At 41.4% G+C, this 144179-nt stretch overlaps 1 protein-coding gene across 1 annotated transcript; it reads right to left on the bottom strand.

Annotated features, from left to right (window-relative positions):
• Nucleotides 1-58824: 58824 nt before the first annotated feature.
• On the bottom strand, nt 58825-116668 carry FER1L6 (fer-1 like family member 6). The gene is made up of 37 exons (XM_085049853.1): nt 116660-116668; nt 116394-116516; nt 111696-111774; nt 110025-110181; nt 108777-108963; nt 106994-107186; nt 105726-106069; nt 102211-102319; nt 100268-100448; nt 97191-97311; nt 95804-95904; nt 95064-95154; nt 94176-94295; nt 92925-93077; nt 91435-91621; nt 90748-90872; nt 88690-88824; nt 87999-88148; nt 84775-84885; nt 83532-83693; nt 82205-82388; nt 81833-82017; nt 81152-81274; nt 80981-81020; nt 79101-79216; nt 77843-77974; nt 76736-76861; nt 75569-75696; nt 74102-74272; nt 72771-72931; nt 69816-69958; nt 69083-69171; nt 67082-67180; nt 65464-65705; nt 64979-65142; nt 63682-63782; nt 58825-59548 (listed from the first exon to the last, which is right to left on the bottom strand). Exons 1-37 carry the CDS (start codon nt 116666-116668, stop codon nt 59362-59364), a joined length of 5229 nt encoding a protein of 1742 aa, XP_084905979.1. The 3' UTR covers nt 58825-59361.
• Nucleotides 116669-144179: the final 27511 nt, after the last annotated feature.

The raw sequence follows: 144179 nt of genomic DNA, 5'->3' as shown, positions 1-144179 counted from the left end.
AGCATGCTTGTTGTTTTCTCTTATCAAAGAGATTCCAGTGATAACAATACCACCATAATTTATAGCAGCCCCTGCATTTTCTGACCTGTATTTCTCTTGCACATTAAATATCTAGCCATACAAAAAGCATATAAATACATAGTCTGCATGGAGCAAAGGTGCCATCTGGGCTATCATCCTGGGATGGAAGACAAGAATTATGCTCTACTCATCTGGTTTTCTGAATTGCAATCCTGCTGAGCACAGCTGGGAATTGCAGTAAATCCAAACATTCAGGACAGAGCTGTAGACTTTAGTGTGCACATTGTCAAACACTGCCTCACATGAGAGAAAGTTTCCCTGACTTTGTTGAAAGAAATAGTATGCTGACTGTCTCTTTTCTTTTTTAACTCAGACAGGGAAATGTAAATAGCACAGGCCAGGGAGCTACAGAGCAAATGAGTGAGCTGTAACAAAAGCAGATAAAGAGAAAATTTCTTGCAACATCAGATTGAAAGTTACAGACTATAGATTTTATGTCCAGTAGACTTGAGGTGTGCCTGCAGATATGTCTAGGGGGATCTGACTGATCCTGAATCGTCAGGATTCCCTGACATAGGCTCAGGGAGCCAGCTTCCCTTATATTCAACCAAGAGAAACAGAGATTTCTGCACAGGATACCTAATATAGACACCCTCAGAGACTAGAAAGGGTTTTATGGCTGACCAATGTGACTGTACCTGCATCTGTAATCAGATCATGTATTTCATTTTTGATTTCATGGCTGCTCATACTCAAGTGTCCAAAACCCCTCAGCTTTGCCCTCCAGGTGGTCACTCAGGGTGGCTTTTCAAGGACAGTCCTGGCCAGCTGGTTTGTCAATACAGAATCTGCTTCACACTTGCCTTGGCTACACAAACTGTCTTGAAGATCAAGAGGTGCCATCCTGATGTAGAAAGGCTGTCTGTATTCCTGTTTCTGTTTTGATTCTGTTCTCAGAGCTTTCTCCATGCATTGAATTAGATCGAATGTGTCTGTTAAGGCTAACAAGAGAGACTACATGGATTACATGAAGATTGGGACACTAAACAAACTATCTTTGTAAATAGGGTAAATATGTGCTTCCCATGCAAGACACAAGCCCTTAGGGGAAAAAAAAAAAAGGCAGTTTTGAATCTTTTTCTTTCATCTTCATCAAAGTAACTAGGAACACTTGTTACCACTTATTTATGAATTGAACCTATTTAGCAAACAATTCATTTCACATTCTTGGAATGAATGTGGTTAAAAATTAATCCAGGTGGTTTACACTTCGGGAACTGGCAACCCATCTTAAACAAGCTTTCAAACACTGGAATCTTCTAGTGTTATTGGCCACTCAGAAATGACAGAATTATTCTGGAAATAGTCTCTTAAAACAGACTTGAATGTTCTGCATTAACTCAGCTGTTGAGGTCCTTATCAGCTGGTGGCAGCTTGAGTCAAATATAATCTACAGCAGATTGAAACTTCAGAGAATTTGACACTTATGTGCCTGATGGGAGGGATTTTGGAGCTGTGAACTGATGTGTTATTGGACTCCTTGAACTCAGTGAACTGAATAAAGAAGAGTGTGATGGTAACAGATGCCAATGTCCTTGCCTCCCAGAGGCTGGAGCAGCAACTGAGCACCACAAGGACCTGAGGAAAGGGCTTTCTGGTGCTTTTAGGTGTGACTGAGTAGGGATTTTCCTAATAAGAAAAGTAAACCTGTGCAGTAATAAGCCAGACCCACTATCACTGTTCTTACTCTCTCTGCTGCCATGGTGGCACAAACCCCACTGCACAGAGGAGTGATTCCTGCCTCTGCCTTACAGGAGAGACAACCTGAACTCTCTCCATCAGTCAGATAATCTTGCTGGCTTTTTCTGAAGTAGTGCATCCTTTCCAACAATAATAGGGGAACCATAGCAGCCCTTACTGCTCTCAGTGAGACACTATCTGTAATATTTAACACTTTAAATGTACAAGTGCAACTCTCTTTTTGTTGTACAGCTTACTGATGAGAACCCTTTTGCCAAAATCCCTACAAAAACACTTTCTGCTATCCTGCCCTGCCCTTGCTTTTTCTTCTTTCTGAAAATCATGTTCAGAAGCTGGGAGAGCTGTTAAAGGGCAGGGAAAACAAAGAGCAAGCAGTGCTTTTCTGGTGTTTGGATTGCTGTGATGATTTATGCATAGGGTTATCTGCTGGAGCTTAAGGGAGCAGCAATTACAGATCTCAGGTCATCAGATTAGTCCTCAGGGGGCCAAAAGGTCCCCTTAGAAGTGGTGACAGATTCAGCTACCAAGCGCAGCCGTTCATGGAGCATCTGCAGTCACTTCAGAAGGCCAAAGGGTTTACTGCAAATTGCTTGTTGTTTTATCTGTTGGTTTTGGGGCTTTTTCTGCTCTGTTTGATTTTGGTTTTTTTGGTTTTTATAGCTGCTGCAGAGCAAAGGACCAGAAAACAGTAGTACTTCTCCCAGGGAGCATCCATTGCTGGGATGGGATGAAGGAACTGCACTGCTGCAGAGCCAGTGGGGCTGGTCCTGGCTCCCCCCAGCCCTCCCCACCCAAACACGACTGCCTGCCCTCACAGGGGTGTTTGCATGACTGCAACACGCTCCAGCCTCTCCCCTGCCATGCTCTGTGCTGGAACACTGCCAGCTGGCAGATCTTCAAGGACCTTAAGGACTCGTGCTGCATCCCACAGGGAATAAGCAGTGCCTTATATCTGAGTGTGATCAGATCTCCTGGGCTTCCCCAGCACCAGTGCAGCCAAGATCCATCCATGAACAGGACAGGACCTCTCTGCCCTGCTTTTGCTATTTGGGAAGTAAGATAATACAGTGATGTCTGTGTGGCCCTGTTGTGTCACTGATTGAACGAGCAGCAAGAGGCTGATAGAAATTATTATTTATACTTGTGAAATGGACTGAGTTAAACCAGACAGCAATGATGCTGTGAGCAATAATGGGCAGCATTTTCCCTGAAATTGCATTGAAGTTTTATCACTGCTGCTGTTGAGCAGTGATAAGCATATTCTTAAGAGACCCATTCAAACAATGGGCGAGGCTGGTAAACGTGATCCAGCATGGCCCAAAGCTGCTCCCATCACTCATGGTACAGACATCAGTGCAAAACAGCACCGTGTTTTTAAAGCAAGGAAATGGAGCATTTCATTTGAAATAACCAGTTAAAGTAAAAAAAACCAAACAAAAACCCCAAACAGTTAATAATCATTGGTTGTTTAGTAGGCAATTAAAGATAAATGCTCTTCATTAGATAATCTCACTCAAAGTCAAGGAAATCAAGCAATTAACTGACACCTATTAGTTTGCTCATTTCCATTGATTTGTCTCATTTCACATTTCTGGAATGATGCTTACCATCCCTTTCCATGAAGTCTATAAATTATGGTATGCACAGTGCAGGCTCTATCAGAGAGGCTCTAACACACCAAATATTGTCTTCATTAAACAATCTAATGTTGCCCTAAGCAAACACAGTATCTTATCTTCACCTTAATGGTCAGGATAAGTTTTGTAGAACATATGGAATTTCCATGGGCCAAGGAAGATGAAAAGCTGGCTCTGATTTTGGAATAAAGTAAATTATTTTCTTTATTAAGCAGGATAACTTGGGTATTGACTGGGCATTGGCCATGTCTTGTAGAAGTTTTCAAAGACAAGTAAAACTGATTTCATAGAAGGTGACTTGGGAATGCCATCCCAGTCTGTCCTGGTCTAACTATTGATGCTGTTGCATTTGAGGTTGAGGCTCCTCAGGCTGTTACAGATACACTGTCAGCATTCAAAGGTGGCATCTGAAGTGACAAAAGCCACAATGTGTGGACCCAGGGCCATTGTGAAAGTTTCCAGCTATTATAACTGTCCTGTCTGGCGCAGAATAAGTGTCTTTCATAAGTTCACCAACAGGAAAATTAAACCCTGTGCTTTTCTCTGTATGTCTATCTGTGCCCTGAATTCTCAGACATTGTCTCTGGTAGCCCTCAGCCAAAGAAATGCCTACTGTATTTAAGTATTACTCTGCAGTGACTCTAACAGATGATACATTTTATATCTTCTTTAAACTCTTGAAGTACTTTGGATGCATTATTTCTCTCTTTTATTTTTTTTTTTCATTCAGGCTTGCGATGAGTAACTTCACAGTCCTATTTTCAATATTGACTTTAGTAATTTATATCCTGGCATGATGAAATATCTCTTGCAGTCTGGTTCTAACTAACCAGATTAAGGATGTATGATGAGTTACTCTAATGATTAGGCTCTAAATTCAGAAATACCTGTAATCTTGTCTTGGTCTTGCCTAGATCATGAGCTAGAAGGGGTTTATGGTGATTGGTGGTACTGTGGGAAAAATCATTAACACCTTAGGGCTTCCTAGGACTAAAAGAATTACTTTGAGTAATTCAATTTCACAGCACATCTGAGAAGGTAAGTGATGATTTTCCAGTCTCTGATACAAGGAAAAACTGAGCTGTGCTAGTTTACTTCATACTTTCGCTTCAGAGCCCAAACACAGCCCCAGTTTTCCTTGCTAACCTCTGAGGCCACTATTCACTTACTTGTGGAGTCCATTCATTTTGCTGGCCATGTGAACAATTTCGTGTTTGGGGTTTTTTGGTCAAATATCTGATCAGAAGCATTTTCCTGCATCAAATGTAAAACTCTGGCACTCAGAACCAAACTCTCTGAACTACATTCCCTCCTGCAGGAGTTTGGCAGAGGGTTCAGTGGAAATAGAATAATGTTGATATTTCAGCTACTGTAGATTTGCAATAAATAGTCAAAGTATGTAAAAAAAAGTGTTTTAAATGCAAATGAAGCTCTTTCTCAATGCAGTTACACATCTTAAGATGCCAAACAACATTTCTGCTCTAGCCATGAAAAAACAATATAACATTTGCAGCACTGCATACTTGCCTTGCAGTCCCAAAATGTATGTGGAATTCAAGGAAGATCTGGAGAGAAATATGTGGAATATGAGGAATATGAATTCCTCCTGAGCCAGAATGAAACTTAGTACCTCTGACTACAAAAATATCAGTTGTCATATTGGCTTTGTTTTAAGGCAGTGCTCAAAGCTTCTAATCAAAACCAGGGATCAGCATGCTGCTGTACGGTGTGTATACACTTTAAAACTAATGAGATTACCCCCCCAAATCCTTAGTGGAGACTAATTAGTCTATATAAGATGAATGTAAACTGGATAGAAATAGAAATGCTGGCTGCTGGGATTTTTAGAAAATGCATGTATTTCACTTTTTATAAGCATTGAATAAAATTGATCAAAATGCACAATCACATTATGAAGATAAATGTCTGTGCTGTTTGTGCCCAATAAATATCTCCAAGCACATATTGCAAATAGGGTAAAACAGATTTTGTTCTGAAATGTTCCCCAGATAGCTTCTATAGGTGCTTTGCTCTTATGTATGAAGAATCTAAGAGCACTTCTTTGGTGAAGGTCATTATTGATTTACAGAAGAGGTATACATTTAGAATTTGAATAAATAAACAGCTAAAAAAATTAATACTCATCAAAACTGAAGTTCTTCCCAGAAGAACATTGGCCTTGGCAGGTGTTTCAATTTTAAAAGACCTAGTGATATTTTTAACCCAAAAATATTATATTTATGGCTCAATATAGATTTTAATTTTTAAGCTAATATTTTTGGTAAATACAATATGACATCAAACCAAGATACTTTCCTCTGTCATCAAACTTTTTTTGACTTGCAGTTTCAAACCTCCAAAGTTTTGAATTATTATCTTCATCTAAAAATACTTTTTTATCCCCAAGATGGGAAGGCAACTGCATAATGTATTTGTTAATCCTGAAAGCAGTGGCTTGGGGGTTCATTTCCCCTCCAGTTTGCAAGGCTAATCCCTTCTGGGCACAGTTAAATCTCTTATGAATATCCTCAGATGACCAGCAGTGGCTGTGGTGCTTGGCCAAAATGTGGCCTTACATACCTTGATAGTGGTGTATGGTTTGGGGTTGTTCAGTATTTTATCATCCTTCCACACTGCTCCTGGAAGCCTCTGGATGTCGTTTAGCCCGGCGATGACACAAGAGAGATGTTTTCCAATAGTGCCTAATGTGGAAAACAGCACAGCTGAATTAGAAAAAGCAGTGTAATGAGGTGGTAAATAATCTTGTCAGGTGTTGTCTTAATAGGCAGTGGAAGGTAATTACCTCCAAAGGGATCCCCAACTAATTAATTGTTAGCCAGGCAATTCAGCTCAGGAGCTGTTCAGAGAACCCCAAATGCTGTCACATCCTCCTATGGGGTAATTCCCTTAGCCAAGGGCCTACAGGTGATAAAATCTTGCAAACATAAATAGGATTGATTTGACCATTGCTTCTGCCCATAATGAAGTGGGGCTTTAGCCATTGTAATTACTTTCAAAATTTACAATAAAAGGAACTGGCTGGAGCATCATGTGGAGCTATTATTACAAGGTAGATTCTGGTTGTATCAATCATAGAATAGTCAGAGCTGGAAGGGACCTCTGGAGTTCATCTAGTCTAACCCCTAATCTTCCCCTTGTGAAAACTGCAGTAATGTCAGATTTTTTTGTGTGACTTCAGGCTGATGCTAATATAACCTTCATGCTGTTACACGAAGGTAACCCTCCACTGAGCTGGAGGGACCAAGCCAAACAGATCCTCCAGGGTGACCATGTCCCTCTGGCCAGGCTGCTGGTCTGGTCTACAAGGAATGTTCTCCAAGAATAGCTGTGAGAGTGAAAATTGAATTTCTCTTTCTCCTATGTGACTGAAGCAGCCAAAAGCTGCTGGAACCCTATGCATGAGTGAGGTGGTGCTGCTGTCACTGATGCCCATATTTGCTGTGGTTCCCACTCCAGACTGGTGTGTGGGTCTGAGGATGAGCTTAGAGCAACAGTGGGGATTCACCTTCCGAATGTTCTCAGCTACTAACAGCCCCATTGACCTGGCCTGGTCTGTTCTCCTTACAATACAATTGAGAGAACAGCCAGGGCTTGGGACATCTCATGGGAAAGTTTTTAGCATGCTGAAGTGCTGCCAAGGGATGTTAAACGCATTTGCTGGGTGAAATGTGCGTCCTGCTAGCCCCAAATGTGGTTGTTTGCTTAAGTACCCGTGCTTGCCTTCCTCCAGCCACAGTCCATGTGCCCCACATTTGTTCACATTTGAATCCTCCTGCCCAGAAGCTGTGGTGCCTGGAAGTGTTCCAATCCCTCACAGTGCCTCCTGCTCTTTGCAAATGGTGGCTCCCTCACCTTTGTATGCAATGGGGGAAAAAATAGTGTTTCAGTGACACAATCACTTTTCAGGGAGACCAGGAAAAACCATCAGAATTGTCTGGAAGGAGGTGATGCAAACCATCAGAAAGCCAAGACCTCAGTGACAAATTACCTTCAGAGGCAAAGTCAGGGGTCACTGAAACCACTGATTTTCACTGTTTTTCAGAGCCTCCAAAAATTCACTTTCATCACTGGGATGGCAGATGACAGCACATTGGCAAGGACAAAAGGAATTCTGCTGTTGAAATAACTCACTGATGTTGAGAGCATGACCTGGCAGCGCGATGGAGAACTGATGATGTAAACCCAGAAGTGAGCAGCCAAAATGCCTTCCCACATCAGTACTTTGTAATCAGCTTTGTACATGAAAAAATTGGGCTTTTGTGAGAAGGTAATCCAACAAACCCCATTTCAAATGAATAAATCATCTCTCCCTGATGGCAAGCTATGTGCAGTACTGAAGCATTTAACGTAGCTATGGTGACAGTATCTTCCTGCTACCAAAAAAATATGCTGCAATCAGAGCAGGACTTGTGAGCAACCAATAACTGGGCATCCAGACAACAAGAGTTTGTAGAAAATACAGTTGCAAAGTTCTTGGAGACAGGTTTTTGCAATACACTATTTGGGTAGTGCAGTTTGATTCTGAAAACATCCAAACCAGTACATGCTTGGTTTGCCGAAGGGGGATAACTTGGCCAGGATTACAGTTTTGTTATTTGTAAAGGCTATGGCTTATCTCTCCTTTGATAATTTTCAGCTCCTTTGGAAAAGGTCTCCTGAACTTTTCACCCAGCTGATGTTTGCTCACAGCCTGGGTGTGCATACATGAGCAACCCTGTTCCTGTCGTGGCTCAAAGGACTTTTCCTACACTAATCTCTAGAGACCTTGGAGAGAATGGGTTGTTGAGGGACAGTAATTATAACATAGTGGTGGTGGGCAGCCACAGGTTGTCTCACCCATCTGTCTGCCAGGTTGTATCCCCACAAGGCATAAATCCACTGCACATGAAAAAATTCATAACTTGCACTGTTTCTCTCAGGTCACACAGCCCACCCTGGCATAACCCAGAGCTGTGTCAGACTGTGTGGTGCAGGCTGTTCTAGCACTCCCAGCACCTCTGCTGCTTCTTGTGTCTGCCCTCAGCTGGCTGCTGGGAGTGAGCAAATGGCTCATCCCCATGTCCTCAGCAATGGCACATCTCTCTGGGCTGCTCAAACTGTGTGTAAAACACAGTGTGCATTTATAGCAGAAATGTTTGCTGAGCAGTTTCCATCCTGTTTGTACAACCTTTCTGTTGGTCATTTAAATTGCCAGAGGATCACATTGTGATCACCCAGCATCTGCTCCTTTAGAAACATATTCTTTCCCTGTGGTAGGGCGTTTGTTATATTTCTTCATTTTCCAAGAAAGTGACAGTATGGGAGGTCTTAGAAAACACATTCAGGACAGCAACACTGCCAGGATGAGTAGGTCAGCTTGGAGGATGATATCCTTGCCCAAAGCTTTGAAAAACATTTTGTTATCCCTGTGGTCACTAGGACATAGACATCACTGGTGTCAATGTCACTTCCCTGATTATCTGTGCCACTGCTGGATTGTGTGCCAGAAGTCCAGAATCATGGGTCAAATAGAGGAAGTAAATAAGAAACAAAAGGTGAGTTGTCTTCACAGCACGACCAAGGAACACTACATAGAGGGCTGAAAAGAAACAACAAAGATTACTGTCTGCAACACACAGCTAAATGGTGGGACTCTCACTGCAGAGCATTATCTCTGGGCCTGGGGAAGTGCTTCCTAGAAGATGTGAGAAATGGGAATAACAAGCCTTACTCTTGGCTCCTAAAGTCCCTGAGCAGCAATTCCCTGGAGTTCTCCAGGACAGTATTACATTCTGGTTGTTTTATAGCACCTGCTGGCTATTATCAGAGATGGAATAACAAGTTTTCTTAGGCTTTAGCTACACATACTGTGCTTGTTCTCACCTGTCAGTGCTGCACTGCCAAGGTAATGTGCACTGAGAGCCTGAGATGGAGGAGGGGCTGGAGATATTTCATCTTTTACTCTGCAATGGAAAGAGAAACCCATTTCATGGACATGGTCTGTTATCTCTGCCCAAAATAATGACACAGTGCAGCCAAGCACACCATGTGGCTCTGCCTGTCTGTTTATGGCTGCAGTCACTGGGAAGTTGTCCAGTGCTAAAGAAAATGCCCTAAACCAGCAAACCACCATGGCTGACTTCTGGAGCAGAGATACCAATAATTTCTTGGCCTGGAGGCCAGTGGGGTGAGCTGGGCACTCTGCTGTGTCTGCATGGCTTCTCCGTGGTGAAGACCTGAGGAATCACACATTTTCTTCAGTATTCCAGGAGTCCACTCACCCACTGCAGTGAATTCCCACTGCAGTCTTGTTCCAGGAGGGTGGGCTGCCCGTGCAAAAAGGAATCAAGCTTTTTGAGGAAAAAGGAAAATATGGCATCAGAAAAGAGGATGTTGAAAACTCTCTGTTGGCAGCATTTCAGCAGTTTACTGCAGACAAGCTCTTTGGTTTGATGCTGCTCACTGCTCTTCATACCAGTTGGAGTGCCCATGCTTGAGTTTGGCTGGTTAAGCCCATTTTTCTTCTGAGTTTGCTGGGCCCTGCAGTATGGTACTTAGCACTTTTCCTCCAGGTCTCACTGAGAGAGGCTGGACTGTGTGGTTATTATTAGCACACATTCAGGCTCTTAGCAGCTCTAGGACACAAGCAGTAGCACATGTAAGGAGATTGGGTAATGTGACATTTTGTTTGTGCCAGGGTATGGGCATGAGTTCAGAGATACAGAAAGTACCTTGGACCTTTCTTCCCTCCCTTGTTCTATTTACAACCTGAGTGTATTTATGGTATAGGGAAATTAATCAAAACTGACTTAGCCTTTATTTAGCGCTGTGGCTGCAGTTCTTATTTTGACCCCATTAAATATTTTCTTGGAAGATTGATTTCCTTTGGCTCATTCATTGATCATTTCACATGAGAAGTATCCAGGAATGTTATTGATATTTTTTACTACTTGCCTCTACAGTTAATTTCATAAACTGGTTCTTCAAACAGTAGGTGGACAGTCAGTATTTCAACACAGGTGTTACAGAGATGTATGTACCTGGTGTTACCATAAAATGCAATGAGGAGTGAATCAAGAATTGTCTGCCATGTGTGAGCTCAACATGCTCATTAAACAGCCTTTTCAGGCTTTTTCTTCCTAAAATAGGAAACAATGATGTAAAAGATGATCATCAAGGAATATGAAAGTAAACAAATCAGTAATAACATTTAGAAAGTGTATATCACCTTTCACCTCAAGATTCAGAAGTGTTTTATAAACTACCAAGACTCAAACCTAGTAGGGTATTATTGTAATGAGTATTCAGACATCCTACTTCACTCTGAGCTGAAAATAGTCTTGAGCATGCTAATAAGTTTCTATTATATATCTCCCTATGGTCAATGTTAACAGGGGTTGAGATATGAATGGGATGAGCAGTCAAATATTAGGGTCAAAGTAAAAATTGTTGTGGATTACAAAGACAACAAAAGTAGTTTCATCTCCAAACGCTTCTGAGGAAAATAAGATTTTATTTTATTTTTATTAATGGAAATATTTATTTACCTAGCATGGGAAAGGATCCCCTTCTAAAATTTCAGTTGAAAATCAAGTTCCAAAGCCCATCATATGAATGTTTTCATTGTTTCATTCTCTTTTATTTGTGGAGAAGAAGCTTTTTTTTAGAAGCAGAAGTGTCCACATCATCATGTGATTTCAGAAGCTCTGGTTTTAAGTAAAACCAGATTTATGATAAAATGTAGCAAAAATTATGAAAGAAATATTTATTGAACTTAAACCAAGTCTTGTCCAGTATTTTCTTCATGGATCAATAAGAATTTTAAAGGAATTTTGAATTGTTATAAAACAACATGAGTGGAGGGGTAGGGAAGGTGATACTAAATTTTTTCATAGAAAAGGATGAAACCAGGAGACATTTTAGATTTCTGAATAGGATGTGATACTAACTACACGGTAAAGAGCAAAGGTGTCAAGAATAAGTTTTAAGGAAAGTTTGCATATCTAGTCTTACAGTAAGCAAAGCTTTAGTATTTCTGAAGCTGCTATAAATATCCCATCCCAATGGCACTGAACTTCAACAACTAAAAGAATTAATAAGGCCCCAGAATGATGCTTTTGTCAGTATTTTTTTTGTAAACTCAGAGCATGAAACTCTGTCAGAAAAGAGTTTTAAAGTGCCTTTAATAATCACATGGCATCCTTCAGGAGTTCATCCAGGTCCAGGTCATTACAGCCCAATACTTGCTGTATTCATCACAAATTAAACTAGCAATCCATCAAACCTGCAATTTCCATCTACATTGGAAATAGCTACTAATGATTTTTATAAATGGGTTTAGTATAGAATTATTAGATATTATTCTCATATACATGATGGGCTTTTCACACACTCAGATGAGGATATAGTTTCATTTGGAATTTTCTGTATGAAAACTGTGGCTCTTGTACCCATAAAAGCCCTTGAGGTTTCTAGGTAGCCAAGAGCATTTTATATTCTTGTTTGATGTATTTTTCTGGCTTGGTCTATCTAATTGTGCTACTCTTCTGTCTTTCCTGTTACACAGCAGAAAGATCAAGGAATGAGTTTCAAAACAATGAAAGGTGCCTTTTGTCTCTTGATTCAACAACAGAAGTAGACAATTTGAAAAACCTGGAGGCTGATGCCTGCTATTTTATTTTCTTCTTTTTGTTCAGCTCGGAACATTTTTCTTTTGCTACTTGACCAAGCACATATCTCTCCTCAGTATTCAACACTTGCCTATTTTATGTGAAGGCATAAAGGCATCTTCAAGCTTCAAGGCAGTAAATTTGAAGCACACTATTTATTGCCCATTTCCTGGTAAAATATGACTCATCCTTGAAGATAACGAAAACCATACTCACTGAAACAATTTGTGCTGCCTTTGCTCTTTCTGTAACATTGCTGGGATAACTCTTGTGCACACGACCATTGCCAGCACCACATGGAGCCCATGGCAGTAAGGGATGCAGCAGTGACCATAGCTCTGATGAAATGAACTGTGCAAACCTGCACTGGAGCATTCAAGTTCATTAGGAATCTTTAATATCTGTGTGAGGCAGCATTTACAGAAATTCTTTGTTCATGAGAAAAAGCCTCCATTCAACAGTTCCTCTTCCCATCCAACTTGATGGCAGGTCTTTCATGGTGCTGGGTGACAGAGATGTGGGCAGGTATAACCTTCTCCCTATCACAGAACTCTTGATTCAGCTCTGAATTATCTGTATTTTTCCTATGGAGATGAATGAACCCAACCACAGCATTCCTGTTTGTAAAAGGCTGGCTGAACCCATTACCTTTAAAGAAAACTCCTAGTAGACAGAGAACAGCTGAAGAGACACAATGGTTAGATACCAGTGCAAGACATGATCCCAGTGCACTGCCCTACAAGTTATATTCTGACTTCAGAATTATAGCAGAGTCATACTCATTTCTTAAAATGCTTCTCTTGGCAATGCTTGTGTTCTGGCTTGGGAATGCACCAGCTGTATGGCGACATCCCGATGGATTTAGCTCTGCCTGTACCTTGGGAAAGATTCACCATGGCTAGCACAAGGAGCGTGAAGGAGACACCAGGAACAGCCCTCTTTAGTCACAGCCACCCAGCTTGAAGGAGAGTGGGAGTCTGTCCTGAGGCTGATAGAGGACTGAGGGGTTTCAGGCAGTCTCTCATTATGAGTTGGGTGTTTAGCATTATTTCTGGAGCAGATGCAATTTAATTTCCTTTCAGTCAATACACAGACATTTGTTTTCTGCTTAAGTCAGGCATATACCTCAGAAAGATATATAGAGCTATTATTCTAAAGCCAGTTGGTCGCTTTTTCTTGCACAGACAAAGAAGTCAGGAACAAAATATGCTTGGATGTTTTTGTAGATACATTTTTAAGGAGTAGAACTCAAATGCTGTGGAAACCTAAGGTAGCTGGCAGGAAAACAGACCAACTCTGTGCTGCCTTCAAAATCCCTGCATTTTTAACTCTTTTCTTGATGTCTCTGTTTTTTACCACAGATATCTATTCTGTCAATTCTGATTTCAACCAGGCTGCATGTAGGAGAAAAGTGAGGTCTGAGCAGATGGTTGACCTTAAATGAATAGCAAATTACTGCACAACTGTAAGAAGTCCAGCACATTCTGCAATGCTCTAAGTCTACATGTAATACAGGTGCCAAAGCAATCAGACTTGAGGGACACTTGAACATTTAGGAATAGATGTAAAGTATACAGCCTAAAGACTGAAATCCTTGATCCTATGAATAGAAACGCTTCATCAAAATTTCTGGAGATTGGACTTCTTGTTCTCCTCATGAGAAAGCAATAATGACAGCATATGTTGAGGGAATATGTAGAGATCCAAATTTTACTTGTCTCTGCAGTAAAGCTTTCTGCAGAGGAATAGACCAGATAACCCAATGCACAGGGTTTGATTATTTCAAGTGACTGAACAGGAGCTAGGAAAAGATTAGACAATTGTCTTGACAACAGTAGTACAGAGTGAAAGAGAACAGTTGTGCAATAAGTTTCTAGTTTATAGTTTTGGCTCACAAATTAATCAGTACTTGAAAAGGCATTGAATGAAACCATTTTTCAGGGCAAATCATTGCACGACAACCCTGGGGACAGTTCTTCAATTTCTGGATCCTCCAGAGATGGCTTTTCTCAGAGATGGAGGACCAGACTTGAAGCTCTAGATGGGGTGAGGCTGACCTGGTAGTCCCTTGCTTGCTGTATGTCCTACCTAATGCCTGATGAAAAAAAGCATTAAAATCGTGTGTGCTCATCATGAGAATGTGTTGTGGTTGGCATCTAGCTTGAGTGGCTCCATCCCACCTACATAGTACCCCTCTGTGCTTCTGGGTAGGAAGAGAGAGAGAGAACATAGTTTATGTGATCTTTTTTCATATCTCTATGCAACACACCAGCCATGGTGGTTTTCAGCCATGAGTGAAGTGCTCCCCAAGCCAAAGTTACCCCAGCAGTTGCTGACTTTGCAAAATATTTGAAACCAAAAAGATGAAATTTACTGGATGAGTACAGAGTTTCCTTACTAAGCTGAAAATTAAGTAGTTCTTGGATGACCTGGCAGTGCTAAATGCTACCGGTAATTTTTCTGGCATGACGTTTTTCTTCCCCAGTTTATCCAGGTCACAGAAAAAGCTAATTCAGTATTGCAGCCACGGGTACTCTGCTTGGGTGGATTAATGGACTATACTGAGCCTTTACCGCTTTCCACCTGATACTGTGTCAAAGACCTTAGTGAGTAATTATTAATACTATTGGCCTACGTTTCAGTGTATTTGTGTATATGTATATACATATATATATATATATATATATATATATTCTGTAAAATTCTTTTCTTCAGTTTTAGCCTGGTAAAAGGAGCTTTTTGATGTGTTCATTTACAGGCAGACAGTCACAAGCCATTACATAGAACTAAGGGTCCTGGGCTGAACACAGTGCTGCCTGTATCCTCTAAATGTTAGCCTGATAGACAGCAAAGCATCCCCTCCATCCCAAGCTTTTCACAGGCAGGCAGAGAGATCTGAAAATCTGGATGGCAGCTTTAACACCCTTTAGATTTGCAGTCTTAGGGGCTGGCATAACATTAAGCCTGTTGGTCTAGGGAGAGCTGGGGAATGGCAAATGATTCAGTGCTGAGCACAAGCATAATCACTGAGGACTTCTCTGTCTTTTCCTTCCAGTGCTGTTTTCCAGCACTTTTCTTGCCTTTTTCCTGCAGAAAAAAAGGCTGATCTGCTTTGTTTGCCAAAGCAGTTTCAGAGTTCCAGGACATGAGCATATGCCATGTGAGCATTTCAAACAGCTACACTGGGTGGAATCGAGGATTTCTTGGGATGTAACCAGCTCTTCAAAATAGCCACATAGCTAATACTAAATTTTCATTTTCATTAGTGCTGTAACATCAAGTGCTCTGTAGGGGAAAAATGGCCAAACTATACAGATGACATTTAGTAACAACGAAGGAGGTCAACTTACTGAGTGCTGATCTTCATGACAATTCACCTTTTCACATAGTGCAGCTTCAAAAATGGAAGAGGCATGGGACAAATTTCCATGTTTCCTTGACTCTGATAATTATTTTCATTCTGAAGAGTCTACAAATACCATTAAGTTTTCAATAGGGGTTGGGAAGAAGCTAAATGGAGGAATTTGGATAATACTGGAGGTTTTAGCAGGGTGTCAAATTGTTTGATTTTTGAATCATTCACTTTGGAAGGTATTTGCACCAGTTCATGTGTTTTAAAGGACTGAACAATTAAATGTAGTCCTTGAGATAGAGAAATATAATCAGATGTTATTTGGCAAGGAAAGAAGTGCTTTCTAGCACTCTTACTCCTTTGATGAGGGATATTGTTTAGGTACATTAAAAGTGTGTTGCAGTATATCATTCATGACTGTTCTGGCACACAACTCCACAAACACTCAAATGTTTGTAAATGGGAAGATGATTTATCACGAGGTCAAAAGACCTATGAAGAATTTTGATATTGTTATTGTATGAATGAATGGCTGCTGCTCTCTATAGCAGCTAAATTTTTACAATCTTGATGGAGAATTGATGCATTTTCCCATATTACTCACAGTTTTCATCCTCAGGCAGAACCACATTTTGTCTGCTCTTAGGGGTGCAGCCTAAACGTCCTAACAAATACATTTCCTTGCAAAGTGGACAGACTTTTGGTCACTTGAAATACAGAGGGAAACATAACTTTTTCAGACACTTTTGCTTTATCCTTTTTTAAATCTTGTTTTGAAGTGACCTCGGTAATAACAAGTAAGTTAGGCTACAGGATTTTTTAAGCCTTATTTCCAATAGGGCAACATTTATGGAACTGAATTTCTGTCTGTTTGTCAGCGAGTTATTGCCTCCCAATAATTCTCAAATCCACCTTTTCCACCAGCTTTGACAAAGAAGAGGAGCCTGAAATTTAGTAAGTGCCAGTAAGTTTCAGAGAGGTAGAGAAGAGAGAAATCAGTCAGTCTCACCTCAGCAATAAAGTTTTCTGTGAGAGCTCCTTGGTTTTGTGCTTGGTTTGACTCACCAGCTTTCTGCAGAGTGAGGACATGGGGCAGTATGAGTGTGCTGCCTAGGGCTTCTCTTCTGGTCATTCTGGTTTTCTTTACTGGAACAAACCAAAAAATTATGTTTACATCTTGTGCTCTGGATGGGCATGGCCAAGTTCAAAGAAGCAGTTCCTTGTGCATTTAAGGTTCTGTGAAAGCAGGATATATCAAGTTTTTACAGCACCCAATTAAGAGGTAACTTGTCCAGTAAGCAAGAAGTGATGTGCCAGAATAAATCCCTGTTGACACAGGTTGCTTTCATTGACTATCCCAAGCTTTCATTGACATCATTCTGCTCACAGACTGACAGTTTAGTATGACTTGAACAGCAACATGTGTGAGCTGAACTCATGGACATATCTGTGACAGCCCTGCTGCCCTGATAACAGGTTTGGTCATCATCCTCAGTCTGTGAGATACTGAACTGCACTGAGCACCCTGCCTACTCCCCATTCACCTTTCTAGCTCTTTCTTCTGTAAGCACAAGGGCCTCTCTTTACCCCAGGATGTGGTAAGCAACAAAAAGATCACAAACAACAAAAAAGTCACCTAAAGGACCATGGAATGGTGTTTAAGTATCTCCAAAGTGGTACTTAATATCTCTTTTGTCCATATTTTTGTCCCTAAAGTTTGCAGGCTGCCAGGTCTCCAAAATATGTCCATGCAAAGGAGTTTGTGTCCCACAGCTGCAGTTATCATGTAGTTCAGCTGAGTCTGGTCACTGGTTTAGGGTACCAGAGGTCACATCCCAGTGTGACTTGTAGCAAAGGATTTCTGTGTTCTCTTTCCGCTTTGGCTCTTTCCAGCCCCAGAAGTTTTTCTCCAAGAACTAAGGGAAGTCCTTTCTATTTTCGAGATCTGCATCAGAAAAGGACAGCCTTTTTTCCTTGTTTAATCTCAGCTTTATGTGTTCAGAGACAGAGCACATAAGTTCACAGAAAATGATCATGATTTTTCCCTAGGAGAATAGGGAAGAAGGATCAAACAGAGCTCTTCCATGCCACTTCTCTCTCTCTCTCTCTCCTTTGCTGTAGTCCAAGTCAGCTGGCCATCCAATTTTTCTGTCCCAGTATCATGGCACAGTTGCTAAAGCAAAGCTTTATTAAAATGGTTGTATTAGGTCATGCCAGGGCATTCCACTCAGGTGGGGGGATCTGCAGGCGTGTTACACAGCTGAAGGATTTTAATATCAATTATTCCCCTTTCCAAGGGTGAGTTTAGCAAGACAATATTCTTTCCCTGCCCTCCTCTTTCCTAACAGGATATGCAACCTGCAATTAGGACCCACCATAATTGAGATCTGTACTCAGCAGGCCCATGGCTGTGCTGCAAATAACACCTCCAGCATGGGGAAGCTGCAAGTTAGCAAAGATATTTCCAGGAAAAGAAATTTCCCCTTGCTGGTCTGCCCTCTCAAACTACCCTCCCCAGAGCTCCTTCGAGTGGGGTGGCAGAGCACTGGGGCAGCCAGCCAGGAATGCTGTCAGCTCTGCAGCTCTGCTCTCTGCCAAAACCAAAGCAGGAAACCTGCAGTGAGTTCAGGAGCTCAGAGCCAACATGGAGAGCTGAAAGGACTTTGCAAAGCAGAGATTTAATTTCTGGAAAAGGATGTTTGATGTTCATGAGCTGTTAAAGCTTTCAGATATAAAAAGCACTGGCCTGTTTTATTACGGGTGAGCCCAGCTAGCTGGGTTCCTTTGCTTTGGGAACTGAAATGCTGCTGCTTTCTGAACCCATGTGTCAGTTTTATAACTCTGCTTAATTGCCATTTCTTTGCTTGCACTCTTCACTGCATGTGCTTGGGTCAGAGCTGAGTGACGTGAACTGGCGTTTGTTCCACATCTGGATCCTGTCACCAGAAATTAAGATATTTTTAGCCTCAGTTGATTTGTCACTATTCTTAGCTTTTTGGCTGGAGCTTCTTCTGTATTCTCCCATCTTCTCCATTTTATATCTCCTGTAGGTTTTTTTGCTTTGTTTCTCCCAAGGCTCACTAATGAGGATTTCAGGAATATATCACTGCTTGTAGAGGAGGGAGTGTCTTGGGATTGCTCTGAATTTTAAAAGACAGTAAGAACAAAGTGCAAGTCTTTCTGTAAGAAACCATCCTCACTGCATTATTGGAGGTGGGGGTGGGGGTACTTTAAAAATAAATCTGTCCCCAGATTTTTTTTTTTTTTACAGGTAGGGTCTGGTCCTGCCTTACTTGGACTAGGAAAAGCATAAAGGTAAGATACATGTAGCTCCTGACCTCTTACATGGTGAAAAACAAAACAAAGGAGAGGTGAAATGATCAGAGATCCCTGGGTGCATCAGCACTACCATCAAAGCCAGCTCTTCTCAGCTGGGAGTGAGGTTTGTCTTTGCCCTGTGGCTACAATTGTTCTTGTTCCCATTTTGCCCACCATTGTGCAACATTCTAAGAGAGCTGGAGGTTTGAGATTGTGCTGTAGGGGAAAACAAATTAACTGATAACATCTTTTATTTCCCTTTTTTTTAGAAGCAGATATCTTAAATTAAAGCCAAAGTTGTCATTGAAAGTCTTTTTTGATGATAAGAAGTTAAATCTCCAAACCTCTAAATTGTCTAAGTTAAATTAGTTGGGGAAGTTCATTTCACTGTAACTGGTTATAATAATATGTAATGATAAAGTTGATAATAATAATGATACTATACACTGCTCAGACATTAACTGAACAGGATTTCTCTTGAGCTATTGCCATGCCATGAAGCTGCCAGTTAGGGTCCATCCCAGGGCTTTATGACAGCCAAACACTAACAAGGAATCAGGTGGGTGCTGTACTGAGATAGTTTTTAATGCAGAGACACAAGAGCTCCTTCTTTTTAGCAACTCAGCTCAGTGGCTTTCTCTGAGCCAGTGGTTGAGGCTGGAAGGTGAGGAGAGTTCAGCCAGCCCAGGTTTGCTACTCCCTCCCCCACAGGGCATTTGGAGAGAGGTGGATAATGATGCAGACCCCATTAAGAAAGGGATTGAGCAGCATGGTGACCCTCAGAGCTGCATCTTTTTTGCGCTCTGTCCACTCACCAGGAGATACATCTTCCCTTACTAGGGGATCTGAGCAACTTGTATTGGCAGCTACAGCTGCAGGAATAGCAACATACCCACATAAACATTTCCTTTCTCTAGCTTCCCCAAACAGTTTATATTCAGCTCAGATGCAATGGAGTTCAGTCCTTCCCTGTGCCTAGGATATGATTTTCCACAATATCTTCAGGACAGAAATAGGGAAATTATCCTTGTAGAAAAGTTAATTCTTCAAAAATCAGGAACGAAAGAGTTTGCTGAAGGCACAGGTGTGTGCAAATATGTTGGTCTATGTAGAACAAGAATTTTCAGACCATTTAAAGTGCCATGAAGATGGGAGATGGTCTCTCTTGACCTCATGGGAGGCTGTCTGGGAGGCTTCTTCAGTCTCTGCATCTGCAAGCCATCTGCCAAGGCTGCAAATTGGGCAGGCCAGCAGAGGTGCTTGCTGTGCACTGGCTGTTACAGTTTGTAGGGCTTTACCCAGTTCAGCTCTGAGAAGCAAGCTCTGTGGCTGCTGCCTCCAACTCAGTGTCCCTCTGAGCAAGGGCTCCAGGCTGTGCTGGGATGGGGTCACTCAAACTTCAGCAGGACCCCAATACATCACCCAGCATCCACTCCTGTGGGCACAGGGTTATGGTCTCCTCTTGTCTTTACACCAGTCAGATTGAAACTGTTCTTCATAGGGAAGTGATGAAAAATGACACCCCAAAAGCAGCCTAAGATACCAGTCTTCCTTTTCAAAAGGGTGTTAGAACCAGAAAAATTGTAGCACATGAGAATAGACCTGTCACTGACAGTCACATGCCTTTGAGTGTCTATGTTTACAAAACTCAAGGGTGAGATTAACTAGGATATAATTTTAAGCAGTGTGCCTGCATGTGTGTATATGTATCTGTGGGTGCATGCTTGTGTTCAGGTTTCTAAAATGCAAAAATAGCAGAAAATAAGAAAAACCCTACAGGTTTTCAGGTTGACAACATGGCAAATGCAAATACTTTTCCTCAATTCATATTTCTGCTTCTCTTGTTATCATAAATGGGCTTTCATTCCATTAAGCTATAATAGAAGTCTACAATCCTACCAGCTAGCTGGACTAGGAAGGCAAGCACATTTGCTGCCATTCCTTATCAAATCCCAGTGGCAGAATATGAAAGTAGATTGTGTTCCTTGCGCCATAGCTCTTTCAGAAGAGCACAACAGTGCATTACAAGAAATTACTTTCAAGGTAGGAACAGCAAGATGACAAACCAAAGTGTGCAGCTAAACATAATAATGGATTTGATGCACCTATCATCAACCATTGTGATTACACAGCAGTGCATCACTGCCTCTCCTACTGGCCAGCCTGAAAGACAGATGTAGCTGTATCCTCTGCAAGACAGCTGCACAAAAATAGATCACTTAATTGCATTTTCATGCATCTAAAATTATAAAGAGCTGAGCTGCAGAAGGGAGGCTTCAGTTCCATTTCTCTGTATTGGAGATGATCAGATTTTTGTGACTCTGCAGGCTTGCTGCCCACTTATGACCCTTACCAACCTGTCACACACTACTCCAATCAACTGTACTATTTCTATATGTGAAGGTTCATGAAAGTTTGTGATTTTCAGCTGGTGTTTGATTATTCAACCACTTACACAAGAAAGCAGCTGGAGAGTTGAGAGAAGCCTGAGGGCATTTGGGAGTGGGTTGTGACATGACAGATTTCGGTCACTTACACGTAACTGCACCATCTTAGTATGAGTCTTGGTTTGATAGAGCATGGAGAGCAGGCTTCTCCTGGGGCTGCAGTGTGGAAATAAAAGGAGAGGCAGTTTCCATGTTGAGTTAGTGCTGAACTAATATCCCTGCACACAGCTGGAGAAAGCAGGTTTAATGAGCCCTCTCAAAAACTCAGTTTCCACATAGAAAAGCAGCAAAAAATTTTCAGCCATCCTTGAAGAGAAAATACATCTTAATAGTGCTACTGTCTGCTCCCTCTGTCCTCCCAGAGAATCCACTGGGAAAGCAGCAGCCTTTTGTAAGAATCACATGTCTGAGTTCAAGGAGCCTTGGGTGGCCATGGGTGGCCCCATTTTGGATCTCTGAGCTCTCTTGTGATCTCATGACCATATTAAACATGAGCAGGGACACACCAGCTCCTGGTCCTTCTCTAGCCACACAGCAAGTGAACTGGTGAGCACAATGGACCTTGAAAGGTCATCTGGTCTACCCAGGGAGCCTCAGTGTGATTATGGAGCACTTGTAGCCTCATCACAGCTTGAAACTCCTCAGTGACAGGGTCTCCACCACAGCCCTGCAGAGGTTCTTACAGTGTGTGATCATTCTCACTGTAAAAAATGTCTTTGTTACATCAAGATGAAACCTCTTGTTGTGCAGCTTGTACCTGCTGACTTCCTCTCCATGTGGTGCCTTTGTGAAGAGACTCCCACCCTCTTTGTAGCTTCCCCTTAAATATTCCAATACCCTGAACTGTCCTTCTCTTCTCCAGGGTGGAAAGAGCTATCTCCTTCCATCTTCCCCCACCAGGCAGGTTCTCCAGCCCTCTGAACATCTTTGTTGCCCTCCTTTGGACCTTATCCTGTCTGTTTATGTTTGTTTCAAATTGTGGGAACCAGAACTTGACACAGTAAATGATCTGTAAGCACAGGTTCATCTGTAACTATTGTCCTTGTTTTTATTGTCCCTCTATGACTTAATTATCCATCTGCAACTTTTCATACACAGAACACACAAGAACTGCAAATGAAGATCAGAATTTGAAAAAAAAAGTCCACTTGAAGGACCTTTGAAATTTTGCAGAATCTGGGAAACATTCAGTACATAATCCCTCAGAAAGTTTAGTTGGAAGATCATCATTCTTAGCTGCGAAATGACACTTCAGAATTAGAGCAGTAATGGCTGCAATTTTAATCTTAATGTGTAGCATTAAAAGATGGACATAAACATTTGCTTATAGTCAGCATCAAGTAGTAACTTCTGAAGCATCTTCAGGGTGCTTAAAAATACACTTGTCTCCATTGCAAAGCAAGAAGGGTGAGTTACTTGTGACAAAGTAGGAGAAAGCGCAGAAATGCATTTTGAACATTTCATATAGCTGAACTATAAATTTCTATTCCATAAGAAATTGGGATTTGAAAATGCTCCTGAGACACTATTTTTAGTTGGTGTGTCTTGAATGTAATGACAAAGGTCCTGTTTACTATAAAAGGGCAGAATTATGCACTTAATGGAAATATACGAGTTTGGAAAAGGTAATTTCTCTCCTCTGGCCTGTTCCATAATATTTTTGCTGTTGGAGCATCTTCTTGTAAAGCATTTCAGTAAGGCTGAATGGCAGGTTCACTGCTTGTCTCCTTCTCTAGTACATAATTTGGTGTTTCAGTGCTGAGACTTTCCCTAATTAAAAGTTATTTATGTGGCATATAAAACTTGTTCACCAGATTTTTTTCTAATAGATAAATCAATTCAGTCATTTTCAATTTTGGCATTCATTTGTCATGCAAATTGAGATGATTACTCAGACTACAAATTCACCCTTTGCCTTCCGACTCTTCTGTGGCTTTCCCTAGCTCATTTAATCATCAGGGTATGCAGACAACCCCCTTGTGCCTCTGTCTCTTTCTCATTTCAGGCTTTGAGTTCTTTTTTTTCCAGTATTCTCTTGATATCTGTTTTCAAAGTGTCATGGTGCTGCCAATTCAGCAAATAAACACCAAGTGAGGTTTTCTCCAGCAACACAAACTGATTAAACATGTTTACCTCTCATACATCAATATATGGAATAATATATGTGGATCAGGTCACCCTGTTTCCCAAAGAATTCAATACAATTTGAAACAGAACTGAAAAAAGCAATGCTTTAGAATGAGGAAAAGCTTTAAAAGGGACTTCAGTCTGCAATGAAAATAATAGAGTGGATATTGCAAAAGAGGAAAGGAAAATATTCATTACTTCTCACAATCCATGCCACAGGCAGAGCCCAGTTAAATCACTATGTCATAGGTTTATAACAAAGAAGAGAACACAGTGGTTAATGGGAAGTGCAGCTTCAGAGCTGGGCTTCTTAAAAGAGGTAAAAAGTAAATAGAGGCTCTGAAAGGGAATAGATAAACTCACATGGTTATGAGCTATCAGTAGATATTAGCCATGGTTATCTGGGTGAAGCTTCTAAGGGAGCATCAAAGCACTGTTTAAAACCATTAGAATTATTTCAGGATGGTTAGTTTGGACTGGTTCTGCTTCTGAAGACTGAGGACCCATCAGCAGTGGGAGTGCTTAGGGTGCTCCTGGAGCACAACTCAGATTATGTTTCAGCTGAAAGAAGCTCAGATCCTCTGCAGCAATACTTGGGGACACAAGCTGAAGCAGAATAAAACAATCAAGAATTTTTTTCTGAGGTGCTTAGATGTGAACTGCAATGAACAATGTGAACACATGTGAAGGCTCACCATTACACAGTTATGGACAAAGCACTTTGACTTCAGTGGATTCACTTTCTCTGGAAAGAATGGAAGAAAAAATTATCTCCCCACATTAGCATTCAGATGGCATAAATGTATGAAGTGCATTAAGTGCACCTAAATATAGGAAATTACCTACATACATAGTAACACTGGGGAGCACCCTTAGAGGTGCTCATGACAACCATGTGGAAAATGGCCTTTGAGTGAAAAATTACTTTCATGGGTGGAAAATGGGTTTGGCTTTTAAGGCTGTCAACAAAGTTTCAAATTTTGTACCTGCAGGGACCTGTTTTCATGGTGTATGGCTCTCCTTCTTCCTGATCCAGCAGCAGAAATGTAAAGGGTCACATACAAGTAATCACTGATTTACCAATTGCCTGAGAATTAGATACAGGCTTTGAAATTCCCTTCTTTCAAAACAATGCAGCACATAAAAGCTTCTTTGCTTTGATATACCAGAAAAGGAGAAAGAAAACAAAGGAATTTGAAAATTCTGAAATTTGAACTTTTTTGATGTGAAGGTACTGCTGCTGTTCGCACTTAGTTTACCCCACATGTTCTTTGATTAAAAGAGTGTTTGAATTTTAAAATTCAGAATATATGTAGGAAAACGTTTCCCTCAGTTGACTGGCTCCTGGTGCCATAATGACAGTGTAGGACAAAACCAAAACATTTTCCCTGCCTTGCGAGTTCTGTTTTTCTGGGTTTTTAGTGGCCTGCAGTGACATGTATTAGTTGGTGAACAGTTTTTTCTCTCTGAGTATCATTCTTTTTCTTTGCTATATCAAGAATCTGTGATTCTTATGATGTTGAACATTATGATCTTGATCCTGGTTTCTTGTTGGTGTTATATAGGAAATTTTATTTCTTGTGTATTTATAATAATTTCACCCTTCTTTCTGTTTTTAAAAGTCTCTCCTCCATGATAGTGTGGCAAATTGAAAATAAAGCCAGAACAAAATGCACAGAAAGAACAAAATACACAAAATCAGAAGGCAAGGAAAAAGACATTAAAATATTTATTTGAAGTCTTGAAAGGATTATATCAGTGGCTGATTTTCTTCAGCCAGAACAAAGATCTTTTAAATGCAGCCATTCACTTCCACCTCACCTGAGAATGTTCTTGGCAACATGCACTTTTAAGAAACACAAATTCTTACAGGAATCTCACTGGATTTGCTCTTAATTTGCTGATCGGTTAACATGAATATGATACGCAATTAGCAAGTTAATACTATTCAGTTGATTACTACACATAATTTTACATTGTATTGATAGTGTTTCTACAGAAATGTTAGGAAGTTGGACAACATATGAACAACCAGATTAAAAATAATAAAACAATCTTAAGCTTCAGAATTATAATTTAAGCATCTGGCATGATGTAATAAAAGAGTAAATAAAAGCAAATGAGAACAAACCACAAGGCAGACTTACAAGACTCCAATCTGCTCCTTAGTAAGCAATCAGTCAAAAAAGCATATTAAAGATTGCTGATGAGAAGCAGTATTCAGAAGAATAACTAGTTTGCCAAAATTATTTCAGTTTTTTACTTTTGTCAAAACTAATCACAAATGTTACTGTAGTCTGGAAGGAGGGAGAGAATGAGCATTCAGTTCATGGGGACAGAGCTGTTTAGATCCACAGGTCATGTCAGTTCACTTCAGTCTCTGGGAGTCAGTAAATCTATTTAGTTTTTCCAGCTTTTTCACAGAGACAGATCAATTCTAAGCTTAGCACATATCCCAAATGAGCTCTATAACAGCTCCTTCAAAGCACCAGGTACTTCTCATTAATTTGTTTTTATGAGCACTACCAGGGAACAACTACTCTCACTGCTGTTTTGAGGTGGGTGGCAGTGCCACAGGCAGGTGAAGGACTCAGCCACACAATCCAGTCACTGTTTCAGCAGATCCATGGTCCTTTTTCTTACTTTGGAGACTGTGGCAAATGTGATTCAGTTTGATTTTCTTTGATCCTGACTCAAATACTAACCTGTTCGGAACTGTTTCACCAGAATAGCTATCTTACAAAAATATATCATCACACATAATGGAACTAAGGCAAAATTGTTCTGCAGCCTATTAATACTGAAAATAATTCTTCAAGTAAATCCAGCAATGGATCATAAACTGGAGGTAGAAATGGTACTTCCAGAGCACCAAGATACCAGTGACTAAGAGCCAGCACCTCCACTCAGGGTGTCAGGGCTCACTAATCACAATAATGCTCTTTTCAGTCTGCCTGGTCGGTGACTGATGGAACAACAGCAAATATTTTTTGCAAGTCCTTTTCCACACCTTTTGGTAGTACTGCTGGATGTGAAAGTCCAGAGGTAACAGCCCAGCCTTGCAAGAGTTTCACTGTCCTTGGGGGTCTTGTTGACATCAGTGAAAGTTGCATGCCTCAGATCCTTGAAAATGTGGGTCTTGACTCTTAGGCAGGAAGAATCCATAGTTTCAGTTAAATTAAATTAAAAAGATACATATAATTATATCCAGCTTTTCTTTGTCTGTTTCCCTGTCTGTGCAAGACACATACACACCTTTTAATGCCTTTTTTGGGTTGTGAAGTCCTATGTCTATGTCAAGGAGATTAATTCTACCACTGGAGAGATGGAGGGATGAATCCAACCTGACCTATCTGGCCTCCCTGCTGCCCCTCAGCTGCTCATGCATCCTCCATTCTCATCCTGTAAGCATGTTCAGAAGTCCAAATGAGAAATATGACTAGAAAAACCAAGATATGTTTCAAAGGCTCGTTGGGTGATTGATGGAACTGCTTTGCCTAAACAAGCCATTCAGAAGAGTTGGTTGTTTTCTGAGTTGTGATGGCTGCTGAGATGTATAAAGAACTGCAAACTATTAATTACTGAAGAACCAGTCAACCTGATAACTGAAGTTCCCACAAGAGAGACAGCAAAGGAAAAATAATAAAGGAGCAGCAGGTCCCCAGTTGGTATATGTGTTTGAAAGGAAGATGTGAATGGGGGTTGTATTAAGAGCAATCCAAAATTTCCATTTCTTCACTTCATGTCTGGTCAGTGGGACTGCTCCAGCTCTTGACAAATTGATTCTTTTGTCATCTGAGTAATTGGCCCAAACAGAGGCAACATGCAGTGTGGCCCTTTCTTTCTACTATTTTGGCTTTATGTAGGAGGAAGGGCCTTTTCCCAGCCTGTCAGCATGGTATTGTAATTCATTGTCTGAATAAATATATTCTCTGCTGGATATTTAACATTTCTAGGAAGGAGCTGAGTAAAATAATTTTCCCATGATTAAAGGATTCTGAGATGTTGTTGAGCATCCACTCCCACAGTTATTGCACTGTAACTTGTCAGGCAGACTATAAAAAAGGCTTAATGGCTGTTGACTAACTCAAAGTTTTTTGAACATCCACATGGGATGAACTTTTTCCATGCTGAAAAAGTGGCTGTTAAAACCATCAAAAAGGAGGAAACCCCATCATTCAAAGTCTGATGTATGTAGTTCATTCATGTAAAACCACATTTATTAGTGCCTCTGCCAATTAATCCAATATCCTCATCCAACCCTGCACCTCTGACCTGAAGCACAGGCATACTTTTGAGCTCTGAGAAACATTTATATGTATCTGCTTCTAAAATATAACAGGGATTAACTATGAAGGTTTGTGGCACAGTTTTATCTGTCTCAGTAAGTTTTTTTGAGCTTTAATACCTATAAGTCTCTTGCTGTTGCTAGTACAGGACAGCTGGGAACGTAGTGTACCCATCACAGGCCATTAATTTAATAAGTTTCTCCTTAACAGAACCCAATACAAATTTTTTTTAATAAAGCAATAACATCGTTAGAATCATCATTCCACATGCCACTTCACAGCAGCTATAAAACATAGTGCTAAAGTTTAAAACTCTGCTTAGAGTTTCACATTTCTTGGGAAATGTATATCATCACCTCCTAGGTTGATAAAACCCTAATTTTTGTTGTTGATTGGTTGTGGGTCACTATAAACCTTTCATAGGTTCATAGGCATAGTTTATTGTTGCATGTTGCCATGATTTATGTAATATGGGTAAATTGTAGGAAGAAGGGGATGTAATTTTTAAATTCTTTTGCCTACTCATATTTTTATCCCTGGTGAATGATATCTAATAGTCCAAAGCAGCACCCTCACTCTGTTTATTTGAGTCCTGAACAGACAAATAATAACAAAGTGTCTGAAGACATTAGAAAAAGGGAAACTGTGTATCAAAATTAACTGCAAAATTTTCAGTTTGTTTTCAATTATTATTCAGAAAAATGTCTAAATTGATTAGTTTTATTTCCCATCTTCTGTGGCTGTTTTCACATATGCCTAGTTCCTGACTTGGATGGTCATATTTGACACAGACTGAGCTCCTTATTCCTCGTGCTTGCAGTAAACCTTAAAAAATAAATGTCATGACTCAAATACCAGAAAGAATAGAAATTAAAGGGGTATTTTTTCTAAATGTGATAGCTTTAAATACACAGTTTGCACATCTGGTTCCTGTTTGGCTTTTTTTTTCTTTTTAACTTTTGGGATTAGCATTTGCAAAGATGGTCCCAAAGAGTTAATATGGAAACGGTTCAGTTGTGAGCTGTTTATCCAGAGACCAATGTATGCAGTGCTTGTCAGTTCTGACTAATTTTTCATGCTATGGAGAATTAATCTTGCTGCCTAGGAAAGACCACAACTGCAGGCTGCAGTGCTGTTAGTGCCAAATCCTCTCCTCCCAGCGTTGGGCAGCTCTGGGGTGCTCCTGCAGGCAGCCCATGGGCTGAGATTGTCACTGAAGCTGCTCTGCAGTCCTGTTTGTGATCCCAACTCCTGCTGCATCCCAGCTGAGGAGGACTCACAAAAAGGCATAGAGCAGGAATGCATCAGGGCCTGGGAAGACACTTGCTCTATTTTTTCTTAACTAAATTTTTGGCAGAGGAAGTGCTTTGTGTCAGTTTACAGCCTGGTTTGTTTCCAAAGTGAAATCTAACCCCCTTCAAAATGATCAACCACCTGTTTGTCTAAAGGCTGTACGGAACACTTCTGTATAAATGGCAACTTCTTAGTGAAATAAGTCAGAGCAGCAACAACATGGGGGACTGCAAAGCCCCCACAAATGAGGACAGCAAGGAGGTGATTTGCTCCTGTCGCTTGGCACACATGAGTTCAGTGCAGCCCTTCTTGGATCCTGCCTAAGAACAAGGGTTTGTGGAAAAGGTCTTCTTGGCCAGCCTGGGGCAACACAACTGAGACTGGGGGTCCAGGGGACCAGGTGGAAACTCACCAAAACTGCACCCCTTCTGCTCCCACCACACGGCAGAGAGGGAAAAATCTCAGCACTAAAAAAACTGATCTACCAAATTGCTTGCAATTGCAGGCATTGCTAATATGGGTCATGAAATGGCTGCAAATGTCTTTATTTATAAAACCACATCAATTCCCAGCTCTATGTAAGACTGAATGACTATAATGATTTTAGTAACTTCCTAGTACCTTTTTCCCCATCTGTAAATCAAAAATAGTAACACTAAGCCTAACAACAGATGTGAGGCTAAATGGACTTCTGGCTCTCATCAAAGGATATAGTTTAGGGCCACTGCCTTTGATAGGGCTGTGCTCATACTCATCTCTAGATTTATCCCACTGGCTCTTTTATCTGATCTCATTGCATTGTAGGTGTTAGTTATAAAATAAATGAAAAAATATTTTCAGGCTGAAGAGTAAAGCCATTATCAAATTTGCCAACCATTTAGTAAACAATAAAGTGATAAACCCCCCAAAGATGATTTTAAAAAACAGTAACAAAAGCCAACAGAATTATTTTCACTTGCTTGTTGGTTTTTATTATTTAAATGCATAAATATTAAATCCAGCAAAGACTGTTAAATAATTTGTTGTGACAGTCTGAATGGAAGGGGCTTAGACTTCCTCCTTTGGACTCTTGGATGAAAACTAAGAGCATGTGTTTGAGAAAAACAAGCCTTTCCAGAAAAACGTCTTGTTCTGTTGAGATTTCCAGGGAGGCAGAAGCATCTCAGGTCCTCACTAGGGTTTAGAATGGGAATAGCTTACAGGTAAATGTGAGATTTTTTCATTACCAAATATGACCCACCTGAGCATCAGGGACTTTCAGAAAAATACATTGTGAAGCCATGGGAGTTGGCAGCTAGAGGAATTTTAAATGACTGATGCTCACTTTTCTGTTGCTTGTGAACCATTAAGCAGATGTTTGCACCTCTAGTTTCATAAAGACTTTCCACTTTTGCTCCTAACTGTTCACACAAATGCTCTCTCTGACAGGGAGTGTGCAACCCAGACATTATGCTTGGAGTAACACCAGGAACTCATTCCCCACCAACTTCTAGCCATGCGTCAAAGCAGGTTGGTTTTGTTTTTTCCCTATTTATAAAAATAACTGCCTTCAAATTGGGATGTGTATGACAGATGAATAAAACAGGTTTGAGGTCATATATGAGAGATCTATCCTAACAGAAATGAAAAATGCACCCAAAAATTTTCTAACATGCTCAGTAACGTGCTGGTACAGATGGACAAGATAATGGGCCATGACTCTACTGCCTCATTCCCATCTGTGGTTCAGCTGCAGTCTAAGGGCAGCAGGACCATCTAGCTTGCAGAAAGTGCTTTGCCACAGAAAGACTCCCCTCAAATCTGAGCTCTCCTGATTTGGAGGCAAGGTCATGCCTCCTGTTTCTAATTCTCAGCTCTGGTCTAATTTTCAGAGTGTTAACAAAGCATCTCTCCATGGTTTACTGGTTGCAGATAGCTCTGTGAGCAGAACATCTTCCTGAGCTGTTGAATGACAGGCCCTGCTTCAGCCTTTGAGAGTGGAGAAGATAGGAAGTAGCTGCACATTTCCTCCTTCTGGACTTGATGACTGCATGACTTTGGTGCCAGATTTTGGGCATGGACCAGCATGGCACATGACAGATATCAGGGTCATGCATGCAGAATGAAAAGACAGCACTGGATGGAGAGGGCATTGTGAATACTGTTTTATTTTGCTCTTGGTGGTCAGTGCTACAGAGTGCAAACATATCTATGTGAGGAACTCACTTTAGCCACTGCTGAAAGCCACATTTTCCTGTTATTTTGATATTTAGTGGTCTGGCTCAGACCACACACAGATTGCAAAGTGTGTAATGACACATAGCTATTGCTACTGATTGATCTTTGGTTTACCAATGCCACAAAATTTCTCCTCAGCTTCCTTCAGCTGATTTATAGTGTGGGAGAACAAGTTGAAGGCCTGTTCTCATTGGGAAATGAATTATCATCTCATTGTTCAAATAGATTTTTAAGATCACAGTTTTGTGCTTCCTCCACATCCTACAAGGACAGGAATGGCTCTTTTTTTCAAATATATGTATTTTCTCTGGCCAAGCCATCCATTGAGGCTCCACATGGCCCTGCAATCAATCACAACCTGAGCTAGAAGTGGATTTTTAAATGTGTCTTCTATGTTAAGCTGAGAGATTATGAGATGGGGAAAAAAGGGAAAAATAAATGTAAGCCTGTTTAGAAATCTATGTTCCTTACAGACTTTGCCTTATTTTCTGAATGCAGAGGAAATTATTTGTCTGTAGATACAGAAAAGAACTGTCACATATTCAAATGATTGTTGTAGGTGAAGGTTGGATTTTTCAGAATGACTGTCTGGCTCAGATAGTAACCAAACAGTGGGGATGGAACAAGTCATCTCTGGTCTGTTGAACTGTCCAAGTCACTACACTATGAGTTAAAGCCCCAAAGGGGAGGTAATAGGTCAAAATTCAGTGGTACACAATAGAGACCAGCTTTAAGCACCAGATGAAAAAGTTGTCCCACAACTTTCTGACTGATAAGACACAGTTATTAATAGCCAAGTTTACTAAGGTTTGTCAAAATCACTTCGGATGTCCACAGGACATTCTTGTATCTCAATCTTTGTTAGTCAATGAAGACTGACTTGTGGGGAGTAATTCTGCTTATTTAAACAGCATTGTAAAAGGAAACAAGCTGAATATTAAATCTTTCTAGTCTACTTTGCAGGCTTCTGTGGGTGTCTAGATGATGCAGTCCAGGTGGAGACACGGATACACAGAAAACAGTATTTAGTCAGAAGAGTCCTGGCTGTTAATTCTCTCAGTTAAAGCTCAACACATTCTGTATCTGGACCTTGAGTTGTTTAGGATCATTTCAGATCAGCTGATCCACAAAAATAAGAAAAGACTGGGTGATTTTTCAAATACCTGTCCAAAGACTGGAGATATGAACACAGGTGTGCACCAGAAATCCCACACCCTCAAAATTCTAGAGTTAAGTCTGCAAAACTATTACCACAAATTCATGCTGATTTTCATCAGTACCTTTTATTATGTTGAAAAGTACTTAGAGGATAAAAGTAATTTAGTAGTAATTGTGTTCTGAAATAGAATGAAATTACTTGAGAACTTTAAAGCTTTACTTTAAGTTTAACTCCTCTTGCAGATTATGCACATTAGTTTTCCTTTTGGAAATATGCACAACAACATAGCCCTGACTTAAATGGGCAGCCAATACAGTCAGGTGCATGGGCTGTACATTTTCTTGTGCAAGTGGGGTCTGATCTTGCAACCACTGAATGTGAATGAAAGGATCTATTAACTCTGGTGTGCAGGACCATGATCATGGGTACCTGTGAATCTGACTTTTGATTTTTCCCTACCACCATCACTTAGCTCTTAAGACTTGCAGGACATAATGACACCAGTTTTTCCACTGTAGTAGTTTCCACTGTGAATTAGCGTCTCCTTGTCTTTAGGCAAGGAAACACATTTCTTTCACTAAAGGAATAATGTGGCAAAAAATCAGACTACACATTGGGGTTTAGGTTTTTTAATTATGTCAGGAGAATTCCCACAGTCTGGACACACAGTGGTAATGCATTGTTGTCTTCCCCTCACAACCTCTGTACAGAAGAGAAAGATATTAAATATTTAAGGAAACTGTTACAATCAAATTATTAAATAGAGAGGATTTGCCTATCCTCTTTGCCCCCATGCTGCTCCTCCTGTCTCTGGGACTGTGAAAGCTGGCAAACACTAGCCCCTTCCTTGCCCAGGCAGCATGTTTCAGAAAGGCTTCTGGTATTTGCAGGTTTCTGGAGGTTCCATCTGACATGGTAAAAAAGGACTTGAGCAACTGATATTAGTGGAGGATGGAGAACCACAGAACTTGCCTGACTCTGCCTGTGCCCCTCTTGTTGCTCCCATTGGATTTGCCCATGCATTCCTCTCTGTGCTGTGCAAGCAGAAAGTACTTTATGTCCAAGTGTCCTTGAACATTTCCCAACACATTGCATAATCCTTGTGTCCCTGTGAGTTGGGATGTACGTGACCTCCACACGCCTTGGGAGAACATTTGATACTGCCCACACGCCCTCACTGGCAGAGCTAGAGCTGCCAATTTGACATCAAAGGGTGCTTTGAGCTTCCTGGGAGCAGTGGGGTGAGGTGGAGTGCCAAGGGGGATGTTCCTCTCCACCCACCTTGGTGCAGACCCAAGGGAACCACACAGCTGATGTGTGACAGCCTCCAGAAAAGCCTCTGAGGAGGGGGAAGTCCAATCACAGAGGCCTGGCCATTCCTCTGTCCATTTGCCTCTATGAAAATCAAACTCAAACAATTATACAGTAAATACATAGCATCTTCCAGATGGAGCTATGTGGGCTCTAAGGCTGCGTTTGGCTTGCCATGAAGACAAGGCTGCCTGGTGGTTTTTTGAAGCCAAGATCCTTGTACACAAACTGGAGGCATTAGAGATTTTTCCAAGATATTTTAGGTCTTTAATATGCAAGACATAAACCCTGTCTCAGATGATTAAATGGGTTGAACAGCTGGTGAGGAAGTCCTCTCTTGAGGACTATTAAAGCAGGAACATTTAGATGGATAAAGGCCATTGAGTAGTGGCCAACAAAAGCTCATACCCTGAAGAGCTTCTGCCTAATTCTGCTACAGTTGTTGTCTCTCTGGGTCATGCTCCTGGACTCTGAGCAGTGCCTGTGCACTGAGCAGTGGGGACTTGGTGTCTCATTTTACTGTTACAAAGTTGGAGTGATTTGGTGCTGAAATTACTGGTGTTGCAGGGTGGTTGTGGACTTACACCAGCAACTGGACCCTGCAGGAGCATGGGACAAGGCCATGTGCATTCTGGGGATGCTGTTTGACAGCCAGCTGGGCAGGAGCCAGCATGTGCTCAGGTGGCCAAGGCGGCCAATGGCATCCTGGCCTGGATCAGAAACAGTGTGGCCAGCAGGATCAGGGCAGTGATTGTCCCCTGTCCTTGGCATTGATGAGATGACACCTCAAATTCTGTGTTCAGTTCTGGGCCCCTCACTATAAGAAGGACATTGAGGTGCTGGAGTATGTCCAAAAGGGGCAACAAAGCTGGGGAAGGGTCTGGAGCACAACTCTGATGAGGAGCATCTGAGGGATCTAGGGTTATTTAGCCTGAAGGAAAGGCTAAATAATTGTTAAAAAAGACATGGGGATGTGGCATTTGGCGATATAGTTTAGTGGTAAGCATGGCAGTGTTAAGTTAATGTTTGGATTCGATGATCTTAAAGGTCTTTTCCAACCTAAATGATTCTATGGTCTCATTGTTGAATCGGGACAGAAAGTACTATTATCAATCAAATTCCTGTCTTTAGGTGTATTCTTGCTTTTTCACAGGGGGACAGGCTTCTGCATCTAATGGTATGGAATTGTGCTGGACAGATTTCATAATAAAGGTTCTCTTTTGCCCTCATAGACTAAAATATCAGGAGGGTAGAGGAAATTTTCCTTTAAGCAGGGACTGAGCAGTAATGAGAGACTGAAAAGGATTTGAATGCTGTAGTGAACATTAAGCTCCTTCTTCTGTTCTTTGTTTAGATTATAGGTAAGCATGTAGTCAGAATGTTAAAGATACAGAAATCATAGAGTTTGGGGAAATGAAGGATTAGAGCTTGGCTTGACCTGAACTCATGTGACAAACTTCCTTTCAACATTTGTTATTGTCTTGAACACTGAGATTAGACTGTGCTAAGCACTGAGGAAAAAAATGAAAACCCAAGAATACAAAACTAAACAAAATCCCTGCCAGTATGAATTTACCATCTGGATACAAATGACACTGAGCACAAACCACATGCAGGCTCTCTCATGCTTTAGCCTAGAGCTGAGGTTGTGGTCCTGGCCTGTCTGTCTATCCTCCGATTTTCACCTGCATTCTCAAAGATATTTTTTCTCACCACATTTGTAGAATCATAGCAAAATTCAGTGGCAGAGGTCCTCTATCCTGAAAAGTGGGCCACAAATGTGTGGCTGTATGGGATGCATTGGAAAGGAACTACATAAAAGCCAGGCTCAAAATGTCTCGAACAAAAAAGGAGGTGGTGTTTCATAAGAGTTATGTACACTGCAATTATACACAGCACTCGAAATCTCATTATGCTCCATGTTTTGTGGAGCTGTGGGAGGAGATCTGCAGGAGAGCATGGTGTCCTGTCCTGGCTGAATGCTCAGTCTGATCCTGACTGACTGAACCTTTACTTATTCAGAGGAAACATGCATAATAATTGAGAAAAAGCAAACTACTAAAAAATTTCAGGCAAGAAACAAATTGGTTGTTGACTTATGCTAAAAATACTTGCAAGGCTAACACATAGGACGATGAGATCCTGGGTCATGTATGTGCTACACAGGCCTAGTGCCATGTGAATAAATGAGCAATAATACTCAACTGACCTTTTTCCAGTAGGGGCATATGGCTGGAGGTATAAATCACTGCAAAACCTACCAACATTTGCAAGCTAACACACACAACAGCTGTGGTTTTTTCCACTATTAAGTCAAGGGCAATCACAAACTACCAGTAATCAAATATGAAGATCATGTTTAAAATAAGAACAGCAGTAGGAAGTGGAAAAAAAATAGGAAGCAGCAAAATCCAGTGTGCTGTGTAGCCTGGAGGAAGGCAGAAAGAATTGGGACATATTTCTGCATTTTTCCCCTTATGTCAGTTCCACACAGCATGTGCTGTGAGGAGCTGGAGAAACAGACATAAAATAGCAACAAGACCACAACGTATGAGGAAATGTAATCCAGAGTCCAGAGCAGGGTAGAACTGGGAGGAGTGACTGGGAGGGATGTCAGTGGCTGTGGCAATTCCTTACAGAGAGGAATTCAGCCTGTGTAAAAATAGAAGTTGTCAGGCAAAACAGAAAGTCCTGGAGACAAGCAGGTGGCTGCAGCAGATTTTTGTTTGAAATGATAAGGTGAAGGAAAATTACCATCTTCATCCAAACCTTTCTGTTTCTTGAGATTGAGAAGAAGGCAGGAAGTCTTATGGAAGTCCCTTGCATTGAGCACCCCTTTCCATGGAAAAATGAAGATAATGTGCAATATGAACTATTCTCCACTTGCTGTATTGATGTTCTTTTTGCTCCTGTAGTTTGCAAGGTCATTTAGAGGCCAGATACTCTTCCAAACGTAAAATGTAATTTACTGCCCGTGTCAAAGTTTTTTTTAGTGTCTCCAGGGCTCTGAAACACTCATCCTCCTGCCTGCCAGCACTTGAAGACAGTTGCCTCTGTCAAGGAAGGAAGGGATCTATTCCTAAAGTAACCAGATTATATCAGAAAAGGGAACAGCCAGAAGCAGACATACAACAGCCAGAGCAATCTATCAATGATTCCCAGGGGTTCTTAGCAAACAGCCTTAACACACTGTGCAGGAATTTACTATTAGTGTAACCAAATAAAGCTCCATGCACTCACTGCAAGAAGAACAAAGCATTGTCATTTATTAGAAGCTACGTGCAAACCAATAAATATATCATCAAACTACATGCTTTTGCAGATAATTCATTTTAAAAGACTGGACAGAGTATTTTGTGTCAAAATACCTCTGCTGTGTAGGGAAAGATACATCATTCCTAAGTTTGGATGACTATAGTGTTTGTTTCTCTATCTGATCTCATCCTAAGCTTCTGACACTGTCAATGGAAAGAAAATGTAGGCAAATTTAAATATGATTTATATAGCGTATTTTAGATGTTGGCTTTAGAACAACATAATGCACAGTTGTAACCACTATTAAGAAAAGCCAGATGGATGAATGTCTCTGGCATACTCTTCTCCACATCTGGTCATATGGGTCCCACAAAAGGCATAGTTCAGTCTAAGAGACCTTGGCCTGTGTAGATCAGTAGTGGCCAGTAACTCTAGCCCCCTGCCCCATATGGATATGCTGGTTTATTTAACCTACAATGTTTTACACTCATCCGGGACAACCTCAAGGATCTGCTTGAGCTAATAATGGGAGGATTACATCCAGTAACAGAGCCAGGCCTTTGGGGCAGCACTACCTGAACCAGGTCTCTTTTCTGGACTATGTTATCATATCTTTGTATTTCCAGGGATGTCTGAGCAGTCCACAGTTCACTCACCAAACAGCAATAGGGACTGCAAGGGCTGCACTTTGCAGTGTATCACCAGGAGGACAAGCACTCCAGTCTTTTCTGCTCCTTTTCTTGTCCCACTGAAACAGGTGTTGACAGCAGTGTATCAGCCTACAAAGTTCTGAGGCATAGATACGGTCTCCCCAAATCCTTTGGTTTTCAGTTGCACAGCCTGATGTACTCTGGTATCTTGGTAACTAATTTCTACTTTGTTTCTTCTGTACATCTCTCCTGCTCTCTTTGTCTTTCTCCTGAAGCTTCTTGCCATTTCTTTTAATTATTTTTTCCATCAAATGTGTTCATGTTGCAAATTTATAACTGTTGAAGGGAGTGTGAAAGGCATGCCTGAAATCAGAGTCTGGGGAGGACAGTCCCAATTAATTTCCATCTTTCGAGCTCCTCTCAATTTCTACCATTGGGAAACTCTAGCATTTCTGACCTTGTATTCCAAACTAAAAAAACCCAAACAAACCAGGAAACCTGAAATCTTATACCAATACAGGCATTTTCAGCTGTGGCTGAATTAACAGGGAAGTTTGAATTCCACAAAACAAATATTTTTCAAAGGAAAAGTGTTAGTTATAGTATTTTCAGCCACAGCTAAATGAAGTCTATCTCTTTATTCAGATCTGACTTTCTTCACTAAATTCACTTGGCAGGATACTGGCTTAAGAGAGATTATTTTGCCAGCATGCTGTTCTGCAACATTCTCTAATTTTACTCAAATAGCTTTTTCCCAGATAGCCTATGGGTAGGTGGTATAAACAATAGCATATATACTGTGACTACCTTTCCAGTTTCAAAGAAAGTTCAAGTTCATTTGCTACTGCAATGTCTATCTGGCAGTATATCTGATTTCTGGTCATAATCTATGACTCTACCTTCTATGTTTGTGTAATTAAAAAGAGATGATCAATCTTTGAAAAGTCACATTGTAATGCCAGTAATGACCTTGTGTGCACATTCAGGGAATGAGCACTTTCCCTGTATTTCCTCTTATGGTAATGAAGTGTCTTTGTTCTTGTTACTGCATTTTCTGTGGCAAAGGTGGGAAATATTAGATACATCTCTGGTGTAAACCAATGCACCTTATAAAGAGACAGATTTCATTAAGTGATTCTGAAGAGGTTTTCTCCAACTGATAGAAAATATGGATATGAAGCCTCAAAAGTGCAGGATGGTATACAAAGGGATTTTGCTCAGTGCATTTGTTAGAGAAAGCAATATGTGTGCATATATTTCCATACTCAGGATGCAAAAGGGAGGGGGTGTTAAGATTCAGTTATTAAAATCATTAGAGAGACGCCTCTGCCCTGATTAAGGTGCAAACAAGACTATATGCCAAAGTCAATAGTATGGATTTTATTTAACAGTAACTGTGAGGTAAAGAGAGAGGAAAAAAATAGAGAAAGGTGGTGGGGTGAAGAGTAAGGGAGTGATGGAGAGACAGATTAAGTAGAAAATATCACCACTCACTGGATCCCAGTGGTGTCCTGTTGGTCCTCTTTTGGTCTTATTAGTGGTGAGTGTCCCACAAAACACAGAGTTCAGTGGATTAGCATATGTTCAGACTGGGTGAGAATGCCCAGGAACCTCACCTGGGAGCAAGGGAATGGGAAAGTTTGACACTGTCTGTTTCAAAAGCCTCTGGATCTGTTGCATCACTTTGCCTCATGTGCAGTCCCCGGTGCAAGACCTTAGGAATCAGTGTGGGTGCACTTTGGAGGTGTTTGATGTATTATGACACTTCCTCAGCTGCCCCTCACACAAATGCCCCGTGGATGTGCCCTTCACAGGGTTGTGGGGGTTATACAGCTGAGCCAGTTCGTGTAAGGGAGGATGGGTGTTCACTCACTCTGGCCAGAGGTTACACCACACACCCAAAAACTGCCCTCATCCCACCTTGGCTGGCAGGAATTGTGTGCAAACCTGGCCTCAGCAAATGAGTGTGTGGGCTGTGGTCTTAATTCACAGACCAGTTCCTATCAGGGGGCTTATTTGGGTGGGGAGTGGGCTTTGGGGGTCACAGTTTCTTTAAGAATGTTTAGGCTATTAACTGTAACATTTCAGTCTCTCACAGGGGATTTTATATTGTGTGCAGAACTTCTCCAGTATCTTCTGGGTTTTACCTAAAGCTAGCAGAGCACTGCCAAGCAAGCCAGTCCTATGGGGACTGCTCAACCATCACCTCATTTCACCTGTGTCCTGGCCTTCTAATATTTCCTCTGTGAGCAACAGCTGCTGTCAGGGTAAGCTCTGCCCAGGACAAGGCTTGACTGGCATCCTCCTCCAGCACCATCCTGCAGAGGGATCTCACTGGCAAAAGATCTTTGACCTCTCCTCCTCTTCCCTTCCTTTCTTTCCCAGTCTGATTCCTGTAAGTTTAGTCCTCAGGGGAGAAAAAGGTCATTTTGACATCTGTAAGTGAAATGAACAATGATAACTCCTTTTAGCTGAGATCTTTTGTGCTTCTCAAAACACTTCAGCAACGTCTGCAAGTTGGCATCTCATATTTTTTTGGCAGAGGTCTCTGAGGCAGAAGGGCAAGGACTGTAGGGCAGTATCTGTGCCAGTCTTTAGGCATTGAAGACTGGCGTAGGAATAGAATAAAAGAACCAGAACAGAACAGAACAATTTGGTTGGAAGGGACCTACAAGGGTCATCTGGTCCAACTGTCTAACCAATTCCAGGGCTGACCAAGTTAAAGCATGTAGTTAAGGACATTATCCAAATGCCTTTGAAACACTGACAGGCTTGGGGCATTTACCACCTCTCCAGAAAGGCTGTTCCAGTGTTTGGCCACCCTGTTGGTACAGAAATGTTTCCCAGTATCCAATCTAATCCTCTCCTGGTACAGCTCTGAACTATTCACACACATCCTATTGCTGGATCTCAGGGAGAATAGCTCAGCCCTCTCCCTTGCCCTCCTCAGGACGCTGTAGCAATGGGGTTGATACTCAGCTGCTTCTTCTCCAAAGTAGACAAGCCCAGAGTCCATCACCACTCCTGACAGGACGTGTCACACAATGTGCCTTCCAGCCCTTTCACCAGCTTTGTTGGCCTCCTCTGAACTCATTCAAGGACCTTCACATCCTGCTCAGATGATGGGGCCAAGAAGTGCACACAGTGCTCAAGGTGAGGCTGCACTCAACAGTGGATAATTGCCTCTTTAGATACCTCCATTTGAGCTAGGCACCTCAGCTTCCCTTTCCAGCTAGCAGACAGGAGTAGACTGATTCATCATGCCCATTGCAGATGAGATGAACTGCACCTCTTCCTCTCCATTGATCATAAAGGTAATGCAGTGATGACAAGCTTGGCAACAGATGTCCATCTTTCAGAAGCTGATGTGCAGTGAGTTGCATTTTCTCCATTGTGATAAATGTTAGCATTCTCTGGCATTATTTTTGATACACTATCAGGACTACCTGCTGCCCTGTGATGAATGTCATGTTCAGACTCAGCTCCAAGGTATGGATGAGACTGATGTTGCTTGGTTTTGGGTGTAAATTCTAGGTCTTATCTAATGTCTTCAGCAAACTTTATGATTGAAAAGTCCCATAAGATAGTTGGCTACAAAGGACATTTTCCAGCCATAACTTGTGCAAAAAAGTGAGAAAATATGAAAGGACTATTTTTGTGGTCTTGATATTACTCAGCATTAGAGAGCTTTAGGACCAGTTAACCTTGATTAAGGAGGATAAAAACCAGGAAAACAGAACAAATGAACAAGAAATTACTTTGTAGACTGTCGTAACTTCTGAAAGCCTTGTCCTTCCTACTCATCACTTTCCAGTGCACATCTCTCAAGAGACACAATTTTTTCCTAGAGTAGGCCATTGCTAATCCCAGGTAAAAATGCCCTGTTCTGAATTACAATAGCCTATCAAATTTATCCATTGTTAGCTGCTTCACCAGAATGTTTTGGAAAACAGTATTTATAGGACTGGCATTATGCAGAGACAATATCTCTGGGTAGTATGAAAATGTCATATTCCTTTTCACTTTATTTTGAGTTTTACAATCTTGCATGATAAACATAAAACAAATCACTTCTCACTCATTATATCTTCCAGTAAAGAATACCCAAGATATATCTCCAGGGTAAAGAGCATAAAAAGTGTCTTGTAACATTGTGAGACACCTCATCTCAGCACAGCCAGCCATCTTTGGCTGGGAGAAATGACAGTCATCCCATCTTTGCCTGTACAGCCACTGGATACACATCTTGAAGCAGTGACTCTCAAATCCCATTTGAGTCCCTCCTGATAGTTGTAATACCACAGAAACTATTTACCAATGCCTTAAAGGGCCATTTTGATTTAACTAGAGGAAACAGGGAGATAAAATATTATCATTTCTTCCTGATTAAAGAAACCCCACATCTCAGATTTAATTTTAATGGAGTGGGAGGATGGGTGTGTTTAAAGAATCATATCCATTTGGCTGAATTAATTATTGAGATTAAAATCTCTGATATAATCAAGCAAGAAAGAGGAAATCATATTGGGAAGCAAATACTGTATTTGGAAATCAAGACATTCATTTGCATATATGCCACTAGAGAAAGATGAAGGACAGATGGCTTCTTGATCATCATTTCAGTTTTCATCTTGTCAAGTCTTACAGAGATGCCAGCTTTGCAGACCAGGTCAAAGAAACCTAAAACAGTAAACTGAAGTGTAAAGAAGGATTGTGCTTGAATTTTATATCAATCTTATGATTCTCTGCACAGGACAGAATCAGCTCTCCCTTAGCCATGCTGGGCTTGAAGTCAGTTAATTGTGTGAGCACAATTTCTGACTATTCCAATGTCATCTTCTTCAGATGAGCTCATATTTAAATTCATATCTGAATGCGAAAAGAAACAAACAAACCTACAAGCAAAAAACCAACACAAAAAACTTTTGAGAGGAAGTAAAAAGCCCGGAGGAAAAGGATTTTTATGTCTTCTGTTCAGCCAAGTCTGAAAGCTGAGTGTTCTAGTGCACCAACATTTTCCTACAAGGCACATTTGCCTTGCTTAGCAGGAGTAGTTCAGATCTGACTGAGCTCTCTCTCACAGTGTTTATGAACTGACTCAGCTGTATCACAGGATCATGCTTGCTCTGAGTAAAATCACAAGCAGAACAAGCAGTTTTAGAGTTCAGGCTTTGCTTGTTGTCCAAAGGTCAGCTACCTGATTGATGGAATGGATTCCTTTGTTATCCAGAAACATGACTGCTCTAGACTGTTGGGTTGGTGGGTGTTGTGTGTTTTGGTTGGTGGTGGTGTGTGGGGGGTTGGTTTTGTGTTTTTGTTGGGGGTTGGGGGGGGGGGGGGGGGGGGGGCTTACCTGCTGACCACATGTGGAAGGAAAGACAGACCATGAGCCTGGAAGTAACTGAAATACCTATACTGGCTATTTTCAGGAACAGGTTTCTGAAAATATGGACATGCCCTAAAGTTCCAGGTACTGAGCTGTATCCAGCTGAGAATTCTTTGGGGAGGTATGTGTTGACTTCAGTAGCAGCTGAATTGTGCCTGATTTCCCCAATGAATTATGATGGAGTATCCAAATTAACTGCTGTCTCATTTTATACATATAGTCCTGTAATAATTTTTAAATTATCAGGAGAACATGAAGAAAAACAGGGATGTCCTGTGCTGTTAAGTTCATTTCCTGTATCCCTGAACAGAGGGGAGATTGCCTAGGCAAAGCAGTGTGTGTGGGCATGTTGGTCACTCAGCAGAGGAGCAGGTGCTCACTAAGACAGAAAATCTCTGTCCTTGGAGAGTTCCAAAACTCAGCTATCCAAGGTGCTGAGAATCCTGACTAACTTTGAAGATATCCATGCTTTGAGCAGGAAGCTGGACAAGATGATTTCCAGAGGACCCTTCCAAGCTAAAAGTACCCAAATCATGAGGCTGTATAAAGCTGCTGAGCAGTTTGAAAACGCAGTAAGAACAGAAGAAACCTACTTGATGTTCTGGAAAGAAACAAGTGGAAAGTTTAAAACCCAAAACTACAAGCCTACCATCTTTCTTTCAAATTGATTAATTGCCCATAATAATAATTGAAATCAGCCATCTTTTCCTCTCATTCTGTGCCCTAATGCTAGAGTAGAGAGCAAGTTTTCCCTTTTTGGAGCTCTACAGTTTCCTTTTTTCCTCTTACTTGTGTCCCACCCTTATACATCTTTGTAGTATCTGTTCACTACCACAAAAAACCACCCTGCAAGGAGTTGTGTCTGTTGCTATACTCTGCAGTCTCTGAGTTCATGAATTTCAATCCTTAGTGCAACACTTTCACAGAGTGACACCTTCCTGTATACTTCAACCCAAATTCTTGAGGATATTTGGTGCCCATCTACTCCTTTAGGTAAAGCAGGCTGCCATGTAGGTGTTGTCAGATCTTCCACAGCTCAGCTTGTCATCCCAACCTCTCAGATATTACATTTCTCTGCCACTGAGGTTTTACAAATCCACTGACAGAGCCCTACAGTGCCTACCTAGGGTTAGAGGCTCAGAGAACTGCAGGTAAGAACCTCACACTGTGTTTGCTTTGAGCAGAGAGCTTTATGAAATCCTGCAGGCACCTTCTGCTTCCTATTGGACCATGAGACAAATGACATTAAAATCCTCTCTCTAAGTATCATATATGGTGATATAAATGTGATGTGATGGAGGAATATGAGCAGAAAGGCAGGGTGGGAGTGGGACACTGAGAGTGTTGTACAGAAAGGAGACAGGACACCTAAGTAGGTGACCTGGAGAGAAATAAAGTCCTGTCTGGGATCTGTCCTTGGCTCATGACCCACCCACGTTCAAAATCACCATCCTTTTTAGGAAAGATGCAGGCTGAAGGCTGAAACTTTCTAGGAGGTGATCAGAAGGGCAAAGCTGAGCATGATCACATTTAAGTCTTTGAAGATTTGGTGATGTGTACACCCTAAATTGCCTCTGTTGTGGAATGCAGTGACTCCCATGGGCTGCAGCATGTCCATAAGGGAAGGGCTGTGCTCAGGGCTGAGGAGCAGTGTCTGATCTCTGTGCACCAGATCTCCATGGTGGATGTGCCATCAGAAGACACTCAGATGTGCACAGAGAGGTCCCAGGGTGGCCAAGAAGTCTCTGCCCTGCAAATGGCTCCTTCTGTGCAGCACTTCCCATGAGCTGCTCTCCAAACACATTTTGTGCCTGTGGAATAAAGACATTATTTCAGTCAGGATATTGGGGATAAAGATAGAAAAACAAATTCAGGTGGGAGCACGAATCAGATTATTTCCATCAAATTCCAAGCCTTCTGTGCACAGGAGATAGAAAGAGATGGAAACTTTACTAAGGACACATTTTCTCCTCTAGTCCAATGTGTAAAAGGGTTCCAATCTGCCCAGAGAGGACAGAAAAAATATGGAATTACATTGGATTTTCAAGTGAAAAATATATTATATGGTTTTATTTTCCAGGGAGGAAAATTAAAAGCAGGGAAGATCAAGCCACAAACCTCCAAGGAGAACCAACTTTTACTCGGGTAGAGGGAGGCAGGTGACCCAAATCACCAGAAGATCAGTGACACAGCTGGGACTGGACAGTGGACCTCCCACATTCACCTATTCTGCCTCCTATGCACCTCTCCCTCATCAGATCTCCTACCTGAATCAAAAAATTTTACCTGTTTTTTAGTTCCTAGAGCACTTTTCATATGCCAAATCACTTGTTCAGAATAATGTGTAGGCTATAGATGAGAAAATATGCGTATTGTGCCTCTGCACCAGGAAGGAAAGCTGCTTGTGCAGTTGTTTCCACAATCCACATTTTTCAGACATACAACTTTCCCTTTTTCTGAGGATAATCCACCTTTTTCTCTATGTTCCCTTCTTGAACATTTCATTGCCTTTCAACTAAACTCTTGCTCATCTCCTTCCTCCTGTCCTCAAGAGCAGGGGAAAAAAAAAAGATAAAAAAAAAAGATATAAAAAAAGAAATAGCTTAATTTTCTGGCCAAAGACCACAATGCTGCAAACTCAGAGTAAAAAGTAAATTTCACAAATTTCAGCATTTAATGAATGGCAGGTACTTCCCACTGAAAGAAATTAGATATAAAAAACTTGGTGCTGTGGAGGAGGTTTTATTGACATTCTGTCCCTCCTGACTTTTCAGCGCTGGAAAATTATGAGCTTTTTTGTCCATGGGGATACATGAGGGATTAATTTGGTCTTTCTTCTACTTCATAATGCTTTGGAAAGTGGATATGACATTACTCAGACTGAAGCATAGAGTTTAGCTGAGCCATGGGCTCATTGCCTGTCTTGGGTACCTCCTCAATGCCCATCTGCTGGGAAGGACCACAGCCTCCCCTTTCCCACATGGTCATAGGAAAAGGGCACAAATATGTCAGCTCTGAAACTCCATCAAATGGGCTGTAAGAGGAGCAAGGAGGAAGATGAAGGAGGAAAAGGTTAGCTCTAGAGTTGAGTATTTCTCCAAGCAGTGCCTGAGAAAACACAAGGGCAGCATTCTTATTTACACCTGTGGCTTTTGTGGAATATGATTCACTCATTACACTGAGAGCTGAGGCGTTGAGCTCAGGACTGGGGCTGGAGAGATGGGGCCACTGCTCAAGTCCTGGCTCTGGGACAGTGTGTGCCACCAGCTCCCATCATGGACCTCACTCACTCACTCACTCACTCACTCACTCATCTCTTAAGACTCTTCCCTAGTGAATCACTCCCAGTGCTTGCTTAATGCAATATCCCATTTTTTTCTTAAAAATCCTTTGTGTCTCACAGTTTAAACATAAATTCATATGTAGCTATACTCTTTTAATATCCACTTTCAATTTCCCTCTAGAAAACATACCATCTATTTTACAGCCGGTATATTAATTTCTTCCACTAGTAGAAACCAGTTTCTCTTACACATTTCCTCTCTTCCAGCCTTGGAATATTTTCATGCTGCATTCACACAGATAAAAAGCCTGTGGTACTTTGTAGAAAATGTGGGAAAATATTAATCGTATTAAATCAAAGAATACATTAAAACAGAAACAGACTGTTCAAAAAAGCTTCACTGACTATGGTTAGTCAAGATGCAGCCTCTCACAGTGGAATTCTGGTTTTATTCTACTGACTTTAATAGAAATAAAAAGAATGGAGTGAAATTTTAAATCGATTAAAAAATCTTTCACCAACTAATTTCTGGTCTAGAATTGCTCTTAATTAAGTCCTTCATTTCTTTTCATTCACCACTGTCTGGATAGCTGAATCACTGCCTTTTATTGCACCAGAAGAGGGATCATGAAATAATTTATAACAATAATCAATCTTCTGCCCAGACTGTCACAAATAATCCACTACCAACAGAAGTGGGAGGCTGAGTTTGCACTGGAGACAGTCTTTGGGGGATTCTGTAATGTGGTACATTTTGTGTCTGATCTACAAAGTTCACTTAATAATTGCTATCTGACCTGAGGTCAGGGTAAGACATAGAATTTAGATGACATGCAAATAAGTCACGTCTGCCCCTTTCTTGGTCTTTGAAGTTCTCTCTGAATCCTTACAGGAGTTTTTTCTTACTATATCCTCTGCTCAGATTCTGCATATAATAGTCCATAATGTCACCCTGTATATAATGATATATTGTGGTAAAAAAGATGTAGAAGTGTCCTTCTACATCTGGAAGATGCAATAAGATATCTTCCACTGTTCAGTGTACTGTGCACTCCCAGAGCACCTTTCAACTGGAGAGCTTTAAGAACAGCTTTATAGATCCACTGGGATTAACAATGGAGAAAATAAACTGATTTCTTTGACTGTTTTCTTCCTTCGCCACAGCTGGCTGCAGTACATGCCTAAGAAACAGGGACAGCAGAGCAAGTGACTGGATCTCCCTGACTGTCCCACCTTTCCCCAAGCAATACAGCTTGGCAGGTCACACCAGACTAATTATTAAGGTGACTTTTGCAGTTAGATTCCACAGCCCCTGAGGTTACCCTACTGCCCTGTTCAGCAGCAGTGAGGTCTCCTCTGATGCATTTGGATACACTCAGAATCAATGACGCAGAAACAATAAAAAGGTCTTGAAATTTATGTCAGGTTTCTATGAGGGAGAGAGGAATAATATGCACTTCCCTCCCAGGATGGGTAGGATAAGAAGCAATTAAGGAAAAATGAAAGGAGTTACATATTGGAAAGCAGGAAATACTTTCTGTGAGAACAACAGATGTTCTACTACCTCCTCACCTGCTCTGATGACAGGATCTTTCTAATCTTACAATTTGCTTTATAAGCACTTGTAAGTTTGCCCAATTGTAACTCTTTCAGATAAAATTTTCCAGGCTGGGAAATCTCCCTGGGCCTGAGCTTTAGTGAAACTTTCAGACCAACTAGCAACAAAATTTTATGTTCTACCACTTCTCTTGGCTCCACTGCTAAGTTGGACTGGAAAGATTTGGTTTGGGAAAACTGCAGTCTTTGGTGTTCCCAGTCATCCAATCCAAATTGGAGGAGCTACTTTTGAAAAAACCCCAAACCTCAATACATACCAAACAGAATTTGTATTTTGTGATTATTAAGCAGAAGGACTCTGCAGTCAGGGAATCGAGCTCAGCCCCTAATGACTCTTCAAATAAGTGATGTTTGATCAGGTGTTGAAGAAGTTCCTTTTATTGGTACTTTTGACAGTATCTGTGATGCTCATGAGGTCTTCAATGTCACACATGTAGCTCTTTTTCCCTTGTAAATTAAATGAAAAAGTGATGCAAGTGTGGCTGCATCTCCAGTATTTAATATAGGACTGATCTCAGGCCCTTATCTCTGCTTACTTCAAACACTCTTCTTGAATTTGGAAACTGAGATGAAGCACAAGCCTTTGCCATCTCTTTGATGTCAGCCTGCCAGGATCACTAAATCAGCTGCTCCTGTTGCCAGAGTGCTGTATAAAGTTCTGCACCTTCACCTGCTGGAGGGGAGAGGGCCATTCACATCCTGTCAGCCTTTCTGAACAGGATCTGCTCCCTGCTGCCATTCATGGAACCATTCTGGGCTGGTTTCATGATGAAACGGGCTTCTTTTTTTTTTTCAATTAAACATCTATTTGCAATACAGTTTAATTATTCAGCTAGTTAACTTTAATAATAGCAATTAGCAGATTAGAAGAGCCTACTCCACCTCTGCAGTCTCTGCAATGATTTTCCTGCTGTTGAAGAACAGCAATGCCCTGAAGCCATGAGAATGCAAACAATATCTGTATCAAAGCAGTCGTGAAAATGTGACAATGATATCCCCAATTGAAGAAAAATAAACAGATATCTGATATTGTCCAAAAGAGATTAATGGGAAAATGCTGTGATGATAGCAGAATGATAGTGTTTTCCCTTGGTCAAATAGAGAGGTGAGATAATTGCTTCTTTCTTCATGGTTATCTCAGATAGGCCATGCCCAAATATTGGCTGAGATGAGGCAGTGCAGTCTGTGTGAGGAGAGAGAGATACCTGCTGGAACAATTGTGCTGGGCCTGGGCAGTGATATCACAGGATCAAAACAGAAAACACAGAAAATAAACTCTGTAGGAAGAAAGATATGAGTGTTTTGGGGACTGCCTTGCATAAAACTTTACATTCCCTCAGACAAGTGAGGCAGGTGTCAAGACAGGGACTTTTGTCTGGGAGCTGGCAGTGGGGAAAGCTGCCGAATGAGCTGCCTTTGAAGCTCTGCAGGAGGCACAGTGTCACTCATCCTGGGTGGCAGGTCCCAGTGGAACTGCCTGTGCACATCTCAAACTCCCCTGATGCACAGGATTTCACTTTCCCAGGATTTCTAACGAGGCAAGGCAGGGGTGGCAACATGACACGTTTATTTCAGCCAAGCCAAATTAAGGTAGCTGCACTTCAAGCAGTGGAAAAGATTACACAAGAGAAAGGCAGAATAAATGAACCCAACCTCAGTTAAATGAGCCCAACCTCAGATTTTACCTGTGCAGAAACATTCCTCCCTGGTAGCTGCTGAGATGCCCTGAGGCTTTTCTCAGCTGGGGAGCAGAAGGAGTTCAGGCATTGACACTCACCTGCCTGAATGCTGCTATTCACTGTTGAACCCTAAAGGGGTTTGACCTTTGATAAGGTCTTATCCCTGACCAAACACCTTCCACATCCTTCCTGTGGTGGCTGTGGCTAGTCTGTCTCTTGCTCCTTTTATCTGTGGTGGGCCTCCTTTCCTGGTTATGTTTGAATTCCTCTTGCTGGTTCTTCTCTGTGATAGGAAGGCAGCTGTGGTGGCTCAGATTGTTGTTGTATAGGACCATCTGCTCTAACAGAAGACAGGCTCCAAAAGACAGGCCTGGAGGTACAATGTGCAGATGTAACAGGAGCTCTCTTGTCCTCTTATGCAGCTCCTCAGTTCCAGAGTCTTCTTAGGCTGAGGCTTTCCTTCTGAATTCCTGTGACTCACGCTTTGGAAGATGCATTTATTGTGCAGACACCATGGGAAACCCACAGCCCTGCTGAGCTTTATCTCTATACAAGGACTGAGAGTTACATCATTAGTGCAGAGGTTGGAGTTGTCCAGACTGCTCATTCCCACACCTGCCCACACACCACTCATAGAGCACCTGCTGGCAAGTCAATATCTATTTATTTATTGTGTTGTGGGGTCAGAGTTGTCCAGACTGCTCATTTCCACACCTGCCCACACACCACTCACAGGGGGCCTCCTGGCAAGTCAATATCTCTTTATTTATTGTGCTGTGGGATCCAGAGGAAGCAGCTGAAAGGTTTTTCATTACCTTGGCCACTACCAGAGAGCAAACTTTCCTTGATTTAAATAACTATGAAGGCACACTTTCTGACTGCCTCAAACTCTTTGAAGGGTTTTACCACTTCCCTCTCTCCCTTTTCCTGCTTCTGCAATAGCCACCAGTGGTGGTCAGGATGGCCACATCTGGCCACATCAGGATGGCCACATCAGAGAACAACACGATAGTTAAGGGCCATAAATCTTGCTCAACAACTGAGGACTCATTCAGCATGTGCCAGCCCAAGGTACAGCTGGCATGTAAATATGACTAAGTCAATCACCCTACCCCATAAATAGCAGGCAGCATAGGGTCCATTGGATTCTTCTGCAGGGAGCAGGCTGCATGGCATGATCTCCCCTGTGTAGGGATGCCTCTCAAGGTTACTCCTCGAGGCTGAGAGATGCTTGCATGCTAAACTTTGAAATCTTACCTAAGGGATATAAAGAATTGATTGTGCCTATATAACCCTCTAGGCATAGATGGTTGACTGAGTCTGGGACTAAACTTGGATTCAGCTGCATCTACACCACCATCTCATAACCATGATGGTTTGATTGGTAGGTTCATTGAAACAGTTTGTTCTGGGTCAGTGCTGCAATGCAATCTGAACTCAAATCTCTCTCCACTGTCACTCTGAATTGCTCTGCTGTGTGCTGTTTTTTCCTTCTTCCAGCATTGAAATGCTCTTGACTAGGAAGGTTCAATACTGCTGCCACTGACTGCTAAAATTGCTTCACAGCATCTCCTGGCCCATCTCACTATGTCCCATAAGGCGTTATCTGCAGCAAGAGCTCATATCTAGGCTTGGATAAGCATCTGCAGATCTCCTGGTGAGGATGGGCTGGTGAGGTCCTCACACCAGGTGCTGCGTGGGGGGTGGTGGGTGAAGCACCAGAACCTGTCTATGCTGCTTCTGTTCTGCCTCCAGTGCCTGTACCACCTTACCTGTGCAAACAGGGCATCTCAGGGGGCACTGCCCTCATGTCTCCAGGGTGATGCCTCTCCATGCCACCCACTGCTTCAGAACTGCACCCTGAGAGCCTGGATGGGAGAAATAGATCTCCAGGGCTGCAGTCACGCTGCAGGAGTTTGGAGAAGTTTTTGGGCTTTTTTCCAGAGAGGTTCATTGTGGGGATCTTTCCCCCCAGCCCTCATATTGAGTCCTGCACAACAAAAGTCAGAAAATGTGAAATATTGAAGTGACTTACAGCTTTTTTATAACAGAGTATTTAACCACAGTGGCTCTCTCTTCACTGTGTGTTCTCTTTCCTCCAACATACAAAACTATGAGAAACACATATATTTGATTAGGGCTTTGTCCAAAGCCTTCAGCATCAAAGTTACCTACTCTCAGTCTGCTGACTGTTTGAAGTCTACCAATCTCAAGCCCCACACACATCTCCCAGAAACACAACTCCCACTATGTTCAGCAAGAGGAGTACTGCTTTCCTGTGTGACACTGTGGCAGAGAGTCATTTCAGATTAATGTTTAAGAAGTGCCAGGGATGATTAACCACACAAACCATATTGTCTGTGAATTAGATAGTTGAGCATGAATGCTGTGGCATACCAATGTTTCAGGGGCTCTTCTCTGATGGGGGGTCCCTTCATCAGAGCTTTGCAAGGTGTGAGCAGGATGCACTCCAGCATCCTGCACAGAGCTCAGCAGATGCCTTGCAAATGCACACATGCCCCACTTGGTTTGCTTCTTTTTCAGTGAGGTGTGTGGTAGGAATCCCAAGGATTCCTGAATAAAAGACCTTACTGCCCTGGAATGACAGGTATTTTGACAGATTAAAAAAAAAGATCACAGTCATGCACATTTATAAATCAAGAGCCTGGTAAATGCTCTGAGTTAGTGTAATTATAAGCAGTGCAATCAAAGAGCTCTCATGTATGAAGTACTTGCCAGCTACCCCAGGTTAAAAGAACATTTTTTTCTTTTATCAAATTTGCCTTGCTTTCTCAAAAGTACTGAAGAAACCCTATATGGCCTGTTTTTCTCAAACAGGGATCATAATTTATTTGATTCAGTTACAAGAGAAACTGCCAGTGGTTTTGAATCAACCATAACCTTTGAAAAACTTGTAAAATATAGTGAGCTGCCTACGGACCCATAGAGCTGAGATGAGATCAGGTCATGCAGGACTGAGCTATTGCTGTCAAACACTGACCCTGATCAGCGCTGAGGAGCCAAGGCATCACTGGAACCTCTCTTCAGCCACACATCCCACAGGGCAGCCTGCTCCAGTTGATAAGCCTGCTCCTGTTGGGATCAAGCTGCTCTGAAACCTGCAGGTAGCAGGACCAGCTGTGAAATTTGGAGCTGATTCCTCCTCTGTGCTTCTGCTGTGGGTTGGAATGTGCAAGAGCTGGGTTCCAGGTCTGAGTCTGTTTTGTTTTGCCAAACCTGCTCATAAAATGCATTTTCTGAAACTAAATTCCACTTTTTTTCCAAGCAGGCAAGTTTCCCAGTCCCAAGGACTGCAGAGATGTGAACCATTGGATTTTATAGTTTAATTTACAGCCATTAACTGAAGAAAGTCAATAATACAGGCTCAGTAATTAACATGCTGTGGATACTTTGTCTCACACGAAGCAGTGATGAGCACAGATAAACCAGGTGTGTGTCTGCTTTTCATTGCTGGTGGAAGAAAAGCTTGTTCCATCAGTATTTAAAACGAAAGAAGAACCCAAGAGGTTGCTTTCTTCCAAAGAGGGAATGACTTATTTGCTCTTGCAGTAGTGGGAACAGGTGGCACAGAGGAGAAGAAACAGGAGTTTTAGAAGGCCACTTGGCAATGGTGAGTGTTTAATTTTAGTAGTGAGTGAGAGCTGATTTGGAAACCTTGTCTTGTGATCAGAGACTGCAGGGAAAACCTTGTGCCCTTGAAAGATGCAGAGGAGAGGTCTGAAGGCAGGGAGTCACCCAAAGGTAATTAACAGGTAGGATTCATATTGCTTCCTCTGCTTGTCCTTCAGCCCTGTTGGATGGGTTCAAGTAACAAAGCAAGGTGTGATCAGCATTAAATACGGCAGCCACTCCAAGACCAGACTCAAAAAGAGAATTGATGCTTCTCTCACAAGGTTTCAGTCCCCCAGTCTGTCTGGGAGTCCTCAGGATGCTCCTGGGGACACATGAGGAACTTCCTTGCAGGGTAGCAAAATGAATGGGAGTAAATTCAGAGTCAAACCTGTCATTTTTTTGTGCAGCTAATGAAATGTGATTGCAGCAACCAGGGTTTAGTTTTGTATGCAGCAAGATCATTTTCTTTCCATGAATAAATTAGCATATCTGAATAATAAACAAGTGGAACAACCTTTCAGGCATCTAGCAGACCTTTTATTCTGTGCCTAAAAAAGATTTTGTGTGTGGCATAAGCAATGGACTCTCTGGGGTCTGACACACTCAGATGCCACAGGGAATTCAATCAGCACCCCAGTGACCTCATGGGCCAGAGATCTACAAATGCAACTTTCTCCTCTTTGGCTCCAATGGGAAGACCACCTTGGACAGCCTAACATCTGCTGGGAAAGAAGTTGTGTGTAGTAATAAAAGGCTTTGGCAAGGGAGAGTTCAGCTACATGAGATCTCACACTCTGGAGTGTGCTTGTGATAGAGGCCCCCAAAGACTGATGGAAGAACTCAGCTGCTGCTGGGTGAGCCAATGGCTTTTATGGCTCACAGTTCAACCAGAGACAGTAAAACTGAGTTCTCATCAGTGTCTGCTTCCCTAGCCATAAATTCAGCTGGCTTCTCAAACCACTAAATGGAAATGGAACCACTAAAGCCAATCTATAAAATTTCAGCCCCCAAACCAGAGACATTGTGGGGGGAAGTGAGGTTTTTGGAAATAAAGATGCTTTGGCACTTGACCTGAGAGGCTATGGGGGCTCTACAGTCACTGGAATTTTAGAGGATTTGAACTACAAATATAGTTCTTAAAAAACTTTCCCTTTTTATCTGCCTGCACAGTCTTTGGTTTTGCAAACCAAAAAGGCCCTGACAAAAACCTGTGGAGTCAGTAGAAAGCATTAAGCCTTTTTGTCTTTTCTCTCAACATCTCAGATATTACAGGAAAAGAAACAGATGATAAAGCATCCCAGCTTCACTTTTCAGGCTGAAAAGTCTTTCATGCCCAAAACTTCAACAACTATTCCTATTTTTTCAGCCCATGTGTTGACTTCACACTGCAAAGATCTGTGCTGGGTGTGTCCTTCAAGGGCACATCTATCACCTCTGATAGATGTTGATCCAGGATCACACAGACAGCACTGGAGAAGGCAGATATTCAACTCTCTATCATGGTCCTGGGAGGGAAATTCAGAATGCCTGGCTTTGAGGCCCATCCTCCATATTGTCACATTTTAAATGCCCAGTCCATAAATGCTCCTCACAAATAGCTACTGCAGCTCCTCGTGCCAAGAACAGGAAGACCTGGCTGTGTTACATCAAAATCCAGTTTCCAGAGCCATGAGCAAATCCACCTTGTGGTCCTAGCTGCTGATGGAATATCTGTGTGAGTTGCATACCATCAGCATTCAGTCAAAGCAGAGCTTGGGACATGCAAACCATCTCCAAATAAAGACAATGAAGGGGAAGAAATGTGCTAACTGAGCAGAAAAAAACCTGCTAATGGATTCCTCTTATAATCACTCTTTTCTTAATATATTGACTTTTCTGTACTGTATTCACCTTTAGTTGTCTTCCAAGGCACTGAAATAGCCCTTGAAGCTGCTATAGTGTAGCACTTTTGCCCAAGCTGTGTGCATCCATCTGCACGGTGGGTACCAGCTCTGGAGATCTGTCAGTCAAAGGCAAAGCTGCTCTCCTGGGTGAAACTATTCACACACCAAGAGCCAAGAGCATAATGATGGTGTCAAGAGGCATTTGAAAAGTGTTTTGTTAAGTGCTTTGGTGAGGTTTTATTGCTGTGGCTAATTAAAAGTTCATCACAAGCACTAAATGCAGCCAAAGTTTATTTGCTGTACAGTCATATTGACAGGCCAGTGCTTTGTCAGTATATTAGAACTGTGTGCTGGTTTCTGTAGAGGATTATCTATTGCTTATCTGTCAGGAAAAAGAAACATCACTAACAAATAAGCAAACAGACAAATCCTTTTCTCTCATGTTTTATCAGCCTTTACATTTGGCTCTTTAATTATTTTTTTCTCCAATCTGGCATGTAAGCTGCAGTACAAAGTTCAACAGTGTGTGCCAGCATGCTTTGGGCATCACAAACCTATCTGGGTTTTCTTGTGCTTGAAATATGTCCCTTGGCCCAGTGGGGGCTTGCAGCTGGAACAGCTGCTCATGGGTGCAAAGTGCCTCAATCAGGATGAAGGATGGAGAGGCAAGGCTTCCAAATGAGGCTGCAGGACCAGCTGTAGCCACTTAGGCTGCAGGTAGAAAAGTGGGCGAAGGAGGTCTCTGAGATATGGTGTTCCAAAGTGGCTGACCACCCTGGTTCAGGGACTGAGGAAACACAGAGACCCTCTGGATGAGAACTGCAGAAAATGACAAAGAACTAAAGGAAAAGGAAAGCCCTGGAAGAAGGTGAGGACAGTAAAACTATACTTTTTGACCATTCCAACTAGCAATGTATTTTTCTGTATTTGTTACATATTTATATTTTATTACAGTATTTTCCAGTCTCCAGTGCTTCTCAATTTTGCCCACTAGTGGAAAACAAATTTCTGTACACAGCTGTCTTAAAAAACATTTGGGGAAGAAGTCTTACAGCACCTGTTGATATCCCTTCCAGGTCTGCCATGTTTTCAGTGTCTGAATGGTGAGGGAAAAAAGCAGACTCCACCTGGACATGTAAATTGGAGATGGTTTCCCTCCCCTCTATTAGTCTCCACTCCAACTTCTGAGGCAGCAGTTGCCTGCAGCACACTTGCAGCTTTCCAGTTGCTCCCTGGCAGGATCCAGCTGCCTGGAAAAGAGCTCCAGCCACCCATACAGCAAAAGGAGACATTTCTGGGAACAGAGTTCTCTTGTGCTGGTGGGTCAAGCACAGCCCTTTTGAGGAGCTTTGATATGAAAAAAGCTCTGAGTTGTGATGGGCAGGTAACTCTGAAAGAACAGCATGTTGGAATTAGCCATTTAATAAACTGTCAGTGTCATCACAGAGTTCAGCCAGGGCCACTCTTCAGTCACAGGGAGGGAAGGAACATCAGAGATCTTTCCAGCTTGTTCCTAATGAAGGCAGCCTCTGTTACTGATGTGGAGTCCTGGAGCCACAGCAGAGTCATCCAGGAAGCAGACACAGAGTTTCTGCTAATCACTGTAGCTCTGATTAGTCTTCGTAGCTGCTTAGAGAAGTGGTTAATAGGCTGTCTGGAAGAGTTTTATAAATAATCCTTTCTCCACCAGAAATACATGAAAATTTATTTGTTTGCTATAGAGACAGAGATTAATTAGAAAATGGAAAGGAGAGGTGGTTGTCATATACCAAATGTCTGGGGGGGCTGGAAAGAGATCTTGGGTTGAGCTTTTTCCTAGTCACAAATAGCTAATAAAAATATATATAAATTAGTCTGGAAGGAGACAGTGCTCTTCACTTTGGAGCTGATGGCAAGCAGGCTATTCAGCCAAAATGATAAAAATCCCTTTGGAGCTGGCAGCTTGCACACAGAGCAATGAAGAGCTCTGCCTGGCAATCAAAACCCTTTTCTGTGACTAATATGTGAAGGAAGCAAATTTTTATATCCCCTTGTCAAGGGATTTCTTTCTTCCAAATATAAAAGTCATTCTAACATAGTCATTAGTCTCTATAAGACCAATCTGCTGGGTCCAGTGCAGTTTGCAGACTGGAAACAAGGCACAGGATATTCTGCAGAAAACAGGACAGAGCAGACCACAGTCCAGTGCTTCACACAGTCCGAGGCAGAAAGAGCAAACAGGCAGAGTAAGGACAGATGAACACATCAGCTTCCATGACCTGACACACTGGAAAAAATCCAGATTCATTGCCTCTTTGTGGCTGTCACAACACACTCCAGTCATCAATATTTATTAATATTATTAGACTTTTGCACCAAAATAGTATTATTTGCTCTCACTGAAGCTTTTAAATTGCATTTCCAAAATTCATGGTATGATGAGACATATTAGGAGAAACAACATTTTCTTTTCTGTTTCATACAGGTTCAGTTGCAAAATAGCACAAAATTGAAAAATGTGGTTTCAGAGGAATATGTCACACATGCTGTGTGAGCAGAGACTGCACCAGATAAGGGCCTGGTGCAGGGGGATAAGAGATGAAGAGGGACTCATGGGTCATCAGCACCTTTCCATATCACTGTCTTGCTACATCCAGCATCATAGGGCAGATTCAACCATGTAATTCTATTCTAATTTCTCAGTCATATTAAATATACTTCTAAAAGAAAACAGCCCAACAGAAAAACTCATCCACTGTGGTTCTTTGCCACATGTCTACTTGTAATATAATCACTCACATATCTGGACAGTTTAGTTATATTTATTGTATACTTAGAACATGAAATGTAGAAGAAATTCTAAATTTCTAAATTTCTAAATCCAGTCTGCTGGATGGAGTGGGGATGGGATGCTTTCAGCTTGCCCTTAGCCATCTGCCTCCATCATCGATGGAGTGGGGAAGAGGCACTTTTAGAGCAAGTTGTCCTATCCACAGTAAGCCTCTAAAATACTTTTTTTAAAGTGAGATGTCTTCTCTGTGGAAGTTTCACTGATATCCATTTTCCAGACTAATGCAATTGCCTGTGTTGCAGGCCAGAGGGGAACACAGAGGCTCATTGCACAGCCTCAGCAGGCCAGGCACAAGCTGTAACAAATAAGCTTCCTTTAGAAATGGCCTCAGAATTATCAAGGTGCCTGCTTGTCTATTCCTGCACCCTGCGCTTGGCAGAATTATCAGCATTTATAGGATCTGTTTGTCTTTCCTTTTGATACTTTAAAATGTGAAAAGGTGCTCACACTTCATATGAGTGGAGCATGGTGGAAAGCATTTTCACAAAGGTGGTCTTTACAACAAGTCTGACCATGGGTGACACTGGAGGAGATTTGGAAAGCTATTTCAAATTCATAGCCACTCATCTGAAGGCCAAGTGGGGCCATTGAGTTATCAAGCCTTGCCTTGTGCATGACACAGTGGCAACATTCTATGTATTCTTAAGTACCATGAGGATTTTCACATTGACAACTGCGTAAGATTTTATTCCTTTTTTCTTTAATACTTCATGGTTTGTTCTGCTCCACAGCCTTTCTCTTTTCCATTGCTCTTTTCAAGCAGCAGGATTTTCCCTGTTTCCTGTCCTCTACACGGATCATTTGTTGCCACAATGCCCATGGACGAATCTTCATCTTCCTGATCTCTCTCCTCCAAAGACCTCCAGCAGCTGGAAAAAGTTCTTTCAATCTCTGCTACTACCTCCCTGTCACTGGCACTTAGCTCATTTGTGAGTGCATGAGATGTTTTTATACAGCACAGCATTTTTACTGAAAGGTGCAAAATAAATTCTACACATGACACCAAATGAGACAATTTAACCTTAGACTTTTTTTAATAATAGCTTTTATCTAAAAATAATTATGCCATTATAATGTTATTGAAAACAGTTCATTAATCAAAAACTATTCAAAGACTGTAATATACATTTATCTTTGTGTACAGATTTTGACCTTAATACTTCATCATTTGTCTGTAATAATAAATACTAGGCTGACAAATCAGTTCCTGCATAGCATTGAGGAATTTACTCTCAAATTCAGTTTTAGGTACATAATGACACTTTCAATAATAATGTCAATAAAACTGCAGCAGTAATGATGTACATAATTTATATACATCATTAATGTATATTAATGTACATGAATGATAATATACATTAAGGATGGGTCCAAATCAGCATTCAAGAAGACATAAAATATTCTGAGAGCTTCAGTTTCTGTTGTGAATACTTATTTTTCTTTTTACAAGGAATAAGATATGTTTGGGGTTAATTAATTCTTTTTGCCTGACTTATTTTTAGCTGAAGTTTTCTTATTTAATTGACTGCAATGAGAGCCATGCTCTACCCTCTTCCTATAACTATTCTTTCACTAATTGCACCTGGTAGTGTGTAGATGAAGAGAACCAGGAAGACAATGAGAATAAGCAGAATTATGCCAATGATGATGTACTTCTTGTAATTTCTCCAGATCAGGTGATACAAACACTTGAAAGGATTTACAAACCAAGAGAAGGATGTGTCTGGTCGGCTAAATGGGAAGAAAGAAAAAAAAAATAAAACTTTTATAAAGGCAGATCCATCTCTTTCCAAAGTTACCCCACTACAAAATACATATTTGAGTCTAAAAAAGGACCTTTAACTCCTGGGAACCCACTACAGAGATTAGAGGGAGTGTTCACAAGTTTCACAAGCTGTTGGATCACTTATGTTCCACCCATTCCTGAACCCAATCTCCACACACCACTTGTAATGAAATTCCAGCTCACACTGCATAAATACTTCAGTTAACATTGCAATATAGGGTTCAAAATTGTAAACAAGATCATTATAAACCCCAAAGAAGATATGCAGGCATCATGAACTTGAGTACAAAAACTTTCTAATAATTTCAAGGAATTTAGCATCACAAAAGTGGTAATAAGCCATTACAAAAAATCAGATTGCACAGTGATAGTCATGGTACCATAATAATCAGAGCCAGCTCAGATCTGACACATGGCCCAAAATGGTGTATTGTCAGAAGGAAATTTAAAACAGTCCTCCTGAAAACAGGAAATGATGAAATGAAAACCAGATGGTTTGCTTGTGTACATAAAGAAGAGCCACCTTCTTCAAGTGGAGAATATCTGCATCCCACAATACAAGGTTTTTCCAAATGTTGCCCCATGTTATGTTCTCTTCCATACCCAGAATTTTCTTCACACTCTCCAACAAATCTGACTGCATACAGAGGGGAAAACAATTTTCTATTTAGGAAAAATGTTGGCCTGGTGTCTCCTCTGGCATGACCCCTGGAGTGGGAGGCACTGTGCCTCTGACTCCAACAGCCCCCAAGGCAACATCTGTCAGCTTTTTGATAGGATGACCTGACAAATGCAGTGGTGTGGAGCAGCACTAACACCTGCAGAACTGGGGTGGGTTGTCTTTCTTATCCAGAATCACTGAAATTGTCCAGATGGTGCAGCAATAAGGAAAATGAAATTAACTGAGGGTCACAAAAAACTATGGCCATGTCTCACTCCAGAAAGGTGTTTCAGGAATTTAAGGATTGTCTTAGTTATCTGGTGAACTCAGCATTCAGCCTGTGGAGGTGAATGCCAATGAGACAGAAAGTCTGTAAATCTAAAAGGCCAACTGAATATCTTTTAATGGAAGACTGGGCTTTTTACTGAGGTGGAAATGACTCAGAAATAAATCATCAAATCATCTCTCCAGGTTAAAAGGAAATACTAAAAAACTGGACCCACTGAAGAATAAAACTAGTTGAATAACAAGACCCTTAATCTGCATCTACCAACTGCTTCAGGACTTTTCATAACCTTCAAAGGCTGGGGGAAAAAAAAAGCCAGACTGTTGCTTATTTAATTTGTTTGCAACGTCGGCAATAGAATTCATTATCAGTTATAGCAGTGCATTTATTATAATAGACTGCATCCGGAAAGGCATCCTGTCTTCATCAGCAGAGATGAAGAGATGAATAACCTCATAGTGCTTTGGCCAGCAGGAAATTACACTCATTGAACCTTATTCTTCATTTGTATGTTTCTCTCTCTAGTTCACAGACATTTAATCTGTGTCCACCTTTGCTCTGGTGCATTAAAGAGTCTGCTACTGTCTATAGCACCTAGAAAATAATTTTTTTTTTTTAAATTATTTTGTTTCTTAGTTAAAAAGAAGAATTTCGCAAAATAATATGAAAATTTGTCTTCTTCTGTGGGTGTTCCTACAGGATGAGAAGAAAAATAGAGTGAACCTACAGTACTGGCATAGAGATCTGGATGTCCTGAGAAAAAGGTCCTTGAGATCCACTCCTTCCTGAAGAGAACTCATTTGAAGGGTAGAATCAATTATTTTTTTACCTCCCAGCTAATTGTGAGTATTCTGCATGTATGAACCACTTATTGCACCACCTGGGGGCACTGAGTTGGTAAACTTTAATATCTTTAAACTCCAATGAAACTGAGGCTTGCAATGGCTTCAGCTATCAGTTTATTTTCTTTCCAGTGAGTGAGTGTCTAGCCAAAATAATTTTTACTATTCACACGCTGATACTGCTTTGAGCAACTTTAGGATTTATTTTGCCTAACTTTAAAACCCAGGTGCTCAGACTGGTCAGTTGTGGGCTGCCTGCACGGGGAGAGGAAGAACCTTCTGGAGGCCAAGTCATCTCTTTCACCAGATCACATCTTAGGATATGTGTGCTAGGTAAATGGGATGACTCCTCCACCTGTACCATGGGCAGCTACAAAAGGAGCCTGAATGTTTTGCTTCTGAGATGAGTAGTGTCAATTGACGCTAGCTTCAACCTATTTTTTATTTAATTGAGGCATACATTTCAATTAAGAGTAGAATTACATTGAGCCATGTGTTGGCTGTGTATTTCACCACAAAAACCACTGATTACTCAGTGCAAGGTCTGGAGGAAGACTGGTTTTGTGGCTTCTGGGTCAAAAACCTCCAGGCTGTGCAGCAGAGAAGGGCTGGTGACAACCTTTTGGCCCAGCAACACATTTGCAGATAAAATGCCCTTGAGCTGAAATCACAGGGAGCCCTGGAGACCTAGGCAGCCATGGGTGTATGGTCTGGGTCTCAAAAAATGAGAGGAAAATGAGACAGTGCCTTGTGCATCCTGTTGACAACCTTCTGGACATGTAATCCTATTACACATGACACTCTTAAAACTCCCTAGGCTGATTGCTTTCCACTACATATATTTCAGAGCTACCCCTGTCCTCTCTCCTCTGAAAGAATTGCTTTAGTTTCCATTACTGGGAATGTTTCAGGCAGACACCTGTCAGGCAAAGCTCATTCTGCCTTTGGTGTTGGTGTTGGGTGAAGTGATTGATTAAAGTGTTTCCAAGGCCAGTTTTAAACAATACTCTGATATCTCTGATTTCCAACTGGCAATTCCTTTATGTTGCTTCCTCCTTTTTCATGTTTATCCTGATACATCTCTCAAACCAACAAAATTAAACAAAATGCTTAATGATTATCATTATGACTAGCAATTGAATTTTAGAAGCTTTGGTTGCAGGAAATATAACATCAATTTCTCTCAGTCTCCTTTTTTTATTATCTAGCTCATAAAAAAAGTGTTCAAGTGCTTTAGCAGAACAAAGGACTTGAGCCAAAATAGATTAAAAGTACTTTTTTTCTGAATGCAAATAACTCAGCTGATTTTTTTTAATGTGACAAATATTGAGAGATAAACTGCTCCTTCTAGATCATTGCCTTTGTTTAAGCACTTAAAAAGTCCTCATTAAAAACTCTTATGATGAAAAATAAGCATTGTCATTTTCTGAATATGAAGTACAATAAAATTAGAGATGGAATTTTAAAGTCATATCCTTTGAATGTCTAAAGAAGGGCAATGAAGCTGGTGAAAGGTCTGGAGCACGAGCCTTTTGAGAAGCAACTGTGGGAACTGGATTTGTTTATCCTGGAGAAAAGAAGGCTTCAGAGGAGACCTTATTGCTCGTCACAACCACCTGAAAGGAGGCTGTGGAGAGGTGGGAATTGGTCTCTTCTCCTGGGGAGCTAATGACAGGCTAAGAGGAAATGACCTCGAGTTTTTCCAAGGAGGGTTTAGACTGGATATTGGGAAAAATTTACTGACCAAAAGGGCTGTCAAGCATTGGAACAGGCTTCCCAGGGAAGTGGAGTCACCATTCCTGGAGGTATTTAAAAGATGTGTAGATGTCATGCTTAGTAACATGAGTGAGTGACAGACTTGGAAGTGCTTGATTAATGGTTGGACCCAATGATCCTAAAGATCATTTCCAACCTAAATGATTCTATTACTAATACAATAAACATAATCCATCTGGTCTTTACAGGGGACCCAACGGAGGTATGGACTTTATGTGTAAGCAGTGATGATTTAAGAAGTTGTCATGTGCCAGGTCAGCTATGGAATGAGCTCATGTGTGAATTCTAGCTGAGGACAAATGCTCAGCAATGCAATTTATTTGGGCTTCCAGAGGAAGACATTTCAGCAAACCTGGAAGTTGCTGCCAGCAGCAGGGCTAGCCACCAGGCCAAATTACTTGTTGAAGGTTACAGCAGAAAAGAGAATAAAATCCAGGAGACCAGCGAGATCTGCCCTTCCCCATCTCCTGCTGAATGCCCCTGTCCCTGTTTAATGAGTGTGCTCCTACTCACTTGGGTTTTTCCAAGGGCTCAGGCTCCTTTCGAGCTTTGCCCACTGGATTCTTCTCGGCTTCTTCTGCTGTGACAAAGTGAAACTCAGCTTCCACCTTGCCCTAGATCAGAGAGAGAATATGTAAACATCCAATCCTGGGTTATTATCACTAATTCACAGCAGGATTCATCTTGTGGAGAAATGATGGGACCAACTGAGGGCAAAGGAAATTGATTAAGGAAAATAAGATAGCCTTTGCAGTTGAAGAGAAAGCACAAAGGAAAACTGGGGCACAAATTCCTGACTCAAGGACCATGAGGAAACAGAGGTAAGATATTTTCTTCCAGACCCATAAATATATTTTCTGCTTCTGAAATTATCATGTAATTCATCTGAAAAGACATGTCTTCTATCTATCACACATCCTGGCAGAGCTGAATGTCTGAGCTGGAAGCTGTGTTGCTGGTCCATCACAGAGGGAAATTCAGCCAGTCACAGGTACTGGAGCCATTGAGTTGTGGGGTCTCAGCTTACAAAAGGAAGATGGGATGTAAAGATTCTAGTGACAGTTAAGAGTGGACAAATCAAATCAGCTTTATAGAATCTGTGATGGATGAAAACCAGGCAAATGGCTTTACACAGATCTGTGATTTTCCTACCCTATACCTTTGTGGATGGTGTTAATCTGAAGTGTTGATCTATGGCCACTGGCTGGGATTCAGCACAGAACAGGACTGAAAGAAGGATGCAGATAATAGGAGTAAATGTGGAAGCAGGGAAGAGATCAAGGTGGACTGGGAGAAAGGGAATCAATTGTACTAGAGTTGAGAATAGGGAAGTAAATCTGGGATTTAGAAGTGGAGTCCATTCACGAAATCCACGGAAAGTACATTATCAGCTTCAATGTGAAGAAGTCAATGAACATTAGGATGGCACTTTTTTATTGAAACATTCTTCTTGCTAGAATAGACAGAAATGTGAAGGAATGGTGAGGTTTAGGAAAACCCTTGGAGGATCAGTGAAAGTCTAGAGACAGAGGGAGAAACCTCTAAGAAAGGACCAAAGCAGGTGAATTTGTAGAGGGTTGTACTACAGGAAAGTAGTTTGTAGCTCTTGGTCTGTGTCCCCACAGGGAACTGAATGCACCTAAAAAGACACTTTTTTGCTCAGCTGCCTGGGTTTTTCTAAACCAAATATATGGAGAACGACTAAAGCATTTGGAGGAATCCTATGGATTGCCAGTGGTGGTTGTTAAAAATCCAAAATTAGCAAATTAGTCCCCAGAGGAAAGCTGTTCATCTGTATTGAGCTGCTTACTGTGAGCTCTCCAGCCTTGATGAAAGGCCACCAGCCTCTGACACGCTTCTGCTGAAATATGGAGATCTTGTTTTCTTCACTTGCTGCCATAACTGTGCCTAGGTCACAGCTCTTGGCTGTCTTTGCTGCTCGAGGGAACCCATTCAGGTCCAGTTCAAGAGTGCCTGGAGAAAGAAGTGATGTGACAACACTCAGGGACCAGACAGACACAGAGACATTCAAATAGCAGCTTCCACATGAGCTTCATGGAGCAATGCAACACCTTGGGCCCAAGCATCAGAGCTGGGGTCAGTCATTTATTTGTATGGCATCATCTCATCTGATTCCTGATCATTGATTTCACAAGAAATGTCTAAGTTTGCAAAGTGGTGCTTCAGAAAAAGGCAAGCAAAAGCTGGGTCTCAGACACTGCTTTGTGCACACCTCTGCAAAACCTGTCTGGTGAGACCTCAGATGAAGTTCATGCAGATCAATTGCACACTTACCCAAGAAATCATCTGAGGAGAGTCTTTCAAAATCCCACACCTGAAGCACCAGCTCAGCAGGTATTTTGCGTTCTGTCTTTTCCAAGGAAAATATGTTTTCTCTTTTAGTAACCACCATTTGTTTCTCTGCTGGGAGGTAGTGGAATGGGAACACAAAGCGCCAGTTGAAGTTGCCCTCTCCTGTCAAGGAATTGTAGTGTACATCTGTCTCCTGTTTGTCCTCTTCCAGGCCCTTTATCCACCTACAGCAAGCACAGAGTGGAAAGCATCACTGTCACCAAGGGATCTTGAATTGTAATTGTCATTTTTTGGTCACAGCCCTGACCATTTTTTAATTCCTCCCTAACCAGTATGAGGCAATGCACTGTTCAGGGCTGTGACAGGCAGCAGCAACAGCCCTGGGCTGGGGATCTTGGGACCCAGGCTGCTGGAATGACCTGTGGTGATCAAAAGCTGAGAGTGAAAACATGGTATACTATTTGAGTCAGACACCAAAGTTCCAGTTGGCCGTTTGCTATTGGCCAGGACACCCCTCTTCTTTGGGACAAGCAGTGACAGCATCAGTCCTTTATCCAGCACTAATCACCCTGTATTGATGTTTTGCCACACTAATAAATTCCATGTCAATATCCCCAGACTAATATCAGTGCTCAGCACTAGAGCCTAAATTTTTTGCAATTGCTTTTTTGCAGGTATAAACACGGCACTAGTATGGCTGGAAAAGTCTCTCTGGGTTTTTTTGTAATTTCCTCTTTATTCTGCTATAGTGTGCACAATATTTGCTGTGCTGTGGTACAAAGGCCTAGGCTTTCTTAAACATAATTTTCTCTTCTGCAGAGCTCCACTGAGATGATGATCCAGTTAGGTGTGTTTTAGTTCTGAAGATGATTTATCACAGCTTGAGTAAATGTTAGCATTTTTGTGTTATATCCAAAGAAAGCTTTTACCTGCAGCCCCAATATTTCAAAAAAGGAATTGTGAAAAATGGTGACAATCTGAAACATGGCACTGCCCCAAGTGCAAATCCATGCCTAGTGACAGATACAGTGCTACATGCACTGTTTGAACATAATGAGATTTGTGTCTTTATCATTAAGGCACAGAAGCAAAAAGTTTCCCATTCCTTCTCTGTCAGACCACTCTGGCATAGATAGTCATGTCCTCACATTAGCACACAGCTCAGAGGCTTGCTCCCTATTTAATTCCTCAAATTCGTGTTCTCAAAGCTACTCTGCTGCTGCTCTGAAGACACAATTCATATTGGAATATTAATCTTACTGGAAAAATGGCAAGAAAACTAAGACCAGTCTGCCACCTGAGATCTTCAGTACTTTGTGAGCTTGGTTCTTGTTTTCTGCCATCTCTGCCTGAGTAGGAGCTAACAACTAGTGTGATTTTACAGTTACTTGATTTTCAGAGGAAATCAAACAGGAGAAAAAATGGAAGCAGTATCCAATATGGATGAGTAATTTGGGCAGGCTTTTAGAGCAAAGTGCCAAGGTCACCGAATAGCTTCTCACAACACAATTTCTCACAACATTCTTACAACACAATTTTTTCCTCTGATTTTTGAATGAAATATTGCATGTTTTGTGAAGACGAGTGCTGAAGAACTTACCCTTTTACATAGATATCGCTTGATTTTTGCCCTGTAAAGATATTTTCATCTTCTAGAATTACATCCTCTGTATTCCAGATTATTACCCTCAGTTCATATCTGAAAAAGAAAATAGGCCTGTGTGTAAAACTCTGGTCAGACACTAATGACAACCTATATCAAATCATGCTTTTATAAAGTGAGAAATACTGTATTTGTGCATCAGTCTCAGGCTTTTTCTGTTTACAAGAGCCTAGTGATAGCGTAGGGATGTTGGTGTTTACAAGAGTCTAGTGATAGCGTAGGGATGTTGGTGCCTCTCAGCTCATGGAGTATGATGAACCACAACAGGGTCACTGCCAGCTTTGGAGGGATGGAAAATTCCTTGCTTTTTATATGCCTGTTCATTTTCAACTCTTTTCACAAAAAATACTACAGTGAAAAAAGCCAAACTTGATATGAAAAACTTTGTCAGAGCAGTCTCCAAAACAGCAATCAGCTACCTAACAAAGAACAGAGCTCCCTGAGAGGTGCTTTGTAGAAGAAATGCCTAAAAATATTGCATTTTGTGCTATCTAGTGCATTAAAGGGGAAGAGAAGCACTGCTTGGAGATACTTGCATTTAAGCAGGTAAAATCATCTTTTGAAAGAACAGTAAAAGGAATTAAAGTTTCCCCATCCTTTCCACTCCCTACATGCAGACATTTATGGTGGCCATCCAAAGCTCTCAAAACTTGTCCTGAAATACAGATATTGCAGGTGACATAAAAAATTAATACTGAAAACTTTAGGTATTCCTTGAGTCCTTGCATGAACTGCAAAATACATAAAAAAGACAAACTATTTTTGAGAACACCAACATATGATTTTTCTGATATGACATATTTTGTCTTGAAAATAGGCTCAATCTCAGTTTGTGGAACAATTTGCTTAAGAAGTTACCATCAAGGAGCTCCATGAAAACCAAGCCTCTGCAACAGCCAAAGAATCTTGAATCTGCAATGCTCCACCTGAGCCTCATTCAATAGAAGATTGTCAATAAGAGATGTTTTCACAAGGTGTTTGAAGTTTTATAGAGGCTGGAGCCTGTTTTGCTGCAGCAAATATGCATTTGTCAGCAACATGTGTAACTTGTGTCTACACATACTGTTTTTTCTTTCCTCATAATTAATGTTTGACTATTTTCCCCTGCTTTAGGAGACTACAAAAATTGCAGCAACAATTTTATTTTAGGAGCATGATTAGTTTTAAATCTTTTTAGATTGGAACATGCTTGTTGTTAAGGAGTTTTATAGGAAGTTCTGGACTGAAGGAAGTTAAGTGCTATATGGATTCTTGGTTTTTGTTTGTTTGTTTGTCATATCAAATAATATAGGAATAGTACCTGATGATGTTTTAAACATGAAATTCCCAGGAAAGGCCTTGTTAAAATATAGGATGGGCTGAGAACTCTGTTTCTCTTTTTTGTGTTTTCTTTACAATATTTAACTAGCTTGAAGGACTATGTAGATAGATGAGATCTGTTGGGAATAGCCTTCTTTCATTTACTTATGCTGCTTTATGTGTTTCTTGATCTTATCCTTGAACAAATTGCTGGATATCCAATACATGTAATACTGTCACAGCAGATTAAAGAGCTTAACCAGGGTCAAGTAAGTTATCTCAGTGAAAGAGGTAGTGAAACCAGAATTACTTCTTGCAGCTGAACAAGTAGATGATAACATCAGAATTACTTGCCTCTAGCTACCTGCAATCTCTTTATGAAAAAAGGATATCTTTGTAAGGGGTGTGTGATAGCTCTTGCTGAAAAAAACACCAACAGTTCTTTGAGTTGTTTAATGGAGGAAACCAAATTAGATGGTCCTGTTTGACTTGAAGTCATGTGAATCTAGGAAAACTTTCCTCAGGACTGGAGAGGTTTGTTTTAGTAGTTCTTTTTCTATTTATTTCCAGACACTTAAGAAAGACTCAGTCTTTGAAGAGTTGTTGCCACTGTGGTGGGAGGAAAGGACAGAGTATTACCCTTTGGGTTTTCTTGGTGAAATGTCCACAGGGGGTCCTGGCAGAGGCATATCGTTAGGAAACATGTCAACCCACATCTGTACACGACCCTTGAAGACAAAGAGATAAACATCCCTGTAACCCTGTTTTACAGAAGCTTTAAAAGGCTTTAAATGTAGTTCTGACATCCAAAATCACCAACCATGCAAAAGCACCAACCAGCTCAATATCCTGTGGCTATGATTTAATCTAGGATTAAATATTGAGATTAATATTGAGATTAAATATAGATTAATTAAAATATAGATTAAATATAGATTGATTCATCTATACAATATCTTCTTCATGCACATATATTCTTTCAATCTCTCAAAAGGTATTTAGTGAAGTTGAAATAGAGCTCAAACATTGTCAGTTTCAAGGTAAAATCCATGTAAAAATAGTATGTGATGAACAGGAAAAAGAAAGAATCAAGTTTAGCTATAAGCAGAGGTTTTGTTAACTTAATAAAGTAAAGCATTTAAAAGAATGAAAATTCACAGTTACACCTTGTGTGATTACTGTGTATTTGGGTAATTGGCTGTATACACATATGGGTGACAATTTCCAGGTTGATTCTGCACAAAGCCTCGCATTTGGTGCAACACTGGGGTGCTGACTGTAAATTTGCAGTTACAAATAGAAACCACAATAACTGGAGGAAATGAAAACTGCTCCTGGGTCTGCCATCACCTCCAGCTCTGAGCTGCTCTACCTGTTCCATTCCTGGCTTATCCCTGTGATAGAGAGGCCGAGTCTCAATGTGCTCTGGGACCAGTTTGTATCCAGCTCCAGGGATTTCTTCCCAAGCACGTAAAACCTTTAAGGAGAGATGTTCATATGATTCAACTGGCTCCTCTAAGGGAAAGAGTAAAACAAAAAGAACAATGAGAGCTGAATTATAATATTGAACCCTTTGGAAATACTTCTCATTATTAGAGGTACTCAAAATTTTGCTTAAGAGGAAGGTTTTTTTCATGTATTGCAGCTAAATAAAGAAGGGCCTTGAAATGCTTCTGATTTGCATAAATAAGCGTACCCACTGGGGTAACTAGAAGATTAGCACTTAGGCAGCAGTTTTCCTGTAAAAACAGCAAATAATTTCACTATTGCAGCAGCAGTTTTTAACAGTAAGATGGAAGAAACATGTCAACTATTCTTTCTACAGAAAATTGCAAATTTTTAAAGCCTGTGAAAGACAAGGAGACTTGGATTTGACAAAGTTGACAGTAAATAGGCACTAGACGTTAACTACACCTTGTTTTGCTTTGTGATGGCAACAGTAAAGACCCCTTTGGAGAACTGAATCCTCAAAGGAAGAGAATTGGAGTCCATGGGCAGGAATATGTCACCTCCTGACCACCTCACCTTGGCCACTGGAAGTAAGACCCAGAGAATCCCAGAGAATGCCACCTCAAGGAAGACCAATGCTAATATTGAAAGTAGGGAGGATATTAGAAAGCAGAGAAAGCCTTTTGAGCTCTTGAGCTTCTCTTTCCTCCATTTTTGTGTGGGCTCCACACAAAAGGACCCCAGACTTTTGACAAGTGCTATCTTCTAGATTAGAAGTCCCTGAGTGAGAAGGTTAAGATTTATTTGTGTCAACAAACTGTTGTCATTTTTCCTACGCATGTTGCTATGTCTGAATTACTGATAGCTGGCAAAAGACTCATTTGGAATTTAAGCAGTAGGTATTAAATCCTCCCTAATGGCTCAGAGATTGAGGAAGGATGATCCTGTGGTTATGAAACTTAGTTCCCTCTTGTGCACAAACATCTAATTTTAGCCAGCTAAAAGCAAGGTCTCTAGCTGCTATTTAGTCAGGCAGCCTCAGTAGCAATGACAAGGATTATCCTATGATATCCCATATTCTCTCAAAGACACCTTTATAAAAACTTTTTTTTTTGCCTCTGAAGATGCATATTTCTTCCCATTGGCTACAGGTAGTCCTAGACTACCTGGGAGTAGTGGACAGGCAGTTGGACTGGATGATTCTTTTAGGTCTGTTCCAGCTGGACTATTCTGTTCTATCCTAACTTCTTTGTTCCTAGAGCGAAGTTACATTATTCCTTCCCTTGCAAGTTAAAGCTGGATGGATAAGTATAACTTTCTCTACCTGTACAGTGGAAGTGGTATTGCTTTCCCTTTTGAGTACTCCTCTAAAGCTCAAATCTATGTCTTTGTTAGTTTTACAGATCCAAATGATGGCCACCACAGAAATCCATCAGGAAATAGGACCCAGATGTACCTGTCAGAACAGCAATCTGGATAGAAATGATGTAAAGACTGTGTGCTATAAACTATTTCTGTACATTCTTGAAAAACCTGTGTACATAAGTACTTTGGTCTTTGCCATCTGGTTCTATATTTCTTTACTTCTGATTTCCATCATCTTATCTGACATTGGTTTGTCTGAAGCTCATTTTAGTGAACCAGAATTTTGATTGAGAGATCCTATTGCTGGTAGTCACACTCAGTCATCTGCCAGTGAGGAAAACAAACAGCAATACTGGAGTCAAAATCTCTCTCAGGACAAGAAACCAAAAATGGAACAACTCTTCTCCCTTCAACATGGCAGCCTTCCACTCAATGTGTGAGCTGCATTTTGTAGTTGCCAAAAAGAATGTCGTCAAAGACAAATCAACACAGATAACGAAGAGGTTTCCTTCACTGCCACGGTGTCTGTCCACTATTGTCTCCAAGACCAATTCCTCTTTTTCTCCTTAAAAGGCTCCATCCTCACATCTTTTTTTCCTTATCCTAATTATAAAACTGAATTATAGAATGGTTTGGGTTGGAAGGAATGTTAAAAGACAACCTCCTCCAACTCCCCTACCATGGGCAGGGACACCTTTCAGTGATGACTGTCTCACTCCATCCTGATGTGATATAAACACTCAAGGTCCTGATTGCTTTGACCTCTTTTTAACCTGGGAGCTCTGACAGTAAGTTCTGTCCTGCCATCTGGATTCACAGACCCCACAGATCCCTGGATTTACACAGTGCTATGTCAGTGCTTCAGAAGAGATCTCAGAGTGGTAATAACCAAGGGGAGGAAAAAACCAACAGAAAGGAAAGACAAGTAGGTAAAGTAGGACTGGCAGCTAAGTGGCCTGGAATCTAACTATGCTCAGAGACTTGTCTGACCTTGAGTATTTCCCTTCCCTCTTCTTCTCACTTCTTGGGTCTGCCTATTCTAGTGTTTCAATTTAGACAGAGAATAGATTTTTTGAAAGACTCTCTCTGATGTCCCATGCTCTGATATGCTGTGGGGAAGGATTTCAGAGCATGCAAACTGGACTCCTTTCAGACCAACACTGAGCCAGAAGACAGGTTCCAAGAGGGAACTCCCCTGTACTCCCACCAATCCTGGACATCCCATCCTTGGGATCAGCTAGAAGCTAGCCCAAGGTGCTCCCCAACAGCTGCCATGGGGATGTCAAGTCTTCAGCAACAACTGTTTAAATCTACAGATTCTTTGCAATTAAGCTACAGCAAAAGCTAATGCAGACACAGCCTTCATTGTCACAGTTAACTGAGTGTTTAAAATTAGACACAGGCTCCAGCAATCTGACATCAGAGTTCACAGCACAACAGGGCTCTAACTACAGCTTGGCAGGCTGCTGGTACTGCTACCGTGCAATGGAAGGATGCTGAACTTCTTCATTACCATTCTCATCTTCTGTGAAGACTGTCTGCCCCTTGAAGACTTTTGTTCCTACTTGTATCTCCCCCGGTCGCATGAAGGGTCCACTTATCCTGTAGTCCTTACACAGCCTGGTGAGGATCTCGCTTGGCTTGGCTGCGTCTCGCCATGCATTGTACCCTTCTCTGCAAGGAGGGAACAGAATGAAGCAGGAGGGGTAAGGTTTTTCTTCAGCAGAGTGCACTGACAGATCAGGAATTTCCATGCAGAGACTTGCTTCATGCTCAGTGGCCCTCATATCTGCTTAGTCAAACTTTTCCTTTGAATTTTCCAGCACTTCTTCCTTGATACACCTCCCTCTGTCTGCTCAGGTCCTGGAGATCAACCACTCCTTTCTCTTAAAACACAGGAGCCCCTGAGGCAGCCTTGTCCACAGCTCAGATAAAGTAACAGCATGGGCATGCTTCCCATGAGGAAAGGGAACAGAGCTTGTTCCCTGTTGTACCTAAAAGATTCAAGTTTACATGTGCTGCCTCCATTCAAGGAGAAATATTCTGCAGCTCCCAGATGCAAAGGACAAGCTCAGGTTATCTGGGACCTGGAATAAGCACATAAAGAAATATCTCACACTGGAGATTGAGCTGGCAAGAGAAGCTCTGAGGTTTGGTCTGTGTTTCTGGATAGCTTTTTGACATTGTACACCCTTGGCTTGTAGATAAAATGAGAAACAAAAACAGAAGAGCCCCAAATGCACATCTTCCAGTAAGTGCCCCAGCCCAGAGCAGTGGAGTTATTCTAGATTTACTTTCTCTGTATTAATGAATTTTTATGCACAACATCCCAGAGAGTGCAGCTCTCTGGCAGGGAGCAGGAGCTCAGCCTCACTGCCCCACGACTCACCCTGTTACACAGGCTATGTCAGCAGCCCTGCTCTACTCCTGCTCTCCCCCAGTGCCAAACCAGCCCCACCAGCCCTGCTGAAATCACTGCAGCTGCAGCTGAATAACAGAGAGCAGGGTAGAGCCCTGGCATCATTTCTCTGAGAGATTTTTTCCCGTTTGCCCTTTATGCCTGTCCAAAGGCAGTTTATCAAGCAGGTATGTAGTAAAAATCAGCTGTTTACTATCTAAAATACTTCTTGAACAAACAGTGCTGTTAATTTAAAAATAACCACTTTCCACTGAGGCTGGCAGCTACCCAAAGCCACCACTAAGCTCTTTGGTGAATTTTAATTAAAATACCCCCTGTGACACTTTTGTGCTGGAGAAAGCATAATATCTGGAACACATCTGTAATTTTTCCTTCAAGTCAAGTCACTCACTGTGAGCTCTGCTGCTGCCTGAAGAAATACTTACATTTCATATTGACTCTGTAACCCACAGGTAGCTCGATGTCTGCTGTAGAAACGATTTTCCAAATCAATTTTAGTCTCTCCAATAAGATCATCTGTCCCAATGAAGTCATGGTCATAGATCAAGACTGTGAGCAATGAATCCTTGGGGAATGTAGCTTGGATTTCAAAGGATCTACAGGAAAAATTGAGACCTACATGAAGTGAAATCAATTTTGAAGCCTAAAAGGATGAGCTAATTAATGCCATGCAAACAGTGAGTGGTGAGTGTGAATGGTGTCTCTTCTAATAAGCAATGAGCTTTTTTTGTACTGCTTTTGGCTTTAATTAAAAATTTGAACATGCTGGAAATACACAGTGCAAAAGTATATCTTTTCTCCTGCATCTGTAGCGCTCTGTGTACAGTTCTAAGATTGGTCCTACAATCCTGAATTCAGTTAAGGTTAATGAAGCTGTATGTAAGAGTTCTCACAGGTTTTTCAGAACACCCAGATGAGACATCTAAGTCTTTGCTGTTTTCTTGCAAAAGCTGTAGGTTAAATATTGAATATAGGATTTTTGGGGGCACCCAATAAAATGATTAGGCAAAAGTTCTAAACAAATTTCAAAAAAGCAAAGATAAGAATTCCCTTTTCACTTGGTGCATTTTTCAGGAATCATTATTGCCGAGATGTTTAGGGAAGTTGAAAATATAAAAGTGATTGTAAAAGGGATTTGACAAATTAGTGAAAGACAGGACATCCTGATCACCACAACAGTGGCTCCAGATTTCTCCAAAGCACAGACAAAACTGAGCTTTTTCTCCTGATGGGTGAATTTTGTACTTTCCCCCTCACTGTTCTAGAGTCTTTTGGTCCAAAATAGTATAGTTTCTCTGTACTAATGTTCTTCCATCCCTATTCAAAATATTTTCAACCTTCTTAAAATAGGGAAATTTACTGGAAAAAACCCTCACAGCTGTAAGTATTAAAAATATAAATAAGAATAAAGCATTGATAATACAAACTAGATATTTACTGACAGCTAGTCCCTGGCTCCCCCTTTCAGATGGCTGTATGAGTTAAAAAACTCATACGTCCTAAAACTATGAGATTTATTTAGCACCCTGAAATGGCAACAAAGATTGTGAAATTACACTTTACTGTTCTGATATTTATTTTGCTTTAAACTTAACTTAATGATTATTTTAATTTGCACAGACAATATTTGCTGCCTCATTTCCTCTCACGCTTCATTTTGCAAAACCTCTCACAGATTGCATTACTTGGTGTGTTTTGATGGGTATGAAAGTGAAATATTTTCTTATCATACTGTGTTACACCAATTCTCAATGTTTTAACCTTCAGGATTACAAAACATCCAAACAGGCAGGAATCAGCATATAGCAAACCCTTCGTAACAGTAATAGCAACAGTGGTAGCAAGTGATAAAGCACAAATTACACTAAATACAAAAATAAGTCACCACTGACCTTCCAAATACAGGGTTTAGCTGCTTGGGGATGTAGTTTTCCCTGTCTTTAATTTCTGTGTTGCCCAGTCTCAGCACAATGTAGGGATCTGACTTGCCATCTGGATCAGCTGGGCTGAGGTTAAATGCCTGTTAAGAAGAAAAACTGTGTAATCAAGAAGTTTGCCAAAATGCAGCATGGTCCCTATGCAAGACTATGGTTTTCCTGCCCAGTCCTGGGGCCTCTGGAAGTTCAGGGGTTTTGCTTGCCTCACATAATGTAAAATTTGGCCTGTAGGCTACTAGGAAAAGATGATCTGGAGAAGAGAGTTTGCAAAGCTGGAAATGCTGTCCCATCACTAAATTGGGAAAAGCTGAGCAGGAGAGGCAATGCTGAGGAGGAAGCTGACTGCACAAGTGCAGGTAGGATTCAGGAAAGGTTTACCCAAAAATATTGTTCCAGATCCTTGAACAGTGCAAAACAATTCTTTATAGAGTCACACAATTGTTAAGGTTGGAAAAGACCTCTAAGTCTTTATATTCGTTCAGGAAGTAAAACAATCTCTTCGTGTTTTGTTGCCACAGACTCTCTGCATGGCATCCTTCTGTCTTAGATTACCTGCAACTCTCTTGTTTCTCTGAAATACCAGTTCTTTCTACCTTTTTTACCTCTCACACTGTTCTCTCTCATCACTTTGTCCTCTGGATTTCTACCTTTATTGACCCCAAAATTTATTCACAACACGTAGCAATTTGATAATTCAAACTGGGGAGAAATTCACAGCCCCCCAAAATATGCTACCATTTCCCCCTTACTGAGGTTTTGCTCAAATGTGTGTCATTTTGAAACAACTCTACTGATTAAAACTGGCCATATTTGCATAGTGTGGCTGGAACAGGTTGTCTAACTATGTTAGTTATGTATCCAACACTTTAAGTTTGAACAAGTAAAGTGATTCTCCAGTCTTGCAGAAATTTCCAGATTTCTTCTGAGGAATATATATAACATTTTCTACTCTGAACACCCATTTCTACAGTATGAAACATTGTCTGAAATATGACCAGAAAAAAACCCAAACCACATGGAGAAGGATTTTCAGAATCTTCACTGCAAAGACACTAAAAGTAAATTGAGTTGAAGAGAAACATCCAAGTCATTTCAAGGTTATATGAGCATCTGTCTACTTACTGCCACAATGTAAACCCTGATGAGCACTTTGACAGAGTGGTTTGGGGGAATCCCTTGCAGGATACGGGGTTGCCCTCCATCCAGCAAGCTGCCATCCTCAGGACTTGGGTATATGCAGAAGGAGCCCTGGTAAGACACTGACTTTTATCAACCTTGAAAACAGATCAAGTGCAATACAAATACAACCCTTTGAATGAAAAAAACATTATTCATGCGACTTATTTTGTGATACCACCCACAGGGAACCCAGTCTTCAGTGCACTAATCACCTTTTAAAATGTCTTTTCTCTGTAACATGGTGCTATCACATCTAGATGTTTACAAGGAGTACCTGCATGCTCTTAGCTTTTTATTTGACTATTTAAAACTAACACCAGTTAGTTTAGTGCAGGTGCTCTAAATCAGTTTTCTTATCATCAGTATTCTAAAAATAATAGTTTGACCTTAACTCTATATTGGCAAATTAATAATTCCACCAGGTAAGTTTCACAACAGTGTGACAGGAATCCAACTGCATTTCTGCAGCCACCATACAACTCATAAAAATCAATATTGACTCATGTTGCTGAGTACTGCCTGAAAGAAACTAACAAGTCATTTGTACAGAAATTTGCATTGCAAACTAATTGAGATATCAAAGAGTTTAATCAGTTCCTCTAAACTTCAAAGTGCTTCAAATCCTAATAACATTACTCATGCTTTGAACTTTTCAGATTGCCTGACAGAGCCCTGGATCAGGCTGTAGCTGTGAGGGTCTACACTTAAATTACATAAAATTACATATAAGGTTCTGTAACTGGTAGTGCAGTAATAAAGTTCCATTAGTGAAATCTGGACTGCATAATATATCCCTTCTTTCCCCTCTCTGATTTCAAACTTGTAATTCCTTATTTCAAAACAGCAGTGAACACCTGGTGTTGGACGCTGCGATTTTCTATCAGATAATGGGAAAGGAAAGATAGATATAATAAAATAATTCTATTTACAACAGACTATCAATGTTTATTTCTTTCATCCCTGGCATATTTGAAATATGTATTAAAACCTAATGATGAAAACCTTAAAGTCTCGTAATTATTACCCATTTAATCAGCATTAAAAGCTTACCTTAAACTTTCCTATTATTCTGTCTTCAGCGTCAGCATGAACTTCATCATTAGATTTTCCTCTTAAGAGCTGGAAAGTTTTCACCCAGTCCTCAAAGTTATTAAATTCACTCTCCAAGTCTCCTTCATAAATCTTTGAAAATAGAAGAATGCTGACATTTTGTGGTGCAGTGAATATATTTATGGCAACTTTTTTATTAGAGAATGAATAAAAATCCATTTTTACCCAAAATGCAGTCTTTATTAAAAACCACGGTTTTGCAAAAGTCCTTGAAGAAAAAAGTTAATTCTCCACTTAAAACAGGACTGGTTTCGTCCTCAGCAAAGCCTTTCCCAGCTATTGAAATAACACATTAATGCAGCAGGTGGAAGTGACTCTGGAGGGGCCAAAATGAGCATTTGTAAGCACTGGTGTGAGTGAAAAGGTGTGGATGTGCTGCTCTTTGTTTCTGCTTCCTTGCTGCATTGTTTCTTTGTTATATTGACCCATTCTGTTATGTTAATGTGTGAGGACTTGAGAGCAAAGCAGACAATAATAAAGTGCTGTGGGGACAGAGCTCTTGGATAGCTTGAAAGAGCAAATCATTTTTCAAAGAGCATGTTTTTTCACTACTCTCCCCCAGTAATTTATCAAGTGTTATTCAGTGTGAAATAGAAGGGCCTATACTACTGCCATCTCAAAAAAAAAATGGAAACAGCAGTTTCAAATTCCCATTCATTCAGCTACAATCTAATCCAAACAGCCCCAATCTTTAAAAACCTCTTATCTCTCCAGACATTTTGCACAACCCATATAGTTTTCTTTGAATTCTTTCTGTCATTGCCCAGCCAAATCTAATGTGAGTTGAATATTATTTCCCATTAGGGACAATGCACTAGCAATCACAGCAATGCTTTCCATCTCTTTTTTAAGACATTCTTAACAGGCTGCAATATTTCCAACATGAAATTTGAGATTTCTAACTACAGTATTTTACATGCAAACAACAAAACTGAATTTCACTGAAGTCTCTTTGGCTTTGTCTACACAGATAAATTGTATGTCTAAGACCAAGTGGGCCACATCCACTCTATGAGACCCTGGTTTCCTCTATGTCCCTTGTGCTGAAGTGTGTTATCACTATAATTTAGTGTGTTTTATTCATTCTAAAGTGTCTGAAATATATATAAGGAAGGTTTGCCAAACTCAGCTACTGATGCCAAAGTTTGGAGAGACAGTGAATAACAACAGCCTTACCTCAGACTTACTTTTCTCTTACCTGCAGTGTTGCTAGGTTTGGAGTTTCCTTCTGTACCCTTTTCAATGTCTTATCCTTCTTCTTTCTGTCTGGCTCATCCTCTATGATCAAGGCTATGTGGTCAGAAGTCTGCTTACCTGCAGAAATTTAATGACATCATGTAGGTTTTAGTAAGCAAAGCACATAAAATGCTTCAAACAAGGGTGAAAAATACATTTTTTAAGTGTCACTCTTGCTCCTTCTCTGTTAATTCCTCTACTGCCAGTCATAGGGATCCTCTCTTTTGCCACTGATCCTCCCAGGCAGAGAGGTGGCATTTTATGCTCTCAGTGGCTACCAGTCTTCATAACAAGAATGTTGGACCAAGTGTGATGGTGTCCTGTATCACTCCCTCCCTGATGGCAACCTCCCAGAACACCTCTTTCTCCCTCTCTGACTCTTTCCCAATGCGAATAAATATATCTTAACAGCTTTCATATAAAATTTAAGGTTTATTTAAGACTCAAACCTGTTATTTAGGCTGACAGCTACTTCAGGTATCAGAATGATTCAAGTAATTCTCTGCTTAAAAGTATCACAAAATAGGGTGTATCTCACCTGGTGAAAGCCTAGAAGTGTGAGAAATGGGAGGAGGTAGACCAGATTAAAGTCAAATTCCAAACACTGAGAACGGATTTCCCAACAAAAAGAGGGTGAACCCTCAAAAGTGACACTGAGATGGTTCAGTTCTTTGGCTGAAATCTGGATTTTGTGTTCACTTTGCCTTCATTTTTAGTAGTTCATGTGTGTTTGACAGCACAGATATGTATTTTATGTTAGAGATGTCCTGTATGTATAATGTTTATCATCACAGGTGAAAATTTGTAACAAAAATGATCAAAAGAATATTTACAAGGACTGAAGTCATCATTCAGAAAGAATATGACACAACTGGCTGACTAGCCTATGGGTGATGTCACAATTGTAAGTGAACAGAACATCTTTCTAAAACATTTTCCATGTAAATATTTCCTCCATGTGTACAAATGAGCTTCACTCAGAAACTGATCTCCTCCTCATCTCTCAGCAGCCCTGCTGATCACTGAAGCACTGCTATCTGCTATTTCCAGGATGATACCATGTGATAGTTAGGTCATGTCTTCCATCCAGAGCAACCTCAACACCTCCTTTAAACCAGAAATCACCTCATTCACTGGTGGAGTGCAGTCAGCTCTGGCATGGAAAGGTGACTGATTTCATTCTGAATAGCAGCTCTGTGTAAACAGTAAATATTTGTTTACTTTCTCAGCCTTCTCAAGCAGTCCTATTTGTCCAAAAATAAAATTTTCTGGAGTTCATATGACTGTGGGAGGACCTGTTGAGCCATAGAACATATATGTGTGGAGACATACACACACACACACACACACACACACACACACACACACAGAGCCTATTTCTGGCCAATTCTTTTAGGTTCTTGTGAAAAATATTTTTGCTAAAACCTGAGCTAGATAAAGCTTTTCGGCTATGGAAATAACACACATGACTACAAGTTACCTAGTAGAACCTGTTCCTGCATCACTGACCCTGAACTGGATTCAAAATTGAGAGTAGCTTCTTTTTCTGAACCTGTTACACATGCAGCCTAAGATTAGGATAATCTCTACCTTGTATCATTTAGGACTTCAAATTGGCAAATCTTTGTGCACGAGATTTGAATGACAGGAAATTCATGTTAACCCAACACTGGCTGTGAAGTTTTAACCTACCCACCATCTGATCAGCTGTAGAGGAAAGAGCCCAGCATACCATCAGTTCTCTGTTACCAGAAAATTGTTGCCAGTAAAATAGTAGAGAAGCTAAAGCAGAGAAAGTATTAGTAGTGTAAAATAATAGAAAAATGCAAATAGTTTACTTACTCTCCTCAGGTTTTCCTTCATTGGAAAAAATTCCTTTTGCCTTTCAAAAGAAAAACACGATGGACAAACTCCTCATTATGAGTGTAATACCGAAAAGGAATCATTCAGCAGTAAATCAACTTTTACAACATTGCTCATCCATGAGAGTTTCGGGCATGCTGGGTGACTCACCTTTTGCATTTTGAACACAGAAGCATAGTATTTTGACCACCAGTCAATAACATTTTCAGCTGATTCATCTGCAATCGTTCTTTTTCTCCTCTTTGTTGACCGTCGGATGGATTTTTTCATATCCTACCAAATGATGGAGAAAGCACTAGAACTGATTAAAACTAATCATCTGACTTGTGACATTATATGAACAGATATATACGTAGAAAATTTCAACCTTCAAGAGTTAAATAAAATGCAATATGAATTCCTGTCTGTGTCTCCAAGACACTTCATCATGATCATCATATTATTAAAGGTATCTCTATATTTTCTACTGACTATGCCAAGACTTTGAATACTGGAGACATTGCCATAGAAGCAACCCAAACAACAGAAAAATCTACACAGATAACTAGGCAATGATGTTTTAAGGGATGCAAACATTCAGATACAAATTGGCTTTTCCTGCTTGAGTCTGCAAGTATTTCAAGAATCTATTAGTAGGAGTCATGAAAGTCCATGGGGTCAAAGCTGCATTGTTAACTAGTTCTTTTGAGGGCCAGCAAGATAGTGTGGGTGTTAACATCAATACCCAGAATCTCTAAACCTGAGGTCAGCAGGAGGTTGCCACTTTATAAGGAAGGGCTAAAGTCTGTAAGATTCAGGAGTAAGTTAGCTGACAGCTTCAGCTGTACCCACCTTCTGTTTCCTCTCCTTCCCTGGCTCAGAGGCAGAGTGCTCTGGTTCAGTGGCAGGAAGTGCTGTGAGGGATGAGTCTGGCTCTACCACTGTCCATTTACCCTGCTCCACCTGGGCATAGATGTGATCAGGTAGAAACGGTTCTTCTTGGGATAGCTCAGCAGGCTGGGATGACTCAGGTGAAGCTGAGATTGAAACTTTGCAAGTTAGGTAAGGTTTTGCCAAAAATACTACCATAGCATTTGATGATCATCAAATAATCATGTAATTAAGGGTTTGAACATATGCTCAACACAATAAAGCACACTTCTAAGTGTAAGCCTCTAAGTAGGTCCTTTGTCTTTTTATTTGGGGTCAGAATTGAACATTTACCTTTCTCAGTTTCTGCAATGTCTACTCTGTTAGATGCTGCTTGAGGACCCAATGGGGTTTTACATAGGAATTGCTTGAGACAGTTGATGGTATGTGTTCCAACAAGTGTACTTCTCCCAAATGCTCTCCAATCAACCACACAGATGCTTAGTGGTGGATGCAAAAGTTCATTTTCAGGCAGCTCCTAGTGCAGAGGACAGACAGCAGCATGAGAATTGCTAGAGAATATAGAACATGTATAAAATATTTCTCATGCACAGCAATGAGGCTTTTACTCCTCCCTCCCTTCTCCTCCTCTGCTATTAACATAATTCATAGTGTAAAATGCATTCAGCACAGGCAGTATGGTTTTGGTTTTCTACAAAATCTGGAGAAAATTTGGTTCTTAAGAATACAGAATGATCTGTACAGACTGTGCTGCTGAGATGAATCCCATGCTGTCATATTCAAGCATCTCTTGTTAGAATAAAATGAGAATCAGGAATGTTCACAAGGAATGAATGCTGTGGTGGAAGCTGTGAGTCTTAATGCCACTGCTGCTGTGTTGAAGGCTATTAACCCTATCTGCCTCAGCTTGCCCAGCCATGAGATGTGGACCCTGGGTGGTTACATGCTTTATAGGATGAACTACCAAGGGGAAAAGAGCTCTCAGGACATATACAATAGAAGCTAAAAATACTGTAGAAACTACTTCAGTATCCATGTTATTATTTTGATATACTTTTCTCTTGTAAATAAAATTCGCTCTTGATCCTAGTAACAAGAGCAAATTGAACAGACTGTAATTTTCTGATGCTGACTTTTGTCCACTGAAAGTGCCAGCTCTTATAACCCAACAAACAGGCAATACATTATTTGGAATTCATGAAAGCAAGTGTAACAATGTGGAAAGGTGCTGAGCTCATATACCAGAAATTATCAATCCCCTTAATAGCCCAGTTACACACAAAGGAAAGTTAAAAGAATGGAACGAAAATAAAGGAAATTGAACACTACCCAGCAAAATGGGAAAGGAGGAGCAAAGAGTACTAAATATATTCCTGTTAGCAGCCCACAAGTTCCAACCTGTCAGTAAAAATAAGATTGCAACATATTTGCTTGTCTACTTGGGACATAACATGAAGAACATAACCTTCTTTTATCATATGGTTATAGCAGAAGTCTTTTAAAGCCTCTTCAAATCAGTAGCTCTTGCACAAGAACTGATGACCCTTAGCATTTAATCAAGACACAGAGGAAATTATGTGACAAAAAAAGGAGGACAATGGTAATTTACACCTTGCCTAACCAGAGAACAGACAGGCAAGGGACAGCATTCTGTACACACCACTTCAAACCAGTCTGCAAGGCCAGTGAAATTGGGATTTTTCTTGTAGCTCTGTATGACAGAGGATTTGACTCCTTTCCCTGCACACTCGATGAGAACCTGGGGACGATCTACTGAGAGAAGCTGCACTTTCTTCAGCTCTCGAACACCCCAGAACAGGACCTGTGGTGTGCAGAGAGAAACACTGTTAACCTGCAGAAACCCCTCAGTCTTGGGGGAAACCACTGCTGGCATCCTATCACTGCATATCCCATTGGGAGTGCACAACTACCAGGAAAAAAACAAACCCAAAAACAACATAAATATGATATCCAATAATGATCAAAATTAATGATGGAAGTTACAACAATCTATAACATCCAACTGTTATCAAGAAGATACTGCCACAGCTCCTGGGGATGAATGCAGCAATGTGAAATGTAAATGTACAAGCAGCATAAAGCAAGAAAGCAGCGGGGGCAGTGGGAAGGCCTTCACAGCCCAATAATTGAAGAAACACCTAAGTTTAAGGATTAGGTTGTCTGTTTTGTATCTGCAGGATAGGTCATGTGGTTATTTACCTCACAATAGCAGATAGAAAACAAAATAATACTGCTAACAAAACCTCATTCCTATGTACAGAAAGCCATAGTTTAACTAAATGATATAGCAGAGCTAATAACTGTTGTCTCCTTTTCAGCAGCTCAGTTGTTGGATCTTTGAATGCAAAGCTGGAATTGCTTCTGGAAAAAGGATTTCTGGGGAAGAGCCATCAGGTAACACAAGCAGGGTCTGACTTGGCAGGGAAAAATGGGCAAGAGAGAAGGATGGAGAAGGTGTGGACATTTGTATGCCGGCAGAAGATATCATTTGGCTGAAGTCTGGGACCCTGAAAAAGCCTGTGAGATGCCTGATGCCAGCTTTCAGCTCCAGAGATGTCAGTTGTTCATCTCCTGTGGACACTTCCTTGGGCTGCACAGAGTGTGGATCCACCAGCCCTGCTCTGCCACAGGAGTAGTCACTTCCCAGCAGGTCAGGACTGAGACATAACCCCTGCTGGCCTCAGTGGAAGAACAGCCTTACATGCCCAGCCTCAGAGAAACAATTTGGTCTGAACTTACCACATTCATTTCGGGATCTATATGCTATTTTCATGTGATTCCTATTGATTAGGATTTTAAAATCATCATCCCTAACTGTTACAGTTCAATAAGAGAATAAAAGGCAATGAGATTAGAGAAGGGATATATTCAAAGTTTCTCACCTCCACTCTATATTTGCTTAAAACAGGCCGTATGTTGGCTGGGACTGGGTAAATCTGGCCAATATCTGGTGGATCTAGTGGGGGAAGTCTGTCTGGATCTGACTCAGGAATCTGAAAAATGAAGCAGTTTTAACTTAGGCTGGTTTTTAGGAGAATAAAATCAGTATCAGAGGTATCTGTGAATGGCACATGGAACACACCAATTTAGTGCAGTTTTTTAAGACCAGTTGCAGAGCAGAACAGTTGTACTGTGAAAGGAATGTGACCCAGAATGCTCTCTCTCATGCTGTGATGCTAAAACATAGGGCAGAAAGAGTATTCCATAGGTTGGGTTTATGCATCTTTCCAAAAAAGGGCTCCTTTTCCTAGTAGGACAGAGTTTGCCCTAAAGACATGCATGTACTGAAGCATGGCATTCTATTTACTAAAAATGGAAAGCGTGGTAATTCTGTTTAACAAAAATCCTGAGCAAAACTGCTTGGAAGACTTTTACAGGAAAATTCTAGATCTGATTCTAGTCAAAAAGGGCTGGTGAACAGACAGCGTGCATCAGCTAAACCACAGATTTGCCAGAGAGACATACTATTCTCCAGCTGCTATGGAATAGTGTTCCTGCATTACTGCATGCTCTCACCATTAGAGAACTTGCAAACCACATCTCCAGCATTAGAGCCAGGTCTTCTCTGTGCAGCTACTAAAATCTTGAGGCAGGCTGGACATCTGCTCTCTGTGTGTGACTGCACATGAACCTGACCCAGCTTCAGGAGCATATTTAGGTGTATCTGCCCTGTTCCAGCTGTGTGGGAGGAGAGCAGATTCCACATTAGCTCTGAGGAGTGAATATTTCTGCCTCTTGCTGTGCTCCAGGCCTTGCTCCCTGCTTGGTTCACCTTCTGTGAGAAAGTTCATTGGCTTCATTTCCCAACACCTTCCTAATTTTTAACAGTGTATTTATGACCTTCTCAATCCATACAGGGCAGATCTGAAGCCTGCCCTGATTTAGCAAATTCCTCCATAAAACAGTGGAAGCCATTACCTGATAATGAGTCCTGTCAGAAGCTCAGGCTGTGGCAGCAGGGAACAACCTACAGACTGCTCTTCTCAGCTTTCACTGGAAGCATAGTACCTAAGGAGTGCTGTATATGCAGCTTCTGGGAAGTGTGACTTTTGGAGTTCATTAGTGTCCCTAAGCTAACTTGTCACTACTGAGAGGAGAAGCAGGTGAGATACAGCTCTCAAAGGCTCTGTAAAACTGAAATCTTCTGCTTCATTAAACCAGGTTGTCTGTCTATGTACAGTTGTGTGGGAGGCTAATTACCATAAGGGAGAAAGGATATGTTCCTTGGTACCTTGTAGGTGAAGGAGAAGATGGGTGGAAAGCATAACTTCTAGAATAGCACCTAAAGGTGAGTATTTACATAATTACCAGCAATAATTCACATGCACATGTGTTCTACATTTTATCAGTAAAAATCCAAAGCAATTAATTTAATAACTGCATGGAACAAGAGGTGAGGAATGATCTAGTACTCAAATAACAATAGAGTGAAATATCCACATGGAGGTTTATAAAGAGGTTTTGCTTTTTTGATTAAAAGAAATCAATAAACTCTGAGTTCATTCTGAGCAAAATAAAGACTCCTAATATTCATTAGTCTGTATTTTTTTAGTGTACTCTTTCTCTAAATGCCAGGATGCTTCATTGTAAGATTAATTTTATCCCTTCAGCAAGACATAGCATTCATTTTGAAAAGAGGAAAGAGCATTCACTTCATACACAACACACTTCAGCTGAACCAAACAGTACCTGCAGATCAGAGTTACCAAGAATGGAATGTCACAGGCAAGGTTATGAGAATAAATCAGAGATGAGAGAGTTTTGTTTCCTTCCTCATGCAGAGCACCATCAGGAATCCCCTGACGTTGGAAGAAGCCATCAGCATATCAGCTCTGGCAGTGCTTTGAAGCCTGACAAATGTTTATACGTACATACTTACATACATATATACACACATACATTAATACATACATATCTTTTCCTGAAAATGTCTTTAATGTTCATATTGCTATTATCTGCCATGTGAGATGCTCTACAGTTGTCACACAGTGTTGTCACTGAGAAGAATAATAAAGAACATCAAGATAAAGGACTTCAGGGTTTTTATCTAGAGTTCTTGTCATCTTTCTAGAAAATTCTTAGGAGCATACTTGAATATATCCCCCAAACAGTGTTGCTTCTTTGTCCCAAAAGAGAGCAAAACAAAATATAATACTCTTGTGTTCACCAAAAAGTGAAATCACACAAAGGTTCAATCACACCTCTAAAATTCCTTAGACTTAAACTATTGACAGTCTGAGACTAAGACTGGATCCAGCCACCCCCTGGCTCCTCTCTGAGAAGGAGTTTAGAAAGCAAGGGGGTCCTTTCTGTATCTTGTGACTCAACAGGAAGGTTCCTCTAACGAACTTTGAGCCTCTCACTCTTTCCCATGACACCACCATAATGAGGAAATATTCCACATGTGTCATAATTCAGGCTTTCACCATAAACATAAATAGCTATCATGGTTAAAAGCCTGTTTCATCTGTAAAACATGTTATGACATTCTACATTTTTCCAATTTCAGATTTCAGAATAAACTGCTGTAAATTTTCAGCAGACAGAAGTTACCTTTAACTGATGGCTCTTCAAATTACACTGAAATTGCCTGAAATCCCAGCATGATACACCCTAGTCCTGCACCTACCAGGACTGAATTTTCCTTTTGTCTTGCATCTGGAAACCATGTATTTAATATAGTAGGGGTATCTGAAAACTCAACCTCTGTAAACCAATCCACATTATTCACCATCTCCTTTTCCTAAGAGTCAAAGCAGTATTAGGAACTCCAAAGTTTGTAAAGTCAGGGCCATGTTCTGCTCCAAACAGCAGGTCATTGCAATGGCAGGGGGATTTTCACAGTTGTTTCTCAGGCCAGAGCACAGTTTAGGGCAGGGTAAGTGACAGGCAAAGAAGACTCAGTGCCAGTGAAGAGCTGGCAGTGGTGTGTGGACAGTGGCTCCTGAGAGGGTGGAGGGGGTGACGGGGGTTTCATGGGGACTGTGAGGCCCAATGGCTCCAGCTGCAGTTCCTATTAATTCAAGATGGTCAAGGACTTTGATGCCATGGCAGCTTTTGTGAGCCCAGGGTATAAAAGTGTAATGGTTGAGAAAGTCAAGTTTACCTCCAGAAGCTCAAATGTAGCCAGAAGATCTCCTCCTGAAAGACTTCCACAGTACACTGGGTGGTAACAAAGCTTTGGTGGTTCATAGTTTTCATGAGCAAGTCTCACCACAGGGGCAGCCACTGTAGACCCAATATATTCTGCCTTACCCTAAATAAAGCAGAACACAGGAGTCAAATGCATTTGGATTTCACAAGGGTCATAGAAGCCAAGATGATGCAGAGTTTAGTATTTATGAAAAAACCTTTCTTCTGAAGGAAAGGCCAAGGTAAGATGCAAGGCAGCTAGAAGAGGAAAAGCTGACTACTTATTGGCTGTTCAGAGTATCCAAAATTTCTGAGCTCTATATTCAGTCAGTGAGACTGTGTCACAGTCTGCCTGGTCTTGACCCAGATTTAGATCCACTATTTACAGTTGTGTTCAACGTGCATGGTGGCAAGATGCCTCTGATTTCTGTAAACTGGTCTTTGGGATCAAGATTCACTTGGGGAAAATACAAGGTCACATCTTTGCAAGGACATGTTGTGAATCTCAGGGCTGTTCTCAGATATTAAGCTGCAAACCCCAGTAACGCTGAGCTCTATTCAGCAAAGTGATCCATCTAATGCCTATCCAGTGACTCAGCTTTGCTGTCACACTTGCAGTAGGATGTAAGAGCCCAGGTTTTTAGTGAGAAGAATTTTGAGTTTACCACTGCATCATCATCATACAGCTCGATGACGATCTCCGGTGGGAACTGGGCAATTTCCTCTCTATCGCCGTGAAGCACAACCTTGTCAAAGAGCAGTGTCTGGTTCCAGGTGGGGGATAATGTCTGAGAAATGATCTAATGGAAGCAAAGAAATGTTTAGTGAGCTGGTTGGCTGGGCATCCCTCAGCAGGATCTGCTGGTGACCTCCTTTCCCACAGCCTGACCAATGCCACATCTGAGACACAACATTTTTCAGCAGCTCCTCCCAGCCAGAAGAACATGAATCTTTTGCTTTGAGGCTGATATCTCAGTTTTTTCCATTTCCCTGCTTGCCTCACAAATCCTTGACAAGCATATCAATACATGACAACCAGTCTATGTAGACAAACCTCGGTATTAAAGTTAGAGGAAAGCTGTTGGTTTAGGAAAGCAGGTGCATGGCCAATGCTATTAAAATAAAGCCTTTGCCCTAACTGAGGCCAGCTTTCACTTCTCCGGGGTACATTTTTTTAATGTTATTTTTAGCTCCATGTAATGACACTTAACACTTCATGAAAAATAAAAAAAAGAATATATTTTCACAAATCACTCATAATAAATGAAATTTGTTGTGACTTGGATTATGTGGATGTTTACAGCATTTCATCATAGACAATGTTTTAACTGTCTAGGTAGAAAATATATTTAACAAAGATAACATTTAAAGAGGAAAAATGTGCCAACTGCAAAATGACTCATAACCTGCTCTCATTCTTTTGAATGGAAATAAGGCTCTTGACTACATTTTATTGGCACTTGGCTGACACTCTTATAAAAACATGCAAGTTATCAGCTGCAATATTTTGTTCAAGCAGTGAATAAACTTAACACTTCTGTGCCGACAAATCTCTATTTTTCCTGGGCAAAATTCTACTTTCCAGAATCTGGTACATCTAGACACTAATTTAATTGTATCCATTCACCATCTTCTATTAGAAGATAAAATCACATTACAGAAAAAAATCAATTAATAACCTTGAGGCAAAAGCAGCACAAACAGACATCTACAATCTAGAAAGGTTTTTATTTCTTGCCCCTTTGGCACATGCAACAGAACTTGCTTGGTGACAGAATAAGTTGTCAGAGGCATTTTAGAGTTAATTAAATTAAAACAGTCTTCTGTGAAGTTTTGGGGGGAGGGGCTCGATGGGAGGGTTAAATACTTTTTCTGAAGCAAGACCAAATTTGGTGGGAAGCAAGACCACATTTGGCCCAGCAAATTCTGCTTGTGGGATGATTATCAGAATTCCTGCCCAATTTAAACTTCAGGGTAGTTGCAGAGGGCTCAGGACCTTTGAAACTCACTCTTCATGTTCTGTGAAGGACTGACCTCCTGCTCACTTGCCAGGGCTGTACTTCAACCCTTCTTGCTGAAACTCTGTAGAAGTTTCCACTTCTCTCTAGGGGCTCTGCAGGGGACATTTGATCCCTGGAGTTTCCTGAGAGAGATGGCAAACCATTCCCTATGGGCACATTTTAGCAGCATTTAAGTCTCCCACCTCACTGTTTTCAGCTAATTTCCATGTTAGCGCTCTAAAAACTACCACTGTGCTCTGCCAAATTCCATCACAAAGGGCCATGCTAGCTAACATGGCTACACAATCCATATAAAAGTCTTCACTTTGCTCAATGACTGAATGTATAGGCTAGAGGAAAAGAGAACCATAAGGGATTGTCTTTATACCCACCTTTAAAACAAGGAAAGATAACAGCCCAAATTAAAACAATTTAAAAAATATGTAGGGAAAGGCACAATTGCTACAAAGTCCCAGTGGTCCCAGTGAATCTGATATCTGAGTTAAAATAAACTAGTACTATGGCACCTCATATCAGAGTAGTGGGAAACATGTAAACTTTTCCCTTGTTTGCAGTGGACTCTCAGGATCTCCTCTTTAACAGCAGGCATCTAACTTTTCCTGCTAGGTATCTCTTTGCAAAACCAAGGTTTTTCCATTTCATAGTTTGATTGGGAATAAAAGAAAGGCATTTTCAGTCACCAAAAGAGACTTTGGAACTTACCTTTGTGGTCTGGCAGCATGATGTGAAAGTCACTTTTGCAAAAGGATCAGAAAGTCCCGTGCTGTCAGCAGCAATGAGCCCCCTTGCCTGATACATGTGGGCTCTCAGCTGGAAGAGGTGCGAGGCTGCAACATGGCAGAGAAAACAGAAACATCAGCTCCATGGAAAGAGTGCAGCACACAGGTAGGAAGGGAAGATTCATCAGCTGCTGTCCAACCAGGATCTGACAAGGGGAACTGCTGCTAGTGCTGTCTCACTAAAGAAACACCTGAGACACTCAGAAGTCATGCAAAACATCTGAATTCACTTAAAATCGATGACTGATGTAAGTCTCTACTGCAAGGTATTAAATGCCAATTTTTATCTCCCATCACTCTTTTATCTAGTAGGTGTTCTATGAAGTAGCTTCATTGGAAAACTGAGGGATGCTACTCTACAAGGAGACAGATCCATACGACAGAGAACAGAAATTGCAATCGAGCAAGTTCTTTCTTTCCCTGATATCTATAAAGTGTCAGTGGCAGAACTGATCACTTGGCAACAAAGCCAGCCTTTTCTGATAGCAAGAAGGGAAGCCATTATCATCTTAGAACAGTTATTTTATTTCAGGGTTGGGCAACCCTCTGAACTAGAGCATTTGGGGTCATCTGTCTTAATTGCTAATATTGAGAAGAAACAGTGCCTTACTTTTATACAGCAGGCAAGCAGGTGAGGGCACCACACTGTGCCCTGAGTTGGTGTTAGATGGTAATTCAATTTCATATCCTACAGGCAAATTCTCCATGGCACTGTGGGCATAGCTGGCAGGTCCAAGCCATAGGTAGATGTCCACCTTTGCCTGCACAGTCCAGCCCAGCGGGCGCTTGCCTGGTAACTGAAGAAAAAATCCAACATCACCAACATGCTCAAGAGAGATGGCTGGATGCTGAGTCCTACCAAGCCAAAGTAAAATAAAGATGCATTCTCCGAGCTGAAATACTGATAAATGGAATTTCTCCACAGTAAGTGGCCCTGAAAGTCATTTACCACTAGAAACTTCTGTGATTCTTAGGGAAGGAATTAGTAGTTTGCTCAACTGACAGTCTATATAAACTGCATACTGCCTGCTATGCAGAAGTTTGTGTAGGCTACCTTACAGCTGCACACATATATGTGCAATCTTGTACCTTACTTTGCCCAGACTTCAGCCCACTTTCCATTTCATGCCATTTTGCTGTTTTCCAGTAGTTAGTCCCATATATTACTAAAAATATTACTCCATTATGCAGGTCAGAAAACATTTCCACTATAAAATGTTATTAGTCTTGACCTATTCTTTCCTTTCTCTTCCTTCCCACTTCATCGAGACCTGCTAAATTCAGAGTTCCTAAGGTAATTCTTGATACTGAAGGAGTTGGATATTTAATTGTGGAATATTTTATTTCATGCAGGCAAATAGTACTTTGCTTAACAAGTATCTATGGCAACTATCTCAGGAGCTTAGATGTCTTTATCCACTCTTTAGCTGTGCTTTATGGCAGTGCTCCAAACAGTTCAAGGTAAAAAAACACTAAAAACTCATTATATGAAGTTACTGTTTTCTGGAGTGTTTGGGTTTTTCCCGATGGCAATAGTAACAATCTCATGGCACAATATTCCACTGTAGGTGACACTGCCTTTGTAGGAGTATATGCAGTAAGGCTTTCCTTCAACATGAATAATCCCATAACAGTATTTTGGATATATATCGCACAAACTTAGCCATGTTTTAAACAGGAAGTATAAAGAATTCCTGTGTTACCCCTGAATACCTAGGTTTGCTTGCTGAGTTGCTGAGTGCTGATCTCTCATCAGTCTCCTCCCAGACTTTCATGTGCTACATTCTGATGCTTTTGCCAGCAAAGAGGCTGTACCTTTTCTTTATGTTTATTTATACAGCCATTGATAAAACAATGTTCTATACTTGCCATAAGAAGTGAGGGAATTAATTCTTCATACATCAAAAGCCTGGCAGTGATAGAGTACTTAAAGAATGACAAGCATAAGTGTAAGAAGCAAATATTAATAAATGACAGATACAAATGTGTACATATTTTTACATTAAAAAGATGAATCTGCAAAATACAATCACTGGAAGAAATTTGAGTACCAAATGCTCCTGAGGCATTACCTGTGTTTGCAGAGTGCCACAGACTTACTTTCAGGAAATGGGTTTTAATCTTCCCACAGTCCTTGCCTCTCTGCTCTTTTGCTGGAGAGTAGAGTATGTTTTTTGCTGGGACTCTTGCATATGCAACTCTCCTGTTGTTGCTGATCATCCAGATGAACACATCAGGCACCGTATTCTGTGGCTGTCAAATGAGTAATATTGAACTAAAACAAAATTCTTTCTATGAGCCACCACCATTATTTTTTTGTTGAAACACTTTTACTAAGAGCTGATTCCCTGATGGCTCTTATGGAGTAGCAGATGTGCACCTGAACTAAAAGAGGCTGTTACTTCATGCTTTGCAGTCCACACCTCCTTTTCTAATTACAGCTGAAGGTAAAGAGCTTTGTAGAGTGATTGAGGAGCAGCAACTTCATAAACTGTTTCAGGAGAAACTAAAATTAAGGATCTTGGTATGACTGTGCCAGGAAATAACCACAGATGACATAAGTCACTACAATGAAAATACCATCAACATCATCTCTACCAGCAAACCAAAAAGAACCAGGACCAAATTCAAGCACTGGTATATGATCATGTTTTCTGCTTCTGAGGATGCTCAGTGAGATCACCTTGCCCTGTTCCAGATGATGTTTCCCCAAGCAAAGCCTCAGTGTGGTTTGAAACAAAGACCAGCCAAGGGGCTATTTCCTGTAGGAACTGTAAGCAGGGTCACTCTGTTTTAGGAAGGAAGAGAATTTGTGTGTAGGATGCAAACCATGCCACTGTGCCACTTCCTCTCTGAGCCAGGGAATAGCCAGGCCCTGTTTGGTTTGCTAGCACAGGCAGCTCTCAGAGGGACAGCTCTCCAGTGGCTGGATTTTGGTCTGACTACATATATCAATTCTTCTGTTCTTCTCAGGCTAAATAATATAAAGACCCCTGAGCTCATATCAGTCCAAATCACTATGTCGATATACAGGTTCTGAACAGATCAGAAAGCTGGCTTCTCCAAGCCACCAGATACAGGGTGACCTTATTAAAAAAAAAATTATATTTTTATATATCTATCTATCTATCTATATATATATATCTGTGGTGCATCCTCTCCATACCACTCAGACCAGCATTTCCTACCCTGGTTTGTTAACAGCTCCAATTAATGCAAAACAGGATTGGGTCCAGATATCCAAAGCAGAGCTCTTTGGATAACCAAGTCAGGATTTATTATTTGCATGGGATTATGAAAATTAAAGCCAAGTCCTGGATTTGAAATTTTTCTGAATTCTCTGTGGGTTACCTCATCAACCAAGAATCGAATTTTATCGATAAAGCTCTGAGTCTCACGAATCATTTCATCCAGTGGCATCTTCTTTTTCTGCTGCTGAACAATTCCCTTGGCATCACTGGACATTGCTTCCTGCAGTCAAGAAAGACAATATATACTTTTCATCTGTTATCAAGTAGTTTAAATTGGAAGAGAAACAGTCTTAGATTCAAGTTGAAATGACAAGATGGAGACACATCGTTCAATGTCTCTTTGTCACTGCAGAAGCTGATCAGCTCTTTGGAGCTGGATAACATAAAAAGTGAATGTCTCCCATTTTGTTTTTGTGTGTATACTGCATGCATGGAATTCCCAAGAAACATGTGATTGATCATGGAATTACCAGGCCCTGATCCTGACAGAAGGCACAACCTTTTCTGCTACAAAGAGTAGATGAACCTAGTAAGCATTTAGATGACCTCTACTCAGTTTGGTTTCTTCTCAGTGGCATGCTGAAGGAGATTACTAAGATTCCAGGAATATCAAATGTCAGACTAGTAAAGTGTTGAAGTTCAGCACCACTACAGTAATTAAACACCTAACAGCAGTGTTAATTTGGTGGTCTTCCACTGAACGCAGCATCATTCCATTTTAAGATTCATGGAGGAGAAAAATAATCTCATTATTATAATGTCTTACTCATATTTAAAACCAACTTTTTTTGATTTATTTTAGTGTACCTGACAACTCTTTATTAAGCACAGTGGGGTTAATTTAAAAAAATGCTCAGGGATACTATATTCATATGAATTACAAAGCATTCTTATATAATGCAATCAAATAGTAAATAAAATGTCTACAACCAGTGTGTTTTCAGTAATCATCATTGCATCAATGCATATAGGAAAAGAACACACATACCAGCTCTTGCTTGAAGAGCATGAGCCTCTTTTTGTCCAAAGCAGTGATGTTCAACCCTTTGGGCTTCTTTTCAGCAATGACCATGAACGCCCTAGGACACGTGAATAACAGGATTTAAATGTGTTATTTTTTTAATGTGAGAATAATAATGTGCTAAAATACATTGGAACATTCTGTGTCTGCTGCAGTGCATGATTCAGATGACAAAGATGCTGAAAAATCTCTAAAATATTATGCACCTACAAGATTCAAAGAATGGAGTCCAAAACCTCTGAACCACACTTCATAGAAATGGCTTAGTAATACCTAGAAATAAGGGGTTATATCTTTTTTGAGCCCAAACATGTCATTTGATACAGAGCCCACTGGGTTATCTGTACCAATATGTGGCATCCTTTCTTTTTTTTTTTTACAGTGTATCTATCAGTCTGTATTGTATCTTTGTTAAATACTACTTACCACATATACATCATATTCTTAGAGTCCAGAAAGGCAAAATAGTATGACAATTATTGGCAGCTGTCTATTGTCAATACTGAATATTGAAAATAACAATAAAATATTTTCTCTGTCTAAAGAGAAACTGCAATTTCATTTTGCTTTTACAGCAGAATAAATAAAATATATCTCAGTAAGTTTACTGTACCTTTTTAAAATTATCATCAGTTTCCTTGTCTAGCCTTGAATTTGTAGACAACATTAAATTTGATTTTCTGTATGCATCTAGTAAATGTTATTACCTGCTTTGATTGATAAAACCATTTAGGGTCTTCTTCATTTTCTCCTCAGCTGCAGTCTCTGAAACCTTGATCAAGTCCTTTACTTGCTCTAATGATTCTTCCTATGGAAAACACATGAGAAAGCTGTTATGCACAGAAGGGCCCTTAGTCATTCTGTCAGTGTTACAGCACCATTTATGACTAGCAAGAATGAGGGAGGCGATTTTGTGGTCTGACATAAAGAACCTTTGATATATCACTACACTTGAAGTGCACAGAGAAGATTCCAGCAGCATGATATATTCTGACCTTTTCCCAGTCTTTCCAATTACTAGTCCAAGCTATTACTGCTTGGAGCAACTTTGTGTTCTTACTTCTTTGAGGAAGATCAATCAGTGGGAAACATTATCCTCTAGGTAGGAGAAAAAAAGCTAGTTCTTGATTCTGTTTCTAACACTGCTGCTTAACTTCGTCAAGTTGCTGGAGTTAACATCTTAAACTTCAGTGCTCACCTGAATACATATGCAAGGTCTGTCACAAAATTTACTGTTATCTGTGAGAAATGGAGTCTGTTCGTACAAATTAAATAAATAGCTGGCTTTCCAGCAAGGTCTGTGGGTGTTCAGGTGCACTGACAACCATATCTCTCCACATATGTATATTCAGATGTTTAATTTTCAAAGAGCTGGGTTCAAAATGGTGGCTTATAAATCACTGTCTTCTTGTGATACAACCTTGCATAAGTATGACTTCAGTGTTGTTGCTTATGACACATATAAGGATAAATGAGGGATGAATTGGGCCCTTAATCTGAGAGCCCCACATTAAAATACTCAACATCAGAAGTGACTTTAAAAAAAGCCTAACAACAACAAAACCTACTTTCTTGAAACTGTTGATACTCAACTTGAAACAAGAGTAGGAAAAAGCATCATTATAGGAACACAATAACAAAGGCTTCACAGTGACTGCCCTTGAGATAAAATGCCATTCTGTCTCTCTCAATGTTTTTTGGAAAATTAGGAGCAAATATTGTCCTTTAAGAGGTGCCCAGCATAAATATATGGCAAGAAGATATTACAGGAAGAGCCATTGGAGACAGTGTTACTCTGTATCCCATATTTTAATTGTCTGAATGCTTTTACAAACAATGAAACTTGGCTGAGGAAAGAAGACAGACCTACAGCCAAAAAAAATAGTTGTGGTCAGGAATACTTGGGCATCTCTAATGGTTCAAAGGAATTTGGGGGGGAAACAAAAAGGAAGGAGTTAGTATCAGGTACTTTCTCACCAAAGGAACAGCAAGGAATACAGCTGGGGGAAATTTTGAAGGTGTGATTTGGGAAGTGTGACCCCTCACTGCTATACTTTGCTGAGTACATGAGCCTGGAGGATGGTTGCCACTTACCAGGTGATCTGCCATTTTCTCAAGAGTGTTGGAAGAGTACAGCCGGAAGGTCTGGTTGCCCCAGTAGCTCTTAACACAAATACAGGGCTTCCTCTCATCATATGGCAGGTACTGGTAGTTCCTGTGAAAACCAAGTAGGGAGTAGATCATGAAGGTGACAGGGCAGTTCAAGGGCAAGCAGAGCAAAGAGAAATTGTTTGGTGCTCTCACAGCACAGAAACTGTAGACACAACAGGTTCTGTTAATGTGTGCTAAACAGTAAATCCTGGGAGGAGCAAACACAAACATCACTCATGCTACCTGTGAGATCCCTGAAGAGAAAGAGCTTGAAGTCAATGGATGTAATTTCAATGCTTTCCAGGGTGGAAGAAAAGCCATGCAAAGAGGCATGCAGAGAACCTCTGAAGTACTATTAAGGGTGGGAAGCCACAAGGGGAAAGGAGTAAAGATTAGTATCCAATCACCTCTTCAAAAGCAATGGTTCCACACACTGTACAATGGGAGATGCATGGCAGTCTCCACATCCCATTACTTTCACAAGATACCCTTTTTCAGAGTTTGTGGAGACTGACATTCCCTGTCAAAGCTGATCTCCAAGACCCTGCTTAGTAAAAGTGATACCAGACTCATAATAACTCAGTGATAAAATGAATCCCCTGGTCTATTTTTCCTCACTTTTGATCTTAGGTCCAAATTGTTATATTGGCTCTTTTTGTAACTCTGCTTCCTTTGTGTGTTTAGCTGCTTGAGTGTCTTGCATTGAAAAAAATGAGCAGGATGCCAGCATAACCAGAGTCCCTGCAGAGCTGACACAAAGCCTGATGTTTTGATTGGAGCTGTAGTAGGCATTGTGTCAAGTCCATTGTTCTCCTTTATGGAAATACTACAGCCTTATGAACCTTAATTGCTCAGCCACACTGGATTTAACAATAGACGTCTCCTCATTTTCCATACTAATGATGGGACAGTGGAGACCTTTTTAATGCATATGAAGATCTATAAACCATTTTGTGTTCTCCTGGCTGTGGCTGTAACAGCCTCAGATAGTCTCAGTGATTTCAGATTGAACTGGCCACATGTGTTTGATCACCACACCAAGACCATGGAAACAAATCACTTGTTGCTCTTGAGCACCATATCAATGACTCCTAACTTCCACACATCCCTACGAGGTTTATGTGTAATTTTTTTCTGTTTAAAAATATTAATGTCTTCTCTACAACTTCATTTTACTGCCCTGTGTGATACCAAAAGAGAAAGAGCATTTTTGCTTTACTCTGTCCTAAATAACCTATAACAAGGTGAGCATTACCCATTGAATATGGTGCACAGCAGTGCTACGCAGGCCTTGAGTGTCATTAATTTTGGTGCTTTCATAAGAGAGAAAATCAATTCAACTACCTCTCAGGGCCTGAACATCTTAACCTGAAATTCATAGAGCTTATGAGCCTTTTCATTGGATTTGCTAAGTATAAAGCCATGAAGAAGAGTATAAGCCATGAAAAAATTCAAATGGAAAACTGAAAATTCATGTCTGATATTCCACTACCACAATTCTGAGGAATCACTTTTTCAGTGTTAGCTTATCCTTAGTATAAGTTTTGACATAAATGTGGAAAACTCCTGGCAGTTTCATGGTGTCTGCTTTAGAAATCTTATTGCTCTGCTTGTTCCTTTATTTAATTAGTGGTTTTAATCTCCAAAATACACTCTTCTTATTTTCTGTTGTTCATTTATGAACCTAAAATGCAGTTTATCTAAACTACTGGATATCCCATTAAATACTGATTAAAACTAAAAATATCCTGTGGTGAGACCAGCAAGATGCCGTTATGAGAAGACAGTGAAAAACTCATTAATTGCTATCTGTGGCTGACCAAACTGTTTTAGATAGCACAGCAGGGAATAAAAGATGCTGCATTCTACATAAATTTGAGGGAGAGGGATTTTTAATGAGAGAAAACTTTATTAATAGTGGAGTGAGACAAGACTCAAATAGCAGATTTGAAGAGTGATTCATTCTTTTACAACAGTTCTTTAAATCTAAATTCTTGTTAAGGGAAAAACTAAAAAACCCCAGACTCTCTCAGGAAGGATAATAACCCTCTGCATGTACCCAAATCTGTTAAGGAGGAAAGGCAACTATCTTTCTATCAAGCACTGAGTTTTCTCCTCTCTTTATTTACTTTCTGCAGAAACAAAATTCTTTACTGTGGTATTTCCAATCTTGTTTTCTTTCACTAGCTCTTGTGTAATCCAGCTAAGCCATTGATTGCAGAAAAGAATGATAGTGCTTTTTACATTTAAAGACATGCAGAAACCAAACAGATCCAGACTGATATTTTCCACCTGGTCCTTACACCTGTAGACTGTTTGGCCTTCTAAAGAAAGAGGTACCATCTAGCCTTGGCAGTCACCAATAACAGGGATTGTTCTACCTATCAAAGCAACAAAGAAAGTATTTCTTTTTATTAGCATCTTTCAAATGAATTAAACCTTTACACTTCTGTTTATAAACAAGGCCAACTGTTCTGCATGTTTTCATCCATTGCTCCATTCCTTTTCTCAAGGACTATTTCCTCCTACTTCTGCTCCTACTTCTGTTACTACTTGCTATTTAAGTCTGTATCTGTAAATATTAGCTCTAGAAAGTGTTCTGGGAAGTTGGCTTTGCCTTGACCAGATTTCAGTATTTTACATGTGATATTGTAGGTCTGGAACTGGTCACTGGCTGGATGTTACTTGTGATCACAGTGTGGGACCTTAAACCAGGGATGGCACTGAAAAGGTTGCATTTTCCTGTAGCTTTCCAGTGTTCAATTGGTGTAATACAGCTCTTTTAGAAAGGGTTCGAGAGCCCATGAGGCCAAAGTCAGATGAGTATAAAATGGCTCAGAGCCTGTTCACTTCAGTGAAGACTAGAAAATTTACTGTTGTGCAAGATGTAATTGAGGACTTGAAAGCCTCCAATTCACACAAACTGTTTAATGCTGCCAGAGTTCATCAGTGAGTCCTACAGGATTATAAAATAGGAACCAGAGTCCTACATGATGAGGTTTTGAAACACAGATCCTCACCTGTTCCCACCTGTGATCAGTGGCTTCTCAGGGGGTGTGGTAGATATCAGGGGTACTCCAAGGTCATGAGAAATGTCATCCTCCCCCCCATGCAGAAGGCTTTCTTCTGCTTCTCCATTATGTGTCTTCTTTTTCCCTCCAGCTGCTGCTGACAGCCCATCAGTGGTACTTCCAAAGTTGCCTAGAGACCCATGGTTACAAGAGATGACTAACTTGGAGATGGTAAACAAGAATGAGGTTTTAAAAAAGAAAATGACCAGTCATACCAGTGGAAAATCTTTGTCCTCCCCTGTTCACTTAGCTGTTTTAACCACACCACAATTTATAAAGGTTGTGAGAGGTTGTTTGTCCCTGGAATGGCAGGTTCCAGGACAGTGCTTCCTTACCTGTCCCATGTGACATATACCTAGCATTTCACATCACTAAGTCATTGACGGGTTGCTGCCCCCAGGACCTTCAGCTTTTGTTGAAGAAATTCAGAAACCAAAACAATACTGCTGTTGATATTTCTATACTCAGGAGCCCTGATATGGGATTGATTCACACAGAAATGGTATGTCTTCTTCACAACATAAGGATGATAATTTCAAAATCTGATCTTAGAAGTGATAAAAGCATTTCTACACAAATAAATTTTGCACAGTAGAGTTGCAGATTTAGTAATAACAACACTTTGAAGCCCCACCTTCAAGCCTAATGCCAGACAACTCTGCTAATGATACAATCATCTTCCCTTATAGGATTTTGCCTTAAAGGGCAATTATCAGCACTGAGAAAGAGGTACATCCATCAAACTGATAATTACAGATTTTAAAAGAGACAGGAAGAAAACATTCCCTGCAGGAGAAGAATGTGGTGAATCACCTCATATGACATGCTGATCTGGAGTTTTGTTTCAGCCTTTCATGTAAATAATGACCACTTTCCAAATTTGGGTCCAAATTTCAACTACACAGGTAGCTAATATATGTTCAGATCCAGAATTAAGAACCAGATTCATCTGTAGTATTAATTCTGATAAAAATCACTGTATTTTCTTGCTGAACTATTTAAATGAGTTTCTTGTAATTCTCAGCTCTGCTTCCTGCTAAGTTTCAGCAGGAATCAGTATCACTCATTGATTTCCCTGCTTGTCACAGCATCTGTCCTTGCACACATAGCCTCACATCTGAGCCCAATCATGGACACGAGCACAAAGACTGGAAGTGCCTGGTACTGTGTACCTGGACTCTTGGTGGTCTGATACAAAGATAATCAAGCCCCTGCAAGGGAAATGAGAGCAATTCAAGCTTCTCTCTTAAGAGAAAATTCTTCTGCCTTGGAAATATGCACTCAATGTTCATGAAAATGTCTTCATTTTCTCTTTTGTCTTCTTCTAGGAACAATTTAGCTCCATGATGAGGAGCTCATGGAGTATGGTCCTGCTTTCCACTGGACGAGGAGATGACTCACCAGGAGGATGTTAGGACAAGCTGGTGCATGCAATTTAAGTCTTGGCTGTACATCACCCCCTGCCACACTCACAGACTCACACATAGCTCATTGGGATTGGCCAAGAAAATGGATGTGGATGCTCCCCACAAAGGGCTCTCTCACAGCTGGGGACTAACTGCAATGGACACCACAGAATGAGCTCTGCCTGAAGTAAATGATCTGAGTTTAGTCTCCCAAATGATTAGGAGGCTAAATACTGGCCAATTTGCTGTATATAGTGGGTGAGAGGATTTGTATTAATAGAGGACATTTTGGGAGTAAGACAGCTAGGTATCAGTATGCCCAGCTTGACTGTTATCCAGAAAAACGATAAGCAGGGTTTAAGTGAAATGTAAGCTCTACTCTGAAGCTGATTCCTGAGCCCTGAGACACACACCAGTCAGTAACACCTTTCATCCCCTCGCTCCTGAGGCTCCCTCTCTGCTTTGGATAAGAGTTATGACACTTACCAACAGAAACCTCAAACGTTATTGGCTTGTCCCCAAATTTCCTATCAATCATTGTCGCTTCAAAAAATGTCCCAAAGAGAAGGAATTCCTCAAATTTCTCTTCATAGATCTATTGGAGAAGAAGAAGGAAAATGTTGGCATTTATTTTACCTTCTACTATTTTTTACAGCACAAAGCAGTCTTTGTAAGTCTCTAGAAGTTATATCACTCTCATAGATCAGTAAGTCTGAGGTGGTCAGTGAAGCACATTTTGTTGGAAGTAGTCTGAGGTGGTCAGTGAGGCACATTTTTTTGGAAGAATTAATAATAGCTCTTCTCTGAGAAATTTATATGCTTGTGAGACTTGGGTTTTGTCAGTATTTTGTCCAGTTATATCATAACTGGTTACATAAAAGTCATTACTCCTTACTTTATACTCTGCCTCACCAGTAGTCCCTACTTACATGATTCCAGCATCTTCACATACTCTTACACCATCATTCAGACTTTATATCTATGGCAGTTCAAGGGCAGTCTAAGGGCACTTTAGTACATCAACAAAATGTCCCCATCCCGATATCAGTCATTTACCCGTGAGTGTGGCAGTAGTCTCCCTTTGCACTGCAATAGTAAATGCTGTCATCATAAAGCATCCAGGCAGGGGAGTGCTCACCCAGTTCTGCTGTCCCCAGGATGACTTTAACCCACCCACATGCTTGTGCTATCAAGACTCTGACCTTGCTCAAAGTTAAGACTTTGACATTCAGCTCTCAGTGACACAAAGGCTTCTGGTGTCCACATGGCAAACATGCAAAAGCCCACAGAAACAAAGTGGTCCATCACAAGGTTTTTATACTGCTGTGTTTTAAGCCACAGGCCCAAAGGTGGGATCTCAGTGTGGGGAGGGGCAGTTCTCCCCTCTTTGCCTTCCCTGGCATCACATCCCAGAAACGAGTAACCCAGTAAGCTTGTTTTCAGCTTTTGACAGAATTTGGAAGCATGGGAACCAAAGGGTCTCAACACAGCAACACACTCTGAAAAGTGTAATGGCCTTTTGTGGAGTTTTAAGGCTCTGCTAGGCTCTGTTTACACCCAGAGACCCAGGAGACCCAGGATCTCCTGGAGACCCAGGATCTGCTTGTCCCTGGCATGTCTCACTCAAGGAGGGCCAGCTAACACTGCTGATGCTCTTGGATCATTAACAAAACAAGCTATTAGCCGCAAGCCAAGGCTAAGCTAAAAGGAGATATAGTTCATGGTTTGAGTTCTCCCCAAATTTACACCCCAACTGTCATGATCTTCCCATCCCTTCTCATTTCTCAACACCTGCAAAGTGAGGCCCATTAGGCAAGATCAGTACTAGCTTCTTCTGCAATGTGAGTGAGGCAATAAATAAAATATCAGCTCTACATGAATATTTGTTTTCCTGACTTCTGCAAAGCAGAAACAGTTTTTGAGACAGCCCATTATCTCTTCATTTTGAAAAACCTCTGCTATACACAGCAAAAGAGTGTAGGTCTTCAGTGGAAGGATTAGCAGCATCATATAACAAAGTCAACAGCACAAACAGATTGCAACTCCAGAGTAACTTTAGCTTTTTATACTTTTCCAGTGTGAAACGCAGAGCACAGGGTGTCTAATAAAGCTGAGGCTCAGACACACATCTATCTGCCATTATAAAGAGAACAAATTTTAATATTTTCTTGCTGTTGGAATAGGTCAATAAAGTTGTGCTGTGGGGATGGATAATTTGCCTCTGTTGTCTCGGAGCCTCTGTGAGACATTTTTCGCATTATTGGTAATGTCTACAGCTCCTGCTTTTCCTTTCAGAGAGTTGCAATACAATTACTGTCTACTGTAGCATGAAATATTGCTGATGTCAAAACCAAAAAAAATCAAGCATCACTGCATTATGTTGTTGCCTTTTAGTCATTCTCTATTTGAAACTGAGACACAGCAGCCAGAAATAAATCCTTATTATTGCTATTAATGTTTGCTGGTATTACAGCCGAGTTTGTTTCTCTACCTGGGGTATCTAGCCAGGACCTAAGACCATAGTGTCTGAGCTACTCATAATAATGGATTTCTTGCATATAAAGGAAAATTTATATGGAAATAAATGTCTTTGGAAGCTCTATTAGCAGAGGAGACTCTATAGCAGAGAACTCCATGCCAGTTCTCTGTTAACACACTCCTTGACCAGCTTCAGACAGCCCTCATGACAGAAATGCCAAGGCTATGCCTCAAGATGAAGAACAACTGCTCCTCTCCTATCTGCTTGTAAAGATGGAGTTGAAAGACCAAGAATCAGCTCTAATAAAGGTCACAAATATCTTGAGCAGTGGGCTGGGACTGCCACTACAAAAGCCAAAGTTTTGATCAATGACATAGAGTCACAGAATTATGAAGGCTGGAAAAGATCTCCAAGATCATCAAGTCCAAATTTGACTGAACATGTCCACTAAACCATATCACAAAACACCATATCTACTCATTTCTTGACTCTTCCAGTGATGGTGACTCCACCACTTCCCTGGGGAACCTGAACCCAATGCTTAACCACTCCCTCAGTGAAGACATTTTTCCTAATATCCAACCTGAACATCCCCTGGCACAACATATGGCCATTTCATCTTGTCCTATTGCTAGCTGACTAGGAGAAGCGGCCAGCCCCCACCTCACCACAATCTCCTTTCAGGCAGTGGTAGTAGATGTACTGAAGTTGCAGGAAAATTGGTTATGAGAATATTTTTTCCCATTTGTTGGGTTAAAAAATAAGCTGCAGCAATTTCTGCAGCTCCCAGACAATAACATGACAGAGCAGAGAATCAAAGCTCAAACATTGGCTCAGCTCCCAAGCCCACGCAACCTGCCACAACTGCCTAACCTTCTCAAAGCACCACAGGGCAGATCTTCCCATGATGTAATCCTACACAACAGGTGGAATTAGGCAAACAACATCAGTTAACACTGGTTGAAACTGAGTACATAATTTTCATCTCTTCTTCTAAACAGATTATCAACCAAACACTAACACCACATTGGCAGTGCAGAATTAAAAGAGGAGACTAAATCAGGCTAGACTGTATCTATCTCTGCATTTGCACAAATTCTATGCCAATGATTCTCTGTTGACTTCAATTGACAACTAAGCATTTTCTTCAATAAATGCAGGAAATCAGGCTTTATAATTCCCAGCTGCCCACAATGGCTCTCTGTCAATTAGATGATATTACATCAGACATGTTTCTAGTAGGAACATGTGGATACAGCTAGTGCAGAAAGGACAGTAGAACATGAGACTAAGTTTTATGGAGACCACATCCTACTTGAGAGTTTTTTGAGTTACAGGTACACATTAAGGCTCCATTTGTGCTGTATTATTATGGGAAGGTCCCAAGACTGTGGAAGCATGGAGAAGCTGTAGTGAGCACAGAATAACCAGTGTTATATGGTCTGACCCCAAATACACACACCAGTACCATCCTTGTAGGTTGAGAGACATATGACAACCAACCTCTTAACATCATACTGACCTCTAAAGGTACATCAAATGGCTCCACTTCCACTTCAGTTGAGTTCATCTTGTCTGAAGGAGAAGCTGACTTCCGGTCCTCTCCTGCTTTCTCAGTTTTGTCTTTTCCTTTGAGTGCCTTGAAGTCTTTAGATGACAATTTGATATCCTTGATAATGCTGGAAAACTTTGACTCACGGGCTCCTCCTGAAAGTATCTCCACAGCAATCTCAATGAAGAGACGTCCCCTGAAGGAGACCCCTTCTCCAAAACCTTCATTAAGCTCCTGATGGTCATCAATGAGGCTGTGGTTCCTGGGTGAGCCATAGAGATTGATCCAGGCAGGCCCAAAGGTAGGCAAAAACCCTGGAGATAAAGTACCTTTTGTGGCTTTTCAGTTAGGTGTTAGGGTGCTCTCCTCACTGTCTGCTCCAAGAAATCTTGCCTCTAACACCCCAAAAGCCAAGCCTAGACCCATTTCTGTGCAGTTGGGGATCACTTCCCACAGAACACTGCTTTGCAGGGAAATTCTTGGACACCAAGGAACCTCTGCCAATACCCAACCAGCTGGGCTGGTTTGGAGCACTTTCTCAGAAGGTGATGGTACCACATGTGCTGGGGCAGGAGGCCTATTGCATCTCTTGAAAAAAGAGCTTGCTGCTGCAGGCCAAGGGCTGGGACATGATGGGAGAGGATGGAGGCTTTTTCCTTTAGTTCAAACAGTTTCCAAGTCTGTGTCACTCAGTTTACACAAATTTTTCTTTTATTTTCTGATTAGGGACTCAGATACACATTTGAATTGGCAGGTTTAAGGAGTTACTGTGCCTTTGCTGAGCTGTGATAACTGACCACATTTCACTGGTAGGTCACACAGCATAAACAAGGCTATGCATGTAGATTCAAATATCAGTGAAAAGACACCAGATAGTGAGCCTCTCCTCACACAGAGGATAACACATTAGTCCATGGTGCCTTCCTGGGCTGTGATAGCACCTGCATGAGCCTAACCTAAACACTTTGCTTCAGTCCCCAATGGATTAGAGTAGACTATTGCCACAGTCACAAAGATGGTAGCAGATTATGCAGCAGCCCTTTAACAAGAACAACAATGTCACACCCTCCATGCACTGAGCATAATGTCATAAAATGTGAAATTAAGCAACAAAATCTATCTCAGAACCTACGCTTGAACTCTGGACATTCCTAAAATAGGATTAGCCAGTGCCAAGATCCCATGCAGGTAGATTTTACTTTAGGGGCATATCCTGGAACAGACATTTTCCCCTTTACCTTTGTCACCATCTTGTTCATTTGATATTTTCTTCAAATCAATGAAGTGGGTGGCTAAGGCCACATCATTCATGCTGCCTTCATCCCAGACCTGGATTTTGACTCTTCGACAGAGTGGAGGGAACATTTCTTTGAAGATAATCTGTTCATGCCACACTGGATCTGCACAGTTCTTTTGTACTGTTGTTCGGCCCTGAAATGAAAGTCCAGCAAATTTAACTCCAGAAGGGTCAAACTCTGGAGAACAGCAATGAGTATAGCAGAAATTGCACTCAGCAACATCTCTCTGGCCATTTTTAAAGCACAAATATCCTATCTTGAAAGTACTTTGGCTTTTCTATTAGCTTGTACATTTTGCCCCCCATACCTAACAAAAGACCACATTATGGCTAAAGAATTCTAACTGGCACACAGCAGAGCCTGGAATAAAATCTAATTCTTCAGGACCCTTACCCACAGAATTTATCTGTAAACTCAGACTTTGGCATTTCTGTACATCTTCAAATGTCTTGAAACATCTGAGTAGTGGTGATGCAGTACAGTTTTTCTCATAAAAGACTAAATTCATTACAGATGCCAGGCTGCGTGTACCAATGGGATTACCTTAAATGAGGCAATTTATCTAGCATAAAATATGTTTATTGTGGTTCATGTTCTGGACATATGTCTGTGTGCTAGAGGTGTAGGTCCTGGAGCTATTCCTCCAAACTTGAAATGGCAGGACTGGATCAGAGTCTGTGTAGCCACTGGCTATGGCATGACTGCTACTTTCACATTAAGTGGGGAGAACTGAGTCAGAAAACTCACCAACACTGCCTATAAAACCATATTTTGCACACCAGTGTGCAAACTTACATCAGTGACCCATTCTTATGTCTTCTTCAGCCTTCTATTGAACCTGAAGGTGCTGCATGCTTTTGCCTGTTTCAACCCACAGTAGTTTAAGAAGTAGTACTTTGCAATTTGGATTCAGGAAAAAACATGAAATCCGCACCAAGAGCATCATTCTCATGCCTGAAACATCTGGGAAGGACTAACTGGAGCTGTCCCTAAGGCCTCCTTGCACACAGAAAACATTACTGGCTGTTCAAAAGGTTTCCATTTTGAACCTTTGTTTTTTGACACCAATAATCAAGACAGGCTCCCTGACAATGTGTTTCATGGTGTACCCCAAGGGAACCAGGCCCCTGGACTTCCTCTACATTCCTCTTCCACCACTCAGAATCCCCTTTAAGCAGTAATCTGTCACACCATGTTTGATGGTGAACTGCTCCAGGACTAATGAAGCCAGGCAACACTGCCAGTCTGCTAAAATTCTTACTCTACCCACAGGAAAGCTGAGAGGGTCCTGAATTTCAGCAGAGTAATTCAGAAATCAATACACAGCCCTAAAACCCTGATTGAATCATCCTCACTGATTTCAGCCCTGCTTTTTTATTTCACTCTAGGGAGACCAGAACATAGCACTTACCTAACACCATGCTGGGTAAATCACTGTCTTGTAATTCGATGTTTTAGTAACAGTGCTACAGAATTCTCTTTCCCCTCCTGCTGCCTGCCTCTAACCTACTGCTGTGAGGCTGATATTAGATCTGCTGGCATTAAGTGTTTCCATGACTTTATTTCTGCATAATTAAGGAACTGAACATTTTCTGATGACCAAAATACATGTTTTACCTGATTTATGTGACTATAAGTCAAAAAGCATCAGCATAATCACCTGCCTGTAGCACAGCTAATAGGAAAGAAGGCCTACTTTTGTGATCAAGAGGATCCCAATTACCATTTGACCTGCAAACATGACCACCACATAGGGATCCACAAGGTCCTTACTGTCGCCTATGAATGCTTTGGTGACATTGGCCATGATGCTAGAGTTCATCTTCGGAAGTCCTTCTGCTTTGTAAATTCTCACGTAAAATCTGGCCCAAGGTCTTTCAGATGGAAACCCTTTGGGGATCAAGAGATTCCTGAAAGGAAAACAGAAGCTGTTTTCTTTAAATTGAAAACTTGGACAACGAAATTATATTTTTTCCAACAGCACTGTGACCTTGAGTTAGCATGCACCTGAGAAGACACAAAAAGGTGTATGAATTTGCCTTTTCATCCAAACAAAAAAAATCTTTTTACCACTAGAAAATGATTGCATTACTCAGCAAACTTGTCTATGTGATAAAGAATCAGATCAAGTCAGATGACATTCTCAGGACCTTGTTCAGTAAATTCTGAATATCTTCAAGAACAGAGATTTCCCTCTCTCTTTGGGCCCCTGTTTCATTTGAGCATCTCCATGGTAAAAAAAATCTGTTCTGAAATTCCTTTGTTCTTACCTGCCTCCAAAGACTCTCATCCTTCTACTGAGAGCCATTCATCTGAAAACAGCCTGTCTTTGCCCTCTTCATGTAGGATACCCCTTTAAGTGTTCCTCTTTAGGCTCAAAAAACCAACACCCACCACCTTTCCCCGTAGACCATGTGCTGCAGTCCTCCCTCAACTTGGTGACTTTCCACAGACTTGGTCCAGGATGTCACCACTGACCAGAAACTTTCCTTCAGTAAAATTTAAAGTACACTGGTAGCATATTTACCACCTTAAACTTCTGTGTTCTACAAGGAGAATGATAATGCACTTGAGTTCATCTAAAGATATGGAAATATCCATAAACACACATCCAAGAGTAGAGAAGGAAAATAGGTTTACCTCATATTTTTTCTTCTTACTTATCTGCTTTAAGAAATCATTAATTGGGCTCAGAGCAATGAACCTTCTGTCAGGGATAATTTGGAACTTAGCCAACAAGACTTGGTCAATTCTATCAGCTGCAGAGGAGCGACCCTAAAATGCCCTTCAATTTAGATGAGAGGATTGTAAAAACTCTTTGAGCACATGAGAACAGCCAGTTGTACAATGTTATCCTGATATTAACCCCCAGTTAACAAGGAAAGGACTAAAAGAAGGGAAGAGGACTATTGAGGCACCTAGTAAGGAAGAAAAGAGTTTAAAAAAAAATCCAAACAAATGATTGCAGTACTTTTCAATCTGTTCCTCAGTATCAGCTGTTTTCTGTGTAGCTTGTATTGCATCACCTTTCCCAGTCACACTGATGTCACACTTCAGGTACCCCTTGGCTCCTGTCCTAATGTCAGCAGGGTCTGTGAGAAGTGCCCACTTGTCACAAAATTGATGACCTGTAAGAAGGACAAGCTTAAACACTCAAATAGATGATATAAAAAAATGCAAATATTTTCCTCTTCACTCCCAGAAAAGGTACATCAAACAATGTTTGTGCTTTCAGGAGGATTTTGCTGAAGTGTACTTGTTTACCAGATACTTCTAGAGAGTCCAAAATGTTGTGTAATCAAAAAGGCAAACAAAGGGTTGATCCAAAGCTTGTCAGAAACAAGCTTATTTTTATCAATGTTTACTGAAATCAATGACTAAAGATCAGTGGACAGCTGGGTGAGATTTCAGCAGCTGAACTAAGGCTGAGGCTTTATGAGGAAAGGCCACCTCTTTGATGAGAACTGTCTGAAGATCTCAGAACTCTGTGGCTGCAAAACCCTTGCTGGGTGCTGTGGCCACTGTAACACTGGCAGACAGCTGAGAAAAGGAGGAAGGAGAGTGGATGGCCATCAGAGAAAGAACAATTAGCCAGAAGCAGGTTCAGCTCCATTTTTCAAGGGGGAAAATGTACTAGACAATTTACCCACAAGAGCCCATGGTGTAACCCTACTTCAACAACACATCAAGAAAGATCCTTAGATCCTATGCTAAGTCCTTGGGTGTCACCTTGGGTGGGTAAAGGGGTGGGAAGGAGACACCACAGTGTACACCAGGGATATGAGCTCAAGACCAACCCTCAGATACCACCCTCCGGTTAAAGTGTGAGCAGGAGGTATGGGACAGAATTCAGAGACTAACAGCCTGAGCACAGACATAGACTGCTCACTTCAGATAGACCATTTCCCTCTACTGACTCTTACAGGAACCCTGCAGAGAGGGTGACCTGAATGACTCCACACTCTTGCTTTAACTGTGTGACATCTACAGCAAGTGGCCTAAATATGTTCTTTTCCAAAGACAAAGTCCTTGACCATGTCCTTGAGTAATTATGGAAGAGAAAAAGGTACATGTTTTGTGGATGATTGTAAAAAAATCACCAAAAGAGAGGTAGGTGATCTTTTCTTAGCTTCAAATTTCAGATAGCACTGAACAGCCCTGAAGATGACAGATCAAGTGGACCCATGGTCATATCTTTGTTATCTTCTCCTTCCTGATATGGCCTACTTCTCCTCTTGTCTTGTGCTCTCCTCACCATTCCTTCCACTCTCCATCCTGCCCTCCTTCCCTCTGTTCCTTCTACCCTGACACAGGTGGCAGAGCTTTGGATACTCTGTAACAAATGAGTGCAGTTTGGTTTTGCAGAACATTCAGCTGCCCACTCTGACCACTTAAAGAAAGCCATCCTTGAAAAGTGGTACCCACCAATGGGCAGGTTGCCAAGGTGTTTTCAGTGTTGAACTTCTTTCCAAAAGTTTGGCTGGTACTCTGCTATCCAAATAGGAAAACAACCCTCCCAAAAACTTTAAGTTGATGTAAACTACAACCGTCTAAGTGGGAAAGTAGCACATCTCCCTCTCCTCTCCTTCCCTGCCTCACATCTCACTTAAGAGACAAAAAGGGCAGGAAATGCACCACTCACCTGGCTGAATGTACACTGTCCCCAGATCCACTTTGAAGGAGCCTATCAGCACACTCCCGATCAGTTTATTGTGCATAACCTGTTACAAAGAGGCTGATTAAAGAATGTCACCATTTCTCTTCCCAGTCAGCATAAGAAAGAGCATTCAGAGATCCCATTTGGTTCAGAGGTAATAAGCAGCAACATCCAGCACTACCCAAAAGTGGGGGCACATAGCCAGAGCAGGGACAGCAAGTGTTTGAAATATGTTCTTTAGCCAACATCGTGACAATTTAGCAAAGAATTTAATTACATCTGAGTGGAACCACACAGGTTCATTCCAAGTCTCCAGGCTACAGAGAGCAGAAATTAGATGGATGCTCCTTCAGAGCAGATGCAGTTATATTATTTATTCTGGCAGTTTTAAATAAATAATAAAGAATATAAACACATGGGACATAACTGGTTTCACACTAGGCTGCAGAAATCCTATCACTTTCTGTGCAATAGCTGAATTGCCATAAGAACTGAGTACACTCAGAGGAGAAAGAATTTAAGTGTTTCTTGGCAACATTTTGATGTGCACAGAAACCAAGAGACTCAATTCTAATCTACCCCCCACAATATTAATGAAATTGGAGAAGTGATATAGATGTAAATTAGATGGCAAGCAGGCCCCAGCGAGTCTGTCTCCGTATACTTCCTGCCAACTAACTAATTTAATTTAATTTAATTTAATTCAAATTTAATTAATAATTTTCAATTGCCATGATTCTCAGACCTATGTATTTCTGTGTCTGGTTTTCAAATACTTGCATGTGGTTCATTTTACAGACAAGGCAGAAGCTAGCAACATCTTCTAAGGGAAAACTTGCTCTAGAACTGTATTTCTCAAAAAGTGTGTCTCACCTGTTTTCAGAATAGCTTAAAAGATTGAAACCTATTGCTTGGTTGTGGAAGAGCCTCTGAAAGAGTCTGAATTTTCTGGAACACCTTGCCCAAATTGCAAAGAGAACTATGCCCATTTAAGTCCACAGAAACTAAATCTAAATATTACAAGTAAACAATCAAGCCTCTGACAGCATTTCAGGAATCTGGAATACATCATACTCTCTCTACACAATGTAGATAAGGATACTTCTGGATAGGAAGATTCCTGTGATTTTGCGCTGGATTTGTCATGTGAATTTATTTTGTACACTTTTCAAGAGCAGGAGACATACATTTCAAAGTAAAGACCACTGACACCTTCAAGATTCACCAGAAAATTCAGGAAGTTTCTAGTTGCAATATAATGTCCTTCCCTGTAAAGGGCCTGTGGCCACTGTGTCACTGTGACCTAGGGAACAGAGCTGTCCTTGGTATTCCTCACTTCAACATGGAAGCAGTTTCTAGAGCTGAAAAATCAACAGTGGACAAAGGAGCAGTTTTATTGTAGTCTACTATTAAAGCTTAAAAATAAACAAACTTTCATGTGGGAGAGAAGCCAGTGTGAAGTCAATGCTTCATGCACTTCTCCTCAATCCCTGGTGCTGTCAGGTCCCACCACAGCACTCGACCCTCCCTCCTTTGAGGCTGGACTGGGGCACACACAGGGTTGGGAACCTTGAAAACTGTTGGGTTTCTCCCTGAAGCCAGGCAATATTACAGCTTCGGAAGAAATACATGGGAATGCCTAAATCAACTGATCTAACTCTGATAGCTTAAAGGGGGAAGAGGGCTGTAGCCTTTCTGTAGGGAAAAATAAAAGCAAGTTTCTTTAAGATTCAGAAACAAGATGAGAGCATGTGGTGAGTCCAAAGTGGTGCTGTGTCACTGCTCTTTGCTCATTTCCTCTCCCTGGCAGCATTTCTAGAGTATAAATCTTAAATGTGTGAAACTCACTTCTCTGTCCTTGAGGTTTGCTGTGTGAGATGTAAATGCCCCTTTTCCACTGAAATGATTGTAGGTTTCCACTCCCTGCAGTACACATTGCTTTTAAAAGCTGAGGAAATAACTCACTGCTACTATCAAATGCTCTGCATCATCGCTGATCTTTTTTTTTCCAAGTGTGTATTTCTCTAATGTAACAAAGCAAGTGAGCATGAAGTTTATAGCAAACACGTCCTGTCTTCTCTGAGTGGGAGCATCACATCCACACATATCTAATTAAATGTTTGTGTCTTTTCACACTTGACTCAGATGACTGAAGGATTTTCTTCAGATTTTCTGATTGATCAGAAACATGCATAGTGTTAACCTGAGGAATATTTCAGTACTGGAGATACAGGTTTAGCATGAAAGGGGCACCTCAGTTTTATTATGGTATTACCACAAGTTTGCTGAAATGTACTGAAAGATAATAATGAAGAAAAAAAACTAGTGATTACCAGGTGCTGGGAAATTGAAAGTCTCACTTTTCCCTCAAATGCAGGGTTTGAATGCAGCTAGACAACTGCTAAACTGATGGACAAGGGCACTAAATCTTTTTGTTTTCCTTCAGCTTCCATATGCAGATAAGCTCCTTGTAACAGATTGAGCAAATTCAGTGCATGAATTATTGCTGATAATGAAGGCTGCCAATCTCTATTTCTCCTTAAGTGACATTCATGCTAAGCAAGTGCTGTGAAACTTTCCATCCCTCAGGGTTTCCTTCATTCCCAGCACACATATTTCCTCTCTTTGTCTGTATTCCCCTGATAGATTGCATTCTCCAAAACTATGTTGCAAGGTAATGAATCTCTGTTTTCAGGAGCATACATGACCACTGCCCAAGGTTAGTTCATTGTTGTTACTGAGTGTTTTTCCTAAAGTAATTTTTACCTAGGACACCTTTAATTTCTTAGTGTTGCACCTTCATCAGCTATAAATAAAATAAGTTTGCTGAGCCTGATGAAACTGTGCAGATATACAGTAGGTAATGGTGATGCATTTTCCCAAACCCCCAATGCACTCAGAGAGCTGGCACTTCCCCCTCCACCACTGGATATATGGCATCTTTATCAAAAGAATGGAAAATTGGAAAGACTGGCCATATCTCAGAGAAAAATAATTATACACTCTCCAACAGCATCAGCAGCCCACAGGAGTTGGTGCCTTGGCTGAACCATGTCTGAAATTCCTGGGTGGTCACACACTGTGATATGTCATAGCAGTGAGGTGATATCTATTCCCAAGCCATTGTCAGCCTGTAGTAAATTCTGTCCTCACAGAGATCAGATCTGCAGATACCTTATGTAGTTATGAACTTCATATATTTGAGCTCTGTGTGTGATACTTTGGATTTGAATGGAACTTTAGGATTCTGACTGTCAGTTTACTCCCAATATTGAAAACCTAGTTGTCCAGCTGTCCATGTGTAAATGAACACATTTTATTCTGTAGGTGGGAAAAGTCACTCTGTTAGCAGCTCAGAAAAGGAAGTAGACAGTAAATATCTCTGTGTCCTGAGCACTGCTTGTTTCTGTCAAGTTCAACCATCACAGATCTTTTCCTGGTGTTCATTATTGAAATAGACAAAGCACTTCAGGGAAAAAGAACTTTTTGAGGAGCAACAACACACTGTTTCTTTGCCAGAGAAATCTCTGACAAAATGGATGGATTTTGGCCAAAAAAAGGAGTTTATGAAGAGCACAGCTTGTGATATTTCTAAATAATACAAATACAGCACTGTCCAGAGTCTCGTGATATCTTTAATTCTTTGGGAGCTTTTCTAAATGTGGTGACAAGTTTTGGACAAGATAATTAACATGGCTCCATAGACTTGACCATCCAAACTGCACATCACTACCTAATGCCCCAAGTCCAAGAGCACGTGTGTCTTCCATCAGGACTGTTCTGAAATGTCACAGAATCACAGAATCATTTTGGTTGGAAAAGATCTTTAAGATGGAGCCCAACCATTAACCCAGTACTGCCAAGTCCACCATTAAACCATGCCCCCAACTACTATATCCACATGTCTTTTAAATACCTCCAGGGATGGTGATTCCACCATTCTTCTGGTCAGTCTGTTCCAATGCCTGTCTACCCTTTCAGTGAAGAAATTTTTCCTAATATCCAATCTAAATTTCTCCTGGTCCAACTTGAGACCATTTCCTCCTGTCCTGCCCCTTGTTACTTGGGAGCAGAGACCAACCTGAACCTGTCTATGACTTCGTTTCAGGCATTTGTAGAGAGCAATAAGGTACCTCGATAGTTTTGCTGGGACTTTAGTTGCAGTGAGCAGTGGAAGCAGCACTGAACTCTTGGAGATCACTCCCATGCTAATAGCAACCAACCATGGACACTCCCAAAGAGCCAAGAGCCACTGCTGAGGATGTCTGTATTAGTTTAGTTAGAAACAGTTATATCCGAGGAACTGACATAAAGCAGATCTTTCAACTCAGTCATTTGAATCAAGTGGCAGCTTGAAAATTAGAGGGATGAAGATACAATGGTGACAAGAGGGAGCTAAGCTGAATTTTCTCATTCTACCTTGCAGTTTGCCATTCCAGCAATGAGTATCCCTGAAAATGCAGACTAAATCTGCTTTTAGGATCATGTTCCTTCAAATCTCTGCCAGCTGACTCGCCTCCTTATCCTCTCCTCTATCCCTTCTCCTTCCTACATGTCATGCTGCCTTTATAGCACTCTCGGTACTTAAAATTATTTCTTTTTAACTACATTAAGAATCATTTAGAGCTGAAGTGACACAAACAAGACCTTTACTTACTGTGTTAAGCTTTCCCAGGTACTTACAGAGATGTTGATAATTTTGTCAAACAGCAACACCTGAGGTCCAACAAAATCAAACACGAAGTACTGTGGGAAAAGGGGACAGCAGATCAGAATCCTCCTTGTGCTGATAGCCAGCACTGTCAGCTGTATGGTTCAGCATTTTGTGTTACTGCACAGAGCCCTGGTGAGACATTGGGGGTGCTGAGGAGGCAGTGATGGACAAAGCAAAACTCTTTCCTTGCCCCTGACCTGTTTCTGCCATGGTCCAGACCTGTTTTCTACTTTACTCTTTGCATGGCTGCACAAGACTTGATTCACAAATGCCCATGAGCCTCAGTCTGCATCAGAAGGTATTGTCAAAAGGGACAGGAGGCACAAGGAAAAAACCAAAGGACCTGCTGGTTTTGGGGGTTGTTTTGGTCTCATTTGTCACCAGTTAGAACAAATATGGCAAGGAAGGACTGAAACCATGAAATAGTAGAAAAGGGAGTAGGGGTGTGTGGGGTACAGTATAGACAAAACTCCCAAGTGGATCATTTGAAAAACTGCAGCAGCAGTGGGGGTAAGGCAGAATTTGGTGGAGAGGGTGGGGAACAGGTTGGACAGACCTTCAGAAGAGAAAGAGCAAACAGAGCTAAACCCAAGGGTGCTATTGCTGGTACCTGATCTCATGGAGACACCTCCCAGCTCAGACATGAAACGGCTACAAACTGCTTCATGCCAGCAAACAGCCCCTTCCTGAAAAAGTAAAGAAAATTGATCAGTGCAGTACCTTCAAACCTTTTTCTGTACTGGACTCTAATTTAACTCAAGGAGTTGTTAAGAGGGAGTTTTGATTTCCAAGCAAGATTATTATATTCCTAATTTCCCTTTATCGACAACAAACAAGAGAAAGCTCTGACTTTTTCTTCATCTGATTTAGTTTATTTTTAAAATTTGGCCATGTACAGACAAACATGATATGACAAGAGCCAAAACTCTATTCAAACCAAGATGCAAAGAAAGGAAATCAAAGATAAGTTTCCAGTCTACTGACTTCCCACACATGTAGTTCATTTCTTATGCCTGTGACAAGACCAGAGATAAAAGGCAAATTACAGCATCCAGATCAAAAGCAGTTTTCCACTGAATTAAGATAAAGTCATTTGTGTAAATTCCTTGGTGATGACACCCACGGTATCAGTGGCACATCCACCACATTATTCAGTTAGCTCTCACTCCCTTCTAGCAGCAAAGCAATGAACAAGCCTGGACAAGGATTTTTCCTCAAGCTGTGGAGGAATGATGATTCTGCATAGCATCAGTTATTCCAAGAAAATAAATATGGCACATAATTCAGAGGGAGAAACAACCTTTGCTGCTTGAGAATTTTGTGCTGTTTAGTCTATTGACAAACAAACCAGTTGGTGAGATTTGAACACAGAGGATTTAGTATAATAGCAGCATTTTCAGGTTCTCTGTTGGCCACAAGCATGCAGTGACAAACGTTCAGCAAATTCTTTTCCCCCTGTCATTAGAGGATTTGTTTGCCTAAATTATTGTAGGAATAGAAATTTACCTGGAGAAGTACACAGCCCAGCTAGCCAAAACAAGCAGGCACCTACAAGCTGAGTAAACCTGATAGCAACCGGTGCTCAAATATCTGAAATCGTCTGCAAACTCGAGCTATGGAGGAAAAGATACTGCAAATTGGAAGGGGAAGTTGGTAATGTTTAAAGGGTGTATTTAGAGCAAGCAAATTAAGTTTACACGGCCAGCCCAAGAGGAATGCCAGCAATGTAGGGCACAACAGCAGAAAATGCACAACTTCTGTCTGCCAAAGAATGCTAAAATCTGATAAGCATGACTGGAAATGTAGAACCCAGACAAAAAATGCCTCAAGCAAAGCAAGAGTCAGAGGGTGACTGCAGGGAATGACCATTAATAGAGCCTGATAAGTTAACTGGTCTGTCTTCCACGATTCTTATGTTTACATAACACTTGAAATTGCTTAAAGACTGAACTGCAGAAGGTGCCACAGGGTGATGGAAAGAGAGCTAGCCAGTCTTTTAATAACTACATGGTGCCAAGGGCAAAATCCATCTTTGAAGTAAACCAAATTTCGGTCTCAGGGTTTTAGCCTGCCAGGGGTTTGGTCACAAAAAGGCATCAGGCTGCACCTGAGCTCTTCTGCACCCCTGGCCCCAAAGGTTACCTTGGACAAGGTCACCATGCAGAGAAGTGTCCCTCAACAGCACCAGAGAGGCAGCAAAGCAAGCACAGGTCACTTGCAAGGCTCAGCAATGGGAAAGAAGAGAGTGGGTTTGCCATGAGAGCAGGGCAGTGTTCTCTGTACATGGGATGTGCCAGAGAGAATCTGCTCCATAAGGGCCTAACTAAGTAAAAGAGCTCTTCAGGGAACTGAATGAATTAATCCTTCACAACTCTTCACTTTGATATGTAAACTGCTTGTCAGCCAGTGTCAGTGAGCACACTCTAATACTGTGCACAAGTAACATCCACACTGCTTAATAAAATCAGTTTGCTTCTTGAAGTTGTTCTGTGAGTACTCTTGTGGTAGACGGGTTGTTCTCTTGGAAGGAATAAAAAAGTAGTCTTTCTTCAAATTTCCACGAAATGTTTTTCACTGCAGCTTTGACATAAATTCAATCAACTGCTGAAAACTTGAAAATTATTCCATCCCCTCTTTCCCAAGATAGTGCAAATTTTAACAAGAGAAAGTTTCAGCCCTGTAGGCAGTTTCACCAGCTTTGACAATGATGCCAAAGTTATTCATGCCCATCTGTATCCCCAAGCCAGGCATAAAACTGTATGCCACGTCTAGGTAAACCCCAAAGATATGAGGAAATGTCTCCCATGTGCCCCACAGGACCTCCTGGCTATCAGCAAGGCACAAACATGGCACTGCAAGAACCTGGGAAATCAGGAGAGACTTGGGGTGCAGAAAAACTCATTCACCTGCCATGGAGCTGTGGGGAGGTTGGAGGCTGTTAGCGTTGCAGTATTGCTCACAAACGTCAGTGAAGATTTAACCCCCATATGCTACATGATGAACTAATAGAGATTTTGTGCCTTCCTGGGTCCTATAAGCTTATTTAGGATACAATAAAGCAATTTCATGTCCAAAGAGAAGGTGGATGAAAGAATTCTTACAGGCTACCAAGAGGTTTCCTGTTTTAAGTGCTTTGATTAGAAGCAATTAAAAATCAGCCATCTCAGCTAATCAAGAGCATTGCTTAGTTCAAAGAGGACCGAGAGTCCCAGCTCCTTTCACATGGGGATTGTAAAAAAATCTGAAATTAGGAGAACTTTTTATTTTCTGCATATGTACAGTACAATGTGGACCATAGTTTATGACATAAATTCACTGATGTTTCCCTGATATAAATAATAAATAAGAGTGGGACATCAGCCATACCACAGCATTTGACTACCCCCAGACCATGTTGAATTTGCACCATAACTCTGTAAATACAAGGGTTTTACAGTTATCAGTGGCATGTCCTGTTATCAGTGCCACAGGTCCACTGGGCCCCTGAATTAATTTTCATACTTAAAAAAAAACCCTCAAATTTCATTCTCCTCTTGTCAAGGTTCATCTATGGCAGCTTCCACCTTTCAAAAAATTGCTTTCATGCCCTTTATTTCATTTAAGCTGTCCCATCATCACAGAGGCCTCATGATCACTTCTTGCACAGCATAAAGTTCTCTCAGATGTCCAACAATTGCAATTTTTAAAAGTTAGTGTCTTGGTTTGAAGGACAGGTGTCTGCCAAGAGAGGTTGAACCTTCCCCTAGAGCAGAGGATGTGATTTTTTTCCCCTCTTCCCTCCGAATTATTTAATTTTGGTAAATCAAGGGCTTTCAGGCAAAGGTATGGGAAAAAGGAGTATCAGTTCTTTACTAGTATCTATAAACAAACAATAACAATAATAGCAAACCACAACTAGAACCAGAAAAACAAAAAAAACCAGACAGCAAATAATGTGAGCTGCTGAGCCTTCTCCCGTGTGGTGCAATCACGGTTGCAAGCAGCAGGGGCGCTGTTGAGCTCCCGGCCGGCCAGGTCAGGTGCGATGACTCCCGAGCGGCTGCAGGTGGCGCTGTGGCGCAGGGTCAGGTCAGCGTCGGGGAAGCTGTACTGGCGGAACAGGCCGAGGAAACGCGGAGGGCAGCCAAGCAGCTCGGAGCAGCGAGAAAAGCAGGGCAGCAGAAGCGGGCGCCGCTCTCTCTCTCTCTCTCTCTCTGGGGCGGGCAGCAGGGGCCGCGGGACTCTCCCGGCAGCAACCACGAGGGAACGCAGCCCGGGGTGGGGGGGAAAACGTGCCCTTCCCCGTGGGAAGAAAGGTTGAATCAAAGCTCACCCAGCCAGGCGAAGAGAAGAGAAAGTTGGATTTCCTCTGGTGGCAGCTGGAAAGCAGAGAGCCAGCAGCCTCTCCCCTCCGCGTCCGGACCTCGAGAGAGAGGTTCCCAGGGCTGGCTCTTCCCTTACCATGCCCCTCCCAAGCATACCTTTGTCTTTTACAAAAGACTTGATAGCCCTAAAACACTTAACCATTTGTTGCATAGTAACCGGAATGGGAAGAAATTCTCAACCCCCAACATAATCCACCCCGAATTTTTCCCATTCTAACATGTTACATTTCAGAGGTTCCTTCAAGGGGATCTGACCCATCATCTTCTTTTCTATTGTACTTAGCAGGTCGGCCACGGGAAGCTGAGGCTACCTTCGCTTTAGCAGAACCCCCTTGGCCAGCATTTCCTTCCTTAAGCTGACGCACCCGTGCTGCCAGGGCAGTAGTGGGCTTCCCATCCCACCTCCTCATGTCTTCCCCATGGTCATGCAGAAAAAACCACAACTCAGCTCGTGGGGTGTACCCTCTCTCTCTAGCTGGGGGGCGTCGGGCTCCGGTATCGGGGCCTGTGACTCTCACTGGTGCCACATTGATCTTCCTCATCTCGTCCTTAATTTCCTCCCTCAGGTCCTTCATCTCTTCTTTAATCTCCTTCCTGAGGTCTTTAACCACAGCAGAGACCTGAGCTTGCATTGGGTCACTGATCACACTTGCATAATACCTGAGCCTGTCAACTACTGAACCCACCGTCTCTCGATTGCCAGCAACATTAATAGTTGCAAGGTAAGGGGCATGGTGGTTTGGCCCTCGCCTTATAAAGTTCTACATCATTGGCGTGGTGCACCTGACCTTATCAGGGTCATTTTTGTGCTGTCCATCTCCCTCAAAGAGCATCTCCATTATGGCTGCTTCTCTCAGCCGTTGGATCCCTTCCTCAATGATCTTCCAGGACAATTTACGGTAGGGATCATGCATTTGGTCTTTGTCGTCAAACTTCTCTCTTACACTCATTAAAAGCCTCTCCCAGAGAGAAAGGGGCCCTGTCTCCCTCGCGAACACTTTGTCAACAGCCGGGTCTTGGGCCAAGGGTCCCAAATTTTTTGCTTCATTATTATCCAGCTGCACTCCTCGGCCCATAAGGTCCCAAACCCGAAGTAACCAGGTTAGGAAGGCTTCGTGTGTCCGTCTCTTAACATCATCTCGCAGCTTACGGAGAGTATCAAAGTTGAAGGACTCAGTGATGATTATGGGCTCGGATTCTACTGCTGGTTGTGAGGGCAATGGCTCCCCATCATCATTAACTGGGCGTACTGATTTGGTCTTATACTTTGTACGCACCAGAGGGGTAACTTTGGCTGGCTGTGGCTGCTCTTGGGATTCAGCTGGAACCTGGATGGTCGTAACATCTGTAGGTTCTACTGCTGCACTATCAGACTCTTTTCTTTTGGGGCGAGAAGAGGGTTTTATACTTGCTAGGGAGATGTATTCCTTCAGCAGCTGGTGTATTTTGTGTATCATCTCCTCCACTAGCACCCCCACTCATTCTGGACGGTTTGTTTCTGAGGCAGGCTGTTGGACAGAGTCAGGCTGTGGGGTATCCCCAGGCTCTGCAACAGCCTTGGGCTCTGTGGCTGCATCCCTATTCCCTGGCACAGGTGTTGGAATGGTTACCCAGGGTATTTTCACCTTATCCCGGAATGCAAGGTAGGATAAACCTATCAGCCACAGCAAAACCAGGCACTGTATGATATCATAAGCATTTAGAGAATTTCCAAACCTTTCGAGCATTAGTTGAGTAGGCCCAAAATAATGAATAAAAGGTTGAGAGGAACCTTCTCCTGGTGTTATCTCCTCACAAAAGGTACCATTACCAAATAAACTCCAAAAAACATGTACTGACGGTGTCAAAACACTGTAGCTATGTGCCTGCCGTTAAAATGAACTGAAAGATCTAGAGGTTCTTCACCCTATTGGCCCATTGTGCAAACTGGATGACAGCCACAATAACCTTAGTTATAGGACCCATGTTTAGGTAGGGAGCTGCAAATGGGAAAAATGTGGTCACAATTATGTGCCAATCAAACCAGGGTATACTCAGCATAGTACCACTTAATGAGGTTTTCATGTTCACCACACTAGGATAGATCTCACAGGAACTGTTATTCTTTTTTCTTCCAATGCCCTCGTGCCCCACGTTGGGCGCCAAAATCTGTCTTGGTTTGAAAGACAGGTGTCTGCCAAGAGAGGTTGAACCTTCCCCTAGAGCAGAGGATGTGATTTTTTTCCCCTCTTCCCTCCGAATTATTTAATTTTGGTAAATCAAGGGCTTTCAGGCAAAGGTATGGGAAAAAGGAGTATCAGTTCTTTACTAGTATCTATAAACAAACAATAACAATAATAGCAAACCACAACTAGAACCAGAAAAAAAAAAAAACCAGACAGCAAATAACGTGAGCTGCTGAGCCTTCTCCCGTGTGGTGCAATCACGGTTGCAAGCAGCAGGGGCGCTGTTGAGCTCCCGGCCGGCCAGGTCAGGTGCGATGACTCCCGAGCGGCTGCAGGTGGCGCTGTGGCGCAGGGTCAGGTCAGCGTCGGGGAAGCTGTACTGGCGGAACAGGCCGAGGAAACGCGGAGGGCAGCCAAGCAGCTCGGAGCAGCGAGAAAAGCAGGGCAGCAGAAGCGGGCGCCGCTCTCTCTCTCTCTCTCTCTCTCTGGGGCGGGCAGCAGGGGCCGCGGGACTCTCCCGGCAGCAACCACGAGGGAACGCAGCCCGGGGTGGGGGGGAAAACGTGCCCTTCCCCGTGGGAAGAAAGGTTGAATCAAAGCTCACCCAGCCAGGCGAAGAGAAGAGAAAGTTGGATTTCCTCTGGTGGCAGCTGGAAAGCAGAGAGCCAGCAGCCTCTCCCCTCCGCGTCCGGACCTCGAGAGAGAGGTTCCCAGGGCTGGCTCTTCCCTTACCATGCCCCTCCCAAGCATACCTTTGTCTTTTACAAAAGACTTGATAGCCCTAAAACACTTAACCATTTGTTGCATAGTAACCGGAATGGGAAGAATAATTGCAATTTTTAAAGGTTATTTATAGGAAAGTTGGAAAAAAAATCCACTTCAGAGCTGTCAGCATGAGACTTCAAATGACCTTACTAATACTGAACCTCAGAGTTCCTCCACATTGTTTAAACTTAGTATTTTCTTCCAGCAATATCTTTTCAGAATTCTGTGTGTTTGGAGAGTTGATGTAAGAGTAGACTGGCTTCTTGCTGTGGGAATAGTTACATTCTACCCAGAGACAAACAGCCACTTCTGGGTGAAGGTTATTTGCCTCACTCTAGGCACTCACTGTAGGATGGCAGAAAACCTTCCTTATTGTTTATAAAGTCAGAAGAATAAACTGAGCCATCTAAACACAGACTCGTAGCTCGAGGAGGGACCTTCTATTCCCTTCCACAGAGTCCTGTCTCAGTGCAGCTTTCCAGGACTTATTCAAGCAAAAACAGGACTTGGGTTTAGCCTGCATTAGACCAAGATAATTGTCAAGGTCCATTTTTGTAGCTTTCAGATGCCCTTCCCTTGTGCTGGTGTGTGAGCTGTGCTCCTGCTGGGCACCAAGGAATGCAACCAGGGAGAGATTTGGAAACACAGAGGACAGACACAGATACAAAGCCTGTTTTATCCACTATGTTTCCTCAGACCACCCAGTTCTCACACAGACAGGCTGAGTGAGCTGCCAGTGTGTTCCTGGCAGCAGAAAATCCTTATTGGAGCAGCTGCCCTGCTTTTTCTCTCCCAAGTCCCTTCCTCCCTGGAAGCAGCAGTCTCAGCAAACCTTTTGGAACCATCGAAATTATTTAGTTCAGGGATGATCAAAGGTTTGTGCAGCTCAGCTCTGGTGCCTCAGGACTGTAAGCCATGGGTACAGTGACTGCCTGGGCTGAGGACATGTTAGAAACTGAAGAAGGAGGAAAAACAGCCTTCAGCCTTCCCACGTGTGAATGTAAAATTTGATAGGTGGGTTTGTATCTTTGGATTTTGTTATTTGCATTTTGTAAGATATCTTGGTGGGGTTTTTATTCAGCTCCTTAAAATTCCACTTCTTTCAATGTAAATTCATTTTCAAAAGAGTTTTTTTCAGTAGTTCAAACAGTACTGCACTAGGTGAACAATTGTCTACACATTATTAGTTCTAATTTCCATGAAATAAACACAAGCAAAAAAAAAAAAACCCTAATTCTCTAGGTTATAAAAATGTTTCTTGTTTTCAAATAAAAAAAATCCAAAACATAAGAACAATTCTTGGCTCATTTTATCACTTCCACAATATGTACTAGCCAAGGAAATGGAAAGAAAAAGAAAATTATCTCATAACTTAAATCCCTTCTTTCAAAGAATAAAATATAATTACAGTACAAAGATGGGGCTTCAAAATGAAAAGTCTGATCAATCTCAAACGGCCACAAAGCACAGTTGGTTAATTCAAAATTATTTTTTTTTACTAAGATAGTATGTCATTTGTGATCATAAGTGAAGTCCCAGAGAAGAAACTTATTGCACTACATTAAATTATCCAAGGGGGCTGAATAAAATAAATTCTGTGATCTGGCATATGGAAAGCAAAAAAATCTTAATGACTGGTTACTGATGTAGTCATTTCATGCCTTCTTTTCTCAGGATTATAGAAGTTAAGGGAAGACTTTGCCTTTTAATTCATTTAATGTATTCTGTTTCCCATGCAGGGTTGCTTCATTCAGTGTACTGTCAGAACCTTCATACTCCATCAGGAATGAACCTTCCTTTCTTCCAAAATCCATTATTTCTGCTGTGGTTCTTTGCAAGCTTGGAGCTCTTAGGAGCTGCCTTAACTTGTTTACATTTTTCCTGATTTCCCCTGGTTCTGCTGTTTTGACAGGTCCAAGGATTTGCAATTGGAAAGCTTCAGCTCTTCAAGAAGGTGAATACCGAATCCTGTATGACAAGCTGCAATTTAAAAAACAGCTGTGGCACACACACAAATATCAGTAATAAATCTTGGAGTTTTCACATCTCTGTGACACTATGACATTACATGGCTTGTCTGAACTATTAATATCTCATCAATAAGAAAATAAAATTGCAAGTTGATAATACAGTGGTCAGGATTAGTTACACACTGGCTCTGTTGATTCAAGAACAGGCTCTAAATTAGCTACTCAGGAGAAATTCTGCTGTCTTTGAGGATAATTCTGTGTAAAACATCAGTTTCTTGCACTGCAGCAGTCAAAACCTCCAATCAAAGCACAAGAAATTATATAAAAACATGACAGGGAACATCTTATACCAACAAATTACTGCATTTGGCTTAAGCTTGGTGCTTTTTCTGCCCCTCTCAAAAGGAACCCAAAACTCAGCAATGCAGAGAAAACACTGTGAAGTGTGATCAAAAGAGGATCCTGGCACAGTCTATTCAGCCTGAGAAAGAGATGATAGCCTGTGTTTTTCAGGTGGTGCACTGAGGTAAAAATATTCAAGCATGCTCCTGAGAAGTGCTGAACTGGCAACCAAACGGTATGATGGTCCTGGAGTCACCCCTGGTGGTCTCTGAAGTCGGCAGCTCAGTGTGCAGCATCAATTTTGAAAGTCCACAGCATGGTAGGTATTGTCAGGGTGGGTGTTAGAAAGAAAGCAGAGAGTGTCATTTTGCCTCTAAAGCACTGGTCAACCTACACAAGGTCATGAAACAGGATCACAGAATAAATCAGGTTAACATCTCACATTATGTGTACAGTTTTGGTCTCCACATCTCAAATGAGGTAACAAGGTTAGAGAAAGCACAGTAAAAGGGTGGGAAACATCAGTTTATGACAGACTGAAACAGCAGTAACTCTTCATTTGGAGAGGAGATGACTGAGTGGGAATAGGAGGAAATTTTATAAATTTAAACTGGCAAATAGGGTAAAAGCAGAGCTGCTTGTTACTCAGCATAATCCACAACAGTAGAATGAGGATGCACTTGATGAAACAAGACTGAAAATGCTAAAAGACGAGGCAGGGATGTATTCATTAACACCCGTGATAAAAATGTTCTGGATGCTGTGGAGAATGGACCACAGAAAGTGTTCAGGCTCATGTGCTCTCCCTGAATATCCCATTCTTTTGCCACTGCTGGAGAAAAGCAGTGCCAGATGGATATGAGATCTGACCTCATAGGATATTTCTCCTGCTCTGGTCATTCCCTGATCATAAACACAAAATCTGTGCATGGCTGGGTTGCCTGGCATGGATTGGAATCAGGTATGGGTTCATTATCATGTTTCTGTCTGAATGATCAAAGCACACAGCACAAGCTTTTGCTAAAATTATAGCTAATCCAGCATAAAGCCTGATAGTGAAAAAACTAAAAGTGGAGCACTCTTGAGCAGGAAGGTGAGTTCATTCCCAATTATCACAGTCTCATGTGATCACCATGTTCTTGAGAGGTACCTGGATTTACTGTATGGTTTAACCACACCTGAACTGGTCTTTGGAAGTAAGCTATAAAATAATGAGTGACATAGAAAGATGGATGGAAAAGAAATTTCTCCGTTTCAGTCCCCAGATCACAAAACCACAGCACTCAGTGACATTATCAGGTAACAAGTTTAAAACAAATGAGGGTGTGAACAAAGGAGGTGTTCTTCAGTGAGACACAAATCATATGACATACTGCAAGGAAGGTCATTGAGTTAGAAAATTCAGAGATTTCAGGCATATTTATGGAGTTTCTGGACAGGTGGTCTGATATCCATCCAGCTCATAAACTTTCTAAGTGCATGGAACTGCTGAGGGCCTTGCTCATACCTGTTTCACAAACTGCATTTTCAATTATCCACCTTTGTCCCCTCTTGGGAGGCAGAAACCAGTTTGACACAGTTGGTTCCATGTTTTTTCAGCGCTAATTTTAAAAAAATTATTTCTTTAAATGCAGAAGAAGAAATTCCAGGTTTACTGATACACACTCTGAACAGCCTGTAATTTGAACTTATGAATTTTACCCAGTTTTGCCACAAATGATCTAAAACTCCAAACCCTGAAAAGGTTTCAGAAACAGCAGCACAACAGCATGGTATCTCTGCAAACACAGGCCATGTACCTGGGCACATACAGCCTCAGTTCTTCCAAACCCTGTCCCTTCTGCAGAAAACCAATGACTTTTTATTGACACATTTAAGCATCCTTATACATCATGAGTCATGACAGCAAGAAAGCCACATCCTGGGCAGATGCAAATTAGTGGTCATATTATACAACTTTTCTCATGTCAATGCAAAAGAGTTGGGTAAATACTAAATTCTACTAAATACTAACATATGCCTACAAAATAAAGAATGCAGTTACTGCACACTGGGAGGTGATTTCTCTCGTTCCTGCACCTCTTAGAGTTTTTTCCTCCCTTTACAAGGATCTTGAGTTATCACCTGCTGAACTCTGAAGGACTTCCCATGACTTGGTGCAGTTAGAATTTATTAAAGACAGCACAAGGCATTATAGACTAGATGTATAGCAGAAATAATAATCATGTCCGCCAGAGCAGTCAAAACAAGCATTAAAGGACTTGTTGATTTTCTTTTCCTTCAAGATAAAGTCATGAAATATAATTACCTGAATTTAATTCAAGCCTTGGCAGAATTTCCTGAGGGTATTAGACATACCTGTGGGCCTGAGGTGCCACTGTTGAGGGCTCCATCCTGCTGTTTTTCTTTCAGTCTCTACCTTTTACATTGCAAACAGGCTCTCCAAGCTTATAGAACAATTTAGGTTGGAAAAGACCTCTAAGATCACCAAGTCCAACCATTAACCTACGACTGCCAAGTTCACCACTAAACCATGTCCTGAGTGCCACATCTACACATCTTTTAAATACCTCCAGGGATGGTGACTCAACCACTTTGCTGGGCAGCCTGTTTCATTGTTTGATAACTCTTTCAGTGAAGTTTTTGCAATGTCCAATCTAAACCTCTCCTGCCCCCATTTGAGGCTGAGTCCTCTTGTTCTATTTGCACTTAAGACAGCATTTAAGTTTGCCTCTTGCTGGTAGCAAATGTGGTGCCTGGTTAGTCAACTTAGCAAACACTGAACAAGAACAAAGACTTGTGCAAACATTAACTCCTCTTGCTCTGCAGAGATCTGCAGGAGCCAATCACTTGTGGAAGCTACAGGCTGTTCTTGAACAACAGCTCCAAGCTCAAAGGCTACCAGGGTTTTCACACCCAAGACACCTTGAAAAAGTTTCGATTTCAGACAGCCTTAGCAACCACTCTCTGGATAAATAGACCCATCTAAAGTATTCTTGTATTCACAAATACTTCTTTTTTAGTAAGAACATAATTTCTTTCTCTCTATTTTCTCTCCTTTTCCACCCCTAGCATGCCTGACTTCTCTCTTTTGCAGCCCAGTGTATAAGGCTCTGGATTGTGGCTTCCCCTTCTACTCCTCCTACCTCCCCAGTTCAAAGGTTTAATATCTGTTAATTTTAGTTAATAAACCATCATATTAATCAAAATTCTTTCCTCCAGTCTTGTGAGTACAGATTACTTCCTTGACATTTCCTCTTGGGCATACTCCAGTCCTTGCTGAGAACAAATTATAGAGGCACAAGACCACTTTTGTTCTGCACTTCCAAAAGGCCATTTTCATGCTGTTCTTAACCTTGTCTGATGGAAGCTGACCTTTAAAGAGGACAGTATATTACTATGAGAAGGAACATCTAGTTAAGGTCACCTTTGGAATTAAATATTTGAACCCCAGCACGAGAATTCATTATTCCCAAAATACATAATTAAAATCCCTGCCATGATGAAATACCCATAGCACATGAGGCATCAGTCATTTTGCTGGAGTGAAAAATGCAGAGAAATTAAACTACAACAGGCAGCTTAACCCAAGTGATCAACCAGGTTCAAAATTCTCTCTGATTTTGTTTCTTTTGGAGTAATTTAGGGAGATGGCTGCCTCTGCAGGCCAGGCTTATTTGCTCTTCGTCTGTTCAAGAAGATTCCAGCCTAACTGTCCAGAAGCTGCCCTGCTCTTCACCAGCATCAATCATTCTCTTGTTTGACATGAGTGATTGAGCACAGCTCTGCTCAGAGGAGAAATGGTAATTAAATCAGATATCTCCTGTGCCCCTGTATCTTTAAAAAGCATATGCAAAATTCCCTTTTCACCACTGAAGCAGAAAATTAATGCTTTTTTTTCCCCCATTCATCCTTCTGAATTTTGCAATTAGCCCCAAGTTCTTGTGCTGGCTTTTACTGGGGACACTCTTCTTCAATTTCTTTTCTTATTTTTCTCATCTTCCTTGCCTTTCCCAGCTTTGGGTAATGATGTGCCTATGCCACAGACAGTACTGTTGCTTTACCTAATTCTCTTAAAAGGCTTAATAACTGTTTCATTAAAAAGCACGAGCCCCACTAAGGAAGAGAATTACAACATGGATAATAGCATATAATAGCACACCTAGTCCAGACAGACTGGGCTGACAGCAGAACAGTGTGGTCCCTTGGGACACTCCACACAGCACTGCCCTTCCAAAGCACTGTCCACAAAGTGCAGTTTTAAAGCATCCCGTTCCTAGGTGAAATTCTAAACACCAGGAACAGTCAGTGAGCCCTCCCAGTGGAGAGGTTGCTTGCAGTCTGCTTAAAAAAATTTAAAAAAAATTCTCTCTTTCAGGGCTGAATTGAGAAATTATTCATGACCTGTGCAGAGTGGTTTCACTACCCTACCCTAGAAATTGGAACCAAGTAAGCAGAACTGGCAGCTCTGCAGGAAAAAGCTGTCAGGGAGAGAGGGTCCTGGGCACCCAGGTACTCACCAGTGAATAATCAGCTTTGCTCACCAGCATCCTGTCAGGCAACCAAACCCAGCTTACCGCCCCAGAGAGCTTCTCTGTCAAGCCACAATCCCCTACACCATCCAGGTCTCAAACAGCTTGTTTTCTAACTGGGTAGAGCTTCCCATAAGACCTGAAACAATCCAGTAACATCCCCTTTGCTCAGCTGGAAATGGTGGATCTACATTGAGGACTCAATTAGCACTTGAGTAGCAAAAGCTGAGGGGACCTTTTAGCAGCAGCCCTGACCTACCTAATTAAGATTCTTGATTGAGAATTCCTTCCCCCCTCCCCCTTCCCCCTCCCTCCCCCTTCCCTCCCCTTCCCCCTTTAGAGAAGGTAACAAACTCAAAACTTGACTAAAAGGGGAGACACTTTGCTGGGAAGAAGGATAAAGTAGAGAGTGTGCTTATCTTGACTGCTTCGTTTTCTATAGGAAATGTTTTCAGACTTAGGAAATTTAACAGTCAAGATTCAATGTGTAAAGAGGTGTAAATCAGCCTTCAGGCCATATGGGATGCCTGCCTTGAGCTGCCAACAGGGCTTTTTTAAGTGGATGTAAACATGTACACTGCTCCTCAGTCCATGTGCCTTCAGACTGGCAAGAAATCTCACTGACTGTTTTATAACTAGGTGGTGGAACAGCAAGGAAAGGCTGTGAGGGTGATATCTCCTGTTCCTGTTGCTGTGAAGGACCATGTTCCAGGTGCAACTTCTGCCCATGTTTTCTGAAGTTTATGTTTCCAGAGCTGCTGTGCAACCAGTAGGGCAGAAGCAGACTCCATGTGTGTGTCTATACACACTCTGAAATCACACCATGTTTGCAGAGCCCTTGGTACAGTGGAGAGCCTTCTTCCAGGAGCTACCCTTTCCATTTATTACTAGTCACTAGAAAAGTCATGGGTGCCATATAGAAGCTAGAGACTGAATTAGTGAAATAAGACTGTGTGATGTTTCCTATCTCTATGACCATCATACTGATAATTCCATTTGTCTCACCCTTTGCCAGTGAAACTAAAATCTCTTCAGGGCAGAGACTTTCTGTGAACATACCTTGACCCAAAGACAGTGGGATCCAGGCCCTTACCTGCCATTGTATCAAGGACAGTGAAAAATGTCACCAAAATAATCCTGGCTATTGTGGCACACAGTAAATGCTGGGTGAGGGGCACAGTCCCCATGGCTGGGAGAACAGGCTTCAAAATGGTGGTAGCCAAAAGTGACACTTTCTTCAGCAGATGATTAACAGCATCTTATTAAAATTGGTGTAAAACAAAGGGGGCTGGGGTGTTAACACAGGAAAGCAGCAGCAAAGAGCCTCACAGGTACCCTGCATTCACCAGCTGTCCATCACAGATCACAAAACTAATCACTGCCTGAGGAGGAACACTTTCCTGAGCCTCTCCCCTTTTCTCCCCTCTCTTAGTAAATCCATCCCCAGTAATATGTGCTCATTTTTTCCCTGCCGTACTCAAAGTTCACCTTTGCATCTGCCACTCTCACCCAGCAGGAACTCCCTGCACCAGCTGTGAGCCTCAACCCATTGGGTTGGCAGCACAGGGCAGAAGTTCCCTCTGCCCAATGGATTGCTCTGTGCCACAGGAACAGAAGGACAGAAACTGCTGGCATGTTCATTTTATGAATCTGAGTCTGAACAGAAACTCCCTTGTATTTGCAGAGTGGGTGTTTCTCTGAGCTGCCTGATAAATCAAGGTGGGGGCAGTGCCTAGCACCAAGTTATAGGATACTTAGGAGTGTCAAGAGATAGAAAGCTTACATAAGGGGAGGTTTTCAGTAGTCCATACATTTAAAAAAGTGACTCAGCCCCTCTCCTGTCATAAAAAAGTAGACCAGACCTGGGCTAAGCCCGGCCTCCAGTGGAAGACAACAGATAAGAAGAAAGTCAAGATACAGAGTCTATTTCCAGCCTCATTCCTGCCATATCAATAAAGTTGTGTAGCTTTGAGTGGTCTCTTCAGTTAATGGATTTAAAACATTTACCTGTCCCATGGGAAGAGCATCAGGAGACTTCAGTGGTTTGAAAAGTGCTCTGATCAAAGCCATAGCATTTATAGAGATGGGCTGGTGCACCTGAGGACAAAATGATTCCTCCCAACTACCCTGGGCACTTAGTGATCCACAGGTTTTGTGTTCAGTTTCGTTAATGGGTGCAGAATGTTGTTCTCAATCACTGTGAAACCCTGAGGGACCTGGTGCCATTTGCTCCACTGAGACAGGTGGCAGATGCCCCCTCTCCACATTCAAGGACAGGCTGGGTGGGTCCCTGAGCAGCCAGATCTAGTTGAAGATGTCCCTGCCTATGGCAGGGGGTTGTGACCAGATGACCATTAAAGGTCTCTTTTGGCCCAAACCATTTTATGATTCCAAATGGTACCAAACTGGGCAGGTTGCTGCCAAATGCAAGCAGCTATAAACAGGCATTAATTCTTTATGTGGTAAGTCAGAGAACATGAAGCATAAATCATCTGCTGACAGGAAGTGCTCAAAGCATTGGAACAACCTGTTTTGGAGAAAGTGATACTTGGTTAGAAAAACTGAGATGTTAAATAGGCTGTTTACTCAGCAGGCAGAAATTGGTGTGTTTTCTCAGTGTCTGGGTGGCCCTGTAAATGGGATTTCTCTATTTTTTCAGGGAAGAATACATATGTCAAAAAACATGCAGAAGCATCTAACTAATGATCCAGCTGAAAATAAGTAAAGAGGTTTGATAGAGCCAAGTATAAAGAGCAGAATTTGGATTTTGTAAGTGATGCTGCTAAGCTGACCAAGGGAAGTGCAGCTGTGGAAGTAGCTGTACAGGGCGATAGCAAGACTATTTTTCCAAGGCTTCCTATAGCTTTGGGGAGCATGTTGCAAGATGGGCACACAGGGATGGAAAGTCAGAACCTGACACCCTCTGCAAGACCTGGCTGGTGTGGGGTAATGCTGCTGGATTACTGTCAGTGAGTGTATTTCTTCCTGAATATTGAACAGATGGATGCTTTGCTGTAAAGGAAAATATTTCAAATTTGAGAAATATAGTAAGTGCTTGTGGAAGTGAAGTATTACATTCAGTGCCCTGCCCAGGGGACGTCAGTGTTCTGATACCATCCCTAACTCAATATTTTAGCACTTGATTTACTAAAAATTTTATTTCAGGGAGATAAAGACATACAAAAGGGGGAGGGGGGGAGGTGCTGGTACTCAAGAGCCATGAATTGTAATCCCAACTTTGCTCAAGGCAGGTGAGCAGCTGCTGGCAGGTCTCTTTTCCCCCTGCTTCCCCTTCCATCTCCCTGCCTGTACAGTGGGTTTTGCATCATGGCTCAGGAAGCACAAAGTGACTCCAACCCCTGCTAATGCTTTTGGTTCTACTTCTGCAGGCATAAAAACTACTGTACCTGCAGAAGTAATGAAGCATCAGTGACAGACCTGGGCCTGTGCTGGTCTGCAAAAGAAACTTGCTTATCCCCAAGTCACAGAGCAGTCTCACTGCCAGGTCAGCCAGGAGGGTCTGTAATCTGCCTGTAGTCAGGGATGACGCCTGACTTAGTGCCCTGTGAGTGTTCAAACAAGCCCGGGGCAGGAACTGTTCCTGACCAAGCTTTGTTCTGTGAAGCCAGGCAGAGCAGCATCCCTTGCAGAGCCATTTCTCACAGGCAGTAGTTCAGCCCTTCACAGGCCATGCCAGGTCTCAGTATTCTCAGCCCATGCTTTGCAGCTCAGCTGTGCAAGCTACCTCTCCCCAAGGGGCTTGTTATTTTACAGCACTCACAATATACTTGGTCTTTGACTTTCCAAAGACCACTGGTAAGGTTTGTCAGCAAATTATTGTGGAGCTGAGAAAAGGAGAGGAATCATAAATGCCATCTAGGTGCACTTGGCCCACAATATTATGTATGGTTTGGACATGGTGGTCAAGCCCAAGTCAGAGGTTAGTCTCTTGTCAAGGTATGAGTTAAGTCACAGTGGTTTAATTCCTCTCCCTCCCTTGCATTCCTGGTTATCAAAGGCTGCCTGGGCCATGGATATGAAACACACTCAGGGCTGCACTATTTTCACCAAACCCTGGCAGTGCTAAAGGCAGTGCTGTGAGCTCTCACATGCTCTGATAGGAAAACAAGGCTCTGCCTTCTGCTCAGTACGACTATCAGGACTCATCACCAAAAAATACAGCTGAAACTGCTGTCTGGGTCATCACTCTCCAGCGATGACATAAAATATATTGTGAATGTCAATCAAGCAGTGACATTTGCAAAGATGCTTCTGTTTTATCAATAGATTGTTTGCACTGGAACATAGCCATTGACTGGTGGGTAGGGAAGGATTAATCCCAAATAAATCCTTTCTGACACAGGAACAAAACCAGACTGTTTGCTGAGGGAAGTGCTCAGCATCTCAGTTTATCACACACACAGCGAGATTCCCTACCAAGCAGACATGAAGTTCAAACACTGCTCAGGAGGACAAGCAGGTTGGTTTCATAAACTAGAAGATGTGAGCACAAAGCAGCTCAGAAGTCACTACACGTGGTACAGAGCTGCTTTTTCATTCCAGCCTCAGAAAGGTTGCAGCTCACCTAACCAAGACAAGTACAAACATCCAGAAGCAAGGGTGCTGATGGGTGAACGTGGAGGATAAGGGATGTATATTGCCCTCCCTGAGTTCAACCAAAAGCTACTGACAAATCTTGAGCCCATAATATAGTTCTCTATTTACAAATGCCTATGCATGAGATTGAAGTTATGATTTTTGCATTGCCCATGGACTGACAATGTTTTTTCCCTTCCTATGTTCCTGTGATCCCACACCACCACATTACATGTCCTTCCTTTTTAGATCTATCCTTCCAGTACAAATCTGTTCTTATTGTTCTTAATTCAGTCCCAGTCCAAATAAGTGAAAAGACAGTCATTGACCAATGTAAAAGGTGCTCCTAGGTGAAGAGGCAAGCAGCTTGTGATTCTGACTTTTCTTGAAACGGGATGAATATCCCACTTATCTTAAACTGCAAAGACATTTATTTCTGGCTCAGTGGGGCTGTGAAATGCTAGAACTTACCAGTTATATATTCCAGAGTAACCTCCTGTTCTGCAAAACTTTCAAATTAATCTTCAGTATGATTTTAGAGGATTATTTTCATAAGACATATCTTTTGAAAGCCAGAAGATGCTGCCTTCAGCATTTCTACAACTATTAAGTTTAAAGTCAGTATTTTATGGAATAGCTGCTGCAGTAATCATGTCCTGGTCCAGACAGCAATTATTGCAAGGTGACTTGATTTTCACCATGGATAGCTTGTACCCTGCCAGGCCAAATAAACTCCTTTATTCTCCAGTCCTGAACCAGTCATAGGAGAGAGAAAAAATAATAATACCTTGAGCAATTACTTGTAGAGTGTGAGGATAATTGCTTGAGCCAAGGAGCCTCCAAAGGCTATGAGCAGGACATGGGGCTGTTGCCATGCAGCACCAGGTGACCCTCTGGAAGTGCTGATCAGAACCACAGTACATCTGTGTTCTGGTTTACCCTGGCAGGCAGCTAAACACCACACAGCCATTCACTCATTCCCCTCAGTGGGGTGGGGGAGAGAACAGGGAAAACAGGGAAAACTCAGTTGTTGAGATAAAGTTTAACAGAACCAAAATGAAAGGGGAAATAATACTAATGCTAATGCTAATGATGATGATGATGATGATGATGACGGTGATGATGATGAGAGAATATACAAAACAAGTGATGCACAATGCAGTTTGCTCACCACCCACTGCCTGATGCCCTGGCAGTCTCTGAGCAGCAGGTCAGCACCTGCAGTCAATTGCCCCAGTTTGTTGCTCAGCATGATGCCATATGGTATGGAATATCTCTTGGATCAGTTGGGGTCAGCTGTCCCAGCTGTGTCCCCTAACAACTTTTTGTGCACCCCTAGACTCCTCACTGGTGGGGCAGTGTGAGAAGCTGAAAAATCCTTGACACAGTGTAAGTCTTGTTCAGCAACAAATAAAACATCAGTGTGTTATCAACATTACTCTCATCCTAAACCCAAACCAAAGCACTGCACCAGCTACTAGGAGGAAAACTAACTCTATCCCAGCCAAAACCAAGACTATGGGTTTCACTCTGATGCTGCAAAACACCTTTAAACCAGACTGGAAATCGGTTGCCTCTGGCGCTGCAGCAATTCAGTTTCCATTTGCTACCACAAAATCCAAACTTGTAAAAAGAAAGTGTGTGACCAGTCCAGACTTTCCACAACATCACCCTTTAACTTAAAGACAGTTTTATCTTTCAGAGGAGAAGGCCTGAAAGTTCTGGACAAATATCTTCTCTCTCACCTTTTATCACAGCCATCAATAAAACACTGTTCATCAATATTGTTCCTTCATTTAATTGTTGCTAGAGGGAAGCTGTTCAAATAGAGGCCATATAAAATGTCTAGAACACTGCTAATGTCTACAAAAAATATCTTTATGTCTCAATATCTGTGTCTCATCAATGTCCTTGAGATCATCCTCTCTTCACAGGGTGCAACTCCAAGGAAATTTGCTGTTTGTGGATGTGATTCACACTTTGTCAACAATAAGCACATTTGTTCGAACCAACCTCTTTTGGTTATTGCAGTATTTCTCAAGATGTTTGGAAGCAGCCAAGTTACTGCAATTGCCATAAGCCTTGTTAGAGTCAGGGATGGAAATGGCTGGTCAAAAATAGCTGTCTGTGCAGTCTGGCAAGGAGCCTGTCTCCACGTGAAAATTGGTCCTTTTGTGAGGAGTTGAGTCTGCATCCAATTTCCTTCATATTTTACTAGGACTATTTAATAAAGAAGAAATGCAAGCAATCTTGAAAGAACATACATATTCTTATATGAAGATTGCTGGAGGAATGACTAATATGCCCTTTGTATATAAACGTACAGAGAAATAATTAATCTTCTATTCATAGAATCACAGAATAGTAGACTGGTTTGGGTTGAAAGGGACCTTTGGAAATTGTTCAGCCCAACACCCCCACCACTGGCAGGGACACCTTCACCAGACCAGGTTGCTCCCAGCCTCATCCAACCTCCTGGGCTGGAGTATTGACAACTTCTCAGGACAACCTGTTTCAGTGTCTCACTGCCCTCATCAAAAGTTTCTTCCTTATGTCCAATTTAAACCTATTGACTTTCAGTTAAAAATTATTGTCCCTTGTCTAGTCTCTACAGACCCTGGTAAAAAGTGTTTCTCTGTTATTCTGTAAGTGCCCTCCATATATTGAGAGGCTGCAATAAGGTCTCCTTTGACCCTTCTCTTCTCCAGGCTGAACAACCTCAACTCTCTCAGCTTTTCTTCACAGGAGAGATGCTCCAGCCCTCTGATCATTATCATGGCCTCCTCTGGACCCACTCCAGGAGATCCATGTCTTATGTTGAAGACCTCAGAGCTGGACACAGTGGGGACAGGGGACCCCAGGTGGGCTCTCACAAGAGCACAGCAGAGGGAAAGAATCACCTTCTGGCCACATTTCTTTTGATGCAGCCCAGGACACGGTTGGATTTCTGGACTGCAAGTCCACATTACCAGTTCATGTCCAATATTTCACTCACCAGGATCACTCATGGCTGTTCTCAACCCATTCATTCTGCAATACTGATATTGGGGATTGCCCCAACCCATGCACAGGACCTTGCACTTGGCCTTGTTGAATTTCATGACGTTTCCACAGACCCAGCCCCCAGCCTGCCCCTGCCCCTGAGGATGACATCCCTTCCCTCAAGTGAATCAGCTGCAGCACTCAGCTTTGTGTCTTCTGCAAACTTGCTGAGGGTATTCATATGACTCAAGGAGGAAAGCAATATATCCCTAAAGTAATTTTCCACATCCACCATTTCAAAAACTTTTTATCCCTAGCATAACTGATTTGCTTTCTCCTGTGCTGCAGTCCCTAACAGAGCTGCTGAGCTGCAGTGAATAGGAATAAAGCTCCAAACTTGAAATAAAGGCCTTCACTATGTTCACCATTGTTAGGATTGAAGGAAGGAGGCAGGATCCAGTCTCACTGCATATTACAAGGCAGGATCCTCCTGGAAGACCAGTGGAGACAGACAGGCTCTTCCAGAAACCATTTAGTCATAAAGAGTTATCTGGTGTTATGTGAATTGTTTTCAGGAGGAATACTCCCCTCAAGGGCATCAAGCAGCCTGGATACTATACAATACCTAAAATTAATCAGAATAATCCCACCCAGCCTCCTATTGCCTTTCTTCTGTGATTAGTCCTTTTCTGAAAACACTTTTGTTAATTTTAAAGGTATTCCTCAGCAGTGCAAAAAAAATATGTATGTGATAATAACTAGAAATTCTTTCTTCTCGGATGGAGCTATCCCTTGTCTGCAGGATCAGTCCCACAGAATAGCTAATGACTTGGACTCCAAAATCACATATATATCTCTCAGCAGAGCAAATCCATTTCAGCAGAAGAAATTGAAAAAGTTGATATATATATATATATATTACCAGAGCTAATGCTAGTGTAGTTTTAGGTACATATTCTTAGATTGTTTCAATGAAGGAAGCAAACCATTAAAACAATATATGGCTTTCTCTTCCCCCACAAAATACCTTGGGCAGTTGTCCTAGAATTTAGGGTGAGGCACTAATTAAAATTTGTCACTGTGTTAAATTTATTTAACCACTACTGTTTATTTACTCTTTCTATAAACTGTGTAAATCTCTAAGGCAAATGCTCTAAGAACTTTGGCCAAACTTTTGTCTCAGTTCCACATGCCTGAGTCTGTAGAGATGCTACAAAATCCATGAAAAATTCTGGGTTTTTTCTCCCACAACCAAGGCAAAATTTATTTTCTAGATCCACGTTCAGCTCTACTGCAAAAGCAAGTAGAAACAAGAATATATACTGCAAGCAGGACATCCTATTTAAATAATCTTACTGTTAACAGAAATATAGAAACATATGAATAAATGGATATATGCACATATATATATGCATACACTCAAAGACACAAACACCCACATATTCCTCTGTTGTCTTTTTGCAAAAAGCCAGTAACCTTTCCTTCTGAAAAACAAGTGTTTCACAAATTAGACCTAATCCCCAGCTCATGAATTGGATCAATTTCAGGAACGTAAGATTATTTCCAGCTGCTGCACCTGAGCATTAAAGATTTAAATGTCAGGTTTTGCCTTTAGATGCATCCTATTGAAATCAAAAGACATTCTCAATGGGTAAACTGATTCATACATGTATCTACCCATGTATCTACCTATGAAACACAGAAATGTTGTTTCTAAGTACTTCTTCAGGGCAGAATCACAAAATTACAGGGAGAGATACCAGTTCTGTTGGGCCAGCTGATGCAGCCACAGAAACCACTCTTGTACATTCAGGCCCCACAGCCCTGGACCAGGGCTCTCCAAGGGATTTCTGTTCTCTTACTTGCCCTCCTGGGTCAACACACACCAAGTGTGAGCTAGGGTGATCCTGAAGATACTAAACTTCTAGAAAACAGTGGACAGGAAAAGAAAGACCTAAAGACAAGAGAAAATATTCTTGCCAATTACATTTATCTCCTCCCATTTGCAGTTCAGTAGAATTCATGACCTTCCCTTGAAGACTTTCAAACCAAAAAACCAATAATTCAGAACCTGATTATTTAAATGAAACCCTCATGCAAGAACCTTAATGTTAAAATTCTAATTCTCAAAGTATACCTAAACCTCATTTTTTCTAAATGCAGATGTCTTACATTTTCACTGTCAAAAAATTAAAAATAAAAAAATAGAAGAGACGTTACCTGGGTTTTTTTTCCTCCATCTCCTATGCTTTCCTGTTGTCTGGTGTCAAGCTGGCCTTCAGCAGCTCATCCCACACTTGCCAGACACACCAGCCTTCTTCCTTTCGCTGCCATAGGATTCTGCCTGTGTTTATGATTAACCCACTGAGAGATCTGCCACAGTAGGGTGAGGCTGTTTAAACAGTTAATTATATTCATGACGATTATTGTAGATAAGGTTTCCCAAAGCACTGAAGTGTACAAGTGCAGTTAGCTGCTTACTGAAGCCTAGCAAAAGTCTGTGGTTTTGGCTCATGTTGCTCCTTTACAGAGACATTTTTTCCTCCTCCTACCATGCTGCTGCAGTCGGGTGGGATCAGCTTATGGCTCTGCCAGTGTTTTGGCTCATAAAACAGCTCCAGAGGCACAACAGCCTGATGTCCTGGGCAAGGATGCCAGAATGGGGTATGCTGGGGTTTTTTAGGTTATGTGGTGCATATCCTTCCACAGAGCTTCATGTGGTTAAGGTAACTGCTGCACTAACACACTAGTCTTAGTTCTGGTAACTTCTGCTCCTTCCCCACATGCACAAACCCTCTCTCCAGACTTATCAGTCCAGACTTTTCTCCCCAGTGTGCAAATATCCCAATAAAATCAACGGGAGTTTGACCAAGATATCAGAGACTGGTAGGGTGGATAGGCACCAGAAAAATCTTGTTTAGTTTAGTTCCTTCCAGGGTTCAGAGTTACTGCTCCCTGTATGTCCCAGATATACAAAAAAAAAATGTTCTCAATTATGAGGACACTCCAGCATTAGAACAACCTGCTCAGAGAGTCTGTGGGATCTCTATCCTGGCAGATTTTCAAAACCTGGTTGGACCCAGCCCTGAGCCACCTGCTCTGCACCCATGGATCACCCTCCTCTGGGCAGGAGGTTGAACTAGAGACCACCCAAGGGCCCTTGCTCAGCTCTCCTGTGATCCTGTCCTGTGATCCTGTATTCTGACACTGAGTATGGTGTGTGCAGGCTTATCAGGATTTACAGCATGGACTGAGGATGAAATCTACTCTCTGTAGAGATTCTGGTCATATATCTTCTCTGAATTACAGCTTATGCAGCTGCTATATGGGAATCATTCTAGTTTCTTATTTCCCTGGGGCATTTGCAGGCATACTATAATATTTTAAAATTATTCATATGGTAAATGATGTTCTACAGTCTCAAAGAAATACAATCAATGCAACATTTCCATTAGTCCTTGAAGTGATACAAATGTAAACTTTGGGACAAAGCACAGGCATAGTTTAGGCAATGTCTTGCTTAACCTAATTAAACTAACTGAACATCAACCTGCTGACCAAATACAGAGGGTGTTAACTCGCTCATCATTTCATTTCTCATTAAAAAAAATACACATGCCACACTGTGCTCCATGGTTCTGCAAAAATAAACCTCTTCCATGTATTAAAAATGCATGAAATGAATAAATAAAGAATAAAGAATAAAGAATAAAGAATAAAGAATAAAGAATAAAGAATAAAGAATAAAGAAACTGCTATAATTAGTAAAATTAACACAAAAAGGGGGGACCTGGCTGACTGACCAGTCCATTGCATATGCAGTCATTTCACTACTCAGTGCAGTAGCTTAGCAATTCATGTCCAAGTGTTACCAGAGAGTGCTGATGAGGAGTAAACAAGGAAGAAAAGAAAAGCCTGAGTACTTGGCAAGAGGAATGTCTTACACCATGAAGGTTAATTCAGGTCTTTCCAAAGAGAAACTGCTTTCTATCTTACTTAAAAACAGATTATGATGGAGGGAAACAGTAAAGGGCATCAACATTTGTTAGTATTTTCTTAATTGATTTTTTAGGGCTTATGGCTGTTTTAGCACTTGGCTACTCACACAGACAGTCTGAGTGCTAAGGAAAATTCACAGGGACACATTAATACCATGTAGTGTAGACATTTATCATTGATAGGTTTTCACAGGGCAATCTGAGGGAATTTAACAGCTCTGTGGTGCTGAGAAGGGATGGGGGCATCACTCCCATTTACCTGTCCCTTCTTTGCTCTCAGTCATTTTTCTGATGCATATGTCATACCAACTATAGCAACACTCCTCTGAGACAGATTATCCACCAGAAAGGAGTGGACAGTTTGGAACTATCTTCCAGGAGGAACCAGAGATTCTGCAGCCAGGAGAAAAGGAGGGAGAGCCTTCATGTGATTGGGAACAGAAGAAAGGACAGCAGGGCAGACAGAGCCATCAGGGTGGTTCAGATCCTGATGAAAACACAATCTTAAGCACTTGTTCTCCACTCACATGTTCCCTTGTGAGGCCTGTGAAGTGTCAGGTGAACCATTTCTTGATTCCTTCACCCAATTATATGTTTATCCTGACAAAGTAGTTCTAGCAGCTTTCTGAGGAAGGCTCTAGTAATGTCTAGGCAAATGCTCATGATGTTGTAGACAGGAGGGAACCCAGACTCTGAAATAAGGATGCACAGGGGGGCAGTTCAGGTCAAAAGGGGCAGCCTGTACCACCTGTGGTGCTTCAGGACATCCTGCTTGGTCTCCCTTCACTGCTCCAGAAGTGTGTGGAAGATATCCTTGTATCCTGTGTTATACTTACTGACCCTTGTGGGTGGGTGACCTCCATGGCATCTCTAATGGCACAAGATGCCTGTGTTCATACAGTTCTGATATGGCCTGGGATACAGCATTTTAGGGGGACTGAGTGTGACCCACTAGTTTTTGGTAAGTAATACTGCAGGCTCCTTTTTGAAAACTGAATAACATAAAACAAGTGATGGAAATTCACATTTTTTTAAAGTAATTTCAAGCTATTCTGGGTGATCTCAATCAGTCCTGCTCCCACTTTCAAGAAAGTTTGTCTTTCATGGTACAGAGTTCTTTCACTTCATAATTATTTCAGGCACAGTTCAGGCACTTTTTCTGAGGCACATTAAGCTCAGTGGATATTACAGCTGCCACTGATCATTACTTTACACAATTGATGTTGTTTCCTTCACATTTAGGATGCTGACCTATCTTCAGGTGTGAGAGTCATCTCTCATGTTTTCAGACATCCATCAGGTATCAGCTGTCCTCAGTTCAGCACTCCAGGGCACTTTCTAATGTTCTTGTCCAGAGGAGGCCAACAGAGCTGTGCCTCAGTACTCTGCATGAACTGGAAAGGGCCTTTATGGGGTTAAGTGATATTAATCTCACCCTAGGTATTTTTATCTCTCTAATTCCCTAAAAGATGGCAGTGTCTTGGCTCTGTGGGAAACCACTGTTGCCTCTACTGCACAGGGGGCATAGGGGAGTTACTCTGAATTAATATTTAAAGTGGACAAATTCAACTGCATTCATCTCTGTGTAGAGACACGTGCTCAGAAGTACTATGACAGTAATTCAGTTTGGTTTCTTTAAGTTTGGAAATGAAATAAATGAAAGTGAAATGAGGGACAATTCAGCACCCTGGAGTAGGTCACCCAGGAGTCCAGTGAGGTCTGTCTGATCTGCCTGAGCACCATGGGGGCAGAGGAGGCTGCAAAACAGAGCTGTGAGCTGAAAAGCAGTGACTCTAGTGAAGGTCTGTTGTCTGCAGGAAGGCAAGGAAGAGGAAAAATGTGTCGATACCAGGCTTTTAGTGTGCTGATATCTTAGGATTAATACATCCTCACAGAAATAGTGGGGTACCTTGTAGCATAGCCTTTCAAATGAGAGATAATGATTGACTCTTGGAAATCCACAGTGGGGCTCCTGCTGTCCTCAGACAGTGGAATTTGGGTTGGTATGAATTGACACTAATAACTCAAGAAGAAGACATGA

The sequence above is a fragment of the Lichenostomus cassidix genome, chromosome 2 (genome assembly GCF_008360975.1).
Source record: "Lichenostomus cassidix isolate B80296 chromosome 2, HeHo_3.0, whole genome shotgun sequence".
Taxonomy (NCBI): Eukaryota; Metazoa; Chordata; class Aves; order Passeriformes; family Meliphagidae; genus Lichenostomus; species Lichenostomus cassidix.
The sequence above is the reverse complement of the archived record's forward strand: the minus strand, read 5'-3'. Positions and strand labels throughout refer to the sequence as shown.

Bases quoted from the DNA above. Each gene is read 5' to 3' on its own strand.
- FER1L6 (XM_085049853.1), bottom strand. The intron at 82,018-82,204 runs GTAAATGTTCAA...TTTCAATCTCAG, and splicing joins CATTGCAGAAACTGAGAAAG to CTTCACCTGAGTCATCCCAG. The intron at 67,181-69,082 runs GTAATACTCTGT...TTTCTTTTTCAG, and splicing joins TCACCAAGAAAACCCAAAGG to ATATGAACTGAGGGTAATAA.